Source organism: Quercus robur, chromosome 4, assembly GCF_932294415.1.
Source record: "Quercus robur chromosome 4, dhQueRobu3.1, whole genome shotgun sequence".
NCBI lineage: Eukaryota > Viridiplantae > Streptophyta > Magnoliopsida > Fagales > Fagaceae > Quercus > Quercus robur.
The window spans coordinates 13,767,739-13,876,083 of record NC_065537.1 but is presented as its reverse complement, the minus strand read 5'-3'; the positions used below and the strand labels follow the sequence as shown (position 1 = coordinate 13,876,083).

General features: G+C 34.7%; 1 protein-coding gene, 1 long non-coding RNA gene and 2 pseudogenes across 13 annotated transcripts; 2 read left to right on the top strand and 2 right to left on the bottom strand.

Moving 5' to 3' along the window:
• Positions 1-18,723: 18,723 nt before the first annotated feature.
• On the bottom strand, positions 18,724-19,595 carry LOC126721423 (putative Peroxidase 48; annotated as a pseudogene).
• An 11,726-nt stretch (positions 19,596-31,321) lies between these two features.
• On the top strand, positions 31,322-38,544 carry LOC126721422 (putative wall-associated receptor kinase-like 16; annotated as a pseudogene).
• A 19,194-nt stretch (positions 38,545-57,738) lies between these two features.
• LOC126720628 (receptor-like protein 9DC3) lies at positions 57,739-74,922 on the bottom strand. Of its 12 annotated transcripts, XM_050423311.1 has the most exons (15): positions 72,027-74,922; positions 71,001-71,100; positions 70,736-70,907; positions 70,133-70,272; positions 68,688-68,778; positions 65,431-65,590; positions 63,968-65,323; positions 63,395-63,496; positions 63,130-63,302; positions 61,698-62,015; positions 61,467-61,544; positions 60,831-60,891; positions 59,131-59,207; positions 58,864-58,979; positions 57,739-58,143 (listed from the first exon to the last, which is right to left on the bottom strand). In XM_050423311.1, exon 1 carries the CDS (start codon positions 74,890-74,892, stop codon positions 72,088-72,090), a length of 2,805 nt encoding a protein of 934 aa, XP_050279268.1. In that variant the 5' UTR covers positions 74,893-74,922; the 3' UTR covers positions 57,739-58,143; positions 58,864-58,979; positions 59,131-59,207; positions 60,831-60,891; positions 61,467-61,544; positions 61,698-62,015; positions 63,130-63,302; positions 63,395-63,496; positions 63,968-65,323; positions 65,431-65,590; positions 68,688-68,778; positions 70,133-70,272; positions 70,736-70,907; positions 71,001-71,100; positions 72,027-72,087. The 12 variants fall into 12 exon arrangements, 11 of the variants coding, with proteins under 11 accessions (XP_050279268.1, XP_050279266.1, XP_050279269.1 ...); XM_050423309.1 differs by having other exon boundaries at positions 63,395-65,323; positions 71,017-71,100; XM_050423312.1 differs by having other exon boundaries at positions 63,395-65,323; positions 71,001-71,071.
• On the top strand, positions 66,432-68,573 carry LOC126720632 (uncharacterized). Its single transcript, XR_007653560.1, has 3 exons — positions 66,432-66,594; positions 67,484-67,549; positions 68,328-68,573. It is a non-coding gene; the product is annotated as an uncharacterized LOC126720632 (long non-coding RNA).
• Positions 74,923-108,345: the final 33,423 nt, after the last annotated feature.

Sequence of the window (108,345 nt, the reverse complement as noted above, 5' to 3'; positions counted from 1 at the left end):
CGTGTGGCTTGAATTGCTACAAGCCCAAGTTGGCCGAATTCAACTAGGAATATAATTCCTAGTGTAGCCAACTTTGACATATATATATATATATATATATATATAAATATATATTAGGTTTGAGATCAAGTGTAGCCGTGAGAGATAATTCCTAATAACCTAGCAGCCGCATAAGAAGAAAGAATAGTGTTTTCTTGTCTTGTGGGTGAGAGAAAAATATTATAGCCGCAAGTTGTATTTTGTATTTTTATCTGATAATAGTGAAATCCCTGCAACTCCGTAGACGTAGGCAAATTGCCGAACCACGTAAATATTGTCTTGTGCGTGTGATTATTTTTCTTTGGCGTGTGTTTTCTCTATTTGTTTTGTTTCTCACAGGTTGGGAATTTCGGTGTAATTCCCTACAACTGGTATCAGAACCTAGGGTTAGGTTTGAGTGGGAGTAATGGCAGAGGAAGCAGGAAAGGCGTCTGGAATAGAAAAGTTTGATGGCACAGACTTCGCGTATTGGAGGATGCAAATTGAAGATTATCTCTATGGGAGGAAATTGCATCTGCCTCTTTTAGGGACAGAACCTGAGGCTATGAAGGCTGAGGAATGGGCTCTTCATGACAGACAGGTACTAGGAGTTATCAGGTTAACTCTGTCTAGGTCTGTTGCACACAATGTTGTAAAGGAGAAGACCACAGCAGATCTGATGAAAGCTTTGTCTGGTATGTATGAAAAGCCGTCAGCAAACAATAAAGTGCACTTGATGAAGAAACTGTTCAATCTGAAGATGGCAGAGAATGCATCAGTAGCACAACATCTGAATGAATTTAACACTATCACAAATCAATTGTCGTCTGTAGAAATTGATTTTGATGATGAGATCCGTGCACTGATTGTTTTGGCTTCTTTGCCAAATAGTTGGGAGACAATGAGGATGGCAGTAAGTAATTCTACGGGAAAGGAAAAACTCAAGTATAATAATATACGAGATTTAATTATGGCTGAGGAGATTCACAGAAGAGATGCAGGTGAAATCTCAGGATCTGGTTCTGTCCTAAACCTTGAGACAAGAGGCAGAGGTAATAACAGAAATTCAAATCGGGGCAGATCAAAATCCAGAAATTCTAATCGGAATAGAAGTAAATCTTGATCAGGCCAACAAGTACAATGCTGGAATTGTGGGAAAACAGATCACTTTAGGAATCAATGCAAAATTCCTAAGAAGAAGAATGAAGATGATTCTGCTAATGCTGTAACAGAAGAGGTATAAGATGCATTACTTCTTGCAGTAGACAGTCAACTTGATGATTGGGTTTTGGATTCAGGAACTTCGTTTCATACCACTCCACACTGAGAAATCATACAGAATTATGTTGCAGGTAATTTTGGTAAGGTGTATTTGGCTGATGGTTCAGCCTTGGATGTTGTTGGTATGGGAGATGTCCGAATATTGTTACCCAATGGGTCTGTTTGGTTACTAGAGAAGGTTCGACATATTTCTGACTTGAGGAGGAATCTGATTTCTGTTGGACAACTTGATGATAAAGGACATGCAATACTATTTGTTGGTGGTACTTGGAAGGTTACAAAGGGAGCTAGGGTATTGGCTCGTGGAAAGAAAACTGGTACTCTGTACATGACCTTAAGTCCAAGAGACACAATTGCAGTTGCTGATGCAAGTACTGATACAAGCCTATGGCACCATAGACTTGGTCACATGAGTGAGAAAGGGATGAAGATGCTGCTGTCAAAAGGAAAACTACCAGAATTGAAGTCCATTGATTTTGACATGTGTGAAAGTTGCATCTTAGGAAAGCAGAAAAAGGTGACCTTCTTGAAAACTGGCAGGACACCGAAGGCTAAAAAATTGGAGTTAGTACACACTGATTTGTGGGGGCCTTCTCCGGTTGCATCCCTTGAAGGTTCAAGGTACTACATCACTTTCATTGATGACTCAAGCAGAAAGGTATGGGTTTATTTTCTGAAAAATAAATCAGATGTATTTGAAACCTTTAAGAAGTGGAAGGCTATGGTCGAGACAGAAACAGGTTTGAAAGTAAAATGTTTGAGGTCAGATAATTGAGGAGAGTACATAGATGGAGGGTTCAATGAGTATTGTGCTGCACAAGGAATTAGGATGGAGAATACCATTCTTGGGACACCACAGCAGAATGGTGTGGCTGAGCGCATGAACAGAACTCTCAATGAGCGTGCTAGAAGTATGAGGTTGCATGCTGGACTATCAAAAACTTTTTGGGCTGATGCTGTTAGCACTGCAGCTTACCTGATAAACCGAGGACCTTCAGTTCCTATGGAGTTCAGACTTCCTGAGGAGGTTTGGAATGGTAAAGAGGTAAAATTTTCACACTTAAAAGTTTTTGGTTGTGTTTCTTATGTTCATATTGATTCTGATGCTCGTAGTAAACTTGATGCAAAGTCTAAAATATGTTTTTTCATTGGCTATGGTGATGAGAAATTTGGCTATAGGTTTTGGGATGAACAAAACAGGAAAATCATCAGAAGTAGAAATGTGATATTTAATGAACAGGTTATGTACAAGGACAGGTCAACTATAGTGTCAGATGTTACAGAGATAGATCAAAAGAAATCTGAGTTTGTCAACTTAGATGAATTGACTGAAGGTACTGTCCAAAAAAGGGGTGAAGAAGATAAGGAGAATGTAAATTCACAAGTAGATCTGAGTACACTTGTAGCTGAAGTCCGCAGATCTTCCAGAAACATTAGACCTCCACAGTGTTATTCACCCACTCTAAATTATCTCCTGTTAACTGATGGTGGTGAGCCAGAGTATTATGATGAAGCCTTGCAAGATAAGAATTCAAGCAAGTGGGAGTTAGCCATGAAGGATGAGATGGATTCCTTGTTGGGGAATCAGACATGGGAACTGACTGAATTGCCAGTAGGAAAGAAGGCTTTGCACAACAAGTGGGTATATAGAATAAAGAATGAGCATGATGGTAGCAAACGTTACAAGGCCAGATTAGTTGTTAAAGGCTTCCAGCAGAAGGAAGGCATTGATTACACAGAGATATTTTCTCCAGTTGTGAAGATGTCAATAATCAGACTAGTACTGGGAATGGTGGCTGCAGAAAACTTACATCTTGAGCAGTTAGATGTGAAGACAGCATTCCTTCATGGTGACTTGGAGGAAGACCTTTACATGATTCAGCCAGAAGGGTTCATTGCTCAAGGACAAGAGAATTTAGTCTGCAAACTGAGAAAGAGCTTGTATGGCCTAAAACAAGCTCCTAGACAATGGTATAGGAAATTTGACAGTTTTATGCATAGAATTGGGTTCAAGAGATGTGAAGCTAATCACTGTTGCTATGTTACGTCTTTTGACAATTCTTACATCATATTACTGTTGTATATGGATGATATGCTTATTGTAGGGTTTAGCATTGAGGAGATTAATAATCTGAAGAAGCAATTGTCCAAACAGTTTGCAATGAAGGATTTGGGAGCTGCAAAGTAAATCCTTGATATGAGAATCATTAGAGACAAGGCTAATGGTACATTGAAGCTTTCATAGTCAGAGTATATGAAGAAAGTTCTCAACAGGTTCAACATGAATGAAGCTAAACCAGTGAGCACACCCTTGGGTAGTCATTTCAAACTAAGCAAAGAACAATCACCAAAGATAGAAGAAGAAAGGGACCATATGAGCAAGGTGCCCTATGCCTCAGCTATTGGCAGCTTGATGTATGCTATGGTGTGTACAAGGCCAGACATTGCACATGTAGTGGGAGTTGTGAGCAGATTCATGAGTAGGCCTGGAAAGCAGCATTGGGAGGCAGTCAAGTGGATTCTGAGATATCTGAAGGGTTCATCAGATACATGTCTTTGTTTCACAGGTGCAAGTTTGAAATTGCAGGGCTATGTAGATGCTGATTTTGCTGGTGATATTGATAGTAGAAAGAGTACTATTGGGTTTGTTTTTACTCTGGGTGGTACAGTAATATCATGGGCTTCAAATCTGTAAAAGATTGTTACTTTGTCTACTATAGAAGCTGAGTATGTTGCAGCAACTAAAGCTGGAAAGGAGATGATTTGGCTACATGGTTTCTTAGATGAATTAGGTAAGAAGCAGGAGATGGGCATTCTACATAGTGACAGTCAGAGTGCAATCTTTCTTGCCAAAAACTCAGCTTTTCATTCAAAGTCGAAGCACATACAGACAAAATACCACTTTATCCGTTACCTTGTTGAAGATAAGCTGGTAATGCTTGAGAAGATTTGTGGATCTAAGAACCCGGCAGACATGTTGACTAAGGGTGTCACTATTGAGAAGTTGAAGCTGTGCGCAACTTCAATTGGTCTTCTAGCTTGAGGACAGGAGGATGAGTTGCAGAGATGAGGGATTTGTGTTATGGAGGATTGTGGCTAATGTTTGCAGCTTATGAGCCCTTAAGGGCTAAGGTGGAGCTGATGGAGGAGTTTGCTAGTGTAGCTTGATCAATTCAAGCCAAGGTGGAGATTTGTTGAAGTGGGCTCGTGTGGCTTGAATTGCTACAAACCCAAGTTGGCCGAATTCAACTAGGAATATAATTCCTAGTGTAGCCAACTTTGACATATATATATATATATATATATATTAGGTTTGAGATCAAGTGTAGCCATGAGAGATAATTCCTAATAACCTAGCAGCCGCATAAGAAGAAAGAATAGTGTTTTCTTGTCTTGTGGGTGAGAGAAAAATATTATAGCCGCAAGTTGTACTCTGTATTTTTCTCTGATAATAGTGAAATCCCTGCAACTTCGTGGATGTAGGCAAATTGCCGAACCACGTAAATATTGTCCTGTGCGTGTGATTATTTTTCTTTGGCGTGTGTTTTCTCTATTTGTTTTGTTTCTCACAGGTTGAGAATTTCGGTGTAATTCCCTACAGACCCAAGTGAAAAATCCTACAAATCATGTTAAATAAACCATAAGTCTTGGATATCATCAAACCCTAAAGTCACCATCCCTATCTCCATCTTTGCGTGTGCACAATGAACCACCAAGTCACCAACTCATTGCCACAGAAAATCCTTCGAACCTATACCCTCAAACCCCAGTCAAACCATATATAGGTCGACGGTAACAGCAGTAAATGTTGCGGCATGTGGTGGCATATGGCAGCATGTGGTGGCATATGGCGGCATGGGTGGTAGGGTGCTAGAATACTGGGTGTGCTTCTTCTTTGTTCTTGAAGACTTTTTTTTTTTTTGGTGATAAATTTGTTCTTGAAGAGTTGAACTAAACGTTAGAAATATAGAAAGAAGAGGTTTGAGATTTTTGTTTGTATAGGATTGTGCGTGAAAACCATGGCTATCGATTTTTTTGGTCAGGCCGGATGAATTGATGATTTTATAAATAATTTAATTAATAATTATATAATTTAAAAAAATAAATCATAATATTTATTAAAAATTTATCCAAGATTCATAAATAACTTTAAGTGAGTTTTCACCCCTTATAGTATTAAAAAGATTATAAATAATCATATTAAAATTATAAAAAAAAATTATTTTTATGACAACTTTTGTCTTTATATGTTTTACAATGTAATAAAAAAAATTAATTGGACTCCAAGATTAAATTGAAGCTATTTTATTTTTATTTTAATAATAAATTCAAGCTTAATGTTTAGATTCAAATTATTCCATCTTTAAAGTAAATATATAAGTGTTTTATATAAATTTACTTTTATATATCTCATTATATATTTAATTACATATAAGAAGTTGTCTATTTATTAGTTAAAATTAATAAAATAACATTTTATAAAATTTAAAATACTAAACATATTTTTTTTTTCACTTTGTTATTATATTTATCACATTTTGTTATTATAAAACAATGGGAAAAAAAATAGCACTAAGATTGATACTGAACAAGCATAATAAGGAGAAAAACAAGGGGAAAAATCCGTAAACAACTTACAATGTCAACTAGATGTCAACTAGAAAATAAACTAGGAAATAGTTGAGAGAGATGAACAAACCAACAAAGAAAGAAATGACTAAAAAAAGGAAAAAATCAAGAAAGAGAGATGTCTGTTCAACGACTTCAACATTGCAATTTAGGGGACAAAAAGAACTAGGATGGCTAAGCAAATCACATAGGTTTTTTCTCTAAATTGGGGAGAAAATGTTCTAGTGGGCCCGAAATGAAAATACTTGGCCCCACCAATTTTTTCTCCTAACATCACTCCAACTAAACATTCCAAAAAAATTATTTTCTCTCCACTTTTCTCTCCCCGGCCCTTTTCATCCCTCCTAAAATCCACCAAACCAAACAAACTCTCAGGTTCTTAGTTGAAAATAACTCAATTGGCACTTCCTCTTCACATCATACTTGGATGGAAGCTAAGGTTGTGGGTTAATGCTCCACTTTGTGTGCATATTGAATTATCCATGCTTTTCAAAGGTCTTGTAACCACATGTTTAAAATTATATTCCTTCTTAATATTGGAAGCACTTTCTCTATGTAGCCAAAATGATTAGCTTATGAGATCTTGGTATTTAGCTGAAAAATCAAGGTTGACTAATATTTTATAGATATTGCGAATATATAGCAATGGGAGAGCATTTTGTTCAAGTTTAATGATTCCAAAATATATATAAGAGCAATTGGATATTTTTGGTTCAAGCATAATAGCTGCTACCCCTATAAATTGCAATTATTAACTGATGCATATTAATCAGCTACTCTTCAAAAGTTCCTTTGTGCTGTCTTTGGGGCCTATAAGATAGAGGGAGGCTGAAAATTCATATTTGTTTAGCATCTTATGGTTTTGTTCTAACATAATATTTTTGATTTCATAAATTCAAGAGGCATTTAGGGCTCATAGAAAGAGTTATCAACATGAATAACAAGATCATATACCAATTGGTAGGCAAGCAAACCTAACCAATGATCCAATGCAGATTTTTATAAATGAATAAAATCATTATCATTGAAATTAAAATGGTATAACTATAGAAGTTCCACTTTTTGCATTAGAACATGAACATGATTCTCTACAAAAGTTATGGTGATGGTTTCATTTTTCTCCATAACTATATCTCTAAAGTGAAGTAAACTGACTCAAGTTTTGTGGTATGTTGGAAAATGTACATAGTATCTTGTTTTAAGTATCACATTGCACTATGGATGAGTACTCTTGCCTCTACAAACCTATAATGTGTTGAACAAAAAACTGAACAAAGAGCTTTTTATTTAAAACTGGGCTTTTTAAATTACAACACTTAACAAGCACTATTATTACACCAATGCACACATGGCACTTTTACATTCACACACATTAACCTTAAATACACTGGCTCACCAAATACAAATGCACACCTACTAACACTATAGCTCTCTTTTTGACTTCACTTCACACTACTTCACCTCACACACTTCACCTCATCTAACACTTCACTTCACATCACCTCACTTCACTCTTCTCTCATGGCCATCATTACATCTATTTATACTAGATGTATGTAGGTTAAGAAACAGATTTGAAGCTTCTAGCTTCTTCCTTTTTATTGACATTAAATTAATTCCTTTCTCCAATCTTCTAGACATCTTGTAAATTAGTGGCTGAGATTAACTTATGCAAGGAAGCTCTTAGAGAATTCTGGGGAGAAAGATTGCATGAGAAATTCTAGAAATTTCTAGAGAAAGAGAGAGGCGGTGCTTGATGTTTAACATAATGAATACTGTTTTGTTTTTAAAGAATGGCCTTATGCAATTGGCAAGAAAGGAGGAAGCCTATAAGCACAAGAAGTAAACTAACTTTAAAAACTCTACTTAAAACATAAGATAATGATAAAATCTCTAAGCAAAGATACTAACTGAAAAGGTTTCTAGGAACAAACTGATGGGAGTGACAAGAACACATTACCTTGACGAAGTCAACCTAGTGACGAGGTAATCCCTGGTGACGAACAGCCATCACTGACGAGGAAAGGAAAGTCATTCAATGATGCCAGCAAGTAACCTGGGCAGTTACGAAACCAGCAAAACAGACCGTTGGAGCCTAATAAAAGCCCCATAATTGGGCTGGAGGCGTTACTAAAGAGAGGCATTAACACCCCAATGGCTAGCAGTTAAGATCACATATATAAAGTCCTTACATTGGCAGCATAAGGTACATACATACTGATACTCTGAGAAAATACCTATTACTTTCTAGTTTTGTGAATTGCTTTATTATTCTAACTTTGGCATCGGAGGCGTTGTGAATTGCATATTACGACTAACGAGTTTACACTTCATCAGTTTGGCGCCGTTTGTGGGAACGACATTCTCAAATTTATATTTGAAAACGTAGTTTCCATCAACCCTCTGCATTCAGATGGAATCCAACCCAGATTCAGCAGCCTTGGCCCAGCAAGTCCAAGCCCTTGCAGCCACCATTGAAGAACTCACCAAACAGAACCAGGAAATGAAGTTACGGCTCCAACAGGTTCAACAGGCTCAACAGGAAGAGAACCGGTCCAAGGGTAACCCGGAGGGAGAAGGGGATAGCCACCGGAGAGGAACCCCTCAGAGGCCAACTACTCTAGACGAGTAGAACTCGGATCTCCTTCGAGAAATGAGGAAGGAGATGGACGAACTGAGGAGCGCCATTAAGGAGAAGACGGACCGAAGCGTAGACAAAATGGTAATGGTTACGGATTCACCTTTCACCGCCGCAGTACTCGAATGCCCTGTACCGTCAAAGTTTCGCTTACCTCAACTTGAGCCATTCGACGGACTAAAAGACCCTCAAGATCATCTTAATACCTTTAAGACGACTCTGGGTCTTCAACAACCACCTGACGAGATACTGTGTCGTTCCTTCCCGACGACTCTCAAAGGAGCTGCAAGAGAATGGTTTACGAAGTTGCTAAACTCGTCCATAGACAACTTCGTTCAATTAAGTAGTGCCTTCTTGCACCATTTCATAGGGGGGCAACGTCCGAAGAGGCCGGTAGACTATTTGCTCACCATAAGGCAGGGAGAGAAGGAAACTCTGAGGTCGTATGTCAAACGATTCACCCGGGAGAATCTGGAGGTGGACGAAGCTGATGACAAGGTGCAGCTGACGACCTTCAAGGCGGGGTTAAGGTCCAGAGACCTTGTGGCCTCCCTCGCAAAGAACCCCCCAAAGACGATGGCGGAAATGCTCCTGAAGGCACAGAAGTACATGAATGCTGAAGATGCTCTAGCTGCCATAAAGGATGCCGAGAAGCCAGGAGACAAGGCCAAGATGGAAGACGACCGCAGGGGGCAGAAGAGAGATCGACCAGACCGTCGGAACAATGACGGGAATAAGAGGAAAGATGATAAAAATCCTCGGACGGTAAGATTTACTCCTTTGGTTATGCTTGTTGACAAAATCTTCACACAGATCAAGGATGAGCATTATCTCAAATGGCCCAGACCATTGCACTCATCCCCCAATGTCCGTGATAAGAACAAGTATTGCCGGTTCCACAAAGATCACGGCCACCACACGGAGGATTGCAGAGACCTAAAGGAGCAAATAAAGGAGTTAATACGGAAAGGGAAGTTACAGAAATATGTGAAGAAAGGAGAATATAGCAAGTTCAGGGATGACAATAAAATCCAGCATGAATCCTTCTCCCGGGATGACGACCGTCCATGCCAGCCTCCACGCAAGGTGATCGGGGAGATAAACACGATTACAAGAGGACCGTTTTCAGGAGGATCGTTTAAATCACTCAAAAAGGCATACTAGAGGCAGGTGAACAGCGTCCATGCCATACCTCCGTCCAAGCACCAACGAACATACTAGGACATGTCCTTCAGTGAAGGAGACGCCATGGGAGTGAAGCAACCCCACAACGATCCCTTGGTCGTAATGCTGAATATAGAAGGGTTCAATACCAAGAGGATCCTCGTCGATAACGGAAGCTCTGCGGACATCATCTACTTCCCAACCTTCCAACAGCTGAGACTAGATCCTAAAAGACTACGCCCTTTTGACTCTCCACTCGTCAGCTTCAGCGGAGACAGGGTCTACCCCAGGGGCATAGTGACATTGACGGTAACGGCAGGGGCCTACCCAGTACAGTTGACCCGACAAGTAGACTTCCTGGTGGTTGATTGTCCCTCATCCTACAATGTCATCATTGGGAGGCCCACCCTTAACAAGTGGAAGGTGGCGATGTCAACCTACTGTTTAAAGGTGAAATTCCCAACAGATGATGGCGTCGGTGAAGTGAAAGGAGATCAAGTCTTGGCAAGAGAATGCTATCAAGCCGTCCTGGCCGGGAAGGAGAACCACACATGGATGATTGAAGAAAAGGAAGAAGACAGGATAGAGGCCCTGGAGACGGTGGAATTGGTAAAAGGAGAAGCGAACAAGACGACCAAGATAGGAACGACGTTGAGCCCCGAGATGAGAACAAGACTCATAAGGTTCCTTAAAGAGAATCTAGATGTTTTCGCATGGAGCCACGAGGACATACCAGACATATCTCCAGAAGTCATCCAGCATAAGCTGAATGTGGACCCAGAACGGAAACCCGTCCAGCAACGACGAAGAACCTTCGCCCCAGAACGAGATCAAGCAGTTGCAGAGGAAGTTACCAAACTCTTGACGGCTGGATTCATCCGGGAGGTGTATTATCCTGACTGGCTCGCAAACGTCATCCTGGTGAAGAAAGCAAAGGGGAAATGGAGGATGTGTGTAGACTTCACCGACCTGAACAAGGCATGCCCAAAGGACAGCTTCCCTCTACCAAGAATAGACCAGCTTGTGGACTCCACAGCCGGGTACAAGTTACTGACATTCATGGACGCCTTCTCAGGGTACAACCAGATAAAGATGGTTGAGGAAGACTAGGAGAAGACCGCCTTCGTCATAAGCCAAGGACTCTACTGTTACAAGGTAATGCCTTTTGGGCTGAAAAATGCTGGAGCTACGTATCAGAGGTTGGTGAACAAAATGTTCAGTCAACAGATTGGTAGGAACATGGAAGTGTACATGGACGATATGCTCGTCAAGAGCAAAGAAGAGCTCACACATTTGAACGACTTGAAGGAAACGTTTGCAACCCTCAAAAAACACCAGATGAGGTTGAATCCAAGTAAGTGTGTTTTTGGGTTAGCTTCGGGGAAGTTCCTGGGATTCATGGTGTCCTAGAGAGGAATAGAAGCAAACCCAGAGAAAGTACGAGCCATCATCGACATGGCCTCACCTAAAACCGTCAAGGATGTTCAAAAACTCACAGGAAGGATAGCGGCTTTAAACAGGTTCGTCTCTAGGGCTACAGACAAATGCCTGCCCTTTTTCAAAACTTTGAAGCAGGCTTTTGCCTGGACCGACAAGTGCAAAGTGGCATTCCAAGAACTAAAGCGTTACCTGAGCAGTCCACCTCTCCTAAGCCCGTCCAAAGAAGGGGAAAACCTATACTTATACCTGACAGTGTCAGCCTTGGCAGTAAGTGCAGCCCTGATCAGAGAAGATGGCAAGAAGCAGCTCCCGATTTACTACGTCAGCCAAGCCTTCCAAGGAGCTGAGTCCAGATACCCAAGGATCGAAAAGATTGCGTTTGCGCTAATAGTAGCCTCGCGCAAGCTAAGGCAATATTTTCAGGCAAATCCCATTCTTGTAATGATGGACCAACCAATCAAGAAATCAATGAACAAGCCTGAAGCAACAGGAAGAATGGTCCAATGGGCAATTGAACTTAGTCAATTTGACATCGAGTACCATCCCAGAACAGCGATCAAGGCGCAAGCTCTGGTGGACTTCATCGCAGAATTCACTCTTCTAGACGAAGATAGGATTACTAACGGGGTAGATAGATGGACAATGCAAACTGATGGTTCATCAGCCCAGAGGAAGGGGGGGAGTAGGGGTCGTTATAACCACCCCTGATGGAGAAGTGCTCAAATATGGGGTCCAACTAAAATTCCCAGCCACCAACAACAAAGCTGAATACGAAGGGATACTGACGGGACTGAGGCTTAGGAAAGCTCTTGGTGCTAAAAACTTGTTGATCCAAAGTGATTCAAAGCTAGTGATCGGACAGATCAGGGGAGAGTATGAAGCAAAGGAAGAAAGGATGCAGAAATATCTCAAGCTGACGAAACATCTAACTCAGGAGTTTGATATAGTGGAGTTCGTGTAGATCCCAAAAAGTTAGAATATGGGGGCTGACGAAGTATCGAAGCTAGCGTCATCAGAAGAAGGGGGGATTAGCACAGACCTGGCAATGGAGGTCCAGAAACACCCTAGTATCGAAGAAATTGCAACATTCACCATTCAGAGCACAGACATCTGGATGACGCCCATAATATCCTACCTCCAGGACGGGCGCCTCCCTCAGAACATAGAAGAAGCTAAAAAGATCAAGAAGAGGGTGGCCAGGTTCACGATCTTGAATGACGCCTTGTACAAGAGAGGCTTCTCTATGCCTTACTTGAAGTGCGTCGACGATGAAGAGGCTAGATACATCCTGGAAGAAATCCACGAAGGAATTTGTGGCGACCACGCTGGCTCCAGATCCCTGGTGAACAAGGTAGTACGAGCAGGATATTTTTGCCCAACCATGCAGGTAGACGCTGCTGAGATCGTCAAGAGGTGCGACAAATGCCAGCGATACGGGAATGTGCAACGGCTTCCAGCAGAGAGACTGACAAGTATAGCTTCCCCATGGCCATTTGCATAGTGGGGAATTGACATCGTCGGTCCGCTACCCTAAGGTAAAGGTCAGGTAAAGTTCCTACTTGTTGCTATTGATTATTTCACGAAATGGGTTGAAGCAGAGGCTCTAGCAACGATCACTGAGGCTCGGATCCGGAGCTTTGTGTGGAAGAATATAATCTGCAGGTTCGGGATTCCCTTGACGATCATATCAGATAATGGGAGGCAGTTCGACAGCCAAGGCTTCAGGGAATTCTGTTCAAACCTTGGGATCAAGAATCAGTTCTCGTCCCCAGGGCATCCTCAGGCAAACGGGCAGACGGAAGTGACGAACCGGACGCTGCTCAAGATTATCAAGACCAGGCTGGACGATGCGAAGGGTGCCTGGCCAGAAGAATTACCAAATGTCCTGTGGGCTTACAGAACCACCGCCAGAACCACGACAGGAGAAACCTCCTTCAGGCTTACCTATGGCACAGAAGAAGTAATCCCAATTGAAGTGGGGGTAACGAGCATTAGACGAGGAACTTTCAAAGAAGGGATCAATGACGACGAACTACGACTCAACCTGGATTGTCTGGACGAAGTAAGAGATAACGCATCCAGCAAGATGACGAAGTATCAGAAAAAGATGGCTGAATACTATGATAAGAGGGTTAAACTCAGACGACTGGACATAGGAGACCTCGTCCTACGTAGGACCACCACAGCAACTAAAGACCCTACCCAGGGAAAGCTGGGTCCTACGTGGGAAGGACCTTACCGAGTCATTCATTACTCAAGACAAGGAAGTTAACACCTAGAAACCATGGACGGACAAAGGCTCCCTCGACCATGGAACATTGAGCATTTAAAAAAGTACCACCAGTAGATGTAATTGACAAATGCAGTCATTCTTGAATTTAATAAAAAAACTTTATTCTCTGATGTCTTTATGCAAACAGGTCTAGCCAATTATAAGTCAAACTAAAGTAACAAGATTTTGCCTTGACGGATGTAAATTACTGACAACAACGCCAACGGGTATAAGGCAAACTAAAGTAACAAGATTCCGCCTTGACGGATGTAAGTTACTAACGACCCTCATAACGGGTACAAATTATGTGAAAGCTAAGTGATAAGATTTCGCCAAGACGAATGTAAATCACTGATGAAACCTGAAGTGACGAGATTCCTTGAGTGGATGTAAGTCACCAAAAAATGGCCAAGTGATAAAATTCCGCCAAGACAGATGTAAATCACTGACGAATCCTGAAGTGACGAGATTCCTTAACCGGATGTAAGTCACCGAAAAGTGGCCAAGTGATAAGATTCCGCTTTGACGGATGTAAGTCACTAACGAAAACTTAAAAGAAAGTAAATGTCCCCAGAACGTGATGGTGACGAAGACACAATCCTTAAGGCCTACGCAATTGGCAAAGTCCCGCTTAACGAACTCAGGGTACTGACGAATACGCAAGAGAAAGGATGAGGAGAAAAAGAAGAAGGACAAGAACCCTCATTAAAGATAAATAATGACGAGCAAAACATGTCTAAGAAATTTACGCTAAGTACAAGCTAAGTACAAGGTATGCTAAGAAATTTATGCTAAATCACAAACACATGCATGATTATAAACAGAAGCATAGCCATAAAAACGGGTAAGTACAAAATCATAAAAAGCCCAAAAACAGAGGGCAATTATCTTTGTTCTTCCTACAGACCCATGAAACAGAGGGCCAAGAGACATTGTTCTGAAAATAGATTAAAAAAAAACATATATATATATATACATCACCAAAAAGGCCCAAAGCACAACGGGCATATATGACAGATAAATTTTCCTAACTATTAGGTTCGGGTTTCTGGAGTGTCAGTAACAGGATCGTCAGTAGCAGCGGGAGCATCATCAGCAACAGGGGCATCATCAGCAACAGGGGCATCACCTTCAGGTGCAGAAGATTGGGCAGCCTCGTCAGCAGCCATCTCTTGATCTACCACTTCTAGATCCAAATTCGGCAGATCAACCCCTGTAGGGTGCTTGACGAGGTACCTACGAAGGAGCTCGAAGCCCTTGAAGTACCAGCTGAAGAGTACTGTGGAATACTCCTCAATTTGCTAGAAGGCCTCGACAGACCTAGCAGCGATCATCTTCAACTTCTCCTTTGTCGCCTGTAGCTGGTCGTCCTTCTCCAGATTCAGCTGACGCTCGACCCTAAAGTCGGAATTCAAAGCCTTGACTTTCTCCTTCAATGTGGTAGCCTCGTCCATCGACTCTATGAGGTCCTTTTTCAGTGTCGAGTTCTCCTTCTCTAGAGCCTCCATCCTGGACACCAAAGAAGCCACCTTAGCCTCTTGAGTGAGACACTTCGAAGCAAGGTGAAGGCTCTCCCCCAACACCTGGCAAAGCAAACTAAGTGCGTCAGTAAAAAAAGGATGGGGAAATTGATGTGAAAAGAAACCAAGGAAAACGCATAAATAGCCTTACCTGCACAATCTTATGAACGTGCTGACTTGCAACCACATTGAGAGGCACTCCAGAAAAGACCTTAAGGTCTTCAGCCTTCACAGCGTTATGTGCCCGCTCCACGGCCACACCTTCGTCGTCCCAGATGGACGAGCCCACTCTCTCCTTCTCTTTATCTTTGGCTGACAGTCTCGGCCTCTTTGATGACGGGGTAGGGATCTCCTCAACTGAAGTGGCCGACAAAGCCACCCGTAGACTCTCTACTCCCGAGACGATGGGAGTGGCATCGGCGGAAGGAAGGACGGACGGACCCTTTCCCGTGATGCGAACTCCCTTCTTGCCAATGTTTGCCAATGGTTCGTCCTTCTTGGACCTCATCTTGGCGTACATATCTTTGTTGAATCTGGTCGTCATCTCTTAAAAAAAAAAAAAAAAAAAAAAAAAAAAAAAAAAAAAGAGAAAGAGATTAAGAAACCCAAAGTACACAAGTGAAGATCAGTATTGACGAGGTAAACGCTTACTCTTCTTCTCCTCGATGTTGATGCTGCAAAACGTAAGGAGATGGGTCCGGCCCTAAGCAGTAAAAAGCAAACGTTCGTGGATTAAGAAGATCGTCCCAACTCTCAATCGACTCTACGTATTCTATTGCCTTCTCAACATGACCCTGATACTTGCTCTTCAGTTTGGGGCATCTTTTAACTGCAAAAGAAATTGAACAAGTGGTTAGTGACGACCAAATATGCAAAACGAAAATAAACAGACAATGAGAAACGTGGACGCACCTAAGTTTGGGGTTCCCCACCGACGAAGTAACCTTGGGAGATCACCCCAAGCCTTGCTAGAAGGGGTCTCAAAATCATCCTCGGACACGAAAAAGAAACATGATTTCCAGTACCTGAATGACGAAGCTAAACCCTTAATGATTCTAGTCCTCCTCGTCCAGGGGACTAGCTCATAATACCCATACTCTTTCGATTCCTTTAAGCAGTAAAGGTGGACGAGTTCACTCACTTTGATCATGTCTCCATTGGCAGCCAACCAAATCTCCATACAGTTGATAACTATCCTCCAGGAGTTAGGCATGAGTTGCCCGGGGGCAATGCCAAAATGACCCAAAAGCTCCATCACCAGAGGATGGACGGGTAGCCTAAGACCAAAAGTGAAAGCAGCCTCGTAGAAGCATACTTCACCAGGAAAGAAGTGGCAGGCCCAATCCTCAGGACCAAGCTGACGAACGCGGACTCTCGCAGGAAACTGGAACCTATCCTTGAACCTAGCCACGGTGTTAGCATCCAGCCCACACTCCTCGTTAAGAGCATAAAAAGCCCTAACCTGACGAGGGCTGGAAACGGCCGTATCACCCTCAACCGGGCCACCGCTAGACGACAACCCCGTGTCTAGTTCGCTGGATCTCACCTCCGACATCCTCCTCGTCTCTCCCTCAAACCAAGCCAGCGACTGACCTAAAATTGGAGACAGCTCCCCTAGAACTATACTCAACCCACAACCTTCAAAAAGATAGTCCCCAATCAAAGGAAAAAAGTCCCCGGAGACACCCAAAGCCGCCCCTAAGAGAGCAAAAAAGAAAGAAACTGAGGGGCAAGCTACCCAAACCTCAGAAGAACTAACCATGAAAAGGGGTACCCAATCCTAAATGCCCACATATCAAACACAAAAACAACAAAAGCAAAAGACAAAAGAAAAATCAGGAATTTATAAGGGGGCCATGAAGAAAAAGGATCTGAGAAAAATTGAAGGAGTAGCGTACCTTGAAAAGCGGAACAATCAAGGTCGGAGAAATTCGTCATCGGAGCAAGGTCGAAGTCGCTGGAGCAGAATCAGAATAATCGCAGAAACATGCAAGGGAGACAAACACTCGGAGCAGGAAAAGAAAGAAAAATCAGAGTGAAGGAAAAAGAAAAGTTTTTGAAACCAAAAAATTCAAGGAAACTGAAAAGTAGCGGGAAACCCAAGGGTCATGCTATCAATGCCTTCAATCAGCACGTGCCACGTGGCCACGTTTCATACCGCGTTGCCATCATACATTAAATTCGAAACGAAACCCCAAGCGTCACAAACAACTCAAGAAAAGAAACCTTTCACCTTCTGTGGCCCTCATGACACGTCACTAACGACCACAGAACCTGGGGGGCAACTGATGGGAGTGATGAGAACACATTACCTTGACGAAGTCAACCTAGTGACGAGGTAATCCCTGGTGACGAACAGCCATCATTGACGAGGAAAGGAAAGTCATTCAATGATGCCAGCAAGTAACCTGGGCAGTTATGAAACCAGCAAAACAGACTATTGGAGCCTAATAAAAGCCCCATAATTGGGTTGGAGGCGTTACTAAAGAGAGGCATTAACACCCCAACGGCTAGCAGTCAAGATCACATATATAAAGTCCTTACATTGGCAGCATAAGGTACATACATACTGATACTCTAAGAAAATACCTATTACTTTCTAGTTTTGTGAATTGCTTTATTATTCTAACTTTGGCATCGGAGGCGTTGTGGCAGGCACCACACCGGTGACCCCTTTTTGAGGACACACAGGCGCTGACGGGGAGTTCCATCTACATATTACGACTGACGAGTTTACACTTCATCACAAACCATCTTCATGACACATAGCTATCAAAGTCAAGGATATGTAGTCATACCAGTTCCTACGATAGGGAAAATATTCTGGGAGATACTAATAAATGAAATCAATCACATAGTCTACAAATCCAAAACTAAGTCTCAACCTCTAAAATTGGTTTTTTGCCAACAGTCGTGCATCTCAAAATTTTTGGAAATTTGAGTTTGCATCAAACAAGCTCTCTCTCAGACAACCAGAGTTAACAGAAATGACACTTTTGATGGCATCAGTAGCACTCATAGCCTTCAAAGTTGAAGAAATTAGATTCTCAGTTAACAGACGAAGAGATGAATGAAGACATCCATAACAAGAAATATCTCCTCCTAGGCATAAATTAAAAATGCTTATTCCGTGAACTATAACCAATTTGAGGAAAACATAACTATAATTAGTACCACCTAAAGCCATTAAGGAGAACTTGCTAGATTGATGGTAGATTCACTAAATGAAATAAGGTGAAGGAAAATGTAAATTCAAGTTGTAGCATAGCAGTGTCATACAAGAAGTGTAACTTGTTGAGTGAAAATTATGGGTTAGATTCAGGTGAATGGATCCCAACTATAGCATTGTTAAACGTGCATAACAGCAGCCACGAAAAGTGTAATTGAATACTAATTGATGACAATAAAACATAATGGCATCTAATTAAAGCTATTCCTATGAGAAACTTTTAAATTCTACTTGGTGATCAAAGCAATAAAGAAAATTATAGACAAATCAATTTCTTTGTTTCAAGAAATAGAATTGTAGACTTTCCTAGTTCTAAAGTTCAAACTCAAAATGAATCAACTAACATCTCCTTTAGATGATGAATAATCAGCCAAAACTTGTTAGAAACGCAAACACCCAATTGAAATTAATTTGGCTATTATCATCGCAACATACATTATGAGCTCCGCCAAAATTATTGAACTTTTGATAACATTCAAAACATTAGAATTCTATATTTCAAATGAACTCAACAACCAAAAAATATTATATGCAGTTTTAACTAGCTATTTCATCATTGTAACCATGACCAATGATGCCATTGGCTTTATATATAGACTCAAATTAGCACAGGCAATAAATGTAAAAGCAGGGATCTAGAATCAAACATAGAACATAAGGGAAATTAATATGAAAGAGTAGAGATCTCAAGAGTTCTTTAAGGTCAAGACTGTCACTTAGAAACTGACCAAAAGCAAGGAGCAGTTCCGTCAGACTTGGAGATCCAGTAAGAACATTAAGCCCCGACATCTTCATCCTTGCCCAAGCAAAGTCCATTCAAAAGGTTGATCTGTCATCTGAAGCATAAGCCCTTAGCAGTCTCACGACCTTCTCATTAGCCATCAATTGCTGATGGGCAAAGAGGAGTCCTCTCCCCTTTTACAAGCTCTGATAGTAATGAGTGTCAAAACCTGCCCTGGATGATGTCGAAGATAACAATGCCTGAAATTATGACATCCCCACTGCATATTCAATCATTTCCAATGTTGCCATGGATAAAGAAGAAGGTTGGGTGGTGGTCCTATTACTATCTTGGCAACTCATTTTCATCTCAGTGAGGAAATAAGGAGAATTAGTTGGGTTTGGCTGCCTGGTCCCCTTGAAGTCAGAAAGGCGTTTCTGTATGAATTCACAGTCAATCTTCCCAATGTTGTGTTCACCTTCAGATGATCAAGAAACCAATACAAAAGAAAAAACTTTTTAAGCCTTTTCAACTCCATAAGACAAGGGGGAAAAAGAAAGAAAGGCAAAGAGCTAGTAAGTACCTAGAAGACTGACTATTTCTCTTTCATCAAAACCTCTATGGGCAAAAAGGTGAAGTGTCTGTATTATGTTATCATCCAGTCGTGGAATCTTGGGCCAGTGTTGTCACTGCCCCTGGGTACCTTTCAGTAGATTTCATTTTTTGTTGATTTGGGAGAAGAGAAAGAGAGAAATATGATCATTTGAAGAAGATGAAGCTGCAAACATGGCCAGGAATGTCGAAACCAAAGAGGGCAAGGCGCCTAAGATTAGGTGTCTTTTGAAATATGAATGAATGCTGTCCAATCTATGATGTCAAGTATAATAGTTTACATCAGAGAACACCAATAAAAAGAGCTATCAATGTAGATTTGTTCTTTGTTTTCAGATTAACAGAAATTGGAACAGGAAAAGTATTTATTTTCATTTTATTTATTTATTTTCATTTTATTTATTTATTTTCATTTTATTTATTTTCATTTTTTGACATTTTAGACTAGAAAAACATAACCAAAAAGTGCTTGAAACAATTAGTTGGTGAAGTAAAGGTGACTAAAACAATTTGTGGAAACCAAAACAACAAAATTCACTAGGAACATATTCTCAATTCATTCAATTTCTAAATTTTCCACATGACCAATATGTACTTCAGAATCTTATTGATAGGCTCCTCAACATATAAAAACGTAAAGAGATACCAACTCTTTTAAAATTTGTTTCTTACATTTTTCCCAAGCTTCATTTAAGCATCTTTATCCACAAACAATCATCAAATCCTAAACCTTAAACTGTTACTAAAACCCTTAGGTGAACTGACCTGTACTATTAGCAAAAAAATATCTTTTAAAAGAGAGAACGTATGAAAATTTAGGATCAAGAACAGACCAGCATAATGCCATCTCTAGTGGCAATAGAAACAATATCAGCACACGAAACTACCCCTGGGCAAGCCTTTTCAAGCTCCTCCTTGATGGAATCAATTTTATCAAAACCCCTCAAGGTCTGATTGGGTATGACCTGCCTCTAGATGGAAGTTTTTATCACCATTTCTGTCAACCAAGAGGACCAAAGCATCAAAACCCTGATCAAGAAAATCCCACACAACATTAAGACCAACAAATTAATACCTACAAATAAATGGCAAGAAATCATAACATACAAATTGCTGTCTTATTTAATCTTTTAATACAAAAATTGATACGTATACTAAGAATCACACTACTCACAAGAATTCGAACTAAAAGTCACTTCATGGGCTATAAATCAAGCAAGATAAAAATGATTGAAATAAGCATCTAATTGAAAATATAGAGGAAATCAGTCTACAGCTTAAAGCATCTTGGGTAGCACTAGAATATTTACCACTTCTCTTCAAGTTGGAAAAAAAGAAAAAAAAAATCCCACTCTTCAAACCAAAAAGATCTTTAATCTGTAAAACAAAGGTAATATAATAATATTACAAGAATGAAATAACAGTGAAGATTCCCCTTAAAAAAAATCATAGACCAAGGAATGGTTTAGAATTGCAATGGTGTTGAGAAATTTCTTCTCACACTAGAGCATAAAACAGGGTCATTAAATGAAGTCTGACCTAAATAAAGCATTTATAATGTTGCAGTTACATAGTAGAAGCTAATTTACTCTTTTGTATAGCTATTGTGCTAGCGTGCAGAAAAGCTCTTGAGTTCGCTCTTGACTCGGGCTTCTCGGACCTGGTGGTTGAGGGAGACAACGTCACAGGAATGAAAGCCATTGTCTCTCCTCATCTGAACAGGTCTAGGCTAGGACACATTTATGATGATATTAGCACTTTAGCGTTGGGTTTTAGGAGTTTCTATGTGAATTGTATAAAGCAGAAAGCCAACGCTGTTGCTCATTGCTTGGCCCGCTACGCCAGTCAGTTAGCTGAAGATGTGGTTTGGATGGAAGAGTCTCCTCCACCGGCACTACAGGCTTTGTATTCGGATTTAGCTTTCTTGAATGAATGAATGAATACCCGCCTTGTTTTCAAAAAAAAAAAACATAGAGGCTTATGCAGCCAGTAACAGTAATAACTAATGAGCCTCATTATTTAATATTCACTCAAGCTCAGCCATTCCGGACTATAAATAGGTTGAGAAAGCAAGAGGAAGCAAATGAGCAAGAGTAGGTGACTTGGCCGTGATACAAAGAATACACGCTCCATATTGCTCTGGATTTGAGAAATGAGAATATAAATATATTTAGGAAAATATGGGAATTGAGATGGCATAGATAAAATATAGTTATAGGCCGCGATTATTAGTAACAGGACAATTAATCCATTGTGTCGTGTTAGCTTTTTATTTTTTTGAAGCCGTGTTAGCACTCACAGCAGTGGTGCTATATAGGTATAATGCTATTTTTTAGCTCCAAATATCAAAAATCCTTCACGCAGCAGAGGAGCTAAATCTAAAAAATTTAGCTCCTCAGCTACAGTGCACATCTAAAGATAGATGTGCACTGTAGCTCAAAGCTAAAAAAAAAATTTTTTTTTATTACACCCTCTCTCCTCTCTCTCATTAAAATATACTATTCATTTTCTCTCTGTCTCTCTCTCTCCGGCTTCTCCTCTTTCCTCTTTCTTCCTCAAATTTTTTTTTCTCTCTAGCTCACCGGTCTCTCATCTCCCTCATCCCTCAGCTCGCCGGTCTCTCCAGCTCGCCGGTCTCTCCATCTTGCCGGTCTCCGTCATCCTCAGCTCGCCGGTCAATTTTTTTTCTCTCTAGCTCGCCGGCCTTCCTCATCTCCCTCATCCCTCATCTCTCTAGCTCGACTGCCCAGCGCCGACCGAAGCCCAGCCCAGCGTCGACCACTCCTCACACTTGGCTGGGCTGAGCTTCGGTGGATTTTTGTACTTGTGCTCATTCCTTTTGCGCCGACCACTCCGAAGCCCATTCTTTTATGCTCGTTGTGGACTTTTTTTTTTTTTTTTTTTGCTGTGGACTGCCGGTAGTGGTGGTGGTGGTGGAGGATGTTTGTGCTGTGTGGTGGTGGTGGAGGATGTTTGTGCAATGGTGGTGTGCTGGGTTTGTCTCCGATTGAGGATTTGGGTTTTTTTTTTTTTTTTTTTTCTATTGTGTACTGGTGGTGGTGGAGGATGTTTGTGCCGTGTGGTGGTGGTGGAGGATGTTTGTGCTATGATGGTGGTGATATATTATTTTATTATAGTAGAAATATTACTATTTTATTGTAGTAGAAATATTATTTTATTGTGATGAATATATTATTTTATTGTATTGAAAGCTAAAATAGATCCACTGCTGCAGCATGTGTGTAGGTAAAATAGATAAAGTAACTTTTGGTGGAGCTAAATTGCTAAAAATTTAGCTCCACTGCTGTGGATGCTACTTATTTTATGGGTTGGGCCAATGATTTGGAAATTAAAGGTCTTGTGGGTCACTCCATTACATTTATAAATCTTTAACCCTATGGTCTTATGGGACAGAATTATGGTCTTGTGGTTGTGGGTCACTCTAAAAAGTAGCTCTGAAAGTGAAAAAAAATATCAGGTTATCCGGGTTAGCTATATCTACTGTTTATCATAATAATAATCCTATATCTACCGTTTATTTTTATATCTTTATAAGACTATCTACTGTTTATTTTTATTTATTTGTAAGACTATCTACCTTTTATTAAAAAAATTAATAATAATTTTATCAACTTTAGATTTCAGTGCGCTCATACTTTCAAGTTTTGTCTCTGCCTATTTAGTATTAGGAGCATCAGTTTATGGAAATAATTAGCTTATGACAATAACGCTAGACATTTAGCACAATGTCCAGGACCCAGCAGCAAATAAGACAAAGGCATCCTCTTGACAAAATTATATTTAACTAGACTCTAAGCACACACGTCTCAAGGGTTCTTTTTTTTTTTTTTTGAATAAAAGTTAATAATTTGTATCTATTAATATTTGGAAACATATATTTTTATTTCTCAAAAAAAAATAAAAAAGATAAACTATAGAGATAAGCGGCAACTGTAATTTCTTTTTTGAACATTTGTTTGAAAGTGGTATAGTGATATAGAGAAAAGTTTGGGTAGGAGAAAAATAAGATGAACATGGGGGGAAAAATGCTAAATTTAGGAGTTCTCTTAGTTTTTAATTTTTAATTTTTTAAATTGGGGATGTTTTACTTTTATTTGGAAGAAAAAAGGTATAAAAGGGTTAAATTTTAGGGAATATAAAGATGAATGTGAGGGGAAAAAAATTTAAATTTTAGGAGTTCTCTTTTTTAATTTAAAATAAAATTTGTTATTTGACATTTATAACCCTATTTCTTAGAAAAGTTACCCTTCATTAATGAGAATATTTTTGAATCAAATAAAAGTCCAGTTCATACAGATGAATCATCTTATAGATAGTATAGATTAATTAAATCATTGTAATTTAGGCACATGCCAAAAGCACAAGTAAAAAAGAGGCAATCAAGAACTCAAGAACAGAGGGTTTTGGAATTTCTAATCATTGCTCATTTCTAATTATTTATACATACATTTTTTTTTTTTTTTTTTGTGGGGTCTAGAGTGGGGGTGGTGGGATTTAGGAATCTTCCAAAGTAATATTTAAGAAACGTTTAATTAGTACCTTTATCTCTTAAAATTTGTTTGTTTGGAGAAAATAATCATATTTTTTTAAGTCATTGATATACTACATCCCTTCAACCATGAAAACAAGTAACACCATTAGAAGATTTTAATCTTGTTAACGTCTCACCAAGTCTTTGGTTATTGTTTGAAATTTCCAAAGACTTGGAAAGCTCTAGTCTTGAATTTTTAGACTATGTAAAAATTGTTTGATGTAGATTACAGAATTACAAACTAAACGTGTGACAATAATCAAACTTGTAGCAATTATGTTATCATGACCAGTTTTACATCATCCATTGCTTTTTCCTCAAATAAATCAAAAATTAAAATTGACTATAATTAAATATCTAATTATCTATTCTTTAGTATGTCATGCAATGATCACGAAAATTCAAGTTTAAACTCCAAATTACATCGTCATACCTAAAATTATTTTAAAATCAATCATTTAAGTTTTTTTTTTTTTTTTTTTCTCTTTCATTTCAGTCTTTAACTTCAAATATGTTTTCAAGTTAGTAATTCCAGCGTTCAATCTTGCCATTACTTTAATGTTTTTCATATTCTTAAATGATATTATTTTAGTGAACTTAAGGATGAATTGGATGGAAGGAACTAGCGTATACTGTGGACTATATATATAGAATTCAAAGGTCATTCTGTGAACTAGCATACACTATGGACTATATATAACAGAATTCTTTGATGCAGATTCATTGATTAATAAAAACTTTTTTTTTTGAAAAAAAAAAAAACTAAAAAACTAACTCTGAAAGTAAGAATATCAGGGTGAGATTTATAAAAACTCCTTATAAACAAGTATCATAATATATAATCCTATCTACTTTACATTTATATTAGCCCATATTGATACCTATGGTGAATATATTATTATTATTATTATTATTATTTATGTTTTGTCTCTCTGGCTATAATGAACTGATGACTGTTGTCAAGGACACTGCAAAATAAGAAAAAGGCATCATCCTAGCATAATTGTTTAATTAAATTATTTTAATTTAGGCACATGCCAAATGCAAAAGTAAAAAAAGACCAATTAATATCTTAGAGGGTTTGGGAATTTCTAATCATTGCTCAGTTTCCATTCATAATGATTATGGTTTTGAAATTCCTAATCATTGCTTACATATGGTGCAGCTCCTTAAGGAAGTTCTTGACCTCCTGGTTTCCCACATTTTTATTGTACTATGATTTAGTACGCTCATGACCAACATGGGAATGCTCCAATTAATAAAAGTAAGGCATAAATGCACTTTTGGTCCATACATTTTAAGCTGTTTCTCGATTTGACCCTTAAATTGATTTTGCTCTTAGGTTAGTCCTTGATTTTTTTAAATCGTTTTAAAAATGGTCCCTGCCTTCAACCCAGTTACGGAAATACTGAAATGATAAACGGATTTCACTGTTTGCTGACGTGGCTAATAAATAATATTAAAAAATACCACGTCAACATCCATGTCAGGGTTTTAATGAAGTCAGCATTTTAATTAATAAAAAAATAAAAATAATTTAAAAAAACAAACTGAAAAAATTCAAAATCAAAAACAAAAAAAGAAAAAACTTCTTCAAATCCTCTCTTTCTCAGTGTTTGTGTCTGTATCATTTTTTTTTTTTTTCAGATCCTTTCTTTCTTTATCTCTTGGTGTGTATTTGTGTTTGTATCTTTCTTTGTTCAAGCTTTCAATCCCTCTCTCTCTCTCTCTCTCTCTCTCTCTCTCTCTCTCTCTCTTAATCTCTGACATTTTCTCTCTCTCTAAACCCGACTCTCTAATCTCTAGGTTTTTCTAGTTTTCCGTGGGGTGGTCGGTAATGGAGGTGGAGATCGGTAATCCATGGGTCTTGGATTATGGGTTTGGTTGGAGATGGAGATGGAGATGGAGATGGCTGGGTTTGGTTGGAGAGGCTGGGTTTTTCTGGGTTTCAGTGGGGGTAGGCTGTGGCCGTGGAGAAGGAAACGGTGACGACAGCTGATCACGCTGTTGGTTGTGGGTCTTAAGTGGCGCTTCTGAAGAGATGAAAGCCATGAAATGGGTGAGTCTAGACCGAGCTCATTGAAATCGAGTCACGAAAGCCATCATTGTTGGCCTTGCAATTCTGTGACTTGGTGTGACGTTTCAGATCTGGCCATTGACGAAGTGGATGACCGAAGCAGAGATTTTGAGGTCTGGGTTTGTTGATGACTGAAATAAGGAGCTGCTTATGGTTTCTGGGTTGTTCATCTCAGTGGGTTTGTTGCTTGATCTCTCCATATGTTTATTTCTGGGTTGTAAATTTGCGGGTTTGGTGTAATTTTTCTGGGTTTGTTGTTTGATATTGATTTATGGGTTTGATGTTCACTTCATTTTTTGGATTTCATGTAAATTTATGGGTTTAATGTTCATCTCAATTTATGGGTTTAAGCTGATGAGGTTAACCAAAAACAAATGCAAAAAGAATTAAAATGATTATAAAAAAGAATTAAAACGATTATGAATTTTTATTTTTTAAGAAATGATTTTAGTTTAAATTAGATTTTAAGGTTTTTTTTTTAATTTAATTTAATTTTTTAATTTTCTTAGCTGGCTTTTTTTATTAATTTAAATGTTGACATGGCATTTAAAAAATATTAAACATATTTTTTTTACTATTATTTTATTAGCACGTCAGTAAACAGTGAAATCCGTTTGCCACTTCAGTATTTTCCGTAATTGGGTTAATGGCAGAGACCATTTTAAAAACAATTTTAAAAAATCAAGGATTAAGCTAGAAGCAAAATCAATTTAGGAACCAAATCGAGAATTAGTCCAAAATGTAAGGATCAAAAATGTATTTACGCCTAAAAATTATATAAATAAATAAATAAATATATATATATATATATATATAATTCGTGTTTTAATTACGAAATTGTGTTTTAAAATCATTATTTTATAATTTAACTGAGATCATTGTTTAAAAGGAGAATTTTAGTTGACGTGATAGAATGTGTAAGGTGAGTGTGTATTACGGAGTATGTGTGTATTACAGAGTATGTGACGTGTATACAGTGGTGGAGCCAACATCATACTCGGTTTCTTTTTGGGAGAAAAAGTAGGGGGGGGGGGGTGTTTAATTAATGACTAACTATTTACAATTTGATTCAATTAAAAATACTTTAAAATAAAATATAAAATAGAATAATAATAGATGACCATTTCTTTTCTTTTCTTTTTCTTTCTTTCCTTTTGTTATGGAAAATTTTTCATAACTGTTTGATTACTTATAGCTGTAAACTTACATTCTTTTAAGAGTATCCAAAAAACAAAACGTCATATTCAATTTTGAAGATATTTTCCATTCCTTTTTACTAAGGAAATTATATATATGCCAATAAAATTCTTGTGTATTCCAGTTGCATTCTTATCCCTTGTCAATGACACAGTTCTAAATCCTTTCTAGGAAGTTGAATCTAGATCAACTATTGACAAAAATTTAATTGTTGTCACTTTTATTTTGCTTCATGCTAAATCACAAGAGCTACTTTCAAATAGGATGACATTTATATAGATAAAAATATTGTGTTTCCCTTTATACTTAGTACTCTATCTTTTATACACACACACACACACATATATAGATAATTACAACATGCTGCTAGGCATTTTGTACATTGGGAGATGTCAATTGAACTACAAAGCTCTTGGTTAGCTTATAATCTTTTTTAGATTGTAACAAAACTGTTCAATGCATCAAACCATGAGGCATATGCTCATTGCCTACGACGTGCATCTCTGATGTAGGGAAGAAAACAAGGAGGGGACTCTACAATGCTCAAAGTCTTTTGTTTTTTTTTTTTTTTTTCATCATGTAAAACTCATATTTCTTGTTGTTTGATAAATAATATGAAGAGATAAATTAGTATTGTTTAAATCTTTTTAACCATCTTTTGATAATTTTGGGTAGAGTGCAAATAATTTTCTTTCATAAATACCCTTAAGTTATTACTATTTGTCATATAATGGACAACCTTTTTCTAAATATGTATACATCCGTATGCAATATTTGGGTATGGTTATGTGGTTGTTTTCGATTTGGGTGTGGTGATGTGGTTGTTCCGATGGTTTGTGGTGAATGGTGGAGTGGTGGGTGGTGGATGGGTTTGTGGCTTTGGTGGTGTTTGTTGATTAGAGTGGTCGTGGTATAGTGGTTGTTGGTAATTTCAATGGTTGGCTTGATTTGGGTTGGGTTGGTGGGCGGTGGAGGAGTTGAGTTTAGGTGAGAAAGAGAGAGATAGAGAGGAAGAGAGAGGAGAGATGGAAGAGGAGAAAGATAGGTAGTTTTATATCTATTTTATTATTTGATGATGGTAGTTTATATTATTTTAATGAGTTGTATGTAAAAATAGAAACTGAGATGTTGAGTAAGTTGAAAAATGAGATGATAACATAGACAAAGTAGTGTTTGAGGATGTAAAAAAGTTTTTTTTTTGTTTTTTTGTTTTTGTGCTTCCTCGAATGCTAGTGCTCTTAATGTTTTTTTTTTTTTGATAGATAGTGCTCTTAATGTTAAGTAGTATTGATCCCCAAACTAAAATAATAATAATAATAACAACAACAACAACAGCAACAACAAAAGAATAGACCATTTAAGGGTTTTTTGTTGTTGTTGTTACAGTTAGCTTACTTGAAAATTTTTTACCATCGAATTATAGATGTAGAATTTGAATCCATTTACTCCAAAAACTGATTAGTGTTTTAACGTGATGATGAGGATAAATTTTTATTTCATTTTATTTTTTGCATTGGGTTGCACAGAATTTTAATCAATCCCTCTATCTTAATGTACAAGTTAAAGGAAAAAGTTAATGAATGTTTTAAAAGCATTCGTTACTGAACCATTTTTAAAAAAAAATTGACAAATTTATAATTTTCTTTAAAAATTATATAAAATTTTTTTGAAATAATTTATTAACAATTATTTTAAAATAACCGACTAGAGGTAACTGATAAATGAATAAATAAATAGCACTACAAAAGTACAAAGTACAAATCATGAAGAGTCGCTGTATAAGTCAGTACAACCAACGGTTTAGCTAAGCCAATCAAACAATTTATTTTTTTTTATTCTCTGCATGTTAGCTTTGTTTGGTTCATCAATGGCGAACCTTCCGATCCTCCAATTTAAGGAGCAAATCGTAGAAACGGTGGACCGGAAGCCGGTGGTGGTGATAATCGGAGAGACCGGTTCAGGAAAGAGCACCCAGGTCTCTCAGATTCTGCACCGCAGAGGCTAAACCAAGTCTGGAATCATCGGCGTCACTCAGCCTCGTCGAGTCACTGCAGTTTCAGTCGCCAGGTAGAGTTTCGAAGAATTCTTTCTTCAATTGTTAGAATTTGGGGTTTAAATTTTTATAGTGTTGTTCATTAAAGTTGCTAATGTAAAATCGTTTATGCTCTGTTTGGTTTCTTGGAATGTTGAGGAAATGAAAAGAGATTAGAATTATGAATGTTGCTTTTTCCAATATAATTATTATAAAAAATAAAAAATAAAAAGCCAACAACCTTGAAACTCAATTGATATTTGCTATAGTTTTTCTTTCTTATAATAATTAAATGTTATAAGAATTGCATGTTTTTCCTAAAATAAATAATAATGTTCAAATAACACACAAATGTAATTTAATTTATTTTTAGCACACCAATGTAATTCAATTTATTTATATAACAAATAAGAGGAAGAAAACAATTATAGATAAAATCATATTTACATTTTATTTAGATTTTTAGATATAAATATTAGTTAGTTATTAATATAAAAAAGGATAAACTATATATAGTTGGTCTCTATCCTTTTGGTATTTTGTTAAAATGGTCATGGGCATTAAGTGTTGGATAAAAAATGATGATATAGTTAACGGTGATATTAAAATATTATTTTTATGTCAAATAAGTTGCCACATGGAATTTTTTGAAAAATATAACCAATAAAACTAAAACTTTACGAAAATTAAAATCACAAACATATTTAGGGTTTAAAATTTTAGTAAAAGAAAAATTCTTCAGATTTAATCTTAACATTTTGGAGCTAAGGGAACTCTTCGGTTAGATTTTCTTTGCAGCTTCCTCCTTAAGTTCTTTTCATTTAATTTGTCTATCATCTCCGTAGCTAATGGAAGAACCAAAATCAACTATTAGTCACACCTAAAGCCTTAATGAGTTCTCAGAATAAAAGAAAAATAAATCTAAATGCAATGTCTATTGAAAACTCATCTAACATATAGTCTATCTCTACTTGAACTTTGTTACTAGATTTAAGCAGCTGTATGAGCCTTCCAAAATATGTGTACATATATTTTGTAATATTTTAATAAGTTAGGGGGGGGGGGGGGGGAGTAGACTTATGGGGAAGACAACATCTTTCAAAATAACAAGTAAGAAAAGTTTAATTAGTAGTTTTATCTCCTTATATTTGTGTGGGAGAAATTAATCATGACTTTTTTTTAACTCATTGAAAACGAGTAACACCATTAGAAGTCTTTAATCTTGTTAACATCTCACTCAGTCTTTGGACATTATTCAAAACTTCCAAAGTCTTTTGGTTATTGTTTGAAACTTTCAGAGACTTGGAAAGTTATATTAATCTTAAAATTTTGAACTATATAATAATTGTTTGATGCAAACTGCATAATTGCAGACTAAGTGTATGGCAATTATCAAACGTGTAGCAATCATGATAACAAAGTATATTCAATAATATTTCATTGAAAACAAATTCATAAATGATTCCTATGTAAAAATTTCTCAAGTATCTTTGCAAGAAAAAAAAATTTTGGTTGAAGCTGGAGTACTTATCTTTTATTCGGTGCTTTGTGCTATTATCTCTCTCCACGATACATGCTTCAAATCCACCCATAAACCTTGAATATCCCACATACAAAATATCCTGGCCTATGATGTACTCTGCGCTCTTCCCTATCATCATCATCATCATTATTATTATTATTATTTGTGAGAAACAAATGCATAGAAATGATGGAATAAGATTTAAACACAAAGATATACCACAAACTTCACTCAAAAGTCGTAGTAACTTTTAAGAGAGATTATTCTCCTCTCATTAATATATTAAATTAGTTGAATTAGTTCTAGATTAATGTAAATAATTTAACGTTATAGAAAAAAATAAAATACCACAAAATTTAACGAGCGTAATTTACATTTTAGACTAGATGTAATTATAGGAAGTATATGTAATTACCTCCTTTTCTCCCAAACTGTGGAGATATGGGTTTCATTGGGATTCTTATACAATTCACTTGGGTTGCTGTGGTATTATTTGAATTGACAGCCGCAGCAGTAGCATTTCCAATAGCGCTGCCCAACTGCCCGGACAGATGTGGAGATGTGGAAATTCCATATCCATTCGGCCTAAGAGAAGGTTGTTACATAGATCATTATTTTTATGTCAAATGTAAAAACAACTCTTTCGGCAAAACCCAACCAGTAATACCTGAAGACTTCATTATTACAAACATTTCCCTCCAAGGCCAGATTGACATGCCAATGTGTATATATATAGCCCATGACTGTTATGTATAGGGCGTGTCGAAGACCTGGAATGCACCGTGGCTCAACTCGCCCCTTAATTTCACCGTCTCTAGCAACCAAAACAAGTTCGTGGTCGTCGGCTGTGACACTTACGGTGACCTTTATGGCTACCAGCAAAATGGTGAATATATATCCACCGGCTGCGCTTCCAAATGTGAAAGCACTAAGTACATAGTCAACAGCTCTTGCTCTGGTGTTGGGTGTTGCGAGGTAGATATTCCTAATGGGTTAAGGAATTATTAGTATCAAGCTCAATTCTATAAATAATTACACAAAAGTAGAGAGTTTCAATCCTTGTGGCCATGCGTTTATTAGCAAACAAGGCACGTTCACTTTCTCCATTGATTCCCTTCGCACTCTACGGGAAATAGAAGTGATATGCCAATGGTTCTTGATTGGGCGATCGGTACTAACACATGTAATGATGTTACCAACAAATCGAGTTACATATGTGGAGGTAATAGCACGTGTATTGATTCCTAATGGAACCCATACCTCCGCCATGGTTGTCAAGGTAATAATTCATGTATCTATGTTAATTTCTCGATAATAATAGTAATTATTATTATTTCTTCTATTTTAACCTAATTTCAATTGAGTCCTTTAATATATATTTATATATATATATATATATATATCTGTAGGGACACGATTATTTAACGGCCCAAGAATGACGTTGGGCTCGTACAAAAAAGATCCCTCACAATATGATTTGTAGAGAGTGGGCTTAAAAGGCTTGCTCTGGATCGCTAGGCAACGGTCCGATCCTGACTTTAGGGAGGGGGCTCATGTAGAAGGTGGTTCGGCCTGAATGTCCGGGCCATACAACGATGTAGCCTAAAGGGTTGGACTCCTCGGACTTAGTCCGAGGAGCATCGAGTTCTTCCCCTTCTTTCCCCCCCTCTTGTCTCTTGGCTTTCATTTCCTTTTATACTCGTATTTTTCCCTCTCTTTAGGGTCCACGTGTAAGCTTTACCTTCGGGGCAGAGGACTTGTCCTATCAGCCCATACCTCCAGTGGTTGGGAGTAGACGTAAAGGTTGAATTGCTTGGTCAAGAATAGGGGCTTGTCAGGCACAGAGTTCTCCACTACAGTAGGGGCAGTCTTTTCACTTATCCTATCCGTGCATTGAGCTTATCCTTGACAATAGGTCTTCTCAGATCAGGTCCTGGGCCTTGATATATAGAGCGGGCCTGGGCCATGAATTTTCTGGCCCACAATAGCCCCTCAAAATCCTGCTGCCCAACTTTTAGTTGGGGGAGGAGGGTTTTGATGACTTTGGGCCCACATCACGACTTGCTCAAAATTTTGCACTCCATCCATACTTGTGTTTTCACATTCACTCGGGAGACGTGCCAAGTCAAGAGTCAGCCCATCGTTCGCGAGTACTCTGGAGTTTCAGTAATCGAAGTGCACCTTCCCGAGGATCTTGAGATCCTACGGTTGCGGATGGTGTGGGAAGTTGAGCCAGAGCTGCTTTGTCTGCAGCGCGTCTTGGGAATCTGCTCAAATTTAAATCACAGGTCACCTCTTTACCCTCTATATAAGTGGGATAGGTGATTGCTCTCCTGGCATATAAACCATTCTGCTCTCTTCAGAACTATAACCCTTTGTCCATACCCAGTTCCCTCTTCCGGTGTCATCTACCCTTTGCGCCGTATGCTTGAGGCTTGGATGGAGATGGGGGAGCTTCACCCGCCACAGGGGCATCGGGCCCCTCCAAGACGCAAAGTGATGTGGTCTGGGCAGAGGAGGCACAGATTTAAGGTGTCTTCCCGCTTGGACATGATGGGAACGGTACCCTCCCATCTTTTAGTCAAAATCCGAAGCAAGTTCTGGTCATGCCAGATCTTTGGTGTGTCAGAAGAAAGATTCTCCGCCATCAGCGCCGTCTGCCTTGTCGCAGGCAAGTTTTGGTGTAGGCTCCTCAACTTCCGGCTCCCGGCACCTTCTCTTCGACGGTGTGGGCCTCAAGTTGGGCTCCCTGCACCTTTTCTTCAGCTGCGCTAGCCTGAAGTTGGGCGCTTTCTGCACCTTTTCTTCAATGGTGTAGGCCCCACGACGGGTTCTTTTGCTGCCTGAGTTATGGGCATGTAAGAGTGTTGAGGAAGGACAAAGTCTTGAGCAGTAGCCAACCTCTCCTCTAGACTATCTCCTCGGCCTTATCTTATTCTTTTGTATCTTTCTTTTCGATTATGTACTTAGCTATAAGCTGATTCCAGCTTTTCATTGTACGCTGTATTATTTTATTGTTTTAATAAAAGGGAAATTTATTTATTTGTTTTGAATATTATTTCATTATTATTTTTTTTTTGCAACACTACTTTGTGAATGGGTGTGCTCCATATGTGTTTTTCTTCAATGACACTTAGAGTAGGAAACCTCAAAACATGGTCTAACTAATTTTAATTTACTGACATTACTAGGCCTAATAACGATAATTCACAGTAAATTAAACTTAGGAAACTAACCGAGATAGCAGCTGAATATTTCATAATAAGTGCGAGGAGACCGTCCGAGAATGATAAACTCTAAATAATTCATCCGAGGGGGTAACCAAGCAATAAAGAACTCCGATTGTGTTTTTGGTAACATATTGCCTTATATAGCATCAATCCCTTTGGTAGTGAGAATCCGAGGGCAGACTTAAGAGTCCATGCAGTTTAGGAATTAACACAATTGTTAATGGAGAGATCTCCTCGGATAGATTCTAAGGTCCATGTAATGTAGTTTTTCTTTTAAGTAGTTGGTTTCCCCATAGGCTTGAGTCCGAGGACCATGCAAGGCCTTGGTTCTATCCAAAACTTGTAGTTTTTTCTCTGTGTACTTGGTTTCCCCATAGGCTTGAGTCCGAGGACCATGCAAGACCTTGGTTCTGTCCAAAACTTTTTTGGAGTACTTGGTTTCCCCAAAGGCTTGAGTCCGAGGACCATGCAAGGCCTTGGTTCTGTCCAAAACTTTTTGGAGTACTTGGTTTCCCCATAGGCTTGAGTCCGAGGACCATGCAAGGCCTTGGTTCTGTCCAAAACTTTTTTGGAGTACTTGGTTTCCCCATAGGCTTGAGTCCGAGGACCATGCAAGGCCTTGGTTCTGTCCAAAACTTTTTTGGAGTACTTGGTTTCCCCATAGGCTTGAGTCTGAGGACCATGCAAGGCCTTGGTTCTGTCCAAAACTTTTTGGAGTACTTGGTTTCCCCATAGGCTTGAATCCGAGGACCATGCAAGGCCTTGGTTCTGTCCAAAACTTTTTTTTTTTTTTTTTGAGTACTTTTTTGTACTTATTTGCTTTTTCGCAGGTCAGCCCCTTGCCCGTGGCGGGGAGAGTTGGCTTGAGGCCGGAAGCCCCTAGAGCCGCCCGTGCCGTTGGCACTGCAGGATGTAGCCCCTGGTCGAAGTTTATGTCGGAACAGCAACTGCATGTCGCCGGAGACGGGGGAAAACCCGCGAATCTCTGCTTGCTAGAGAGTTGACTTAAACGCCACCTGCACCAACGCGCAAGCCTTCCCACAGACGGCGCCAATTGTAGGGACACGATTATTTAACGGCCCAAGAATGACGTTGGGCTCGTACAAAAAAGATCCCTCACAATATGATTTGTAGAGAGTGGGTTTAAAAGGCTTGCTCTGGATCGCTGGGCAACGGTCCGGTCCTGACTTTAGGGAGGGGGCTCATGTAGAAGGTGATTCGGCCTGAACGTCCGGGCCATACAACGATGTAGCCTGAAGGGTTGGACTCCTCGGACTTAGTCCGAGGAGCATCGAGTTCTTCCCCTTCTTTCCCCCCCTCTTGTCTCTTGGCTTTCATTTCCTTTTATACTCGTATTTTTCCCTCTCTTTAGGGTCCACGTGTAAGCTTTACCTTCGGGGCAGAGGACTTGTCCTATCAGCCCATACCTCCAGTGGTTGGGAGTAGACGTAAAGGTTGAATTGCTTGGTCAAGAATAGGGGCTTGTCAGGCACAGAGTTCTCCACTACAGTAGGGGCAGTCTTTTCACTTATCCTATCCGTGCATTGAGCTTATCCTTGACAATAGGTCTTCTCAGATCAGGTCCTGGGCCTTGATATATAGAGCGGGCCTGGGCCATGAATTTTGTGGCCCACAATATCAATTTTGTCATTTAAATTCTATTAATTAATATATAATGTAATTCTTTTGTCCACCTCTGTATTGGACTATTTAATCCTCAAAGGAATGTGGTTTTGGAAAGTGAAAAAAACTCATAAACAATAACATGATTGGATGGAATTAGAAAGAAAGATCAAATTGAAAAGAGATTAATATTGAAGGACTGAAATGAAGATACAAAATAAAATTTAATGAATTGAACTGAAAATTAATAGATAGAAACTCTTTAAAACTTCTTATGTTGCAATACTTTGTCATTTCATTTTAATAATATATGTTACTGCTTTTCTCTCAGCAAAAAGAATAAAGTCCTTGTTTAATTGGTTTACTTTTTGTTTGTTTTGGTTTTTTTGTTTATTTTTATTCTGTTTGTTTTTGTTTTTAAATCTTGGTCTTGAATATGTCATTGCTTTATATTTACTATATTTATTTTAAGTCACTTAACGATGGGCTTTACATCTACAGACATTGACGAGTGTGAAAATGATGATAACGGTAAGGCCCCGGGGGAACAGTGTATGAACATACTAGGGAAATTTACGCGTTCTTGCATCGAGGGGTACCATTTGGACCGAAGTGCAGGAGTAGACATCCTTTGTGTTATCAATCAACCATCGCTACAAGTTTAACTTTTTGTTGGTAAGTATACTCGGAGTCCATTTGAGAATAGGTTATTTAGCTGAAACTAAGATTTAGTTTTTAAATAAGAGGCTTTACTAGTTAGACTAATTGGAACCTATCTTTAACTTTTAGAGTTAAATGGTATTATTTCACTCCTTAAGCTTACATTTAGTTTGGTTTCATCTCAAAACTATTAAAAATGTTATACTTTGTACTCTTCGGACTACTTAACTTTTTATCCATCTTAAATTTCCAGACTCATAGTCTGGTTTCTCAAAAAAAAAAAAAAATTATCCATCTTATTTAATAGAATGTCTAGTGATATTATTTAATGATTATTTCATATTAGTTCATTTGATTTCGAGCACTAATTAATATCTGTAAGCATTAGTTAATAGGAGAATTATTAGGAGCTATTAGAGGCTCTAGAATATAGTGATATGGTGCTCTCTTCTCTCACATTCCTAATGAATCTCACCATAAATTTTAATTTGTGGGATCCAAGTCAAATTAACTAATATAATACTTACCTGAAAGAAAAAAAGAAGTTTTAACAGCTTAGCACAAAAATGGAAATCCATGCAAATTTTAAGAGTGGAAAAAAGAATTGCCATAAAAATTTTTATGAATTTAAATCTAACCAGCAACCTGTATCATGTCCAAAATAAAAATATAAAAAATGACTCTTTGCAAAATTGTAATCCATCTCCCCCTTGGGCCCTCTAAGAATGGTATAAAAAGTCCATTAATAATGTTTATTTCTATGGGCATATGCTTCATCGTTTTGCTTCTTAGTAGCTCCTAGATGTACTTGATAGAGATTAGCAAGCTAATATTCTATTTCTTTCAAATGTAGGTGTTGGCATAAGCTTCATAGATGTGCTTGTCTGTAGTTCTTGGCTGTACTTGATAGTTAAGCAAAGAAGGTTAATCAAGCTTAAACAAAGGTTCTTTGAACAAAAGGGGGGTCTAATTTTACAACAAAAACTCTCCAAACAAGAAAATTCAACTGCAATAGCCAAAATTTTCAACAAAGAAGAGTTGCAAAAGGCTACCAACAATTACGATGAGACTTTAATTATTGGCCGAGGAGGTTTTGGTACAGTTTATAAAGGAATTTTACCAGATAATAGGATTGTGGCCATCAAGAAGTCCAAAACTGTCGATGAAAACCAAATTGAGCAATTCATAAACGAGGTACTTGTACTTTCTGAAATTAACCACAAGAATGTAGTTAAACTATTGGATTGTTGTTTGGAGACACGGTTTCCTTTACTAGTTTACGAATTCATACCCAATGGTACTCTTTTTGAGTACATTCATCATGAAAGGCAGGCATCCACCATATCATGGGAGACTCGTCTTAGGATAGCTGCAAAAACTGCAGAAGTACTATCATATTTGCACTTTGCAGCTTTTCCACCTATAATCCATAGAGATGTTAAGTCTTCAAACATATTGCTAGATAATACTCACACAGCAAAGGTATCAGATTTTGGAGCTTCAAGATTAGTTCCACTAGACCAAACACAATTAGCTACAATGGTGCAAGGAACTTTGGGATACTTGGACCCTGAATACATGCAAACAAGTCAATTGACAGAGAAAAGTGATGTTTATAGCTTTGGAGTGGTCCTTGTAGAGTTATTAACTGGAAAAATGGCTCTTTCATTTGATAGGCCAAAGGAGGAAAGAAGTCTAGCTATATATTTTATATCTTTTTCGAAAGATAATAGATTATTTGAAATTCTTGAGAAACATATAGCAAAAGAAGGAAAGGCGGAGCAACTGAAGGAAGTGGCAATCTTGCAAAGAGGTGCTTAAGATTGAAAGAGGAAGATAGACCTACTATGAAGGAAGTAGCAACCAAATTGGAGGGTTTAAAAAATGCGGAGATGCATTTGTGGGTCAATGTTGATTCCAACTCAGAAGAAACCAAATTCTTGGTGAGACATCAGATTCTTACAAATATAATGCTAGTAATAAAAGTACTAATGTGTACAATAGTGTGAGAGACCAAGTAATATTTGACTTAGATGATGTCAGATGAACTTAGTTTTATAGCATATTTTTAGTAGATGCCATATTGTAATGATGTACTTTCTTGTTATGCGATGTCCATTTTTCCTTCTTTTTTTATCATTTTATTTTTCTTTTTTAAGTGCTTTATCCTAAACTAAAACTGGTGCAAAGGATAATTAAGACTAAAATATTGTTTTGGTCCCTAGATAAAAGTACTTTCTATTGATATCTGATGTCCGTAAGTGATTTCCACTTCCTTTTTTTCTTTTTCTTTTTCTTTTTCTTCCTTGTTGTAAATAAATATCATACTTCTTTGTTGATATTTCCCTTTATAAATATTACCTTTTCTTCACATCAAAAAATAAATTTAATTAAAAAATACTTTCTTTTATACTGAAAAACGATGCTTTTAAAAAATATATATATATATATATCATTAATGATAGGTAGTAAGTACTACTCTTTGATACTTTATATTTTTTGTTTCATCGACAAATATAAAATAGGTATTAAGTTTAACCTATTGTAAATTTCCAATTTAGAAACTCAATGCTTGCGTAGTCGCGGTATCCTTCATCTCATTCACAGTGGCTTATAGGCTGCCTCCCAACAGCGATGCTGGTTCTGTCATCTATGCGGTGATGGCTTCGGCTTATAGGGTCCGTTTGTTTGGCCTTTGTGTAGCCTAAATGTGTGTTTCCAAAGAATTTTTGTTTTTAAAGAAGAAAAAAAAAAAATATATATATATATATATATATAATACTCCTTTGATATATATAATACGCCTTAATATATAAAGCATTAAGGGGGAAGGACACCAAGGTGAAGGCGGAAGCACAGTAATAATATATATTGAATGTAATGTAAATGAATAAGTTAGAACAATAATAAGGCGGTAGAACCAGCCAAGCAGTATATATCAAAATAATTCAAAGTAAATGAAAACAATTTAGAACCGTCCGAGATGGCGGTAATCTGTCCAAAGTGGCGGTAGCAACAAGTAGTATAATGAATATAAAACTGAAAATACTTGTTATTGAAAATAGTACAAAACACTTACAGCAGTAGTAGTGGTTAATACAAGATCTCAGAACAGGTTAACAATTACAAAGCTTGAACTAGTCCTAGTTACAAGATTGTAGTAGTAGGAAGTAGGAAAATAGTGGTAACAGGAACAAGGAACTTTCTCTCAAAGAAGGCTTCTAAGGGAAGAAGTTTTAAGGGAAGAAAATTCTGAAATAAAAGCTTAAGGGACATCCCCCCTTAAATAGGCAAAATTTTGAGTAAACTGTACTAGTGAACAGTAAAAGTTAACAGTAAAAGTTTGCCGAAAGCAATCTTTGTGTGACTAAAAGACTCGGGAAACATGGAGAATCTTCTTTTTAGAACATCATCATCAGGAGTGGAAAACAATAGTGGAATTTCACCAGTAAGTAAACATTGTAGCATTTTTGGCCTTTGTGCAAGCCAGACAAATAAGATCAATCTTCTTGAAGATTTGGAGTGTTATCCTCATCATGTCTGAACAGTTCCTGGTCATAAGGGAAATAAGGGTTGTGGGCAACAGATTCCTTAGAAGAGGCTTTAGATTCTCCTTGATTGGCAATAGCTTCTTCTGCCCATTTGAGTAAAGCCAAAAGAGCATCAGTATTTTTTCTTAAATCGTCAATAGGGGAGCTCTTATTTTTTGCTGGAGGCTTAGCATTCTTGATGGAAGAAAAAGAGGGAGCATCAGCAAGGATAGGGGTTTGAACTGGGGAATGATCCTTGGCAATGGGGAGAGCAGTAGTAGATGAAAATTCTCTAGAAATAGTAGCAATAATTCGTTGAGTATGAGGGAATTTACCCCACCATTTTACATACCAATGTCTTGAGAGAATATCACCTCCTTTTTCATATTGCCATTTTAATATTCAAGGTATTTTATGGTGCTTAACAAAGTGAAGCAAAACAGGGAATTTAGCTCCATGAGCATCACACCTATAAAATTTCTTGAAACATTTGAAAGCATCAAGCAATGGCTCAGGAAATATTTTAGCAATATGGCCAAATTGGGTCCACCAATTGTTGAACCAAAGAGGCAAATAACCAGTGAAACTTTTATCAAAGTTAACAAACCAGGAATGAGACGTGTTTTCATTCTGGTGCAGCATGAATCTTGACCAAGCAGTGATATAATCATGATATGAATAGGGAATGGGGGAAGATGGCATTGTTCTGGTAGAATTAGGGGAAGAGCCCCATTTTTCTTCAAAAATAAAATTGACCAAGTAAACACTGTGGTAAATAATTTTGGAGGTATCAACTTTGTCAGATGTGGTGTTAATAATAATAGATTTTTCATGACACAGAAGATCAAAATAATACTATAAATTCTTTTCTCTGTGCTTAGGAATCCAGTGAAACATTGAAGGGAAATAACTTTTAGCAAGTTTGAGAGGATCAGAAATGGAGACTCTGTTGGGTTCAATATAAAACAAGTGTTGGAAATATTGTTTTTTGATGTATTAAGGGTTAAAGGAATTTCTGGGAAAAGCAATTCTAATAGGTTGGTTAACAGGGGTTATGGCATAAGGGTCATAGGACGAGGCAAGAACAGTGGAGTAATTGGGCATAGGGATGGTTCCTAGGGTGGTGAAACAATTAGTAATTTCAAGAGGAGAAGCAGGTTCTTTTTTAACAATTTGTTTGGAGGTTTCAGCAGGATGATTATCTTTTGATCTTCTACTTGCCATTGTGACACTGCAAAAATTCATGGGTAAGGAAATCAGGGGTAGTATTTTGAGATCCTTTAATATATTCAATATCGAAATCAAAAACGCTTAAAATAGCTTGCCATTTGGCAAAAATATGTTTGGAAGCAATATTTTCAATATCTTTTTCAATAACGTATTTAGCACTTTTGCAATCAATACGTAACAAAAACTTTTGGTTTAACAAATCACTTTGAAATTTTGAAATACATAGTACTATAGATGAAATCTCTTTTTTTATAGTACTATAATTTAACTGTGCATTATTCTAAATCCCAGAATAGAAACGAACAATTTGTTCAGGTGACCCAGGAGAAACTCTTTGTTTTAGAATACCACCATAACCAATGTCAGAGGCATTGGTTTCAACAATTTTAAAAGCACCAATAGTAGGAATACCAAGACAAGGCAATGTCTTAACATGGGATTTGATTTGTTTAACAAGGGAAGTATGAATATCAGACCAAGGAGGGGGATTACTTTTTAACCGGTCAAACAAGGGTTTGCATTGTTTCCTCATATCCTTATAGAAATCAGCAACATAATTTAATGACCCAAGAAATCTTTGGAGCTGTGTCTTATCAGTGATAACATCAGGAAACTTATCAGCAAATTGAATGGCTCTATCAATAGGACGAATCTGTCCTTCAGAGATGTCATAGCCAAGGAAACGAACTTTTGTTAGAAACAATTTGATTTTCTTTGCAGATACAACAAGACCATTTCTTTTGATAGTATCCAGAAATGAATACAAATTTTTCCAGTGTTCATCAATAGAGCTAGAGTAAACAAGAACATCATCAATATAAACAATGGTGAAATGACTGAAGGAGTTAAAAATATCATTCATGATGTTTTGAAACTCACTTGGGGCATTCTTAAGACAAAATGGCATAACATTCCACTCATAATGTCCAAAAGGAGTGGTAAAAGCAGTCTTGTACCTATCATTCTCAGTAATCTAGATTTGCCAGAACCTAGATTTCATGTCAAATTTGGAAAACACCACAGCTTCACTCAACCTATGGACCAGGTCATTCTTATTGGGAATAGGATACCTAATCCACTCCAAAACCTTATTCAAGGGTTTGTAGTTGATTACCAATCTAAGGGTCCCTCTTTCAACCTCAGCATTTTTCTAGACATAAAAAGCAGAATAGGACAAAGGAGACTTGCTATTCCTAATTATTTTTTTCTCCAACAAATCATGGATTTCTTTTTTGCAAAATTCAACAGTTTCAGCATTCATTTGAATAGGACGAGCTTTAGTGGGAATGTTTTTCTCACCAAAATCTTTAACATATGGCAAGTCAACAATATGTTTCTTCCTATGCCAAAAAGCTTTAGGAACATTAGAGCAAACATCATTAATCAGCATTTTTTGAAAATGATCAATTTTTTATTGTAACAATTTATCAGAAATTTGTTCAACAATTTTCTTGTATCTAACTTCTTGTTGAAGGAAGTTGAGATGTTTGGTTTTAGCATGAGTTAGAGTTAAAGCATCAACATCGATGAATCAGAGTTAAAGCATCAACATCGATTTCAAACTTTGAAGCAAATTTGAATTTTACTTTTTGTTCGAAAGGATCAGTAGTAATTCCATCATGTTCAACAAGAAAAGGATATAAAGCATATATAAATGGCAGACCAAGAATCACTTTATCAGTCATGTTTTTAACAAGGACAGAAGGAATCTTGAAACAAACATTATCATGACAAACATGAGCATTATTCAATTCATATCTGATCTTCATTTGACTACCATTAGTATAAACCAATCTTTCAGTTGATTTTTCAAAATATTTTGAAGGAATCAATCCTTCTTGGATACAGTTCATATCCGCACCAGAATCAATCATAGCAATAACAGTGAAATGATAATCATGGGAAACAACAATTTTAACTTTTGTAAACCAATTTGGAGGAAGCAATTTATTAACAAGACTAAGTTAAGAATCATCAACTAAACCTTTATTAGAAAGAAGAGCCTGTTGACTGGATTCATTTCCATCTTTGTGCTAATCTTGTTCATCTTTTTTGTTATTAGATTTATTAAGATTTTTATTAATTTTTAGCATTATCAATTCTTGTTGGAGATTATTGTTATCACTTTTAATGCTTTTGAATTCATGTTTTAATTCATTTATCTCTTGTTTAACAACATTAATTTCATGTTGAAGATCATTAACAGTCAATTCTTTGGATTTCTTTTTATTAAATCTCTCCAAAGTTTCTTCAAAGCTTATGGTTGATTTTGGTTTTTAACCAGTTTCATCTTTTATCAAATTTTTCTTAAACTTATCCAAATATTCTTTTTGTAATTCAGGATTTTGAATTTGATTTATCAGTTGAATTATTAATTTTTCATCTTCTTCACTCTTAGTGAGAGTATTCACAGACTTAACAACATTGCAACAGGAATCTCTGCAACCAATTTTAATATTAGGTGAATCAGAAGAATCATCAGCAGATTGATAGCAAGAATCAGATGAAGAAGAAAAATCATCTTCCAAAGAATCAGACGAGTTGTTTGAGTCAAGGATTCTAAATAATTCTTCTTGCTCTTTATCATCAATATTTAACATATTAAACTTTTTTTTCAACTTCCCAGGTTTTTGTTTGCAATCTTTACTAAAATGTCTAGGTTTACCAGAGTTGAAGCATTTACCTTTACCTGATCTATGTTTATCATATTTTTTAGAAACATTTTTCTTCTTAGCATAGAAATCATTAGGTTTAACAAAGTTGTTTTTGTATTTTTTATATTTTTTTATAGCCTTTACCATGTTTTTTTAACTTTTTGCCTGGAAGGAGCAATAGGAGGCAAACCATATTGTTCACAGAAATTACCCATTTCATATTTAGCTTTTCTTTTATTTTTTAATTGGTGTTTTAAAATTTTTTCATCATTACACATATTGATACCAAGTTTTTAAATCGTACTGAAAATATCACCATAGGTTAAATTATCATAATCAATAGAATCATTTTTACCCATTAACTCTTGTTTTACCTTATGAGCAAAGATAGGAGGTAGACCGTCAATAAACTTTTCTTTCCAATAAGGCTTGTGGCAATCTTTCTAGAGCATCACTCTGGAAGTAAAAACATCTTGATACCATCTGTAATTAGACATAGTAGGACAACTCAAATTATTCAAATAATCAGAAACACAAGATGAAATATTGTATGGAGTACCAACAAAATGTTTGAGAATAGTATAGATCAGGGTATTAACACCATCAGGAATACCACGACCAATACTTTCATCAAAAATAGGCAAACCTTCATCATTCTTTTAAACAACATGTTTAATAGATTCTCTGGATTCTTCAGTGATGTATGAATCCCACCATCCACGAAGAGTACCAGAAAAACCAGTAACAAGTAAATTAACAATTTTAGGTTGATCAAGATCATGGTTATTTCGATAAGCAATACCAACCATGGACATATGACTCATTTTATTAATGATTTCTTGTTCAGACAAACCATCAATATTCCATTCATAAAGCTTATCAGCAGAAATAGAAAACTGTGTTTGAAAAGATCTTTCTTCAAACTGTATATCAGGAGGAGTGGGTTTTGAATACCAATTCTTTGTAAAAGACATGGGTTTGGAGTTTCCAACAAATCTTTTAATTTATGGTAAATCATCATCAAAAATATTTTTTGCAGAAACAGAAGATACAGTATCAGAATTTGTATCAGAAACAATTTCTTTTTCATTTCTTGAAATAGTGCAAGCTGTACTTCTAGAAGTATCATCAGTTTTAACTTTTAAATCAAAAAGCATTTTTTCAACAATTTCAAGAGTCTTGGACTGAGAAGTTTTAAACATAACTTTTTCACTTTGACTGAGTAAATCAATCAAAGGTTTCTCAGTTTTAACAGAAACAGCCTTTTCAGAAACAAGTTTTTCAAGAGAAACAGTTTTTTCAACAATTTTTTATCCAATGCGGTCAAGTTGTTGACCAATAATATGCAAAGATTCATTAGTAAAATTGTTTTGTTCAATAAGACTAACAATAGGAGTTTGATCATCAACAATTTTGAAAGGAGAGGCCTTGACTTCATCCTTCTTAGTAGTTATCAAAATTGTTTCAAGAGGAGGATGAGTAGACTTGACAATGGCTTTATTTGCTTTAACAAAATTTGATTTTTTTTCTATCACATTTAAATGTTGTATTGAAACTTCTTCATCTTTTGAAAAATAATGGTTTTCAAGAAAATCAAAAAACAAAATATGTTTTTTCAGTTGATTCATCTTTTCTAACCATTTTCTCTTAACAAAGTCTTTTTAGACTGAGCAAAATTATTTTTGAAATATTCTCTTTTGTTTCTATTTTTAGCAAGCATAAATTCATCATACAAAGAAACCGTATCAACTTCAAAACTTTCATCCAAAACAATCAAAACTCTTAATTGATTTTGGTAAACAGGGTTTTCAATAGGAGGAAAATTAGAATCAAATGGACAAATAGACTTAGTGTCATCTTCTTCTTCATTAGCAGTTCCACAAAATAGGGAGGAAGTTTCAGGTTTAGTAGAATAGTAAACAGAGCTAACTTGAGATTTATCACTTGAAATACCTGTTAGCTTTAAATCAGAAGGTTTTTCAAAATTCTTTTGCAAAAAATCATTGATCTCTTGATCTCTTTTTGAAATACTTTCAAATCCAGCAAAGGAATGTCTTCCTTCGTTGATCCTCAAAGGTGGATTGTTTTGAAAACTTATTTTAACAATACCATCAAGATATTGTTGAATATGAGTGAGATCTAGCTCATCAAAAACAGGTTTAGCAAGAGGGGATTCTTGTTCCAACAACTAATCATTAGGAAGCTTAACATCTTGTCATTGAATCATTTTTGGAACTTGAATTTTAGCATCAAGGGTTGAACACTGGATTAACATGGTTTTACCAGAGGGTTCTTTTGGAATCCTAACACCAGGATTTATTTGAGTACACAACAGTCTATAATAAATGCAATAAATCAAAGCAAAAGGCTTACTACATTCTTCCATGTGATAACCAGATGAAGCAATATTCAATGTCAAAGCTTTAACAATATGAGGATCATCCAAAGCAAGAGTAAGATCAGGATAATGGTTAAAATAAACAGGACCATCATACATAGAAGCAGTAATCATACCAAGAATGCTATCTTTAAAGATCTTAAATCTAGCATCTCTTAAACACATAAGAACAGAAGCATTAATACCCTTTCGGGTAAGTGGTTTAATAGCAACTTGAACCATACCAATATGCAAATAACTGAATTTTTTAGCAGCAAGGAATTCATTAATATTTCTTTTAGAAAACAAACAACATTTTTCATGAACTTTTGAAATAAAGAATATTTGTTCAACAGTTCTAGCTTTGTAAGCAAAATAAAAAGCACTCTCAACAAAACTAGTTTTATAAACAATTTTAGTATCAACTTTAGGAATATTCCAATTACGAAAATTAGGGATCAACTCATTATCATCAATAGTGTGATCTTCTTCATTTACAATATCAGGAGGACAACTAGACTTAGAGCTGACAGAGGAGTTGGATCTCCACAACCTATCCATACTATCCTAGGTTCAACACTCAGTTATCATGTTTTTCTCACAACCATTGCATTTCCTAACACATACCCTAAGCAACCTTATACCTCTCATGCCCTACACGCCCTCTCTTGGCTCAAACGGACTTACAGTTTGATTCTAGGAATTGTTTACAACTAGGGTGGCGCCAACAACGGTAAGAAGGGAACACAACAGCGGAATATCAAGTTTTCGAGTAGACACAGACAGAGAGACAGAGAACACAACCACACTATCACCAGCCAGAAAAGAGTGGCTCTGATACCATAAAGGGGAAGGAGATGCACAGCTAAAGGGAAGAGACGAAAGCACAGTAATAATATATGTTGAAAGTAATGTAAATAAGTTAGTGAGAATAATAAGGCGGTAGAACCAGCCAAGTAGTATATAACAAAATAATTCAAAGTAAATGAAAGCAATTTAGAACCGTCCAAGATGGCGGTAATCCGTCCAAGGTGGCGGTAGCAACATGTAGTATAATGAACAGAAAACTGAAAATACTTGTTATAGAAAATAGTACAAAACACTTACAGCAGTAGTAGTAGTTAATACAAGATCTCAGAACAGGTTGATAATTACAAAGCTTGAACTAGTCCTAGTTACAAGGTTTGTAGTAAACAAGGTAGTAGTAGTAGGAACAAGGAATTCTCTCAAAGAAGGCTTCTAGGAAAGAAAACTCTCTCAAGAAAATTCTAAGGGAAATTCTATAGTCAAAAGCTTGTTCTAACTTAAGGGACAACCCCCCTTAAATAGTCAAAATCGGAGTGAACAGTGTTGTGAACAGTAACAGGTGAACAATGTCAGGTGAACAGTGACAGATGAATAGTAAAAGAGAATTTTTCTTCTTTTTGACTCAAGATTGTGGGGAATCCTCCGTAGAGATCAGCAAGAGGACTACAAATTTAGGGACAAGGCCACATTATTGGTGTCCTTTGGTGTCAAAAGAAACCAATAAAAGAAACCAATAAGCACTATCCTTCAGTTGCAAATGAGCAATAGTCTTGGGAATCTTCAGAAGCATCATATTAGTGGGAAACAGGCTTTTAGCAGTGGTAAATATTGAAATGTTTAGGCCATTATGCAGGCCAAAAAAGTAGGAGAATCAAAATCTTCCGCCAAATCTGGAGTATCTTGAAATAGTTCCGGATTTTCAGCAACATATTCTTCAAAGACATTGAAGTATTTTGGCTTTTGTGCAAACCAAACAAATAAGGGAAAGTAACAATAGTTTCAAACAGTAGTAGCCTCAGGAGTGAACTCATCAATCAGTAGAAGGAGCATCGGATGGATAACCATCATAAGGATCCCATTGAGCATTATCATCACATGCATGCTCATGATAAATAGCATATTTATTACATAATCCGCAATATAAAAGTGGCTCAAACCTTGGAGTTTTTCCTGGGATGATAAGACTTCTTGGATTAGGATGATCTGCTATCTGTAAGTGAACAAGGGCACTAGCATAGGGTTTGGGACCAAAAACAGAGATTCTATCTGTGCTTCCTATGAAATGATAATTTTTCCATAGATTCTAAGAAACTTCAAGAATTTGGTTATTAAAATAATTTCTCCAACATTTTGCAAGAGTAAAAGGATCATCGAAGGACAAGTGGGAATTTCCTTCAAGCCATTGTCCTTGGTGGGTGTGACCATTGATGAGAATGAGATGCTTTGAGGGTTGGACATTCATCCAGTTATCTCTTTCCCAATCTGGTAAAGTACTCCAGCATCTGATGGAAACAAAAGGTTTAGTGGAAGAGTTTTCAAAACCTTTAATAGCAGTTTGAATAATCTGTGGAAGCTGACTGGCTTGTTTATGGCTTGTTAATTTTATGAACCTAATAAAACCATATTCAAACATTTGGGAAAGCCAGTTAGGATTCCTATCATCATCATCAGCTGAATCTTCATCAGTAAAATATGAACCATCATCATAATCAATCAGGAGACCAAGAAATGGATGTTTCTTTTCATACACTATGAGACTACTCCCAAAGTGTTCTTCCCATTCAAGCTGAAGAAAGACATTATCACCTTCGTCTAGTTCATCAGAATTAGGAATAGTGGCAGTAACAAGTTTCTTGAAATATTTGAACCATAGGTCAAAAGACCTAAACATAGCCTCGCATTCCAGAATACAGAATTGTATATCTGAAGGCAAGTTGGCAACAACACTTCTTAACATAAATTGGGTCTTAAGACTCAATCTAGCATAATCAATGCCCATTATAGTCTCTTTATCCATTGAATGGATTTCCTCTTTGCCAAAGAGTTGACTAATGTAGGCTTTAAGACGGCTTTTAAGAGCCTCATTTTCTGAAACAGAGGTATTTTATGAAGCAGGATCATTTTGTGAAATAAGGTTATTTTCTGGAACAAGGTTATCATGGTGGCTTATATAGGCCTCATTTTGAGCAGTAAGGTTAACAAGGTGGATTTCAAGGGCTCTGAGGGTTTTCTGGAAAACATTATGGTGGTTTCTGGTAAAAGCAAATTGAAGGTTATCAAGAATGAATTTAATAGAATTTGGTAATTCTGAATAAGTTCCATTGTGGAATTGTAGTTCTGGACAAAACTTCTTGTAAAGGAATAAATATATCACCATTGGAATGTGTCATCTTTGCTGGGACAAATTCCTGAAGGGATGTTGATCTACTGGATTTTACTCCAGAAGATACGCCTTCATGCATTACAAAAGGTTGTCCCGTTGGGAGCCTTTATTCTTGAGAATAGCCCTGTATTGGTGCTTTTCCCTTGTTCTTCCTCTCTGCCGAGGAAGTCATAATAATCCACTTACTTGTGGTATAAGTATTAGTATTATTCCACTTATTAGTGGTATTTATCCATGAAACATTCTCCGATTCTTGCGAAGAAACATTGATAATATTAGAACAGTTGATAGTAGTTAACATTTTGGTATTATGAATATTACCTTTAAAATCATCAGTGAAATATTGGCAAGAACTCATCATTAGTTCTTGAATAAGCTCATTCATGGGGGAGTCTTTCTTATAAGATAGATTATCAATATCAATTTCAAACTTTGAAGCAAATTTGAATTTTACTTTCTGTCCAAAAGGATTAGTAGTAATTTTGTCATGTTCAACAAGAAAAGGATACACAGTATTTATAAATGGCAGACCAAGAATCACTTTATCAGTCATGTTTTTAACAAGAACAGAAGGAATCTTGAAGCAGACATTATCATGACAAACATGATCATTATTCAATTCATATCTAATCTTCATTTGGCTACCATTAGCAAAAACCAATCTTTCAGTTGATTTTTCAAAATATTCTGAAGGAATCAATCCTTCTTGGATACAGTTCATATCCGCACCAGAATCTATCATAGCAATAACAGTGAAACGATAATCATGGGAAACAACAATTTTAACTTTTGTAAATCATTTTGGAGGAAGCAATTTATTAACAAGGCTAAGTTGAGAATAATCAACAGTACCTTTATTAGAAAGAAGAGCCTGTTGACTGGGTTCATCTCCATCTTTGTGCTCATCTTGTTCATTATCAGATTTATTAAGATTGTCATCAATTTTTAACATTATCAATTCTTGTTTGAGATTATTGTTATCACTTTTAATGCTTTTAAATTCATGTTTTAATTCATTTATCTCTTGTTTAACAACATTAATTTCATGTTGAAGATCATTAACAGTCAATTCTTTGGATTTCTTTTTATTGCATCTCTCCAAAGTTTCTTCAAAGCTTATGGTTGATTTTAGCTTTTTACCCGTTTCATCTTTTATCAAATTTTTCTTAAACTTATCCAAATATTCTTTTTGTAATTCAGGGTTTTGAATTTGATTTATCAGTTGAATTATTAATTTTTCATCTTCTTCACCCTTAGTGTGAGCATTACCAGAATTAATAACATTGCAACAAGAATCTCTACAACCATTTTTAATATTAGGTGAATCAAAAGAATCATCAGCAGATTGATAGCAAGAATCAGATGAAGAAGAAAAATAATCTTCCAAAGAATCAGACGAGTTGTTTGATTCAAGGATTTTGAATAATTCTTCTTGCACTTTATCATCAATATTTAACATGTTAAACTTGTTTTTCAACTTACCAGGTTTTTGCTTACAATCTTTACTAAAGTATCTAGGTTTACCACAGTTAAAGCATTTACCTTTACCTGATCTCTGTTTGTTATATTTTTTAGAAACATATTTCTTCTTAGGGTAGAAATCATTAGGTTTAACGAAGTTGTTTCTGTATTTTTTGTATTTTTTATGGTTTTTATCATATTTTTTACTTTTTTGCTTGGAAGGAGCAATAGAAGGCAAACCATATTGTTCACAGAAATTACCCATTTCATATTTAGCTTTTCTTTTATTCTTTAGTTGGTGTTTTAACAATTTTTCATCATTACACATATTGATACCAAGTTTTTTAATAGTACTGAAAATATCACCATAGGTTAAATTATCATAATCAATAGAATCAATTTTACCCATTAATTCTTGTTTTACCTTATAAGCAAAGATAGGAGGCAGACCGTCAATAAACTTTTCTTTCCAATAAGGCTTTTGGCAATCTTTCTGGAGCATCACTCTGGAAGTAAAAACATCTTGATACCATCTGTAATCAGACATAGTAGGACAACTCAAATTATTTAAATAGTCAGAAACACGAGATGAAATATTGGATGGAGTACCAACAAAATGTTTGAGAATAGTATAGATCAAGGTATTAACACCATCACGAATACCACGACCAATACTTTCATAAAAAATAGGCAAACCTTCATCATTCTTTTTAACAGCATGTTTAATAGACTCTCTGGATTCTTCAGTGATGTATGAATCCCACCATCCACGAAGAGTACCAGAAAAACCAGTAAGTAAATTAACAATTTCAGGTTGATCAAGATCATGGTTATTTTGATAAGCAATACCAACCATAGACATATGACTCGTTTTATTAATGATTTCATGTTCAGACAAACCATCAATATTCCATTCATAAAGCTTTTCAGCAGAAACAGAAAACTGTGTTTGAAAAGATCTTTGTTCAAACTGCATATCAGGAGGATTGGGTTTTGAATACTGGTTTTTGGTAAAAGACATGAGTTTGGAGTTTCCAACAAATCTTTTAATTTCTGGAAAATCATCATCAAAAATCCTTTTTGCAGATGCAAAAGGAACAATATCAGAATCTATATTTTCTTCAGACACACTTTCATTTTTTGAAATAGTTCGAGCAACTAGAGTACTCATAGTGGTTCGAGCAGCCGAAGTACTTGTAGAAGTACCCTCAGTTTTAACTTTTAAATCAGAAAGCATTTTTTCAACAATTTCAAGAGTCTTGGACTAAGAAGTTTTAAACATAACTTTTTCTCTTTGACTGGGTAAATCAATCAAAGGTTTCTCAGTTTTAACAGAAACAGATTTTTCAAGAGAAACAGTTTTTTCAACAATTTTTTCTTCGATATGGTCAAGCTGTTGACCAATAATATGCAAAGATTCATTATTAAAATTGTTTTGTTTAATAAGACTAACAATGGGAGTTTGATCATCAGCAATTTTGAAGGGAGAGGCCTTGACTTCATCCTTCTTAGTAGTTATCAAAATTGTTTCAAGAGGAGGATGAGTAGACTTGACAATGGTTTTATCTGCTTTAACAAAATTTAATTTTCTTATCACATTTAAATGTTGTATTAAAATTTCATCTTTTGAAACATAATGGTTTTCAAGAAAATCCAAAAACAAAATATGTTTTTTCAATTGATTCATCTTTTCTAACCATTCTCTTTTAACACGATCTCTTTTAGACTGAGCAAAATTATTTTGGAAATATTTTTTTTTATTTCTGTATTTTGCAAGCATAAATTCATTATACAAGGAAACCAAATCAACTTCAAAGCTTTCATCCAAAATAGTCAAAACTCTTAATTGATTTTGGTAAACATGGTTTTCAATAGGAGGAAAATTAGAATCAGATGGACAAACAGATTTAGTGTCTTCTTCTTCTTCACAAGCAGTTCTACCATATGGAGAGGAAGATTCTGCTTTGTTGGAGTAAAAAGGAGTGCTAATTTGGGATTTATCACTTGAAACACCTTTGATCTTTAAATCAGTGGGTTTTTCAAAACTCTTTTGCAAAAAATCGTTGATCTCTTGATCTCTTTTTGAAATACTTTCAGATCCAGCAAAGGAATGTCTTCCTTCGTTGATCCTCAAAGGTGGATTGTTTTGAAAACTTATTTTAACAGTGCCATCAAGATATTGTTGAATATGAGTAAGATCAAGCTCATCAAAAACAGGTTTAGCAGGAGGGGATTCTTGTTCTAACAACCAATCATTAGGAAGCTTAACATCTTGTCATTGAATCATTTTTGGAACTTGAACTTTAGCATCATGGGTTGAGCATTGAATTAACATGGTTTTACCAGAAGGTTCTCTAGGAATCTTAGCACATGGGTTTATTTGAGTACCTAACAGTCTCTAATAAATGCGATAAATCAAAGCAAAAGGCTTACTACCTTCTTCCATGTGATAACCAGATGAAGCAATATTCAATGTCAAAGCTTTAACAATATTAGGATCATCCAAAGTAAGAGTAAGATCAGGATAACAGTTAAAATAAACAGGACCATCATACATAGAAACAGTAATCATACCAAGAATCCTATCTTTAAAGATCTTAAATCTAGCATCTCTTAAACACATAAGTACAGAAGCATTAATATCCTTTCGGGTGAGTGGTTTAATAGCCATTTGAACCATACCAATATGCAAATAGCTGAATTTTTTAGCAACAAGGAATTCATTAATATTTCTTTTAGAAAACAAGCAGCATTTTTCATGAACTTTTGAAATAGAGAATATTTGTTCAATAGTTCTAGCTTTGTAAGCAGAATAAAAAGTACTCTCAACAAAATTTGTTTTATAAACAATTTTATTATCAACTTTAGGAATATTCCAATTATGAAAATCAGGAATCAACTCATTATCATCAATAGTGTGATCTTCTTCATTTACAATATCAGGAGGACAACTAGTCCTGGAGCTGACAGAGGAGTTGGATCTCCACAACCTATCCATACTGTCCTAGGTTCAACACTCAGTTATCATGTTTTTCTCACAACCGTTGCATTTCGTAACACATACCTTAACCAACCTTATACCTCTCATGCCCTACACGCCCTCTCTTGACTCAAACAGGCCTTACAGTTCGGTTCTAGGAATTCCTTTACGACTAGGGTGGCGCCAACGACGGTAAGAAGGAAACACAACAAAGGAGTATTAATATATGTTGAATGTAATAATATAAAGCATTAATATATTTCAAATAGTTAGCGTTAATATATATATATATATATTAATATATTAATATATTAATAAAGCATTAATATATATATATATATATTATATATATTTCAAATAGTTAGCTTTTTTATAAATTTACATTATAAAAATAAATAAATTTTCATATTTTTAAAAGGACAAAGTTTAGCTACAAAATTGTTTGTAGCCTTAGGCTATAACTTTACTTAATATCTTTTTATTGGAGGTGAATTTTGACAAATCTACCATTAGATTACATCTTATTCTTATATCCTCTATGATTGTAAAATTTCAAGAAAATTAAATATCAATAGTTATGTTATTAATAAATTGTTTAAATTTCAAGTTTTTGTAATTTAAAATTATGCATAAAATATAAGCTTATAGATTATATAGTAAATAATATCCGATTGACACAAAATTTGACATGTGTATTAAGAGCGTAAAGAACATGCAATTCAACAGTTAGATTTTTAAAATATGTAGTAATGTTTGTACAACCAATTTTGTAGCTAAATTTTGTCATTTTTAAAATGCATGTTTTCACATATGCTCCAAACAAGCTCATTAGCTAAATCCATTTTCATAAAAGCACTCACATCAATGTTTGTATAATAAAAAAGGACGATATTTTAGCTAATTAAACTAAAAATTCACTCACATCAGACCACACAAAATTGTATAAAAATATATGGTTGGTACTGTAATCGTGTAAATTTACACTTAGCACTATTCATTTTGCATTTATTTATTTTATTCTTTTTTTACATATCACAAGGGATCGAGGAAGAGAGTAGATGGTGGTTATTGTGTGTGAAGAAAGAGAAATAATTAAAAAAAAATTGATACTTTAATGAAATATAGCAATGTAAATTCGATAATCTGATATGAGGTGTTTTGAAAAGTGAGTGTGTAAAGTGGAAAAATAAGTTCATATGCAAAAATGGACATGAATATTTACATGAGCTGATATGAATGCTCTAAATTGATGTGTGGAATGAGGCACAAAAAATTCAATATTTTGAAGGAAATTCAAATGTTCTCTAATTGGTAAAACCCGAAAAGCTTGTTTAACAAGAGTAAGGCTGGGTTTGGATTGTGATGAAAAGGAAAAAAATGCGCGTTTGCGTTTTTTCTGTGGGTCCCGTGCATTGTTCACGAGACCTACAAGTACAGATTTCAGCAAATTTTTCTTTAAAATTGGGTCCCACGGCACTATTCACACATTTAAAAATTATTTTGCTACAGTGTTTTCAGTTTTCAGCAATAAGCGGTATCCAAACAGACTCTAATTATTAGATACTCCTGAAATTTGGTGATGTGGTTGTATCTCCTCTCACATTCATAGTGAGTCCCACTAATTAGATTTATGGTGGGATCCATCATGAATATGAGATGAAGGAGCACTATATCACTGTACTTTAAGAGCACCTAATAATTTTGAGTTCAATGGACCTTGTCTTTAAGAAATCTTAAGTTGCTATGAATAAACTAAGAAAGTAAGATTAATTGAGTAACAAAGAAAGAGGAAGAGATAGAAAACATTATATAATGGAGAAGCCGAAGTGAAAAACAAAGAGAATTGTGAGGAATAATTCTGTGATAATATTATTTGTCTAACCTTTTATTGAAATTTTTTTGTTGAAAGTGTGCTTAGTGAGAAAAAGTGAGATTTTAAAGCTGATGCCAAACAAACTAATTTTATCTCAATTACAATTTAAAAGCTGAAATCCAAAGATAAATTATCTCCTAACAACCATTCCCACGTTTTACGCATCTCTAATGGACTTTTAGAACTCTAACTAATTCGTATTAACATCTCTAATCCCATACGTCACCGTTTGAGTGAGCTAACACTTTCCTCTTCAAGTGGCATCAGTGAAACGCCACCGTTTGCCTAAGTAATCATATGTGTCTACAATTAATGAAACGGCATCCCTGTTGAGGCTAGAGTCCCATGATGATGATGTCTCGCAGGAACAATGCTTTCTGTCATCCCATTCTCACATTATTCAATGTGTATTAGCTTGTTCTTCTCTTTGAGCTCAATTTCAGTTTTGATCCCAATTGGGGCCTTTGACTATTTTGATTTCCATTCAAAGTGAACTCATTTTCATTGAAAACCCATATAATTGAGGAGATATTATTTCATACTAGGTTATATGTACTTAATAAATAAAAATTTTGATGTTTAACGGTTTTTACAAGGGGCTTCCTATTGGAAACATGTGAGAGTATTGTTCTCTGCAATGGTTTCATCATACCTTGGGGTTAAATTATTTATTTGTGTTGTGGCTTTTTTTTTTTTTTTTTTTTTTTATAATTTAATTTAATTTTTTAAACGTGTTGTTTACTTTTTACTATTTCATGACAAGGGTCCTTCTTAAGAAATAGGGGGTAAAAAAAAAAAAAAAAAAAAGCCTAATTGAGCTAGAGTATTTGCATTAGCTGGTATGAGTTTCCCTTTAAAAGCCCCTCATAATAAATTATTTAGAAAAAAAAAAAGAAAAAGCCTCGCATAATAATTTAATTCAATCTAAGAAATAATGACTGTTTTCAAAGCAGTGCTTTTTACAATACGAACGCCTCTATATTTGTCGCTTAATTTTAAATGCAATAGGTGCAGATTCTAATTTGTTTCTCCCTGGAAAAATCAGCTTTACGCTATTATGATGCCAATGATGTATACTCTTCAAAATGTGGAAAATGTGTTTAGTCTACATTCAGATAATTTGAAATAATAGGAATGAGTGTGTCCAAAAACACCATAATTCAAATAAGCATGATTAGTCTTAGGTCTACTTTGCTTCCTAGTTGAAGGACTTCATATGAATTCAGTCTAAAACCTCAGTTTAAAACAATTTGTCTAATATGAGTCATATGACCAACAACACCACAACGGTGACAAGTAGGCACACACACTTAGATCTATCTTGAGGCCTAAGAGGGTTTCTAAACATGGATTTTGAAACTTGAACTTCACTTTAAGGCCTTTTACCCTTGTTTATCCTAGTCACATTACCTTATACTCCACTTAAAGGTCTTTTATAGAGGAAAGATATGTCTTCACCATCCATTTCAAATTTACCTGTGATATCAAAGTCTGCCTTGGCCCTCGTCTCCTAAAGAAATCCTTCATTCTAGTAGGGTAGACTTTTGAGACTGACATTGAATTTTCTTATGAGGAAATTGTTTTTAAAAAACCGCATTCCCAAGTTTGTATTGAACAAATTTAGAGTTAGTGGCTTATTATTGTTAATAGTTATATGTACTTCATAAAATATAAAATCTAAAATATTCATGCGTAGGTCATTTTTAGTAAAACAACCTTTATTTCCATTCTAATATTGCAAGTGTGTGTATGTTTTGTTATTGATAAGTGATAAGTTAAACGTGAAACCAAGAGAGTTTGAAAATCATGCACATCCTTCATTCTTCCATGTGTGTAGTCTTGTGGTGAAGTTGGTTATAAGTTTTTGTGTTGGCCTGTTGCTATTTGTAATAAGCGCCCAACGACTTAGTCAATTTATAAGTTCATCAGGATAACCAGCTTTGTTCTGAAAGTAAATGTGAAATAAAAAGTAACTTTTAACTCCACTCTTGAAGCAATCAACCAGTAAGATCTTTGTTTTGATCAATAAATAACCAAAATTCCCATCAATAAATAATATTTCCTGGAGCATGCGTTTATACGTTACAACAAAAATGATCAACTCTATAATGAAAACTATGGGAAGGAGCCAACATCAAAGAGAAACAGCACGTGTGAATATAACTATGAATTATAAATCAGTTCAGTGGATTCTGTTTCTCATGTCACTAGGTAAAATTATCTTAGTCTATCAAATATTTCTCTGGGTTGATCTTGATACTATACTCTTTCCAATGTGCTCTATAAATGTCGAAATATCTGATAAAAAATGGTGAAGATATTTCAGTGCCTTCTTTGCTTTGCACGCTTCTGCGACTACTGACCTTTTATCTTCCATTTCTCATTCCCCCCTGGTTGATTCTTTTCTTCTATCTCTTGAACCTTGCGCTTCCTGAAAATGGTTTCCACACGAAAAGGAAAATGAAGCAAGACACATTACAAACTAAAATTAAAGCTTCATTTCATAGAGAGATTCTGGCTATCCCAAAGGAACTAAATCAAATACAAACACGGATAATCATAAAAATAATTGGGCTCTTCACATAATCAAGGACAAAGGAACAACTTCCTAAAATATAATCAAATCATTCCGATTTGGTTAAATGTAGTAATGGAAACGTGTAAGGTGCACAATAGAGGACTCCAAATTAGCTTTTGCTTATAAGAGGGTGAGTCAAGATGGAAGTTTCTACTAGAAATAATTTCTAGAAATACAAATCATAAATAACAAGGTCATCTTTTTGGTGCCCCCTGCCCCCTCTTGCCCCATATAATAACATATGCTCTCTCAAGTCTTGATATTTTTGTTATGTATGATGACCATGCTTCACATTATAGCTATTTTCTTAACAAATTATGTCTGTCTAAACTCTGAAGTTCTTTTTTAAGTCCATTTGAAAATGACAACTGAGATAAGCATGCTCTTATGGCATTTAAGACAAAAATTAGCTGAATTCATCTTAACCATCTATTCTAAATAGGCAAAAGAACAAAGTTTTACGAATGACAACAACACCACCACATTCTTTTTACCCTTTAAACTCAACACATCATGTTGTGATATGGTCATATGGTTTTCAACCCAAACACAAGATAGATTTGCATATCTCACCTGTAATCAGCAAGGATACAATCAGATAACAACTCAGTTGCAATTGTTCTTTTTCTCTCCTTCCTTGTTAGTCTACCTATGAAGAAGTCTGACGCTGACTCTATCACCGTCCCGATCTAATTGTCAAAAGACCAAATGGTGTAAGAATTAGTCAAGCCTAAATAACAAAATGTATACCACCCAAAAGAGAATATACACACAGTCCTAGTTACAGCTCCAAGATATCACATACTATACTATTAATCTAGAAATTACAAATAGACTTACCAGGAAATACTTGGCAATGTTTTGGATTTTGAATCACCCTTCTTGTAGTGCCTCTTCAGATCAATGGCACTTCTCAACTGTAATTATGAACACAAGAAAGAATTCAGAGATCAATAATAGATCAATAATAACCTGCCTAAGTTATAGAATCTAAACTCCTAGCAAGCAAATGAACCATCAAAGTCGATTAGCAAGCATCCTATTATCTTGATAAACCCATAACCAGTACATGCATATGCAAGCTTCACAATACCTTATCACCCCCCCACCCCCCCCAAATTAAAAAAAAAAAAAAAAAAAAAAAAAGAAGCTTCACATTAAGTTCTTATATATGATTATTTAATTGTAATTATTTAGTGCATATAAATTTATTTTCTTGACACATCATAATAGGTCCCACGAATTAAATTCACGGTAGGCCCGAATTAAATTCACGGTAGGCCCCATCATTCATGTGAGAGGAGAGAGTATTACTAAAGGAGTATTGAATAACTTTCCAGCATTTAGATATTTATAATGACAAAGTCTAAATGAGTTCCAGCACAATTCAAAAATAAATGGGAGATTGTTTGAGTGAGACTTGTTCAACTCCAAAGAAATCATAAGATGAATTAGTTCTAGTCCTATATCTAGAACATGTTATGATAAGAGAACGCTCACTTTGGTCAAAGTAAGAGCCCATCATAATTTAAAGCATTTCTTAAATTACGATGTGTTTTGATGGCTTCTTGATATGAATTTCATGTAAACAACTAGAATCATGTGCATTCAGGTCAATATGATGCAAACAAAACTTTTTGAGTCAAGCTGAGATGCTGAATCAACATTTTGAAATTGAAACTGTAAATATCCTAGATAAAGCAACAAATCAAAGATTCCAGGATATTGCCATCATAATTACTTCAAGTCTAGCCAAAGTTTTATACTTGAGTATATCAATGCCATTTTACAAGAAAACTAACTGGCAGTATATGACTCACAGATAACATTTATATCCCTGGAAAATCATCTTCATATGGTGTAGGGTAAATCCCTCTCACTAAGGATGTTGCTTACAAGTTACAGAGAGCCTAAGGATGCTGCTTACAAGTTACACAAGGCCCTGTTACCATCATTGGCAGAAATATTATCAATTCCAATTCAACTCATGGAAAATCAACCAGCTTTTAGTTTCAATTTGGTATATTACCCATCTAGACTCAAATTTTACACAAACATTATTTTTTGGTAAGTAAAAATTTTACATTCCATACATAGAAAAGAATTTTCAAATGCTAAACATGGATCCAGCCAGAGGCTAATGACTGCATATATATTATAGAATATATTAAATGCATCAATAGGAAGTCCCCTACCATCTACTTCATTTCTATTTTTCCAGTTTGTTAGTTATCTAAAGTCAAGCAATCTCTTAAGTAGAAGAGTAAGATTTCATTATACTTTCTTTACAAAGAGGCATTTAAATAATTTCCCTAATTCCATTTCTGCATGACAGTGACTCAAGTTGCTTAATTGCACATTCCCTAAAGCACACAAGTTGAAAGTTGAAACACTAAGCAAATTCTCAAAAGTGAAACAATTTTTTTTTTTTTTGATAAAAACAATGAAGCAATTAAAATGTTACAGAGAATCATTTGAGCATAATTGAAAAGTAGTGCCATGGAAGCAAACTACATGGAAAAAAATAGAGTTCACCACACCTTCAGTAAACGCAGATCTTTCTGAATCTTTGGGGTGATGGTTTGTGCAGGTAAGTCAAACCTATGTACATTTTACCAAAACAAGAATGTAATCATTGTTAGCAAGAGAGAGAAAAAAAGAAAAGAAAAAAAAGAAGAACAAATCTTATTAGTTGAGACTCAAAAAAAACTAAATTCCTCCACCCATTTACACCTAAGACTATTTGAGGAGAGAGTTAGTGATTAACTTGAAAACAGAAGCATTAAAGTTTATAAAATTCAAAGCTTTCCTCTCTTTCCTTTTCTTAACAACCAATCAGACATAAGAAAATATAATGAAAAGCTAAAATAGAAACTCCTCGTTAAGACAAAGACATACTAGCCTTTCCCAGCAGTATCTTTGAGCTGCTTCAACAAATGTCTAAACTCTATGCCCTACCAACTAAAACACAGACATACCAACCAAAAGCATCAACTAATGTCTACAGACTCTACACTCTATGCCATTGCCTTTATATATAGACTCAAAAATTAGCACAGACAAGAAATTTAGAAGTAACAGCATCTACAATCAAACATAGAACATATGAAAAACTAATATGTAAGAACAAAGATCTTAAGAGTTCATTATGGCCAGACTGACACTTAGAAACTAACCAAGGCCAAGGAGCAGTTTCGTTGGACTAGACCTTGAGATCTAGTCAGAACATTAAGACCTAACATCTTCAACATCACCTGAGCAAAGTCCATTCGAAAAATTAATCAGGCATTTGAAGCATAAGCCCTTACCAATCTTGAGGACTCCTCATTAGCCATCAATTGCTGATTGGCAAAAAGGAGTCCTCTCCCCCTTAAAAAGCTCTGACAGTAGTGAGTGCCAAAACCTACCCCAGATGATATTGAAGATGACAAAGCCTGCAAATATGACATCCTCCACTGCAGATTCACTAATTTCCAATGAAGCCATGGATGAAAAAGAAGGCTGAGTGGTGGTCCTATTACTGTCTTGGCACCTCATTCTCTTCTCATTGAGGAAATCAAGAGTTATAGTTGGGTTTGGCTGCCCTGTCCCCTTGAAGTCAAAGAGGTGTTTCTGTATGAATTCATAGCCAATCTTCCCAATTTTTTGTACACCCTCAGATGATCAAAGAGGCCAAGACACCTAAGATTCGATGCCTGTTGAAATATGAAAGAATGTTGTCTAGCCTGTGATGTCATGTATAGTAGTTTACATCAGAGAACTCCAATAAAAAGAGTTATCAATATAGAGCTGTTCTTGATTGTCAGTTTAACAAAAATTAGAATAAGAAAAGTATTTCATTTATTTATTTTTTAATTTTTTGACATTTTAGATTTGAAAAACCTTAACTAAAAAGTGCCTGAAACAACTAGTTGGTCAGTTTTGGGTTCCCTTGCTTCAAACCCAGAAAAGAAGTAAAGACATTTATACTGAGACAAATTGAATGTTTTACTCTCTCTGATTGCTACAAAATAGAAAAATATTGTAAAATGTAAATTTAAAATGTTACCTTTGTGTTCCCATATAATTTCCAAAATATATGAATCTTTTTTTCACACTATTACTAATTCAAAAAAATTAAATCCCTCTAGGACCCAATGATACTATGTGGCTATCATACAACACAAAAGTTTATAAGCATGTTCCAGCTAAATTCCTAAGAAGAAAAAGAAATGAGAAATCAAGGCAAAAACAAATATGCAACAAAACTTTTGTCTTTGTTTCACATCAAACATCCAGCTGTTGCACACGCAATGAAAGGTGGCCAGCTAACTGCATTTGGGCCTAAGCACATCATCAGACTTCCCAAGAGCTATTCTTTACTATTAGTTTAACAGAATTTGCAATAAGAAAAGTATTTCTCTTTTCTTTCTTTCTTTTTCTTCTTTTCCTTTTTTTCTTTTTTTTTTTTTTTTTTGGAATTTTTTGAAGTTTTCGACCTGAAAAACCATAATAAAAAAGTGCCTGAAACAAATAGTTGGCTAATTAAAGGTGACTAACAATTTGTGGAAACCAAAACGGAAAAATTCACTAGGAACACATTCTCAATTCATTAACTTTCTCAACTTTCCCCACAACTAATATGTACTTTATGGACTCCTCTCGACATAAAAAAATGTAAAGAGGTACCAACTCTTTTAAAGTCTGTTTCTTACATTTTACCCAAGTTTCATTCAAGAATCATTGTCCACAAACAATCATCAAATCCTAAACCTTAAAGTGTTTCCAAAGGACTCTGGATATTAATAAAAATATTTTTAAAGAGAGAGAGAATAGGAAGATTAAGGAACATGAACAAACCAGCATAATGCCATCTCTTGTGGCAATAGAAACAATATTAGCACATGAAACTACCCCTGGACAAGCCTTTTCAAGCTCCTCCTTGATGAAATCAATCTTATTGAAAACCCTCAAGGTCTGAAATGGTTTTTATTACAATTGTTGTCATCAAAAAGGACCAAAGCACCACAGCCCTGATCAAGAAAATCCCACAAAAAAATAAGACCAACAAATTAGTACCTAAAAATAAATGGCAAGAAATTAGACACCAAAAATAAGAACATACAATTTTTCATCATCATCTGGTCATGGAATGTCAGCCAGTGATCTAAATTATGAATGAATGCTATCCCTCCATCAAGTTAGAGAGATAGAAAGGGCCACCAGCCTGTACATAAGAGCACTCCAACAAAAAGAATTACTAAGAGTTTAACAGAATTTGGAATAAGAAAAGTATTTCTTTTTTTTTTTTTTTCTTTTTTTGAAATTTTAGACCTGAAAAACCATAACAAAGAAGTTCTTGAAACAACTAGTAAAGGTGTATGTAACAATTTGTGGCAACCAATACAGCAAAAATCACTAGGAACATATATTCAATTCATTAAGTTTCTAAGCTTACCCAACAATCAATATGTAACTTTAGAATCTTATCTAATTGAAAATATAGAGGAAATTAGTCTACTCCTCCAAGCATCCTAGGTAGCACTAGGGTAATTAACACCGCTCTTTAGTAAATAAATAAATAAATAACCACTCTTCATTCAATCCAACCAACAAGATCTTTAATCTATAAAAGGAAGGTAATATTACAAGGATGTAATAATAATAATAATAACTGAAATATGTAATAGAATATAACCTGATTATTTGAAGCTGCAACTAAGCTGTGAAGTTGCCCCTTTAAAAAAAAAAAAAAAAAAAAATACACTGACCACAAGATGTATTTAGAATTGCAATGGGGTAGAGAAATTTCTTCTCAAACTAGAGCATAAAGCAAGGTCATTAAATGAAGTCCGACATAAATAAAGCATTAAAATGTGGTGGTTACATAGCAGTAGCCTATATACTCTTTGGTATGACTATACCTTAAACATAAAAGGTTTTTTTTTTTTTTTTTTTTTTTTTTTTTTTTTTTTTTTTTTTTTTTTTTTTATGCCTTAAACATGGATTGTACCATTGTTGTCTTCTCCATGAGTGGCTCCCAGCTAAAGCATGACTTTGGATGTGCGGGCATGATAAGTGTAATTGAATACTAACTGATGACAATAAAACATAATGGCATCTGATTGAAAGCTATGCCTATGAGTCACTTTTATATTCTACTTCGTGATTAAAGAAATAAAGAAAATTATAGACAAATCAATTTCTTTGTTTCATGACACAGAATTGTAGACTTTCCTATCTCTGAAGTTCAAACTCAAAAAGAACGAACTAAAATCTCCTTCAGATGATGAATAATCAGCCAAAACTCGTTAGAAACACTGATACCCAATTAAATTAATTTGGATGTTGCAGCACAGATTATGATCTCCCCAAATATTAGTTAACTTTTGGTAACATTCCAAACATTTTAATTCTATATTTCTAAAGAACTCAACAGCCATAACATATTTCATCATTGTGTCTAATGTCTACGCTAAGCCATTGCCTTTATATATAGACTCAAATTAGCATAGGCAAGAAGTTTAATAGTCACTGCATCTACAATCAAACATTGAACATAAAGAGAAGCTTATATGAAAACATAACGATGTCAAGAGTTCATTATGGTCAAGATTGTCACTTAGGAATTGACAAAAGGCAAGGAGTAGTTGCGTCGGACCTGACCTTTGAGATCCAGCCAAAACATTAAGCACTGGCATCTTCATCATTGCCCATGCAAAGTCCAGTCTTGCGGTTGGTTGATCTGTCATCTGAAGCATAGGCCCTTACCAGTCTTGTGGTCTTCTCATTAGCCAGCTACTGCTGATCAGCAAAAAGGGGTCTTCTCCCATTTTTAATGACTGGCTGTGAATTCATGCAGACTCACTCATTTCCAATGATTACACGGGTTAAGAAGAAGGCTGAGTGGTGGTCCTATTACTGTCTTGGCACCTCATTCTCATGTCAGTGAGGAAATCAGAAGCTATGGTTGGGTCAGGCTGCCCAGTACCCTTGCAGTCATAAAGGTGTTTGTGTATGAACTCACAACCAATCTTCCCAATTTTGTGTGCACCTTCAGATGATCAAAAAACCAATGCAAACCAAAGTAACATTTTAAACCTTTTTCAATTCCATATAACAAGGGCATAAAATGAGAAAAGGCAGAGAACTAGTAAGTACCTAAAAGATAGACTATTTCTCTTTCATCAAAACCTCTAATGCCAAAAAGGTGAAGTGTCTGTATAATATAATCATCCGGTCATGGAATCTCAGCCAGTGCTTTGTTGAGGTATGAATGAATGCTCGGCCTGTTAACACTGGATAGAAAGGGGCCACAAGCCTGTGATGTCAAGTAAAACAGTTTACATCAGAGAACTCCAATAAAAAGAACAGCAAAATATTGCAAAATAAATAGATAAAGAGAGAACAGAGAGAAGCATTAAATAGCTATCCTCAGCTTGGCTGCTATGAAGTTGAGGTGAAGGATTTGGAAAGCATAGAAAGTACTATGTTTGGTCCCCCAATAAAGGAGAAAATATTCAACTAAACCAAGTGTAATCTAATTTCTTGGCTGCAAGAAGTTGAAGAATCAATCAAGAACATCAAATTTGTTTGTTTATCTTTTCACCTTCAAAGAAACTGGAATAATGTGGACAGGGATGAATCAACTGGGAACAAAAGATATATAAGGGAATCACTAATATATATATCATGAGAGAGAGAAAGAGAGAGGAATGGATTGTAAATCATAAAAAGAAAATTATTGAGATTGTGAGAGAATCACTAAAGTTTCCCAAGCAGAGAGGAGCCATGTTACTCAAGTGATTATGAAACAAATCAAGGACATTAAGGAAAGTCATTACAAATCAAGGAAGGAATTTTTCCAATGAGAGAGAGAGAGACAAGAAAGAGAGACGAGACGAGAGAGAAGAGAAAGAATGTTCAATTCAAAATGAACACTTACCAGCATTTATCTCGCTCATAGCCTTCTTCACATGTTCATCAGGTTCAGTGTACACAATGAGGGTTTGAACAATCTCAAATCCTTAAGCTGACATTGTAACACCCCATAATTTGATACCAATTAAATTATTATACATTAAATTTTAATGGAGGCCTATAATTAAAATGGATTAAATAAATTTGGGCCTAAGGTATTAAAAAGAAGATAAATTCTATGGAATATGAAGCCCAAGTGAGGTGACAAAAGTACATATATGGGCCTTGAAAACCCTAGCCTTTTCCTCTTAGGTCACACGTGTTTTTCTGATGGGATTTCTTTTTGCTTCAGCCGACAATTGAATTTCTGCCTTTCTCCACTGTGGCGTTGGTGGGAGTCTTCAGGTATGATTTTCTCATGCTCAAGATTTAAAAGTTTGTATGGTCAATAGCTTGCAATTGATTGGAACTAGACTATCATTATACTAATAGAAAAGGGTTTCCTATAATTGTATTATATTAGATAAAGACTTGGTCAATATGTCAGGCAGAGATACAGACTTGAAATTGAGCCAAATAGAGTAATAGGTGTGGACTTGGTCACCATGTTAAAGTGAAAAGAATGCTTATGTTATTGCATTTACACTAAGCCACAATTGTTGACTGGTTATTTTGCTTTCACACTAGTTCAACGTGTAATAGATTTTGGGTCCTTGGAGTGATTATTTCAATATTATAATAGCAATTGTTTACATAGCTGCACTGACCTAGTAGTTCTAAGTCCAACATTGAGGCTGAAAAACTAAGAATAATAAATAAATTTTGACAGTTTGCCATGCTACACATGCTACCTCAAGTATTGCCATGCTATTCCCTACTAAGCATGGTCCAAGCTTGATTGTTTACGTAGCTTTCACTTGGTTTATTATATATATATATATATATATATATTTATATGTAATATTAAGGTCAGTATATGCCTAGCGGCATCAAGAGAGCATTCTAGCACTAGATGATGGATTGAAGCAATCTCGCGTGGCCTTCAATGTTAAGTTGAATATATATAGTTATATATATAATGGTTAGAGTCAATGGACATCCAATGGCATCAAGAGGGAATGCTAAGCAACAAATTAAGATAATACGTGGCTTCCAATAGTAAATTTGATAGTTAAGTGAATGAATGGAGGATTTTGGATATATTAATATTGTTTAGGATAAAACCGTTTAAGTGTGAAAATAAATTTTGAAGTAGGAAATTGTGTATTGATGAACCTATTTTTGGTATTGCTAGGTTCTAATTCTACTGAATTGTTGTGATTCAAGGGAGGTTGATTTCCTTTATTTTTGCAACTAAGAGGTAAGTGGTGTTTACTAATTTTGGGGGTTTTTCCAAAACAGCGTTAATTATTAAACTATTTTATATGAAAGAATATGTTGATATTCTATATATAAATGAATATTTTACAAATGTTTGATATGCACATTGGCTATTCGTTTTATGAAAAACTTGTGGGACAACCTAATTTTATTTAAACTTGTATGTGTGAATATGTCTCTATATTTTGAGAAGTATGAATGGATTATTTTGTGAGCATATTGAATTTGTTTTGAAAACCTATGGCAAGTCGTGATTAGAAGCTCAGTATGATATTTAGTCCTTAGCAAGGGACAATCATGCTGCAGCTAGTCCTTAGCAAGGGACGGTCCCAAAAGGAGACAGTGCACATTTGATAGCTCCTTAGCAAGGGAGCATACTATTGAGGATCCAAAAGGAAGCTCCTTAGCAAGGGAGTGTACTTTTAGGTTCCAAAGGAGCCATCCTTGAGAAATGGGATGAAAGGAGGTTCCAGTCCCAAAAAGGGGACAGCACAATCCTGTCAACGGGGCATAAACGTTGACCACGAGAAAAGCTTAGGGAATTGTTTATGTGATGATATCAATATATATATTATGATGGCTCACAATATAAAGATATTATTTTCTTTTACATGAAATAGTTGATGACAAAATATTGGTGAATTATAAGTTGTGAATCTGTTGAAAGAATTATTTATTTGAAAGGTTTGTTCCCACACCCCAATGTTAGTGAATTCCACTTATTGAGTTATCTCACCCCCCTTTATTTTCCATTATAGATACATTAGGTGGATTATTGGAGTAGAGATTCTTGGGAGACAGAAGTTACAAATTAATTTTTGTGGAACTGAGGATTTTATTATTATTTTATGGCATTAAACTTTGTATTGGAGAATTATTTTGAGGATGTTTTGTATTTGGTGAATTAGAGCTCTGACTTTTGTAATCAGTTTCAAGGTTGCTAGTTTCTTTTATTTAATATTTTTATGGATTATTCAGATTAAATAGACTTTTATTGCCTATGATTTTGGGGCGTTACAGACATGGCCTATGCATGTGAAATTCAAAGATATTATAAAGAAACAGATTTACCTTGTAACTTGACTAATACTAAACCAAATTAGCAGACGGAGAAATACCTTTCAAGTTCCTCTTCCACGGCTATCACAATCTCATTCTTTTGTTCAAAAACAGAATCCAACACCAACTTTGGAACACTTGCACTAATAACTAGAAGAATAGAGACATAAACCTGTTAGTCTCTCAAAACGATATACAAATAGGTAAAATTGTCTCCAATGGAAATTATGACATAACAAGTATATGCATTGATAGTGACAAAAAACTTGCCCCAACCTCAAAGATATTCAACACAGCAAATTTCATAACCACCATAAGAACTTTTTTTCTCTTTTTCGGTCACTATGCACCATTTGTCCTCATAATATTCACATCAGATACATTACCTCCATGGTCCTCTCCACATGAACATTATTGTTAAAATAATCACTTTTCCAAGGCTTGTCATGCACATAGTTAATCATGATGCTTTAAGAAAATCATAAAGATCATTAAAACATAAAACGATTATCCTATATAGCTATTTCACAAAGAATAGACATTTCAATTGTTTTTGCATAAACTTCAAAAAATCAATGTCTAGCTAGAAAAAGTCCTCACTTCTCAGCATAAACTTCAAAAAGTCAATATCAAATTAGGAAAGTCCATACTTCTTAGAATTTATTTATTTTCCTAACAAATATGGACCCATGTGACATTATTTAATAAAAAAGGAATTGACTCTTAAATTTCATTATAAGGGCAAACATGGTGACTTTCAACTTCAAGGTCCAGTTACACACCCATACCATCAAAGACAGAGATAGGATCTGTGCTCTGGTATTGCTGAGTTTGTAAAAAGCATTAGCAGATTTGTCTGACAAGGCCCGGTATTGAATAGAAGTAACAACAGTAACAAGCACATTATCATGAATATATATATATATATATATATATATTTAGATCAGAAGAGGCCGAAGAATCATGCTTTTAAGCATATAAAATAATTTTAAACAAAAGAATAGTGCTTAGCCTAATATATTCATGCTTTACTGCTTTTAACCGAAAAAAAAAATAATAAATAAAAAGTTCTAGATAAATTCTGCAATCACTCATGACTTGACAACAATAAAGCAAAACATATCTTCAAACAAACATTTCTTGCAATCTATATAATACTAATTCTGTCCAATCAGTTTTGGGTTCCCATGCTTCAAACCAAGAAAAGAAGTAAAGACATTTATACTAAGACAAATTGATTGTTTTACTCTCTTTGATTGCTACAAAACAGAAAAATTATTGTAAAATGCAAATTTAAAATGTTGCCTTTGTCTTTCCATATAATATCCAAAGTATATGAATCTTTTTTTCACACAATTACTAATTCAAAAAAAATTAAATCCCTCTTAGACCCAATGATACTATGTGGCTATCATATAATACAATAGATTACAAGCATGTTCCAATTGAATTCCTAAGAAGAAAAAGATATGAGAAATCAAGGAAAAACAAATCTGCAACAAACCTTTTGTCTTTGTTTCACATCAAACATCCAGCTGCTGCACGCGCAATGAGGTGGTCAACTAACTGCTGTCCCAAAACCCAAGGCAAACAGTGGCATCTGGGCCCAAGCACATCATCAAACTTTCCAAGAGTTGTTCTTTACTGTCAGTTTAACAAAATTTGGAATAAGAAAAGTATTTCTCTTTTCTTTCTTTCTTCTTCTTCTTCTTCCCTTTTTTTTTTTTCTTTTTTTTTTAAATTTTAGACCTGAAAAACCATAATTAAATGCTTGAAACAAGTAGTTGGCTAATTAAAGGTGACTAACAATTTGTGGAAACCAAAACAGCAAAAATCACTAGGAACACATTCTCAATTCATTAACTTTCTAAACTCTCCCCACAACTAATATGTGCTATATAGACTCCTCTCGACATAAAAAAATGTAAAGAGGTACCAACTCTTTTAAAGTCTGTTTCTTACATTTTACCAAAGTTTCATTCAAGAATCATTGTCCAGAAACAATCATCAAATCCTAAACCTTAAAGTGTTGCTAAAGGACTCTAGATATTAACAAAAATATCTTTAAAGAGAGAGAGGATAGGAAGATTAAGGATCAAGAACAGACCAGCATAATGCCATCTCTTGTGGCAATAGAAACAATATCAACGTATGAAACTATCCTTGGACAAGCCTTTTCAAGCTCCTCCTTGATGAAATCAATTTTATTGAAACCCTCAAGGTCTGAAATGGTTTTTATTACAATTGTTGTCATCAAAAAGGATCGAAGCACCACAACGCTGATCAAGAAAAGCCCACAAAAAATTAAGACCAACAAATTAGTACCTAAAAATAAATGGAAGGAAATTACAACACCAAAAATCAAAACATACAATTTTTTATCATCACCTAGTCATGGAGTCGGCTAGTGATCTAAACTATGAATGAATGCTGTCCCTCCATCCTGTTAGAGAGATAGAAAGGGCCACCAGCCTATACATTAGGGCACTCCAACAAAAAGAATTACTAAGAGCTATTCTTTATTGTTAGTTTAACTAAATTTGGAATAAGAAAAGTATTTCATTTTTTTTTTTTAATTTTTTAAAATTTTAGACCTAAATAACCATAACCAAAAAGTTCCCGGAAACAACTAGTAAAGGTGTATGTAACAATTTGTGGAAACCAAAATAGCAGAAATCACTAGGAACATATATTCAATTCATTAAGTTTCTAAGCTTTCCCCACAATCAATATGTACTTTAGAATCTTAGCTAATTGAAAATATAGAGGAAATTAGTCTACTCCTCCAAGCATCCTAGGTAGCACTAGGGTAATTAACACCGCTCTTCAATAAATAAATAAATAAATAACCACTCTTCATGAAATCCAACCAACAAGATTTTTAATCTCTAAAATGAAGGTAATATTACAAGGATGTAACAATAATTGAAATATGTAATAGAATATAACCTGATTATTTGAAGCTGCAACTAAGCAGTGAAGTTACCCATTTAAAAATAAAAATAAAATACCCTGACCACAAGATGTAGTTAGAATTGCAATGGAGAAGAGAAATTTCTTCTCACACTAAAGCATAAAGCAGGGTCATTAAATGAAGTCTGACATAAATAAAGCATTAAAATGTGGTGGTTACATGGTAGTAGCCTATGTACTCTCTAGTATGGCTATACCTTAAACATAAAAGCTTTTTTTTTTTTTTTTTTTAAAGGAATCATAGAAGCCTATGCACCTAGTAACACTAGTAATAAGCCTCACATTAACACAAGTACAACCATTCCTAACTAGCATAAAGGAAATTTAAAATGAAGAATCTTCTTACCAATATAAAGACACAGTTTTAAGGAAGCAAAAAATTATGAAATAGATATTTTCAAATATACTGGTATATAAAAATATACCTAGAATCAGTATTTGTATCCACTAAATTCTTCTTCAATGAGTTCATCCATGAGCATTCTTCTAGGATCTTTGTAACTTGTTATGTCTTCCTCCATAAACAATATTCACCAGCCATTTCGGTTTTCCACTTGAGAACACAAGATAACCCAAACCCAATCCAAACATGAATCCACAACCATACCCCAACAATACAACTTTCCAATGAAACCCATTTTCAAATTCGAAATCATCTTCTTGAATGGTTGATGATGGCGATGGTTGTTGTCCCTCATCATTGCCACAAGCTTTTGTCATTGGAAATCCACATAACCCAAGGTTTCCATAGTAAGAATCATTCATAAAGGTATTGAATTGTTTACCTTGGGGTATATGTCCAAAAAGATAATTTTCTGATAGGTTTAAAAATGCTAGCATTGTGAGATCTGCCAATTGTATAGGAATTTCACCTGTGAGCTTGTTTGAGGAGAGATCTAGCCATTCAAGATTGGCTAAATTTCCCAACGATGGAGGCACATGACCTGAAAGATTATTGTGTGAAAAATTAAGCCCCTTCAATGATCGAAGCTCTACAATTGCCTTTGGAATTTCTCCTTCGAAATTATTGTTGGAAAAATCAATGGTTGTGAATAGACTTTGGATTTTTACCAATTCAATGAAAAACCCTTTCATCACCACTGTCACAGAATCTTGATAATAATCATCACCCATATATTTCAATTCACCTTTGTCTGCACTCACATTCATCATGGCTTTTAAATACATGAAAAATTTTGTTGGCAAAAGACCATGGAACTTGTTGTGAGAGAGGTCTATGATTCGCAAATTAGGGAACGGGAATTTGGTCTTGGGATTGCCTATGGCACCATGAAAGTTGTTTGATCGCAAGACAAGAACGCACAACTCTGAAAGACTTTCCAACCAACAAGGAAAGGTTCCATTAATCTTGTTGTTACCAAAATCCAGAACTTCCAACTTTCTACAATGGACCAATGATTGTGGCAATGCCCCTTCCAATTGGTTGCCATTGAGTTTCAGACTTCTCAATTGACATCCCTTTGCAAATGTTGTTGGGACAATGCCATTAAGATTGTTCCTTTGTAAATTCAAGTCATTGAGATTATCACTTAACTTTCCCAAACATGGAGGAATCATGTTATTCAAGTGATTATAAGAGAAATCAAGGAATTTGAGGGAACTGAGATTACAAATCAAGGAAGGGATGTGTCCAGTTAAATTATTCCTTGAGAGTGAAAAGTAAAACAATGAATCCTTCCCCACCTCCATTACCCAGGATGGAATATTGCCTTTGATATGGTTGTTGGAAAGGTCTAAGTATTCTATATATTCTACAGTTCGTAAAAACTGTGGAATTTTGGTTATGTTGGAAGAAGACAATTGTAATGAGTGAATTTTGGACAAAATTTTGGTGGCAGATGTGAAGGAGTGTAGTGATAGGTGAGGATTATTTGACATATCAAGAGATTGAAGACTTTTGAGCTTTGAGAATATTTTTGACTCCACATTGCCACTAAAATTATTGAAGGAAACATTTAGAGAAACTAATGAGTTATGCTGGAATTCACCAATATGCCCAGTGAATTGGTTATGATCAAGATGTAAGTAAAGCAAAGATGGTATTGTATACACCCAAGATGGTATTGTCCCATTCAATAAGTTACCAGATAATAAAAGAGATTCTAGATTGGAAGGAATCTTGTTGACTAGTTGACTATTAGATGAATTATTTGAAGAGAAGTCCGGCAGTTGCCCTATGAAATTGTTGTATGAGAGATCCAAGTAAGTAAGTCCTGTAATGTTTAGGAGGGACCATGGACACTGACCACCAAAGTTACTATATGAAAGGCCCAAATAAGTTATCTGTGTGAGATTTGAAAGAAATGTTGGATACGATGAACCTATGAAATTGCATCCACCAACAGACAACTGTTTTAAGGACTTGAGATTGCTGATTAAATTAGGTAAGTCAATTGGGAATTCGGTTTCAGATAGAGACAAGGACTTGAGAGGAGTACTCCAGTTATATGTTGGAAGGGAACCGATGAGATTGTAGTTGTAACCTACACGGAGTATCTGGAGGTTTGGAAGGTTGAATATATTTTCTGGAAATTTCCCTTTCAATTGGCAATGACTAAGACGAAGAGATGTTAAAGAAGACGACAAATTCGTGAGACAATTAGTTGAAACAGAAGACATATCAATCCCATATAAAACAAGTTCAGTTAGATGGGTTAGGTTTTGAATAAGACTTTTCAAATTAGGCGTTTCTATTCTCATGTCAATATTCGAAGAGAGATCAAGTGAAACCAGTTTGGATAAGTGGGAGATTTCGGAAGGGACATTACCAGCAAAGGAGGAGCCAGGAACGGAGAAGCCAGTAATGTAGGGGATAGAAACGGAGGAGCCCGCCACGGAGTAGCCAGTGAGGTTGAGATGCATCATGTTTGCAAAGCCACCAAATTTAGATGAAATTGTGGAGCCATGGAAATCGTTGTAAGCAAGGTTGAGCCTCTGGAGATGGCGAAGAGAGAAAAGGGTGCTATTGGGATGGATGGGACCATAAAGCCGACTACAACTGAGGTCGACACCAATAACATGACCAGTCATCGTATCACAGGTGACCCCATCCCACCCACAACAATCTGTACCCATTTTCCACGAATTCTTCTTCGGATAATAATAATCGTCACAACGAGAAACACCGATAGAAAAAGAGTTTCTGAAATGGAGCAAAGCAGAGCTTTGGTCGGAAAGGCAAAGAGGCGTAGATGAATTAAAAGAAGAAGAAGAGAGAGATGAATTAGGTAGAGAAAGGAAGAGGAAGAAAATGAGAAAGAAGAGTACCATGTTTGCTCAGGCTTTGAGAGAAATAAGAAGGATAATATATTTTGGGTGTTTTGGAATTGAGGTGTCATAGATACATGCATCTATATTTATAGGCCGCCACGATTATTAGAAGGGACCATAACCAGGAAAGGATTATGTGGCTCACTCTATTAACTAGCTTTGAAACTCAAAAATCAGGTTATCCGGGTTAGGTATATATCGCTATATATAATCAAGTATAATAATAATCCTATCTACTTTATATTTCAATTTACTCATTCTGATACCTCTAGTGGATAGATTTTTATTAATATATATTACGTATATATATATATTTTTATCTTTTATTATAAGTTTTGTCTTTGCCTATTTAGGATCACCAGTTTATGGAAATAATTAACTTATTATGACATTTATGCTACACATTTAGCACATTGTCAAGGACCCAGCAAATAAGTCAAAGGCATCCTCTGGGCATAATTATTAATTAAATCAATGTAATCTAGGCACATGCCAAATGCACAAATAAAAAAGCTAGTACTCAAGCCATTGGTTTAAAGGGAAGTTTACTTTAGTAGAGTGGAAGCACTTATGAAAAAACACCCTTAGGAATATTGTATCCAAGATCATTGTAAAAGCAGAAAATTTCTTAATAATCTCAGCCAAAAAAAAAAAAATAAATTCTTAGTAAAAGTTGAACATAAAGTGATAAGGTCTAGAGGATCCAATTTGGTATTGTATTTCATGCATACAATGGCATAGCCAACAATCATCTTTCCTATTTTCATTAAGTAGAATTGTTTTTTTTTTCTTATATACCTAATGTTATTTCTATTTCTAAATCTTTGATTCCCTTATTACTAAAATTTTAAAGATACTATAAATTGTACTGCAGTTTTGTCTAGAGTAATAAAATGTATTGCAAAAAATTGATAATTAAACTGGTAACAAGAATGTAATCAATGCAACTTAAGCAATATAATGCATGATTGTTTGGATTGATCTTTCATAATATGGACAAGCTTTTTCTAAATATGTATACACACATTTGTTATATTTTAATAAGTTATTGGGGGAGTGGATTTATGGGGAAGACATAGTCTTCCTAAATAACAGGTAAGAAAAGTTTAATTAGTAACTTTATTTCTTAAAATTTTGTGAGAGAGAAAATAATTGCGGCTGTTTTTAAGTCATTGATTTGTTAGATACCTTTAACTCATGAAAATGAGTGACACCATTAGAAGACTTTAATCTTGTTAACGTCTCACCAAGTCTTTGGTCATTATTCAAAACTTCCAAAGTCTTTTGGTCATTGTTTGAAACTTTCAGAAATATGGAAAGTTATAATCTTAAAATTTTGGACTATATAATAATTGTTTGGTGTAGATTGCATAATTGTAGACTAAGTGTATGGCAATTATCAAATGTATAGCAATCATGATATCCGGGTCAGTTTTACATCATCCATTACTTTTTCGTCAAATAAAATAGAAATAAAATGGACTCTAATTACATATCTAGTTATCTACTCATCCACATCCCATGTAATGATCATGTTTTTTTTTTTTTAATATATAAAACATATTTATTTAAGTTTAAACTCCAAATTACATTCTCCAACTCTAACTTATTTTCAAATTAGTCATTTAAGTTTCATATATATTTTTTTCAATCTTTAACTTAAATAAGTTATCAACTGAGTCATTCCATCATAATTGTCCAATCTTGCTATTAGTTTAATATCGTCCAATATGGATTGGATGGAAGGAATTCAATGAAAAGAAATAAAACTTAGAGGAATGAAATGAAAAAGAGTGAAACTTAAAGAAACGAATTAAAAACAAGTCAAATTTAGAGGTGTAATTTGTAATTCAGACTTTTTTTTTAAAAAAAATTAGTATTAACAAATCAAAAGTCAATTAGAGACTTTTTAGAGTAGAATATACATATTAATTAAAATTTGTTCAAGGAAATTTAATCAAACATAAATTAAAATTTATTACCGTTAGATTTCTTTATTTGAAAAGATAGTGTATTCTAATTAGATTTAACTATCAATGGAAAAATCAAGAATTCCAATCTTCCCACTTCTGTTATAACTATCGAATGAAAAAAAAAAAAACAACAACAACAACAACCACCACCTTCAAGACAAGTGGTACTATTAGCGAAGACTTTAATCCTAATAATGTTGCAATGAGTCATTGATTAGTGTTCGTAAAATATATATATATATATACTTGGAAAGTAATGGCCACATGGTCCCACTATCGACTAGCGTGACTTTTGAGCTATATAATTGTTTAATAATATACTACTACTCTTTCCAAGTCACTGATTTTCCAAATTCATTCAAACTTGAAAACCCGTGTTACGGGGGAAGACTTTAATCCTAATTACATTGAATGAATCTTTGGTTAGTGTTCAGCAATTCTATTTAGACTTGGAAAGTAATGGCATCATGGTCCAGCTACTAGCTAGCATGAGTTTTGGACCATATAACTATTTGCTAAAGATTCATACTAGATTGAACTAGGAGAAATTGTGTTAGTTATCTTGGTAAGTTTCAAATTAGTGTTTTAATAAGATATATATGGTGAGCCAAAGACAATACTTTCTTTGAAGGGAGGAAACTAACACTAATGTCATTCTTCTTCTACTAAAAAAAAAAAAAAAAACTAGGTTTAGGTTGCGTTTTTTATTTATTTTGCGCCGTATCCAAAACCGCCGCTATAGGAGACTAATCTCATTTGGATTTTAATAACATACGTACTCAAGTGGATCCTTAAACACTTATTTCTTTCTTTTTTCTACCACATAACTCTGTATACAGCAATTGATACATACAAGTATGGAGGAAAACCTTTCCCTTAATAAGTTATTGGGGGAAGTGGACTTATGGGGAAGATAGTCTTACAAAATAATAGGTAAGAAAAGTTTAATTAGTAGCTTTATCTCTTTAAGTTTGTGTAGGAGAAAATAATCGCAGCTCTTTTTATGTCATAGATATGCCAAAAACCTTTAATCATGAAAATGAGTGATACCATTAGAAGGTTTTAATGTTATTAACGTCTCACCAAGTCTTTGGTCATTGTTCAAAACTTCCAAAGTATTTGTTGCAATCACGCATCTTTCTCCTTTATTCCATAAAATCATATCATCACTTTCTCTTTCATTGCAGAATTTCTTAATATCACTAATTTTTTCCCCATATTCTTTGTTGAGTCTAAAGCCAACAACCCCTCATCACCAACATCTTTTTCACCATCATTTAACTCCACCTCCTTAGGCGCTAATTTTACAAGCATTTCAGAACCTTGGTTAAAGACTTTAGTTTCGAGCTCCAACTCAATCAAATACTCACCAATTTTTTTTTTACTAAATTGTGTGTATATATGTGCATGAGAGAGAGAGAGAGAGAGAGAGAGAGAGAGAGAGATAGAGAGAGGGAGAGAGAGGAGGGTTGAAGCTCAAGTTGTGAACACATATAAACTCATGCCTTCAGAGTCCAAATTTGTCATTGGAGTAAAAAAGAAAAGTATTGGTAGTCTCAACGAAAAAATATATACCAAAAGTATTTACTACAAGGGACATGTATATTATTTATTACGCATAGTGAATTTCTTAATATTACGCTATTGAATTATTATTATTATTATTATTATTATTATTTTGTTTCACACTTTTTTTTTTTTGGTTTCACACTAGCATGTCCTTTTTGTTTTTGGTAAATACACTAGCAAGTCATTGGTCAAGTGCTAACGTTCCTTTATTTTTTATCCATGGGAGACGGGACCCCTATTTTTGTCATACAGTTTTCTAATTTATCCTAAAATTAGGAATATTGATACTATCACTTAAATTTAATCATGGGCATGGTTTATTATCCAAAAAAGAGGGGGCAAGATAAGCACAAAATATATAGAGTCAAAATATAGATTTGTATTTTTAATTTTTTTTATGAAATTAGATTTGTATATTGTATCATAATATAAGAATAATTTTTAAAAAAAGTATATTAATATTGGCTATGGTTTTTCTTTCTTATAATAATTAAATGTTATAAGAATTACATGTTTTTCCTAAAATAAATAATAATGTTCAAATAACACACAAATGTAATTCAATTTATTTATGTAACAAATAAGAGGAAGAAAAAAATTATAGATAAAATCATATTTTCATTTAATTTAGTTTTTTAGATATAAATATAAGTTAGTTATTAATATAAAAAAGGGTAAACTATATATAGTTGGCCTCTATCCTTTAGGTTGTTTGTTAATTTGGTCTCTTAACATTTTGGTATTGTATCCAAATGGTGATTATCATTAAGTGTTGGATAAAAAATGCTGACATAGTTAACGGTGATATTAAAATATAATTTTTATTTCAAATAAGTTGCCATGTAGAAATTTTTGAAAAATATAATTAAAAAAAAAAACTAAAACTTTATGAAAATTAAAATCACAAACATATTTAGGGTTTAAAATTTTAGCGAAAGAAAATTTTTTTAGATTTAATCTTAACATTTTGGAGCTAAAGGAACTCTTCGGTTAGATTTTCTTTGTAGCTTCCTCCTTATGTTCATTTCATTTAATTTGCCTATCATCCAATGTTAAGAGGAAGAAAAAAATTATAGATAAAATCATATTTTCATTTAATTTAGTTTTTTAGATATAAATATAAGTTAGTTATTAATATAAAAAAGGGTAAACTATATATAGTTGGCCTCTATCCTTTAGGTTGTTTGTTAATTTGGTCTCTTAACATTTTGGTATTGTATCAAAATGGTGATTATCATTAAGTGTTGGATAAAAAATGCTGACATAGTTAACGGTGATATTAAAATATTATTTTTATTTCAAATAAGTTGCCATGTAGAAATTTTTGAAAAATATAATTAAAAAAAAAAAACTAAAACTTTATGAAAATTAAAATCACAAACATATTTAGGGTTTAAAATTTTAGCAAAAGAAAATTTTTTTAGATTTAATCTTAACATTTTGGAGCTAAAGGAACTCTTTAGTTAGATTTTCTTTGCAGCTTCCTCCTTATGTTCATTTCATTTAATTTGCCTATCATCTCCGTAGCTAATGGAAAAACAAAAATTAACTATTAGTCACATTTAAAGCCTTCAAGAGTTCTCAAAATAAAAGAAAAATAAATCTGAAGGCAACGACGTCCATTGAAAACTCATCTAACATATAGCCTATCTCTACTTGAACTTTTTTACTAGGGTTAAGCAACTGCATGAGCCTTCCAAAATATGTGTACATACATTTTGTAATATTTTAAAAAGCTAATGGGGGCAATGGACTTATGGGGAAGACAGAGTCTTCCAAAATAACAGATAAGAAAAGTTTAATTAGTAGCTTTATCTCCTAAAATTTGTGGCCAAAAATAGTCGTGACTCTTTTTAAATCATTGATATGCCAAATACCTTTAATCATGAAAACGAGTGACACCATTAATTAGAAGTCTTTAATCTTGTCACCAAAATAAATAATAAAGTTAGAGGCGTAATTTGTAAATTAGAGACTTTTTAGAGTAGAATATATATTAATTAAAATTTGTTCAAGGAAATTTAATCAAACATAAATTGAAATTTATTTACTGTTAGGTTGCTTTATTTGAAAAGATAGTGTATTCTAATTAGATATAACTATCATTGGAAAAATCAAGGATCCCAATCTTTCCTCTTTCGTTATAACTATTGAATTAAAAACAAAAAACCAAAAAAAACTTCAAAACATGTGGTACCATTAGAGAAGACTTTAATTCTAATATTGTTGCAATAAGTCTTTGGTTAGTGTTCGTAAAATATATTTATACTTGGAAAGTAATGGCCACATGGTCCCACAATCGACTAGCGTGACTTTTGAGCTATATAATTTTTTGATGATATACAACTACTCTTTTCAAGTTAATAATTTTCTAAATTCATTCAAACTTGAAAACCCATGTTATGGGAGAATATACTTCAAAATCTATGCCAAGATTTTTGTAGCTCAGTTAGTTGACACCTCTTAGTGTCTCCATGATTCAAAGCCTCCCTCCTTTGTTATAACTATTGACTTATCCAAAATATTTCAAAACATGTGTTTCTATTAGAAGACTTTAATCCTAATTACATTGAATGAATCTTTGGTTAGTATTCAAAAGTTCTCTTTAGACTTGGAAAGTAATGGAATCATGGTCTAGCTACTAGCTTGCATGACTTTTGGACTATATAACAATTTGCTAAAGATTAATGCTAGAATGAACTAGAAGAAATCGTTTTAATTATCTTGGTATGTTTCAAATTAGTGTTTTAATAAGATATATATGGTGAGCCAAACACAATAATTTCTTTGAAGGGAGGAAACAAACACTAATCTCAACAACAGCTCTTTTTTTTGGTGGCATATCCAAAACTGCCACTATAAGAGACTAATCTCATTTGGATTTTACTAACATATGTATTCAGCTGGACCCTTAAACACTTTTTACTTTCTTTTTTCTACCACATAACCCTGTATGCAGCAATTGATACATAGGGGGACTTGACTTATGGGGAAGATAGTCTTCCAAAATAACAGGTATGAAAAGTTTACTTAGTAGTTTTATCTCTTTAAATTTGTGTGGGGGGAAAATAATCGCGACTCTTTTTATGTCATAGATATGCTAGAAACCTTTAATCATGAAAACGAGTGACACCATTAGAAGACTTTAATGTTGTTAACATCTCACCAAATCTTTGGTCATTGTTCAAAACTTCCAAAGTCTTTTGGTCATTGTTTGGAACTTTCAAAAACTTGAAAAGTCGTAATCTTAAAATTTTGGATTACATAATAATTGTTTGATGCAGATTGCATAATTGCAGACTAAGAGTGTGTTTGTATAAACTGTTAGAAAACAGTGTTTTGAATTTAAAATGAGCGTTTGTATAAAAACTGTGAGGAGTAGTGGTTGCAAAATAGCGTTTTGGTTTTTTTATTTTTAAAATGTTCTTTTAAACTCCCAAAACACCTAACCAAACGGACCTTAAATGCATAGTAATCATCAAATGTGTAGCAATCACGATATTTGGGTCAATTTTACACCATCCATTACTTTTTCCTCAAATAAAATAAAAATAAAAATGGACTATAATTACATATCTAGTTATCTACTCATCAACATCTTATGTAATGATTAAAAAAAATTATTTTTATATAAAACATATTTATATAAAAGTTTAAACTGCAAATTAGGTCCTCCAACTTTAACTTATTTTCAAATTATTCATTCAAGTTTCATTTGTTTTTTCAATCTTTAACTTAAATATGTTTTTTGTTTAATCATTACGTCAATATTGTCCAATCTTTACATTAGCTTAATATCGTCCAATATGGATTGGATGGAAGGAATACAATGAAAACAAATGAAAGTTAAAGGAATGAAATGAAAAATAGTGAAACTTAAAGAACCAAATTAAAAACAATTCAAAGTTAAAGGTGTAATTTGTAATTTAGACTTTTTGTAATAATTATTAATATATCAAAAGTCAATTAAAGACTTTTTAGAGTAGAATATACATATTAATTAAAATTTGTTCAAGGAAAATTAATCAAACATAAATTAAAATTTATTTATTGTTAGATTGCTTTATTTGAAAAGATAGTGTATTCTAATTAGATATAACTATCAATGGAAAAATCAAGGATTCTAATCTTTCCACTTTTGTTATAACTATTGAATGAAAAAAAAAAAAAAAAAAAAATTCAAGACGTGTGGTACTATTAACGAAGACTTTAATCCTAATAATGTTGCAATGAGTCTTTGGTTAGTGTTCGTAAAACATGTTTATATTTGGAAAGTAATGGCCACATGGTCCCACTATCGACTAGTGTGACTTTTGAGCTATATAATTGTTTGCTAATATACAACTACTCTTTTCAAGTCATTGATTTTCTAAATTCATTCAAACTTGAAAACCTATGTTACGGCGGAATATACTTCAAAACCTGTGCCAAAATTTTGTAGCTTAGTTAGTTGACACCTCCTAGTGTCTCTATGGTTCAATGCCTCCCTCCTTTGTTATAACTATCTAACTATCCAAAAGACTTCAAAACATGTGGTTCTATTAGAAGACTTTCATCCTAATTACATTGAATGAATCTTTGGTTAGTGTTCAAAAATTCAATTTAGACTTGGACAGTAATGGCATCATGGTCTAGCTACTAGCTAGCATGACTTTTGGACTATATAACTATTTGCTAAAGATTCATACTAGATTGAACTAGGAGAAATCGTGTTAATTATCATGGTAAGTTTCAAATTAGTGTTTTAATAAGATATATATGGTGAGCCAAAGACAATACTTTCTTTGAAGGGAGGAAACTAACACTAATCTCATTCTTCTTCCACCAAAAAAATAAAAACTAGGTTTAAGCTGCATTTTTTATTTATTTTGCAGCGTATCCAAAACCATCGCTATAGGAGACTAATCTTATTTGGATTTTACTAACATATGTACTCAAGTGGATCCTTAAACACTTATCACTTTCTTTTTTCTACCACATAACCTTGTATGCAGCAATTGACACATACAAGTATGGAGGAAAACCTTTCCCTTAATAAGTTATTGTGGGGAGTGGACCTATGGGGAAGATAGTCCTCCAAAATAACAAGTAAGAAAAGTTTAATTAGTAGTTTTATCTCTTTGAGCTTGTGTGGGAGAAAATAATTGCGGCTCTTTTTATGTCATAGATATGCAAGAAACCTTTAATCATGAAAATGAGTGATACCATTAAAAGACTTTAATGTTATTAATGTCTCACCAAGTCTTTGGTCATTGTTCAAAACTTCCAAAGTCTGTTGGTCATTGTTTGAAACTTTCAAAAACATGGAAAGTTATAATCTTAAAATTTTGGACTATATAATAATTGTTTGGTGCAGATTGCATAATTGCAGACTAAGTGTGTGTTTGTATTCAGCTTCTGCGTTTCCAAGCTGCGTTTTGCTCCTTTTTTTTTTTTTTCACGCGTTTTGAGTATTGCGGTTACTGTTCAATGAACAGTAACCGCAAAAGTTGACTTTCTGCAATGAACAGTGCACATATGCGCTGTTCACGGACCCACAAATTTCATTTTTTATCAATTTTTTCATTAAAAATGAGTCTCACAGTACTATTCACACATTTAAAAATTATTTTGCTACAGTGTTTTCAGTTTTCAGTTTCAGCAAAATAAGTTCTATCCAAACACACCCTAAGTGTATGGCAATTATCAAATATTATAGCCATCATGATATCCGGGTCAGTTTTACGTCATCCATTACTTCTTCGCATATAAAATAGAAATAAAACGGACTATAATCACATATCTAGTTATCTACTCATCCACATCCCATGTAATGATCATGAATTTTTTTTTTTTTTTTTTATATAAACATATTTATTTAAGTTTAAACTCCAAATTACATCCTCCAACTTTAACTTATTTTCAAATTAGTCATTTAAGTTTCATATATATATATATATATATTGAAAGTTCAAAAACGTGTATAAACACCCTTAAACGTTTAGACCCCCAAAAACAAAATAACCAATTCAAGCTTTATGACAAACAACTAGTGTGCGGAAAATGAACATAAGTTATAAACAGAATTGGAAATCAATCTAATCCAATTATAAATCACATCCACAGCAGAAAATAAAAGGCAAAGATAAAGGGAAGAGAGATGCAAACACAAGGACAACACACGATGTGTTATCAAAGAGGAAACCGAAGCCCTCGGCGTAAAACCTCTCCGCCGCCCTCCAAGCGGTCAATAATCCACTAGAAAATATAGTTGGGATACATGAACAGCAATAGACCCTTCAAGCCTAATCTACCCGATGTACCTAAGCCCTCCAAGCTTCTTACTCCAACGAGGTTGCGCCGAACATTTTTCTTTTCTAGCTTACCGGATTCCGCTACTAGACCGTAGCATCCGCCATCCTTGGCATCTTCCAATGCTTCCCAAAACTCCAAAGACACTCAACACTCTGAATGGGTGTGGGTAGTGTTTGGATAGAAATCTCCTCTCAATAGGTATGACAATGAGAGAGAGAATGAGAAGAGACTACAAAGATTTCTCTCTAAGAATGAGTAGCTCTCTCTAATTGGGTGGGTGTTTTGAAGAAACCTCTCTTAGGGTTTTTCTTTCTGAATAGCCACACATATCTTGTGGGAATGAGGGGAATTTATACTGGTGTGAGAATGGAATACGAAGAGTCAGCTTTTCCAAAAACAGGGCTGGCTGGCGACTTGACCTCGCGACTTGACTGAGTCGCGAGTTCAAGTCGCGAGCTAACTTAATGGCCAGTCTGGATTTTTGTCATGTAGTGCTCCAGGTGGCGTGACTGTTCAGCTCCCCTGCATGCTCTGCACGTGAGCAACTTTTGGCGGCTTGCAAGCCGCGAGCCACCCGCGAGTCCTAGCCGCGAGTCTCTGCTTCACTGCACTGTCTTAAGTATTTCTTCACACTCTCTCACACACTACCCTTACATGATTCCCACCTAAATACAAGGTTTCTAAGTGCTATATTACAAGCAAATTTATCATGGAATAAAGCCAACACATGGTTGATTAAATTCAACCTTACATATATATATATATAGATATATATATTTTTTTTCAATCTTTAACTTAAATAGTTATCAACTTAGTCATTCCATCATAATTGTCCAATGTTGCTATTAGTTTAATATCGTTCAATATGGATTGGATGGAAGGAATTCAATGAAAACAAATAAAAGTTAGAGCAATGAAATGAAAAAGAGTGAAACTTAAAGAAACGAATTAAAAACAAGTCAAATTTAGAGGTGTAATTTGTAATTTAGAATTTTTTTTAACTAGTATTAACAAATCAAAAGTCAATTAGAGACTTTTTAGAGTAGAATATACATATTAATTAAATTTTTTTCAAGGAAATTTAACCAAACAAAAATTAAAATTTATTACTGTTGGATTGCTTTATTTGAAAAGATAGTGTATTCTAATTAGATATAACTATCAATGGAAAAATCAAGAATTCCAATCTTCTCTCTTCCATTATAACTATCGAATGAAAAAAAAAAAAAACGTGTGGTACCATTAGCGAAGTTTTAATCCTAATAATGTTGCAATGAGTCTTTGGTTAGTGTTCATAAAATATATTTATACTTGGAAAGTAATGGCCACATGGTCCCACTATCGACTAGGGTGACTTTTGAGCTATATAATTGTTTAATAATATACTACTACTCTTTTCAAGTCACTAATTTTCCAAATTCATTCAAACTTGAAAACCCATGTTATGGGGGAAGACTCTAATCCTAATTACATTGAATGAATCTTTGGTTAGTGTTTAGATTTAGACTTGGAAAGTAATGGCATCATGGTCCAGCTACTAGCTAGCATGACTTTTGGACTATATAACTATTTGCTAAAGATTCATACTAGATTGAACTAGAAGAAATTGTGTTAATTATCTTGGTAAGCTTCAAATTAGTGTTTTAATAAGATATATATGGTGAGCCAAAGACAATACTTTCTTTGAAGGGAGGAAACTAACACTAATGTCATTGTTCTTCCACTAAAAAAATTAAAAACTAAAAAATAAAAAAACTAGGTTTAAGCTGCGTTTTTTCATTTATTTTTACGCTGTATCCAAAACTGCCGCTATAGGAGACTAATCTCATTTGGATTTTACTAACATGTGTACTCAAGTGGATCCTTAAACACTTATTACTTTCTTTTTTCTACCACATAACTCTGTATGCAGCAATTGATACATACAAGTAGGAGGAAAACCTTTCCCTTAATAAGTTATTGGGGGGAGTGGACTTATGGGGAAGATAGTCTTCCAAAATAACAGGTAAGAAAAGTTTAATTAGTAGCTTTATCTCTTTAAGTTTGTGTGGGAGAAAATAATCGCGGCTCTGTTTATGTCATAGATATGCCAGAAACCTTTAATCTTGAAAATGGGTGATAGCATTAGAAGACTTTAATGTTATTAACGTCTCACCAAGTCTTTGGTCATTGTTCAAAACTTCCAAAGTATTTGTTGCTATCACGCATCTGTCTCCTTTATTCCATAATATCATATCATCCCTTTCTCTTTCATTGCAGAATTTCTTAATATCACTAATTTTTTCCCCACATTCTTTGTTGAGTTTAAATGCATTTCGGAACCTTGGTTAAAGACTTTAGTTTCGAGCTCCAACTCCATCAAATACGCACCAATTTTTTTTTTTACTAAAATTGTGTGTATATATGTGCATGAGAGAGAGAGAGAGAGAGAGAGAGAGAGAGAGAGAGAGAGAGAGAGAGAGGAGGGCTGAAGCTCAAGTTGTGAACACATACAAACTCATGCCTTTAGAGTCCAAATTTGTCATTGGAGTAAAAGAGAAAAGTAACGGTAGCCTCAACAAAAAAATATATACCAAAAGAGACCTGTATATTATTTATTATGCATAGTGAATTTCTTAATATTACGCTATTGAATTATTATTATTATTTTTTTGTTTCACACTAGCATGTCCTTTTTGTTTTTGGTAAATACACTAGCAAGTCATTGGTCAAGTGCTAACGTTCCTTTATTTTTTATCCATGGGAGATGGGACCCCTATTTTTGTCATAGAGTTTTCTAATTTATCCTAAAATTAGGAATATTGATACTATCACTTAAATTTAATCTTGGGCATGGTTTATTATCCAAAAAAGAGGGGGCAAGATAAGCACAAAATAGAGTCAAAATTTAGATTTGAATTTTTTTTTTTATGAAAATAGATTTGTTATATTGTATCATAATAAAAGAATAATTTTTTAAAAAAGTATATTAATATTGGCTACGGTTTTTCTTTCTTATAATAATTAAATGTTAGAAGAATTACATGTTTTTCCTAAAATAAATAATAATGTTCAAATAACACACAAATGTAATTTAATTTATTTATCTAACAAATAAGAGGAAGAAAAAAATTATAGATAAAATCATATTTACATTTAATTTACTTTAATTTTTTAAATATAAATATAAGTTATTTATTAATATAAAAAAGGTTAAACTATATATAGTTGGTCTCTATCCTTTAGGTTGTTTGTTAATTTGGTCTCTAACATTTTGGTATTGTGTCAAAATAGTGATTATCATTAAGTGTTGGATAAAAAATGCTGACATAGTTAACGGTGATATTAAAATATTATTTTTATGTCAAATAAATTGCCACGTGGAAGTCTTTGAAAAATATAATAAAAAAAAGCTAAAACTTTACGAAAATTAAAATCACAAACATATTTAGGGTTTAAAATTTTAGCGAAAGAAAAATTCTTTAGATTTAATCTTAACATTTTGGAGCTAAAGGAACTCTTTAGTTAGATTTTCTTTGCAGCTTCCTCCTTATGTTCATTTCATTTAATTTGCCTATCATCTAGCTAATGGAAGAACCAAAATTAACTATTAGTCACATTTAAAGCCTTCACGAGTTCTCAAAATAAAAGAAAAATAAATCTGAAGGCAACGACGTCCATTGAAAACTCATCTAACATATAGCCTATCTCTACTTGAACTTTTTTACTAGGGTTAAGCAACTGCATGAGCCTTCCAAAATATGTGTACATACATTTTGTAATATTTTAAAAAGCTAATGGGGGCAATGGACTTATGGGGAAGACAGAGTCTTCCAAAATAACAGATAAGAAAAGTTTAATTAGTAGCTTTATCTCCTAAAATTTGTGGCCAAAAATAGTCGTGACTCTTTTTAAATCATTGATATGCCAAATACCTTTAATCATGAAAACGAGTGACACCATTAATTAGAAGTCTTTAATCTTGTCACCAAAATAAATAATAAAGTTAGAGGCGTAATTTGTAAATTAGAGACTTTTTAGAGTAGAATATATATTAATTAAAATTTGTTCAAGGAAATTTAATCAAACATAAATTGAAATTTATTTACTGTTAGGTTGCTTTATTTGAAAAGATAGTGTATTCTAATTAGATATAACTATCATTGGAAAAATCAAGGATCCCAATCTTTCCTCTTTCGTTATAACTATTGAATTAAAAACAAAAAACCAAAAAAAACTTCAAAACATGTGGTACCATTAGAGAAGACTTTAATTCTAATATTGTTGCAATAAGTCTTTGGTTAGTGTTCGTAAAATATATTTATACTTGGAAAGTAATGGCCACATGGTCCCACAATCGACTAGCGTGACTTTTGAGCTATATAATTTTTTGATGATATACAACTACTCTTTTCAAGTTAATAATTTTCTAAATTCATTCAAACTTGAAAACCCATGTTATGGGAGAATATACTTCAAAATCTATGCCAAGATTTTTGTAGCTCAGTTAGTTGACACCTCTTAGTGTCTCCATGATTCAAAGCCTCCCTCCTTTGTTATAACTATTGACTTATCCAAAATATTTCAAAACATGTGTTTCTATTAGAAGACTTTAATCCTAATTACATTGAATGAATCTTTGGTTAGTATTCAAAAGTTCTCTTTAGACTTGGAAAGTAATGGAATCATGGTCTAGCTACTAGCTTGCATGACTTTTGGACTATATAACAATTTGCTAAAGATTAATGCTAGAATGAACTAGAAGAAATCGTTTTAATTATCTTGGTATGTTTCAAATTAGTGTTTTAATAAGATATATATGGTGAGCCAAACACAATAATTTCTTTGAAGGGAGGAAACAAACACTAATCTCAACAACAGCTCTTTTTTTTGGTGGCATATCCAAAACTGCCACTATAAGAGACTAATCTCATTTGGATTTTACTAACATATGTATTCAGCTGGACCCTTAAACACTTTTTACTTTCTTTTTTCTACCACATAACCCTGTATGCAGCAATTGATACATAGGGGGACTTGACTTATGGGGAAGATAGTCTTCCAAAATAACAGGTATGAAAAGTTTACTTAGTAGTTTTATCTCTTTAAATTTGTGTGGGGGGAAAATAATCGCGACTCTTTTTATGTCATAGATATGCTAGAAACCTTTAATCATGAAAACGAGTGACACCATTAGAAGACTTTAATGTTGTTAACATCTCACCAAATCTTTGGTCATTGTTCAAAACTTCCAAAGTCTTTTGGTCATTGTTTGGAACTTTCAAAAACTTGAAAAGTCGTAATCTTAAAATTTTGGATTACATAATAATTGTTTGATGCAGATTGCATAATTGCAGACTAAGAGTGTGTTTGTATAAACTATTAGAAAACAGTGTTTTGAATTTAAAATGAGCGTTTGTATAAAAACTGTGAGGAGTAGTGGTTGCAAAATAGCGTTTTGGTTTTTTTATTTTTAAAATGTTCTTTTAAACTCCCAAAACACCTAACCAAACGGACCTTAAATGCATAGTAATCATCAAATGTGTAGCAATCACGATATTTGGGTCAATTTTACACCATCCATTACTTTTTCCTCAAATAAAATAAAAATAAAAATGGACTATAATTACATATCTAGTTATCTACTCATCAACATCTTATGTAATGATTAAAAAAAATTATTTTTATATAAAGCATATTTATATAAAAGTTTAAACTGCAAATTAGGTCCTCCAACTTTAACTTATTTTCAAATTATTCATTCAAGTTTCATTTTTTTTTTCAATCTTTAACTTAAATATGTTTTTTGTTTAATCATTCCGTCAATATTGTCCAATCTTTACATTAGCTTAATATCGTTCAATATGGATTGGATGGAAGGAATACAATGAAAACAAATGAAAGTTAAAAGAATGAAATGAAAAAGAGTAAAACTTAAAGAACCGAATTAAAAACAAGTTTAAGTTAGAGATGTAATTTGTAATTTAGCCTTTGTTTAATAAGTATTAATAAAGAATAAGTCAATTAGACACCTTTTAGAGTAGAGTATACTTAATAATTAAAACTTGATTAGGGAAATTTATTCAAACCTAAATTAAAATTTATTTACTGTTAAGTTGCTTTATTTGAAAAAAAGTGTATTCTAATTAGATATAACTATCAATGGAGACATTAAGGATTCCAATCTTCCATCCTCTGTTATAACCATCGAATTAAAAAAAAAAATCTTCAAAACGTGTGGTACTATTAGAAGACTCTAATCCTAATAATGTTGCAATGGGTCTTTGGTTAGTGTTCATAATATAAATTTAGACTTGGAAAGTAATGGCCACATGGTCCCACTATCGACTAGCGTGGCTTTTGAAGTATATAATTGTATAGTGATATATAACCAGTCTTATCAAGTTATTAATTCTCTAAATTCATTCAAACTTGAAAACCTGTGTTACGGGGGAATATACTTCAAAACCTATGCCAAGATTTTTGAAGCTCAATTAGTTGACACCTCCTAGTTTCTCTATGATTCAAATCCTCCCTCCTTTGTTATAACTATCAAATTATCCAAAAGACTTCAAAACATGTGGTTTTGTTAGAAGACTTTGATCTTAATTACATTGAATAAGTCTTTGTTAGCATTTAGAAATTCAATTTAGACTTGGAAAGTAATGGCATCATGGTCCAATTTAGACTTGGACAATATAACCATTCGCTAAAGATTCATGCTAGATTGAACTAGGAGACATCGTGTTAATTATCTTGGTAAGTGTCGAATTAGATTTTTAATAAGAAATCTATGGTGAGCCAAACACAATACTTTCTTTGAAGGAAGGAAACTAAGACTAATCTCATTCTTCTTCCACTACAACAAAAAAAAAAAGTTTGGGCTGCACAACTCTCATTTTTATTTGACTACCTAAAAATATATATGTGTGTGTGTGTACATATATATATATATATATATATATTATTGGGAAATTTAAACCCCGGTTGATAGAATTAACAAGTTTTAAATCTAAGTTGTTAATTAGATTTATTATGAATAAACCTTGTTAAAATAAACTAACATCAATATCATGTCAATATCATACACAGCGGAAAAGTAAATAAGACAAAATATGATGACCTAGAAAACCAATAAAACAAACTAGTTTCATAGTTAAAAACCTAGGGGGAAATCTTCTCGAAAAACAATTCACTATAGTAAAGAGAAGTTTTAGATCTAGTACAAAACATTTGTTCTTAGACTCTACAATCACCGTAGATGAACTTACAGTAGAAACCTTCTATCGCTTTAGAACTTTTGAACTCTTCAATACATGAACACCACCCTTTTGCACAGATCCAAGTACGTGACTAACCAATGATGCACGACTCCCAATACGTGACTAACTTATCAACTTAAAGAAGATTGTTAGCTGCAAAGTTCTTCACTTCGTCAACAATGAAGATCAAGAAGCACTTAGTTACAAAACCCTAAGGCACAAAGACGTAGTAACTTCTTTCAAAGAGAATAAAGCACTCAGTCACTTTTTGCATGTGTTCTCCATGTATTCTCATGTGTGACAACCTCTAAAATAAGCTTTATATATGTCTAGGGTTGTGAGAAAAGAAACCCTATACAAATACAGAAGCATAAGTCGAAAATCAAATCTGGAAATTCTGATTTCGTAGATCTTAATAGATACTGTATCTGTCGAGCAGCAATCGAGACCTTGATAGATAAATCTGTCGAGCTATCTATTGAGTTTTAATGAACAACACTTCTTCACTTGTTTTACGGAGTATGTGACGTGTTATGATATCATTACTCAGCTCTAATTTTGTGTTGTAAAATTCCAATTCATGCATATAATGGTAAAGTCTACATCATACTCGATTTCTTTTTGGGGGAAAAAGTAGGGGAATTTAATTAATGACCAACTATCTACAATTTGATTTAATTTAAAATACTTTAAATAAAAGATAAAATAAAATAATAACAGATGAACATTTCTTTTCTTTTCTTTTTTTCTTTTTGTTATGGAAAAAATTTCATAACTATTTGATTTATTATAGCAGTAAACTTACATTCTTTTGAGAGTATCCAAAAAACAGAACGTTAGATTCAATTTTGAAGATATTTTACATTCCTTATGCTAAGGAAATTTTATATATGCCAATAAAATTCTTGTGTATTCCAATTGCATTCTCATCCCTTATCAATGACACATTTCTTAAGCCTTTTTAGTAAGTCGAATCTAGATCAACTATTGACAAAAATTTAATTGCTATCACTTTTATTTTGCTTCATGCTAAATCAAAAGACCTACTTTCAAATAGGATGGCATTTATATTGATAAAAATTTTTTGTTTCCCTATATACTTAATACTCCATATATATATATAAATAATTACACTTTTTATATGAAGAGATGTCAATTTAGCTATAAAACCCTTGGTTAACATATAATCTTAGATGCATGCAACCATGAGGCATATGCTCATTGCCTACTCTATGCATCTCTAATGTGGGGAAGAAAGCAAGGAGGGGACCCCTACGATGCTTAAAATCTTTTTTCTTTTTCTTTTTCTTTTTTGTTTTTTGTTTTTTGTTTTTTGTTTTCTTCATTATGTAAAACTCATATTTCTTGTTATTTGATAAATACTATGAAGAGATAAATTAGTATTGTTTTAATCTTTTTAATCATCTTTTGATAACTTTAGTCAAAGTCCAAATAATTTTCTTTCATAAATACCCTCAAGTTATCACTATTTGTTATATAATGGAGAACCTTTTTCTAAATATGTATACATCCATATTTAATATTTTAATAACAACTAATTGGGGGGAGTTCACTTAGGGGTAACAACTAAGAAAAGTTTAATTAGTAGCTTTATCTCTTAAAAATTTTATGAAAGAAAATGATATCATTCATTTTTTATGTCATTGATACGCTAGACTCCTTCAACTTTGAAGATGTGTGACACCATCGAAAGTCTTTTTTTTTTTTCTTTTTTTAGGGAAATACCATTAGAAAACTTAAATCCTGTTTGCGTTTTAACAAGTCTTTGATCTTTCTTTGGAACTTCGAAAGAATTTAAAAATTCAAGTCTTGGAATTCTTTTTCTTTGATCACTATAGTCTTGGAATTTTGGACTATATTAGAATTTTTTAATGCAACTTGCAAAGTTATAGACAAAACATGTGGCAAGTAATTAAACATGTAGCAATCATGTTATCCGAATAAGTTTTATGTCATCCTTTCTTTTTGCTCAAATTAATTAATAAAAATGATTTATGATTACATATACTTATTTTTCCATGTAATAATCAAGCAAATTCATTTTTACATAATACATTTAATTACAAACGGTACTAAGAAGCTGAAGCTCTGAGAGGAAGACAAGCAAAATAACTGGTGTCGTCCAGCTTTAGTTAACAAAATTATCAAAACGAAGTCACTCAACTTAAGTGAATCCTCATTGAAACAAAACATTACTGTTTACATTAACTATACGGTACCGTTTTGTAGCTGAGCTGGAATATGACCATTAGAAACATAGCCATTAGAATCTCTTTTTTCTAATCTCCTCTTTCTATTCTTCTATCAATTACACTACTTTGTGTTCAGAGGTCATCCTAATCCTCTTCCGACCTTTAAATAAGACATATATATATATATATATATATTCAAACTTTTAAAAAAAAAAAATATTTAAAACTCTCTTAGCGTGCATTTGCCTAGGAATGAAGTTGCATTTTGCATGTTTGACTAGATTCCACGGTACTGTTCACGACCCAGCCAAACACGTTAAATGCAGATTTCTAGGTAAATACTGGGTCCCACTGCACTATTCATAAATTAAAAATTATTTTGCTACAGTGTTTTTAACAATAAATTTTCAGCAAAATAAATGGTATCCAAACAAACCCTTAATATAGTCAAGAAGAAAAAATTTTATATGTACTACGTAGCCTTATAGTTATTCTTTTCTTTTCTTTTTTAGATAAAGAAATAAAATACTAATGCAACTTCTCAAAAAAATGTGTCAAATTTTATATATTGTTGTTTAGCTTTAGTTTCTTGTTTGTTGCTTTTGACTCAATCTTTCATGAATGTGTGTATTGGAGAAAAAAATAGCACTACTCTTTTGATATCCCCAAATTCATTCAACCATGAAAGCTCATGCTGGTTAATAAACAAAGATCCCAAAGACTTGGTGAAATGCACGCTGGTTGAATGAAAGATATCTGTCAGCAATTTTTCTGCTAGAAAACAATATACAACTATTCTTACTATAAGGCATAATGAAAGATATTTGCCACCAATTTGAATGGAAGAAAATAAAATACAATTATTCTTACCAAAAGCCATTGAAAACATGTGGTATAGGTTAGATTTTCCGGTCAATGCTTCACAAGTTTTTGGTCATTGTTTGGAACTCGCAAAGACTTTGGAAAGTTGTAGTCGTGGACTTTTGGACTGCATAAGAATTGTTTGATACTAATTGCAGAGTAGCGGACATAACGTGTAGTTATTATGTTATTCGGGTCCCTCTTTAATTCATGCTATATTGAACGTGTAGTATAGGTTAGATTTCCTAGTTAATACTTCACAAGTTTTTGGTCATTGTTTGGAACTCGCAAAGACTTTGGAAAGTTATAGTCTTGGAATTTTGGACTATATAAGAATTGTTTGATATTGATTGCAGAGTTGTGGAGATAATGTGTAGATATTATATTATCGTCCCTCTATTATTCATGCTAGATTGAATGTGTGATATAGGTTAGATTTCCAATTAATACTTCACAAGTTTTTGGTCATTGTTTGAAACTCGCAAAGACTTTGGAAAGTTATAGTCTTGGAATTTTGGATTGTATAAGAACTGTTTCATACTGATTGTGGAGTTGTGGAGATAATGTGTAGATATTATGTTATCCAGGTCCCTCTATTATTCATGCTTGATTGAACGTGTAACAATCAAGTTTTTGGGTCAGTTTTACTTTTATTTCATTTGTTTCTCTTTCCTCAAATATTTTATTATTAAAAAAAATTGGTATGCTTACAATGATCGAGAGTTCAACAAAAATTATTTATTTATAATGATATTATTTAAGATTAAATTTACAATTAAATTCTCTCTCTCTCTCTCTCTAAATATAAATAAATAAATATATATATATTTTTTTTTAATTGGTTAAGTCATCCTATAATTTTTAACATATCTTTCATTCAACAAGCGTCAATCATTTTCACCAAGTCTTGTCATTGTTCAAAACTTCCGAAGACTTGGAAAGTTGTAGTCTTAGAATTTTGGACTATATAAAATTTTTATGATGGAAACAGCAGAATTGCAAACTAAACATGAGGTCTTTGAACATGTAACAATAATGTTATCTAGATCCCCTTGTTAAACCAAGCCCTAATGAATATGTAGAAATCATGTAGTCTAGGTCCGCTTTATGTCATCCTTTCAAAAAAAAAAAGATAAAAAAAAGTCCATTTTTTGTCATCTATTTATTTTTCCTCAAAATAAATTAGAAAAAGGCGAGACTAATTTATAAGTTCAAATCTACAAGCAATGATCCTTTGCAATAATCAAGAAAAATCAATAGAAGATTTTTTTATACATATTTATTCAAGTTTAAACTACAAAATACATAACTTTAATATATTTTCAAATTAGATATTTAAATTTAATTTCCCCCCCCCCCCCCCCATTTTAGTCTTTCAACTGTAATCTAGTGTTAATTTAGTCATTCTATCAAAATTGTCCAATCTCACTATAAGTTTTAGATTTTTCACTTTATAAAACGTTGTTGTTTTAGTGAATTCTATGAGGTGGATCCAATGGGAGAGCTAAATTGAAAATGAATGAAAATTAAAGGACTCAAATAAAAAAAAAATAAAACAAAAAAAAAGTGAAAAAAAAAATCACTGAGTTAAGAAAAATGCAAAATTTGAGTGTAATTTGTAATTTAGCCTAATACTTATCAAAATGATGTCACTCAATTTAAATGAATCCTCATTGAACCAAAATATTACTGTTTACATTAACTATATTGTACCGCTTTGTTGCTGAGCTGGAATATGACTGTTAGAGACATAGCCTTTGTAAGGTTGAAATTAATCAATTATTTTGTTGGCTTTATTCCGTGCCAAATTTGCTTGTATTTCAATAATTAGTAACCCTGTATTTAGGTGGGTTTGTTGTAAGGGTAGTGAGTGGAATAGAGTGTTGAATGCTCAAGAGTGTGCAAGAAAACAGAGTCTCGCGGCTAGATCTCGCGGGTGACTCGCGGCTGCAAGCTGCCAGAAGCAGCACACGTGCCAAGCACGCCAGAAGTTGAACCGTCATGCTAGCTGGAGCACTACAGGACAAAATAGGATAACTGGCCATTCTGTTATCGCGTGGCTGGATCTCGCGACTCAGTCAAGCCGCGAGCCACCCCTGTTTTGATAAACCAAACGTTTCACATTCTTTTCTCACCCCAATATAAATACCCCTTATACCCACAAAAGAATGAGAGCTTCCAGAGAGAATTTTGAAAGAGAAACCCTAGAGTAAAACAAGATTGATTCATTTACAATCTTTACATAAGGGTCTCTTTATATTCCTCAACTCTCTTCCTCTCCATTGTCAAATCCTTGAGAGACATTTTACCAAAATATTTTTCTCACCATATCCATTACTGTGAGATGGCTGTTTGGTGTTCTGGGAAGCAGTTAGGAAGGAACCAATTTACATTGGTTGATGCTATGGTCAAGTAGTGGAATCCGGGAAGCTAGAAAAGAAATAGGTTCGGCGCAACCTCGTTGGAGCAAGAAGCTTGGAGGGCTTAGGTACACTGGGTAGATTAGACTTGGAGGGTCTATTGCTATCAATGTATCCCAACTACATTTTCTAGTGGATTATTTACCGCTTGGAGGGCGGCGGAGAGGTTTTACGCCGAGAGCTTCGGTTTCCTCTTCGATAACACATCGCGTGTTGTTCTTGTGTTTGCATCTTCCTTCTCTTTTATCTTTACCTTTTATTATTTGCTGTGGGTTGTGATTTTTAATTGGCTTAGATTGTTTACCAATTCTGTTTTATAGTTTTTGTTCATTTTCCGCACACTAGTTGTTTGACATAAAGCTTGAATTGGTTAATTTGTAAATTGGGAGTCTAAACGTTCAAGGGTGTTTTTACACTATTTGAACTTTCAGCCTTTGTTACAACTTACAAGTGGTTTGATCCATTATATGATAATCATGAGTTGCGCAACAATTTTATAAGCTACAAGTTGTCATGGGTTGTCTTCTCTGAGCTACAAGTCACGCTACAAAACTAATATATATATATATATATATATATTCAAACTTAATTTTTCTTTTTGAAAATATTTAAAACTTTCTTAATATAGTCAAGAAAAAAAAATATTATATGTACTATGTAGCCTTATAGTTATTTTTTTCTTTTGGATAGATAACGAAATAAAATACTATTACTACATCTCAAATAAATGTGTTAAATTTTATATATTGTTGTTTAGCTTCAGTTTCTTGTTTGTTACTTTCGACTCAAACTTTCATGAATGTGTGTATTGGAGAAAAAAATAGCACTACTCTTTTGATATCCCACAAATTCATTCAACCATGAAAGCTCATGCTGATTAATAGACAAAGATCCCAAAGACTTGGTGAAATGCACGCGGGTTGAATGAAAGATATCTGTCAGCAATTTGTCTACCAGAAAACAATATACAACTATTCTTACTATAAGGCATAATGAAAGATATTTGCCATCAATTTGTGTGGAAGAAAATAAAATACAATTATTCTTACGAAAAGCCATCGAAAACATGTGGTATAGGTTAGATTTTCCGGTTAATGCTTCACAAGTTTTTGGTCATTGTTTGGAACTCGCAAAGACTTTGGAAAGTTGTAGTTGTGGAATTTTGGACTGTATAAGAATTGTTTGATACTAATTGCGGACATAACGTGTAGTTATTATGTTATTCGGGTCTCTCTTTAATTCATGCTAGATTGAATATGTGGTATAGGTTAGATTTCCAGTTAATATTTCACAAGTTTTTGGTCATAGTTTGGAACTTGCAAAGACTTTGGAAAGTCATAGTCTTGGAATTTTGGACTGTATAAGAATTGTTTGATACTAATTGTAGAGTCGTGGAGATAATGTATAGATATTATGTTATTTGGGTCCCTCTATCATTCATGCTAGATTGAACATGTGGTATAGGTTAGATTTCCAATTAATACTTCACAAGTTTTTCGTTATTGTTTGGAACTCGCAAAGACTTTGGAAAGTTATAGTCTTGGAATTTTGGACTGTATAAAAATTGTTTGAAACTGATTGCGGAGTTGTGGAGATAATGTGTAGATATAATGTTATTTGGGTCCCTCTATTATTCATGCTAAATTGAATGTGTAGCAATGAAGTTTTTGGATCAGTTTTACTTTAATGTCATTTGTTTCTCTTTCCTCAAATATTTTATTATAAAAAAATTGGTATGCTTACAATGATCGAGAAAGTTCAACAAAAATTATTTATTTATAACGATATTATTTAAGATTAAATTTACAACTAAATTCTCTCTCTCTCTCTCTCTCTCTCTCTCTCTAAATATAAATATATATATTTTATTCAAAAAAAATGGTTAAGACATCCTATAATTTTTAACATATTTTTCGTTCAACAAGTGTCAATCATTTCACCAAGTCTTGTCATTGTTCAAAGCTTCGAAGACTTGGAAAGTTAGTCTTAGAATTTTGGACTATATAAATTTTTATGATGCAAATGGCAAAATTGCAAACTAAACGTGTGGTCATTAAACATGTAACAATAATCGTGTGGTCATTAAACATGTAACAATAATGTTATCTAGGTCCCTTTGTTAAACCATGACAAAATGAATATGTAGAAATCATGTAGTCTAGGTGGATTTTATGTCATCTATTTATTTTTCCTCAAAATAAATTAGAAAACAAAAAGAGAGACTAATTTATAAGTTTAGATCTACGTGCAATGATCCTTTGCAATAATCAAGAAAAATCAATAAAAGTTGTTTTTATACATATTTATTCAAGTTTAAACTACAAAATACATAACTTTAATATATTTTTAAATTAGACAATTAAATTTCATTTCCCCCCATTTTAGTCTTTCAATTGCAATCTAGTATCATTTAGTCATTCTGTCAATTTTGTCCAATCTCACCATAAGTTTTAGATTTTTCACTTTATTAAACAATGTTGTTTTAGTGAATTCTATGAGCTGGATCCAATGGGAGAGCTAAACTGAAAATGAATGAATATTAAAGGTCTCCAATAAAAAAAATTAAAACAAAAAAAGTGAAAAAAAAAATCACTTGAGTTCAGAACAATGCAAAATTTGAGTGTAATTTGTAATTTAGAGTATATTTAATGAGTTTTATTCAATAAATAAATTAGATAATTTATAGAAAAGGATAAACTTAATTTAATTAAAATTTATTTAGAGAAAATCAAACCTAAGTTAATCCAAACTAATCCCTCAAAAAAAAAAAAAAAGTTAACCTAAGTTAATCCAAACTAATCCCTAAAAAAAAAAAAAAAGTTAATCCAAACCTTATACAGTATGTTTTGTGTATTGTTGCATTATCTTTAAAAAAAAAAAAAAAAAAAAAAAAAAAAAAAAAAAAAAAAAAAAAAACCTTGAGTTTTAATTTGTTCAAATTAACATAATCTCTCACACTAGTTAAAACTCCAAAAAGTTGTTAGGCCCAATACTTTCTTAGAAAAAAGGAATCTGAGGTCCTTGAACGCATACAAAATATGACACTTACAATAGACGAAGACGAGGTCATGCCAATCCGCCCAGTGAAGAGAGAAAAAGTATTGGAAGAGTTCTCCCTAAGCCTCATAGGAAAGTTTCTCACAACGAAGAAAATTAATATATGCGCAGCCAAGAATTTACTACGATCCATGTGGAAGCTAGGGGATGATTTGAAGATAATTGAAGTGGGGGAAGGGCTAATACAGTTCAAGTTTTCGATGGAAAGTCAATTGATGTGGGTTTGGAATAATGGGCCATGGTGTTTCGACAACCATCTCTTGGCGCTCCGTAGATGGGAGAAAGGAATGTCAGTGAGGAACGTTACATTCACAAAACAACCATTTTGGATCCAAGTGTGGGGACTGTCGTTCGACCTTATTAATGAAGAGGCGGGGAGCGATATAGGGCGGAGTGCAATCACGGTTTCACTACGGAGGTGGACTGCAAAGCTTTCACTACGGAGCAATCACAGTTTCTACGCATACGGGTGGAAGTCCCTCTGCATAAACCTCTCAGGCGTGGTGGGCCAGTAATCAGTCCGAAAGGAGAGGAAACTCGAGTGGCTTTTCGGTATGAGAGGCTAGTTGGGTGGTGCTTCAACTGTGGCCGAATCGGTCATGAGCAAGGTGACTGTCTGGTACCTGTGAGTGCAGAAAACGCTGAACGTCCATATGGCGAGTGGCTTAAGGCTGGCTACCGGACAAGTAGCACAGAATCACGAAAGGAACAACCTCAGCCACGTCGAACTCAAAGGGCAACAACTGTACCTCCTCCGGCGTCCGAAACCGATTTGTCCATTGAACCCGATACCGAAAAATCACCGAGTCAGCCCGAAATGAACGGAAGCCCGAAATTCACGGTCCATGATCAACGCCCCATTAAGCCCATTAATTTCTCTGATCCGTTATCACAGCTAGACAGAATTAAAAAGGCAGTTTCAAGTCCACCAAACCTACACAAAACGGATCCCACGTGCCTTAACACCACAATTAACCCATCACAGCTACAGGCGCCAACAGTTACTGCATTAAACACCAACCAGACCCAGAATGAAACGCACGATCCCGAGAATCACGGAAGTAAATTATTCTCCGTCCCAATAAGCTACGGCGCAAACCAAACACTAAACAAAACCCTACTCCCACACCCACGTGACCAACCAAAAGACCAACAACCCTCATGTGACCAACTAAAAAACCAAAAACCAAAGATTCAGAAAAAAAGACTTACCCGACCAGCCACAACACAAACTAATACCCCACATGCAAGCCGAATGTTATTGGGCACAAAGAGACACAACGATAACACTGACCATGGCCATGATGATGCTAAGAGGTTCAAGACTATGGAGAACACAATACAAACTGAAACATCAACGGTGGAGGCTGAGGCTCAGCCCCGCCGAGCACAATGATCGCCTTAAGTTGGAACTGCCGGGGGCTTGGGAACCGCCGTGCAGTCGAAGTCCTTGCTGAACTGGTAAGGAAACAAGTTCCCACTATTTTGTTTCTCATGGAAACAAAATTGACGGATAGAGAGATGGAACCAATCAAAGTTGAGTTGGGCTTTCCTTCCATGCTTGCAGTTTCATGCGACAATCGAGGGGGCGGTATAGCACTTCTTTGGAAAACAGATGTGATTGTGGATACACAGACTTACTCACCAAACCATATAGATGTGAGAGTACACACACAAGCATCACCACTGTGGAGATTAACCGGAATATATGGCCATCCGGAGGAACGTCGCAAAACTGAAACGTGGAGGCTTATGAGACACCTCCATGCTCGTGCATCCCTCCCTTGGATCTGCTTGGGAGATTTCAATGAAATCTTGGCCTCTGATGAGAAGAATGGGGGCGTACGTAGACCGATGGCACCAATGCTTGAGTTCCGACATACACTCCTCCATTGCGGTCTAGTAGACTTGGGGTTCAATGGGTACCGCTACACTTGGAGAAATGGTAGGGGTGGGGAAGCATTTGTTGAGGAAAGACTTGACAGGGCAGTCGCAACATTGGAATGGGTTGAGATGTTTCCGAGAGCTAAAGTAAGCCACCTATCCGTATCTTACTCTGACCATGATCCTATTTTGGTGGACATGATCCCACCAAACCAGCCTCGTCGTCGGAGACATAAAATCCAACGGTTTGAGGAAAAATGGGTAGCACAAATAGAATGTGAATCTGTTATTAGAAGCTCATGGACTCACCAAAGGCCAGTAGGCAGCCCCATGTTCTGCCTATTTGAAAAAATTAAAAGGTGTAGAATGGACCTCATTGCATAGAGCAAAAGCACCTTTGGGAACACTAGAGATCGGTTGGAGGCAAAACAACGAGAATTGCATGAGTTGATGGAAACCGGTTATGGAGGGAATGTAGAGAGAATACATGAAGTGAAGAGAGAGATAAATGAACTCCTACACCATGAAGAAGTATTTTGGAGGCAAAGATCGAGGTCTATATGGCTACCGGCAGGGGATAAAAATACAAAATTTTTCCACCAAAGAGCAAGCCAAAGGCGAAAGAAGAACAATATTGATGGGCTGTATGATAGGGAAGGAGAGTGGCACACAGATGAGGATAAGATAGCCACCATAGCAGAGGAGTATTACAAACAACTCTTCACTTCTTCCAACTCACTTGATATGGGAGAGGTGATTGATTCCGTGGAGAGGGTAGTGACAGAGGACATGGCCCAAGACTTGATTCGCCCTTACACAACAGATGAGGTAAAAACCGCTCTCTTCCAGATGCACCCATCCAAAGCACCGGGACCGGATGGTATGTCACCCTTCTTTTTTCAAAAATTCTGGCATATTGTAGGACATGATGTAACTACTGCTGTATTATCTGTTTTACACTCAGGGAGATATCTAAAAAAAATGAATTACACACATATTGTACTCATCCCAAAAAAAAATGAGCCTGAATATATTACGGAGTTCCGACCCATTAGTTTGGGTAATGTTGTATCACGGATCATATCTAAGGTGTTGGCCAACCGGCTAAAGCCAATTTTACCTAATGTAATTTCTAACTCACAGAGTGCTTTTGTGCCTGGTAGAATCATTATAGATAATACTACAGTTGCTTTTGAAATGCTCCATCGTATGAGAAACAGGACCAAAGGAAGAAAGGGCCACATGGCGGTGAAGCTTGACATCAGCAAGGCATATGATAGGGTGGAGTGGGAATTCCTCCAACGGATAATGCAAAAGATTGGCCTCCTAGATCAGTGGGTCAACCTAGCCATGGAAACTGTGCGTACCGCATCATACTCTACCCTCATTAATGGCGAACCAAGAGGCTTCTTCACACCGACCCGTGGCATCAAGCAAGGGGACCCTTTGTCTCCTTACCTATTCCTGTTATGTGCAGAAGGGCTCTCCTCCCTCATACGGCAAGCAGTCGATAGCCAGCTTTTGAAAGGAGTGATGTCATGCCAAGGAGGAGTAAAGGTTTCACACCTACTGTTTGCTGACGACAGTCTACTATTTTGTGAGGCAACAATTGAAGAATGCCGAAATCTGCTAAACATACTAGAAAAGTATGAGAGAGCATCGGGTCAAGCTATCAATAGACAAAAAACAACACTCTTCTTCAGCCCGAACACAAAACTACCGATGAAGCTAGCTATTGGAAACATGCTTGGGGCTCAAATCATGACAAGTTGTGAGAAGTATCTTGGTTTACCAATGGTAGGAGGAAAATCCAAGGTGAGCACTTTCAGGGAGGTGCAGGAGCGGGTAACAAAAAAAGTGATGGGATGGAAGGAAAAAAATATCTCTAAGGCCGGTAGGGAGGTCCTCATCAAGACGGTGGCACAAGCTATCCCAACTTACTCTATGAGCATGTTCAAAATCCCTAAAAGGATTTGTGATGACATTAACTCGGCATTAGCAAAATATTGGTGGGGCCAAACTCGAGATGAGAAAAAAATTCACTGGATCAAATGGAGAAAATTGTGCAACTCGAAAGATAGGGGTGGGATGGGGTTTAGAGACATCCATGCCTTCAATCTTGCTATGCTAGCCAAACAAGCATGGCGTTTGATCCAAGGAGGTCATTCCCTATTCTATAGAGTATACAAGACTCGTTATTTTCCTACATGCTCCTTCATGGAAGCTGGATTGGGCTCCAACCCATCATATGTATGGCGCAGTTTGCTAGAAACCAGGGATTTGATTAAAGCAGCAACGGTTTGGAAGGTGGGGGATGGGAAGAGTATCAAACTGGAGGACCACAGATGGCTACCTCACCCCCCTAAATTTCAACCAAATGCAAATTTGAGTTTGAGGGTGAGTGACCTCTTTGACCCATGCACCAAGTAGTGGCACACACATGTCCTTCACACGAATTTCATGCAATCTATTGTGGAGGACATTCAACGGATCGATCTCAGGGACACACAATCCAAGGATGAACTACTCTGGAAGGAAAATAAGAAAGGCATTTTCTCGGTTAAAACGGCGTATCAAGTCGCGATCCGGCAACAACAACAGGAACAAGGGGAGCCTTCATCAACTCGGGATGTTAGGAGGATGTGGAATCGTATATGGCAACTACACATACCCCCTAAGGTACGGAACTTCGTTTGGCGGGCATGCTCTGATATACTCCCTACCCGCACAAATCTCTGTCGTAGAAAGGTGCCATTGGACCCCGTCTGTGAAATATGTCAAAAACAGAATGAGACAGTGGCCCATGCACTCTGGAGCTGTCCTATGGCTAGAAATGTGTGGGCGCTGGTGGCAGGCAAACTACAGAAGCGTAGCTCAGAGGCGAAAGACTTCTACATTCTGGTGCGAGAATTAATGGATGTGCTCTCGACGAAGGAATTGGAGGTATGGGCTATGGTTTCTTGGTCCATATGGAATGCTAGAAACAGGTGTCTTTTTGACAAAAAACAAGTTCAACCTTGCACGATATTGAGAAGTGCGGAGACACTGTTACAAGACTATCAGCGACTCTGTCAATGACTGCGTACAATGGAGATACAACGCCTACGGAAATGTCTTGGAGTTTGATAAATACTTTAAGCTTATTTTGTATTTGTTGATGTCAGTACGTGACCATGGTGATTGTCTTAGCCAGGGGACATGCAACTGCATGCATGGGCCCACGTATCCCCCACTAGTGTACTCTGGTGGATGGCTATGTAATACTTATACTAATAGTTTTGAAATAAAATTCTATCGTTTACGTTCAAAAAAAAATGATGGTATTGATGGATGTAATAAATCCTAAAACTACTTAGGTTGGTGTCTATGAATGATTCCTATAAATATCAATGTTATGAATACCGTTTTGGTGCCCGTTCCAGTTTGTCTATTGGAATGGAATGGAATATTTCGATACCGGCCTATTTCGACGTACCGTTTTAGACTGTTTCGGAATCAATACTTTATATATATATATATATATATATATTAGTAATTAATAATAAAAAAAAAAGTTATTACTCAATGTTATTCTTAAGCCAAACTTTATAAATGTAATATCATTTAATGAATGTAATATAGACTGTATTTGTTTTCGGTGAAAATCACTTCCGGAAATGTTTTTCCGTATTTACAGGTGTTTGGTTGCGCATGGAAAATGCATTTTCTGGAAATGCTTTACAATTGACTTGTGTTTGGGTGTAAATTGATTTCCGTTTTTATTTTACCTTCAAATGTCATTTTTCGGAAAACAGAGAGAGAGTTGAGTGAGAGGCCCACGCGCAGAGAGAGAGAGAGAGAGAGAGAGAGAGAGGAAGAAGAGACCGAACCTAGAAACCGACTCTGACGAACCTAGAAAACCCAAGACCGAGCTCATTCGTCGACCCTCATCGCGCCAATCAAACCACCGGTGAGATCGTTGCACCCCAGCACCGATCCACCCAAAACCGATCGTTCTCGTCGCACCCCAAAACCGATCGTCCTCGACCCAGATTCATCGTCCCTGATCGTGATCTCGCCTTCGCGCCGATCGCGATTGCAGCACTACACCGCGCGATCTCACCTTCGCCTCCGCGCGCGATCTCGCCTCTCATCGAACCCAGTCGCCTCTCTCTCTTCCTTCTTCTCTCAATTTGACCGAATTATGAATTTTTTTTCTGGGTTTTATTTGTGTTTCTGGATTGAGGAATGAAATTATATATTTGTTTGGCAGCTGAGAAAATGTGAGCAATAAATAGAAAATGTGTTTTCTATAGTATTTTCAACAATACAACTAAACACCGGAAAATATTTTTCACAACATTTTCTGAAATGTAACCAAACACTTAAAAATATTTTCCTTTCCTGAAAATAGCATTTCCGGAAAATAAGTATTTTCCAGAAAATATTTTACATGAAACAAACACAGCCATAGTGTTTTAAAAGAAATGCTGCCATAATAATAAATTAATTAGATTGATTATTTTAAAATTCAAATTTGGGTATTTTTGTAAATAAACAAACATTGATGTATATTTATATTCAAGGAAGCTTCTAGGAAGTCCCCTTTTCACCTAACCCCACCATCACCCACGTGCAATGACTTTCTCCTCCACTCTTATTCTTCTTCATTTCAAATTCCCATCAGTTACAACTTCTTGGAAAGTTTCAGAGGCCCAGAGGCTAGAACAGAAGTTTAAGTGTAGCATTGAAGAAGAAAGTTTTAAATGCAGCTAAAACTTGAGCTTCCTCCACAATGGCTCTAAATTTCTATTCTCTTCTTCTTCCTTTTTTTTTTTTTTTCAAATCATTTGGTAGCTCCGTAGCAGATATGATTTGAACTTCTTCAGGCGATCAATGCTAGGTGGAAATATGCTATGTTGATGGGTTTGTTAGTTTAAGGTTTTTTTTTTTTTTTTTTTTTCACTAAAAACTGGTACCGGCCGAAATTTACCGGAATTGACTGGAACGATCGGAATGACTCGAAACTGTCCAGAATTGGACCCGAGGTGGAATAAGTGGCATTATTGTTCCAGATTTCATCCCAATACAAAATTTTCCAGCCATTCCGGCCGGAACGGAACAGATTTAATAACAATGATAAATACAGACATAGAGTGGTTTGTGTACGCTGTGAAAGGGTTGGTAACCTAAGCTTTAGAGGTTTTTAGCCTACAACCAATGATAATCCAGAGAACTTTTAATTCGAATACTAAGTTGAGACTTGAGAGATGCGTTTTCCTAATTTTTAGTGCTCAAAAGTTGTGCAATTGGTAGTATAATCACATTTTTATCTCCCACAAAAATTAATAAATAAATAAATAAAAAAAGAAAGAGAAAATTCTATCCAAAACACAAAAAATTGGAGCTCCAGTGCCGTTCAATTAGCAGTTAGAGCATATGAATCAAAATTTTGGTTCAACTAGTGGAGTGCTAATTTGCCCAATAGGTCCCACTTTTTGGATTTTTGTGACCCATAATATTGTTAAATTGGCTCCTATGTGTTATCTTGAGGGAAAGATCCACATCTTTTCATTTTTTATCTTATAACTAAAGAGTATGATTTTTTTTTTTTCGTGATAATTTGGTAGTTATAATGGAAAATGAGGAATTTGAACCATGTATAATTCTATAAAAAACACCACAAGATAGTACCAGTTATGCTACAAGACTTTTGTCTCAATAGTGGGATTCAATTCCCATCTTTGTACTTATGATTTTGTTGTTGAATTAGATATTTGAAATTTGAACCCGCTTATACTAAAAATTGATTGGTGTTTTAACCTAACGATAAGAGCAATTATCATAAAGTGGACCGAATAAATTGAAATTCCATTCATTTTATAACAATAATGATAATAATAATAATTATTATTATATTATTATTATTATTATTATAAAATAAAAAATAAAAAAAATAAAA

Excerpts from the sequence above, each read along its gene's own strand:
- LOC126720628 (XM_050423311.1), bottom strand. The coding sequence starts at position 74,892 with ATGGTACTCTTCTTTCTCATTTTCTTCCTCTTCCTTTCTCTACCTAAT.